The 144179-nt window shown below is 46.9% G+C and overlaps 1 protein-coding gene and 1 long non-coding RNA gene across 3 annotated transcripts; one reads left to right on the top strand and one right to left on the bottom strand.

Moving 5' to 3' along the window:
* The first annotated feature begins 35396 nt into the window (after window positions 1-35396).
* On the top strand, window positions 35397-89407 carry LOC144111941 (uncharacterized). Of its 2 annotated transcripts, XM_077645037.1 has the most exons (5): window positions 35397-35701; window positions 53569-53725; window positions 61150-61239; window positions 75801-75890; window positions 89317-89407. In XM_077645037.1, the coding sequence occupies exons 2-5, from the start codon at window positions 53638-53640 to the stop codon at window positions 89379-89381; spliced, it is 333 nt and encodes a 110-aa protein (XP_077501163.1). In that variant the 5' UTR covers window positions 35397-35701; window positions 53569-53637; the 3' UTR covers window positions 89382-89407. The 2 variants fall into 2 exon arrangements, with proteins under 2 accessions (XP_077501163.1, XP_077501164.1); XM_077645038.1 differs by lacking the exons at window positions 35397-35701; window positions 53569-53725 and adding an exon at window positions 58184-58236.
* A 44272-nt stretch (window positions 89408-133679) lies between these two features.
* LOC144111949 (uncharacterized) lies at window positions 133680-138034 on the bottom strand. The gene is made up of 3 exons (XR_013310162.1): window positions 135696-138034; window positions 135432-135611; window positions 133680-135300 (listed from the first exon to the last, which is right to left on the bottom strand). It is a non-coding gene; the product is annotated as an uncharacterized LOC144111949 (long non-coding RNA).
* Between the last annotated feature and the right edge of the window lie 6145 nt (window positions 138035-144179).

Below are 144179 nucleotides of genomic sequence, written 5' to 3'. Positions count from 1 at the left end.
ATTGTGCTGGCACCAGCGACACTTTTTCAGGACTGGTGCCGTGAACCAGCTCTGAATCGAATAAAGCTTTAGTGATCGTGCCGCAACCACTTCTTTTTTTCTTCAAGAACGTTGCAACTTCGCAACATCAAAAACAACAACTTCGAATGCATTAATCCATTCCCGCCAACTGCACTGTGGTGACTGCAAACTCCGCCAGCCCAGAAGAATGGAAAATAAGCTGGTTGCAGCTTGCAACTGATGGTCCCTAAGCTTAAAATAAGTATAGCATTGGCACATGGCGTGCTTACACTAAGTAAAATTTGAGGCTTACCTTTCTCAACGACAAACAAGTTGGTGACCTGGCCAACAAATCCGCCGCGAAAGACGTCGTCGGAGGCATGTCGATCGTGAGCAGTTGAAGTATTGCAATCGCACAGAACTGTCCCAAAACGTTGAAATTTGCAGATTATCGCAGGGACGAATTACCGAAGCTACTAAAGACTGTAGCACTGCAACTGCTGCAACATACCGAAGTGACAGAAGCAATACGTGCGGCGCACTGGGCGGATGGATACAAAATCATGCTGGCAACAAACTTTTTTTAGGCCAACTTTACATGCACAAATTACACTTATCCGTGGGAAATATGTGGATGTATTATTTACTCAATTTTCGCTCAGCTACAGGTGATTTCATGATAGGGCTGAATCTTTTTGGAGAACTATTTTTTTCATCGTTCTTCGCAGGCCTCGCGTAACGCGGCCGTCCTATCAACTCGAAGCAGGCACCGGAAGAATGTGCGCGAAAGGGGCGACGAAATAAAAAAAAGACGCAAGGCAGGCAATCCCTCACAGCATACATTTATATTTAGCGCGGGTATGTTACGTATTCAGGGAATGGAACGTGTGATCGTGCATGGTGGCCAAAGAGTTGTCAAGCCATCTGACCAATGATCGTCCTGTTAATTTGCATTCAGCATGGTATCCAAGCTAGTTCCTATCAAGGAAGCAGGGTGCTGGCCAAGTATGATGGCCATTGAGAGCATTCCAAGTCGTGTCCAATGATAGGCCATCGGCCACTGCTGCTTGGCTATTGTTTCGTCCTTTCTGGTGCGAACGCAGAGCTCACAGTGCTGCGGTGTCGTGTGTTCGCAGTTCCAGGCAGTGTTTGGTGCGCGGGACGACGGATCTGTGGTCGCACGGAGTGTCGCAGGCCGTTATTGTCTATTAGCTTCAAATTGCTCGAAAATGAACTTTAGTTTGCTCGAAGAAGCTCCAAAAGTGCAATTTTGGCAGCACCAAACTGCTCCAATGTGCAAATTTGCCCGAGCCATATTGCTCCAAAACACGGTTTTACTTGCTAAAAAAAATTGCTCCAAAACGACTTTGTGCAGTCTCACTCCTGTGATTTGATTTAGTTTTCTTCACAAGTAGCCCGTTTTATTCTTATTTTTTGCCATGATATGTTTTGCTCAAGTTTTCATGGTGTCCTTCACTATGGCGTCCCTCATTGCCATGTATTGCTTCTAGACATGACACCACACAATTTGCAATGTTTTGTGATTTTCTAGTCTACAAGGGTTTCATGTGCACTCCGTTGGAGCTGCAAGGGTTTCTTGCTACGTGGTAGCATCAGAGCTGTCGTTGCCTCCAAGCAAGGTAGACTGCATTTTAGTTGCTGCGCTAAAATTGTCACATGCGGCACTTTGAGCTGTTCCCAAAAGTCTGTATTTAACAATGCTTCACAACCTTAGCAAAGGTGTGCAGGCTGTTTTGCTGTCGATTAATGTTCTTGTCAGCTCAACTGCTTTTGTCGAATATTTGCTATGGCTTATGGAATAATTACTGCACAAGCTGGCAAGCATAACAATTTTCTCAAGCAACTGAATTTCAGTTCGTCTATAATGCAAAAATGCAACAGCATGACAGATGTGTTGCGTTTTCAGCCCTACTGTATTCTTTCTGCCAGTACGAATTGCACCGAGAATGCGCAGAGAGTTTTTGGCTGAAAACCTCTACTAATGCACCTCAAGGGCATGGATAGGCAAGTGACATAGCAGCTATTCCAGCACTGAGAAAGGTGCACCCATTTACTGAGGCTTTGGTACGTGCATAAGAACCTCAGTCACACACAAAATTAACCACGCATAGTTGTGCACTGCAATGCATTTCACAGCCTGCATGGTGGTGTGGGACATTACATGCCATTTACATATAACATATAACAACATATAACTATTGTTATCTCTTGTTTGAATTTAGTATGGCTGACAGGTTTCTTCATTGAGCTTACTTTGTCACAGGCCATGTAAATGTACATTCTTGGCACAGTCTTCAGCCCCCATGGTCTGTCCTGACTAGCATGGTGCATCACTTGTGGCGCCATTGAAGACTAAAATAGCCTTGAAAGACTAGGGCAATGGTTCTTCTCGCCTCACATGAATTTACGGCTTGACGGCTATTTTGAATGCTGTACTGCAGAGCTAAAAGCTAACCTTATGGTCTGCAGACTTTTGATGGGGTTGTACTTGTCACACACATGAGAAATGATGCTTGACGTGGAAGGCGGCGTATGAAAAACAAGGTGTGCTTGTGAAGAGGCCTCTAAACAGTATTGCAGGCATTTTTTTTTTTACCATATGATGGGCTAAGATGCATTATACTAGATTAAAGGAAACACTCATCCTAAGCATATCTTGGGTGCACAGGACAACAGAGGTCTCGAACAGCATCCAGCCTCTACCATCAAGGCTTTCAGTCGTGCTGTAATTCACGGGCAGTCTTTGCACCTTCAAAGCAGTAAAGCTGTGTTCCCATGGCTGTTACTATAGTCGAAATATGTTCATGTTGCATTTGTGTACACAAATTTCATCTGCTACTTCCTGTGCAAGCAGTTTTGTGGGCCGTTTTGTTGTGGGACAATTTGGAGTGCAGGACATTGTGGTCATCATTGAAAACGCTAAGTGGCTAGCACCAGTGTGATCCTTTCTTGCTTTGAGACCTGCTCATTTATAGCACGCTGCTCGATTGGTGTTTGTCTCCTACTTCCTGTGCAAGCAGTTTTGTGGGCCGTTTTGTTGTGGGACAATTTGGAGTGCAGGACATTGTGGTCATCGTTGAAAACGCTAAGTGGTTAGTACCAGTGTGATCCTTTCTTGCTTTGAGACCTGCTCATTTATAGCACGCTGCTCGATTGGTGTCTGTCTCATTGCAAATGTTTCTAGAAAGTTAGCCAGTGGCACTTGTGAAAGCACAACGGTGAGCCTTTGGATGCTGCAAAATCTTTGATGTCTAGTTACGTGCCGTTGCTTGACACTGATAACCAGGATGTTTCCAGATGAACAGGGATTTGATGTCCAAACATTTTTTCTTAAATTTTTTGTGTTCCCTTTTAATATATGCATCCAAAATGGCAATTTTTCATATGGGGTTTAACATAATTCTTTTCTTTTACTACATTTCTTCATTATTCACTATCTTGATGGGTGTTGTTCAAACTACAATGTGTTTAATTTCGGTTCGGAGTACCTTTTGAGCTTATTATTTATCCTCGCTCACCATTGTGCTGCTGAGGTTGAAGGGATCTCGAAGAAAACCTGTGATGTCATGCGTACCATATTGTAGCAAGACCTTATACCTTAACCACATGCTCCCCTTTGTTCCTCATGCTTTTAGTCTGGTTATTGACAGTGGATTTCATTGTTAAAGTGATTGAAGAGTTAACTTTTTAGGTTAAAGCTGCAGGCCGGCTGCTTGCATATTTGAGACCATCGGTGGCAATGGCAGCAGCACAAGAGTAAAGAATCTTTCAGTGGTGGTTGAGGTATGCAGCATCAATGCAGCAATCTCGAGTTCAGCTGTGATAAAGAATCTGTGTGCAGAGGCTATAGACTTAACTGCCAGTAGGCACTTCCCATGTGACACTTGCATAATATTCTTGTTGAATGTATGGTAAGCATGGGAGCTCTTATTAACCACATGCGGTGACCATGCCATTTAGCCTGAAAAGATTCTGTGTCTGGCTGTTGCTGTAACATTTTTTTTTCTTGCTTGTGTGTGCAGTAATGCAACTGTGCTTACCTGTTGTTTCTGTCTCACAATGTGTCGTGCCGTTGTGACAGAGCAGTGAGCTAATGTTGTGGCCTGTGTTTGTGTTGTGGTGCAGCACAGTGCGACCATGTGTTATTTTGATTGCAGACCATACAAAACTGCAACCTCTGGGGAATCGGCAGCGAGATATTCTCTGAATTGGCTCTCCTGGACGTGTCCCCACATGAAGGCTTAGAAGAGCAGAACGCCGACGGTGCACACGACTTTGTGGTGTCTGACGAAAACATGGGAGTTCCTGGAAGGGTATCTGCTGCAGGTGAGACAAATTTTGATGTTTCTTAGCCTCTTGCTGGCTTTTCTGGTTCATACAGAAAAAGGGGGGGGGGGGGGGGGTTAGTGCTACATCGTGATGCATGAGTCCTCTTCACTATGGCTGCACTCTCTGCACTAGTTTCGTGGAGTTCTTCGGCGGTGCTGTCAGCATGCAGTGTCAGTTCAAGTGCAGGCCTCCGCGGTCGTCTGCTAGCCTTGGCGTCGCTACCAAATTACAGCCAACTGCATGCCGCCAATATCAAAGGGTGCTAAATCCCGAACCACGTGAATTTTTAAAGCAGGCAATGCCAATGAAGTGCCGCCATGAACCAGCCCCAAGAAATAGTCGTTTCATAGAAAAAAAGTCGTTGCGTAGATGTGGGGTTGGCTTGGGGAGATAAATACGTTCTCTCCACTTAATCGCGGCTGACACGGTTCAAAGCCGCCCGGACCCACCCCGTGATCGCGTACGCTACCGAGCGCTCGCCGACCACAGCGGGCCTTGCTCTGAGGGAAGAAAAGAATGACACACTGGCTGACACAAACGGGCATTTATTGCTACGGCAACAATAACGCCAGTTAGCAACAAGGTACACTAATGAATCGAGGTCATCCGACTCACCAGCAAGGTTCCGAGCGAATGTTCGCCCGCGCTAGGGCAAGGGATATATACTCTGAAGGCCGGACGGGACGATATACGTGAGCGGGTCTCCCCGTTGCTTCCTCGCCCCGCTGGCGAAGAGCGGAGCTGCGAGTGACACGTCTGCTTGCGCCGACGATCCCAGCCGAAGAACCCCATGCCCCCTCTCCTGCGTGCGTGCTTCAGCAGTCTCCCGCGCAGCAACACTGGCACCCTCTCTTGCCAGTTAATGTAATTATCAAGGGAACGCGTTCATCCTCGAGGTGAGACTGCTGCTGCACGGTGCCTCGCGGGCAAGCAAACACGGGGCTGCAGGGCGGGTCCCCACAGTATATACAATTTTTTTTTATTGCGACAGTGTACCTGCTGGCATAAAGTATTTACAAATATAGGTACACGCTGGACTCTCAAAGAAAGTCCAGTAGCATCAGGTGGTGCAGCCCAAAAGTCCATTCTTCTACACCTGGTGGACGGCCTGGGGGCGGTCTGCAGCAGAGCAGGTGTGTGAGAAAAAATTGCGTGTGCGAAAAAATTGCGTGTGCGAAAAAATTGCATTCACAAACAAGTTCGCATTGAAAAATACTCTTGTATAGAGTTTCGGGATATGAAGGCATTATATTTAGGGGATTTTCTAGCATGTATTAAAATTGAAGTTGCGATTGAAGGAAGGGAAGGTCGAAACGTCACTCAATTATATTCAGCGAAAACGGATGCTGTGGTTTCTTTACTCTAGCACACACGCAAAAAAAAATTCATGCTTTGAGAAAGTGTGAAGAGTGCTTGTTTCAGCTGGACAAAAACAACGTTATGACCAACTGCATATATTCTTCAATATATATTTTCTGTAGGGAGGGCCGCTTGGTTGCAAAAAAAGTAAGCCAATGCTTAGATGTGTGCTTTTAGTGCGATGAATGGCGAAATATCAGTGTGCAGCTCCACGTAAAACTTTTGCTTTTCTCGTATGTGCACTGGCGCTCCAGCAGTCATTCTTTTTCGGAAAAAACTAATCAATTTCGGTATTGCATTTTCCAATGTAAAGCTCCTAGAAGAAAACCCCGCGGTTTTCCGCTCGTAGTGCATGCCTTTCGAGCGGTCAGTGCCCAGTTTTCGTGTGCCGAGCCGTGTTCACATGCTGCAGCGCAATTGACCCTGAATACGACTCTTGGAGCAGGATACCAACGAGCTGGAGGGAAGAACTCCAGCGTTCATGTGGAATACCTGTGTCAAGTCCGGGAGACTGGTCATCCAGGCTGCCCAGGTGAGGATAAATGGTTGTTCAAAAATGTCATCGGTGCCATTTACCCGCTGCATTGTTTTCGATGCCCGTGAGCTGGAAGCGCTGAGGTATCAGGGCTGTGCATTTCAGTTTGCGCAGCCTCAGCTTCAGTCGAGGAAGTGAAAGCGGCGCGATGTACAGCCATTGTCAAAAAGATTAGCGCCTATGGTGTTTGTTTCTGAGCTACGCTGTGAGGCTCGTAACGCATCCCCAGCGTTCCAAATCTCCTGAAGGTGGGAACATTTGCGGTCCTGCCTCTGTGACGGGTAGGACTTGTATGAATGCCACAGGAGCCCCACTACACTGCTCAAAATCGAACCCTCTGGGTTGCATACCTACATTGACGTGAAGTGTGAGTGATGCCCTCCTGGGGCCTTGTGTACTCTCCTTGTCTAGTGTCAACTCGCAGGCAAACTACAAAGCTGGCACTTCATTGGGGCGGCACCGTGGCTGATGCATTGTACAATATGTAAGGTCGTCTGTGTTCATGTAGACACCGGAACAGTGAGCGGAGGGGTTTAACTTAATCTGAACCCTTTTCGTTAACCTCCACGTTTCTGCCCCATAGGTGAGTACTAGTAAGATATAAGTGCTGTATACTTTTTTCTTGAGGGATATTGGTAAATTGCCATTCATGATCTGAGAGAACCTGCCATTTGTGCTCCACCCCATTCTTACTGTTCTAGTTATTTCTGTCTCATCATCCGCATCAGTGGTTACTACCTGCCCTAAGTAGGCCTTTACCACTTCCAGCACCTCGCTGCCAATTGTGAACTGATGTTCCCTTGCTAGACTGTTGAACATTACTTTAGTTTTCTGCATGTTAATTTCTAGACCCACTATTCTGCTCAACCTGTCTCTTACTGATCGTGCTTTGCAGTTCACCTCCTGAGTTACCCACCAAGACAATGTTATGAGCGAATTGCAGGTTATTTAAGTATTCTCCATTAACTCTTATGTGCAACTGTTCTCAATTCAGGCCTCATACTGCAGCGGTGGCCCAGTCGTTTGAGCATCCGCCTCACATGCTGGAGGTGTGGGGTTCGATCCCTAGTGCAGGCGGGGAGCCACCAGTGATACAATAGGTAGAAGCTTCCCCTGCCTGTTGCTCGGCTTCTTTAGAGTGAAATGCTTTGGAAATGGGTCTTTGACCCCACCTTGAGAAAAAGAAAAACCTCATGCCATGGCACACTTTGGCCACAGATGCCCTTGCGCCAAAAAAATTGATCATGAATCCAGGCCTCGGAATATCTCCTGCAAACGGGCAGTGAATAGAATTGGAGAGATTGTGTCTCCCTGCCCGACAACCTTCCTTATTTGAACTCTGTTGCTGGCTTTATGGAGGACTGTGGTATAGCTGTGCAGTTGCTAACTTCTTCCAGCTTTAAGAATTGGCACTAATTTAACTGAGCATCTGACTCTGACTAAATCTGAGCTTGTCCTTGCAGCTGATTAATGAAGAACTCATGGACCATCTAGCCAAGCAGTACTTGGACAACATCCAGCCTGACCTGAGCACGGTCGTCGAATTCAAAGAGAGATTCTTCCCTGCCCAGCCACAGCCGCCAGTTCAGCCGCTCCGACTCGGATACCAGGAAGAGACGCCATGGTGAGAGAGACTTGTACCACATTCCAATTCAACTTTCGTGCTGATCAGGGTTACTGTGTAAGTACACTGGAATTGAGCTTAGGCCTGTCAAGTTGGTGCAGAAAGCATCCAAGTTGTGCGGAAAAGCTGCACTTCATGTTTGCAGGAGACGCTTTCCGGCCCATCTCGGACGGGGAAATGTTCGAGCGCTTACTGTCGACAGTCTCATTCCCCCATATTTTGCCATGGACACTGGTCATTTATGCAGGGTGTTTCACTTGAGACTTCACACAATTTTTTTAAATAGGATTTTTGTGTTAAAAATCGCTTTTTTTTTTTTCGACATAGCATTGTCAGTGTTGTAGTACATCAAAAAACAGTTGAGACGTTTGAGGAATGCTGCTGTTCTTTCTCCATCAGTCCCCTGCATTTTTTTTCTTTGCAGTTGCCTCTTTTGCTCCATCATGAACTTATCATGCGCACAACCTGTGCACATTTCTTATTGTGTAAATAGTGTGTGTATATTACCCATCCCTCTATCCTCTCTTTCTGTCCCCTCACCTCTTTCATTTCATTTCTTCATGCTGCCTGCTATCGTTTATTTCCGCTGCCCCAGCTCAGGTGCTTCAGTATCGAGGGCAAATGATGAATGACGAAGCCTTACATTCAAAAACTTGTGAAACGCAGCCAGCAGTAGTCACATGCATCAGAGCCAAAGACGAACTACTTGTGAGCGACGTTGGCTCTTCCGTCAGCTAGCGACACTCCCTGGCGCTGCTGCGGTTCTGCGCGTTGACATAGCAGCTGCTCAATGTCAGCGGCAAGAGCGATGCGACGGAGCCGCGCAGCAAAAATGCGATCACGCTGTAGTATGCCTGATATCTTGCTTGTCTCGCCTTTATTTTTGGTGCGATGCTTTGGTTTCGATTTCAAGTTGAACCGTTTACTTCGGATTTTCAGATATTGGAAAATACGTCGAATTACAGTCGTGTAAATACGGTAGTTCAACCATAGTCTCTTACTGCGCGCCGCAGACCACACACCGCAGACCGCACACTGCACACCACACACCGCAGAGGTGTCTGTCATAAGTTGGCAGTGCTTGGGTCACAATGATTGGTGGTGTCTGATCAACAGGTAAAAGCAAGGAGTGCAGCTTCGATTATAGGGAGCACAAAAAAAAAATCTGGAAACTTTACTCATGACTGCAGATTAACCTTCAGTTAGGTACAGCTGAGGGCTATAGGCCAACGTTGCTAGGTGGCTGGTATAGTGTGCTTAGCGATTGATCCGAAGGCTAGTTGACTGCCGCAAGAAGTTTTTTGCAAATGGCAAGTTTTATTTCAGCTCCGGATGTTGGTTTCTTTCGCACTGGCTTCTGTTTCTTGGGGCCTGTTTCTCTGTTTGTTTTACTAACCTACATGCAGGTCAAAAGCCTAGAATCTGAGTGCCGCAAAGAACACGCCGTGCTTAATGAGCGGGTAGTGCTTTTTTGGGAGCGCCTTGACATTCAACAACAGGAGCAAGAGGATTTCGGGCGCTCCCACGATGCCATCACGCTCAGCACCTTATCAGCGGTATGCATTGCCATTCCACATCACGTGGCATTGGTACGTTTTTTTTAGGCTGAATTGGTTTACTTTCTATTGAGTGTTTTTTCTCGAAATTCTTTTTGCTGCTGGCTTACACCCAGACAGCTTCAAAAATCAGCAGCAGTACTGCTTTGGACAGTCAAGCCCTCTACTTGGAAATGGGATCTTTAACCCTTTGACCGTCGAATATTCTCCAAAAAAATTCACCCCCAGTGCCAAATTTTTTATTGGCGATTTCAAAGAAACAAAACTCTCAAAGTTCGAATGAATAGGCAAAAAATATGCAGAGAGATGATCACAGTCACAACATCAATGAAAACTAAAAGAATTTTCAATACTACATATTGGTACGAAAGCCCTTGAAAAACAAACAAAAATGCCGAAGTCCGGATAAATAAGAAAGTAGCCTGCACGGTCATAACGCAGTGCTACTAGGCACCCTAACCGCCACAAGCTTAAAAAACCAGAGAGCATTGACACTCCGTGAGGTTTGATGAACCGAGAGAGTGTCAGCAGAGATAAACATCAGTGTCAGCTGGCCTCCGGAAAGGTCCGGGCAAAAATGAAAAACAACTTTGGCGCTTCTGTTGAGATCACACGGAGGATCAGAAAGTATGCGGGCGAGCCGCCGGAAACCACTCGTGACACTGAAGGTCTCAATTGGAATTTTTTTTCTCCACAAAATTGTAGCATAAGCAATTTTGTAACATTTTTTATAAGTTGCTGAATGTGCAGTGCAAAGGCCTTTCCCATGGCTCTCCAATTAACCCTGTCCTTTGCCAGCTGCGCCCACCATATGCCCACAAACTTTTTAATCTCATCCGCCTAGGCTTGTGCGAATATTCGATTTTTTCGAGTAGTTGAACGTATAATGCGCCATTCGACATTCGCTTTGATTCGAATGTTGTTTTTCGGAAATTTCGAAGTATTCAGCTCAAATGAATAGCCACATGCGGCAGAGAGAAGGCGTTTTCGGAAGTTTCGGTTTTGGATTTAGTGATACTTTTCCCAATTCAATCCCATCCAAACAAAGTCAGGAAAGCTCAGAACGAAGGCGTACAAAAAGCACCCCGCCGGCATGGTGGTGTGGTCGATTGCATTTAGTGAATGACTCTGTCTCTGCCGTGACGGAATTAAATCAATCCCAGCCGCCTTGGACCACTCCAGAGAGCACCAGGCAGTAGGCAAATGCGTCAGAGCCAAAGATAAACTACGTCTGAATGGTGTCGGCTCTTTCGTCGGCTACCGACACTCCCTGGCACTGCAGCAGTTCCGATTGGGGGTGCTGCATCGATTGGAACAGCGGCCCTTCCATCAACTATCAACGCTCCCTTGAGCGCCGAGCGCACATTTGAAAGTAAAACAAAAACTCGTAGGACGCTTGAGCTTCCTATAGAACGCGATTGCGTTATCAGGCTGCCACCGCTTTTCAGCAACCGCAGTCAGTAGCCACGTGTGGGGTGCCAGTTTGCTGCTTATCGATAGCTGCCATCGGCCGCCGCTTGCACGTGCACGAGGAGGGGATCCCAGTTTTGCGCCTTGACATAACAGCTGCTCAAGGCCAGCACCAAGAGCGATACGCTGGAGCCACGAAGCAAAGCTTCAACACACTGTATCATGACTGATATCTCGTTTGTCTCGCCTTTACTTACAGTGCGATGTTTTCGTTTCGATTGTAAGTCGACCCGCCCCATTTGGGATTTTCAAATTTTTGAAAAATAGGTCGACTTACAATCATGTACATAATTACAATCGTGTATGTTCCCTGAAGATTGCATAACTGTGCCTTCATTAATACTTCTTTTTAAAGATCAGGGCCCCCCTTAAGGGGGGACACAGGTCTTTGGGACCAAAAAATCGCGAAAAAGTCGACTTTTCAGTTTGGTCATAGTTGGATATGTCTCATCATTTTATATCTTAATTTCAAGTTTCATGGCTGAATCCGCGTAGCTTACGAGAAATTGACACGCAGAGATGCAATTTTGGCGAGAGCTCGCGAAAATCTGTCAGAAAACGCCTGTTTTGCGTCGCGTGTCGCATCAAAAATAGCCGGCGCAGCTAGGCATCTTTGGTCTCGTTTGAAAGAGCAACGCCTCAGCTTTTTTTCCCGCCAGAACGAAAGGCCTTCTAGGATTGGTCGCCGAGAAAAGACAGAAAACAAAATATAAAATCCGGCAATGTGTTTGGCTGTTGGACAACATGTGGCGAAATTCAAGTGCCTCATTGGACGCCGCCATTTCTTTGAACGCTCCGCGCTCGTCCTGTGACACCATTTTGAAAAAGACCACTGTGGCGTGAAACCGTATCAGAAGTTCGCAGCACGCATAAGTTTGGGAAAAAAAATGTAAAAAAGGCCGCAGAAAGCAAGCGGAAGACACAAGTTCGTCGGCAGTGATGTCAACCAGCAGCAGCGGAGTGCCTGAGTGCCTGGGCATGGACCGGTGGATGATGAGACCTTGGCAGCCGTTCCAACGTCCGTTCCCCGAGCACGGTGCATATCGTGGCTGCAGCGGATGACGGAGAGGCGGAGGATGGTTTTACTTCACAAGCAGTGATCGCAAGAGGGAATAACGAGGCACAGGAGTGCAATTCAGCGGTCGTGATAAGCGCTTCTTTACCAGCTTCGGCGTCCGCCTTCGACATGGAGCAAATCGTGGGCTCGGGCGAGATCGGCAGCAGCGGGTGAGAGTAGACACATTTCTGGCCAGCGCTGATCACGAGGATTGCGAAGCACGCCGATGATAAAATCGCCAATTTGGCAGCAAATTCTGCAACCTAGCGCAAGATGTGGACGCTAGCGAACGAGCATGTAGATGCCAATCCGCCATTGCTTGCGGAGCTACCGATATGGTTGTAGATTTGGTGGCGATCGACAGTCTGCTTCACAATACAGTGTGCACCCTCGAAATCATTTTTGGAGTTTCCTAAGCTGCGGCAACGGCAAAAATGTGATTCAGACTGTTCACTATGCGCCTTCTAAGCTGTTTGTTTTGGAAAATTAAGCACTGTAATGTGCTCACACAGCTTCAAAATGTTTGATATTGTTTTTTGCGTTTTTCTCAGTTTCATTTTCTGCATCACCCTACACACTGCTGAGAAGCTTTTCCCGGTTTTGGTTCGCGCGATTTTCAGCATTCTTGTTTTATTTGAAAGCTGAATGATTGAAGCTTGCAATAAAACCATTAACAGCACTCTTAATAAAATGTAAAAATATTAAACAGCATAAAGAAAAATCACCTTTTTTCCTCGCCACTTTTATGTGAACTTCAAAACATTGTAACTTTGGTTGCAAAAGGGCTAAAACAATGAAAGTACCCTTATTGCAAGCATTAATAATAGTAGAGTCCACTGGGATAAAATTATTTCAATCTGAATAGCCAATTTTTTCAAGAAGTTGTCAGAGTAATTTTACCGAAATTCTTGAATTAATAACAAATGACATGATATACACAAAAATGGACAGCATATTTGAAATCAGCACACTAAAATACATAATAGCTGAAGTTTTCATTTTGCTGTCTAATATTAAAACATTTTTCTCTTAGGCCCTCTTGCCCCCTTAAATGCCTTGATAGCTAGGCATGGCACAAGCGCTGTCCTCTGGGCTGAAAAAAAGCTCCTAATTACATTTGCGTTTTAAGTAAAGGTCAAACTCGGACAGAAATCCGGGCACGAGGTTTCAAACAGAAAAGGTGAGTGTTCAGGTTTATAGATGCTGAGTTTTCTGCAGTCAACCCAGTGTTCTTGTGGCTTTAAAAATAGTGCAGGTGATTCCAAGCAACGCTCCTTGCTAGGCTTGCTGGGGCCTGTTCATACAAAAATGTTTAGCACAATAAAATTATGTGGCGAAACAACAGGACAAGTGCTCCATTTAGCAGTGGCATTGTATCAAGGGTCACAAGAGTCGAGATCTGCAAAAGATCTCTGCTGTATGGAGTTGTAAGAAAAATAAAAGCTAATAAATTAACCTAGTAAACACTACATGCAGGAACAAAAAAAAAAACTCCATTCGATGTCTATCGTCTATAGGTAGTGTTATAGAATACTTGCCAGAAGAAATTGGAATTTTGCAATAGGGAGGCAGTGCAGGTTGTAGAGTTGGTGCTTTTTTCGTCCTTTTGCTCTGCTGCAGATGCCCGGTACTAGGCTTCTGAGGTTTGCAGGTGGCCCTTGGAGTAGTTATGATATTACAGTGGAACCCACATATATTAAACTCTTGGATAAATAACGATGAGTTCGATACGTGTAATTTGATATAAACGTAGAAGTAAATTTAACTCTACAAATTCAGTTGAAGAGAAAACAGGGTACGATATTTACAGGATTGTAAGCTTACTCGAATTTGATTCAACCCCCCCACATCACATTTCTGAAAACAAAAATAAATCGAACTTGGAGGTCGTTTACGCTTCGCCTTGGATAATAGAATGCGATAACACTCTCCTGTGGCTTCCGCTTACCGCCAGCCGCAATCGGCTGCCGCGCGCAGGCGTGGCCGTGGGCGTATTCCAAAACGAAAATGTATTAATCACTAGACTACTCTCCCACACTTTTGCCATCGTCCTCACTAGCGCTGCCTTCGTGATCGCTGCTGCGGTCTCACAGCTTGTCATTCTAACATCGTCGTACAGTGAAATCCCGCACTTCGCAAACAGCCACATCACGGCATCGCGTGGAACAGCTTAAATTTTCACCTCACGGCAGCTACCCTACCTGTATCTCCTGTTGCGAACGTCGAACTCGAGGCACAGCGTGCAGTTGTTCATTTATTTGGTGTAAAGAATGACAGCTGTCTTGAATGTAGCCGTGAACGAGCGCCGGTCACTTACCAGACCCGGAGCGCAAATAACGAAATGCATCAGACCCAAAGGGAAACTACGCGTGAGCGTAGTTGATAATGCATGTAATAATGCACATACGTACCATATTTACTCGCGTAATAATCGCGCTTTTTTTCTAAAGATTGATGCAAATTTAGGGCTGTGATCATTACGCGGAGGAAATTTCCCACAAAAAAATTTTTTGCATCGAAAATGCAAACAAGTTCCAGTTCAGACTTCTTACAATAGCTATCACGATCATAACCAAAAATAGAAGTTGAGTAAGGCTTACCTTTGTAATAAATGCACACATTGCGCACTCATCACATGAACTGCGCATTGCCCTTTTATTTTTCTCATTCAAAAACTTATTCAGAGTCCGAATCCTCACTGTCGTTGCAGCACGATTCGTTGTCGGAAAAGGCACTGTCATTGCTGGGGGCATCTTTGTGGTCCCGAAAGGAAGTCGTCTTTCGTTCCATCCAGAGCGTTGGATATGCCAGTTTTGTTACAACTCTTGGCCACTACCTGGTCGGGGATACCGCTCCACGCTTCGACAATCCACGAGCAAAGCACCTCCATGGACGGCCTTCTGATTTTGCCGCTCGACATCAAATCATGTTCACCTGCCGCCATCCACTCTGTGTAAAGCCTTCGAACATTGTCTTTAAAAGGTTTGTTCAGTGACACGTCGAGGGGCTGCAGCAACGATGTTAGGCCTCCCGGGATCATGGCAATGTCCGTGCGCCGCTCCTTAAAGAGACTCCGAAACGCATTTTCAGTGCATTTTTTTGCCTGTTGCTTGCATAGAATGAGTTATAGTGATGCTATTAGCATCAGTCGTACCGCATATACTGCGGTTTTTTAATATTTTAATTAGCTCGCAAAAGCAAATTCGTGGCGCTGACGGTGCCGCCATACAGTGGTGGTTTTTTAGCAGCGGATATGACATTACTTAGTGGGAGCTTGTGATTGGACAAAGAGTAAATATACTGCAAATTGTGTTAATAACTAGAGATACGTTTTGTCAAGTTTTGGTGTTTTATGGTACATTAACAAAACCAGCTTGTTTGCCTTAGATAAAAGCGCTGTAAAGCAAGTAAAAAAAAAATACCCCACCTGAGGCTCTGGCTACTTTTTGCATCGAAGGACTTTGGGACTCTCTGTAAACATCCTACGACCTAGCACTCAACACTTATGGCTACTCTCTATGTATCTGAGTGTGGCTTTGCGGAATCGATCCGATCGAGCCATTGCACTCTATAAGTGTTCGTTTCTGTCACAAGGAAGGATGCGTTCGTTTCACATTTGCAGACAGTGCGCATCGTCAGCTTGTGGAGGATCACCGGGCGGCTTTGCCAGATGGCGCCACGTTCCCGTCAACAGCGCGCTTAGGTTTTCATATTAAAAATTTTTCTCTAAGACCCTCTTCCCCCCTTAACGTTGCCATGTTGAAAAAGTAGTACTTTTGACAAGGTTCAAGAAATGGTATCAATGCATGATTAGCAGGTTCATGCACCACATGTGTGGTACATGTGCCCAAGATTTTCTGTAAATGTAATGGCCCTCTATCTTGTGCACACTTGTAGAATGGGTGCCTTCACCAAGTGGTTCTCATACTCTTACCGCCTGAAGTGTCAAGCCCTAGCCTGTGTTTGTTTCAACTTTGCGGTTTGCCTTGACCTGTATATTGGACCTAATTTCCGCAGGAAACGATTGTCATTTCGTCATGGGGTGCACTTCTTTTTTTAATATAGCTCTGCATTGTACATAATAAAAATCGTTTTAGTAGCTTCTCCTAATAACTCGAAGAATGGAGAATTGAGCATCACTAATGGCTTCGTTCTCCGTGTGCCCTTGCATTGTTTATGCCATTGATATTGTTTGTAAATGCTAGACGGCGCCATGGTAATTATTTATTCCTTCAAGTTTTGCATTATGAATGTCTTGAACAGAGCTCCACAGAAACGCAAAGGCATGCCTCTAGTGCAAACAGGCATCCTTACTGATGCTGGAGAGGCCGGAATCTAATGCAAGGGACAGTCAAGGCCTATAGAGCAAAAAAAAAAAAAAAAAAACTTGCTAAGATTATGATGCTAGCCCATGCTGTTCAGGGAAACCATAGCTTGGGCATCAATGAAATGGTGACTGCATGCAAAAAATGCAAATGTAGTGGTTACCTGTGAGTCGCTCGTTCGATATGTAACCATTGTGAGAGCCCAGCCTCTTGTATCACCACGGGACTATGGACTGTGTATCCATTCTCCAGTCAGAAGCTTCATTACACGGTAGCAAGTTATGTGCACTGAATTTAAACTTGTACATCTTGCCAGTACATAACCTATTAGGTAACGAAGTTCATGGTTAATGGGTGACTTTTTTCCCTCATCATGGAGAGCTGTCTTAAAAATGGCAAATGAAGAGTCACAATTATTGCAGTGAATTCTCTTTACCCTATTTATTTGAATCTAGGCTGAGAATCTTTTTTAAACAACGCGAGATGTGAAACTCTTAGGTCGGCTTAGACTGTAGGATTTTTTGTCATCGTATTAATAAAATACAATGACAATGAAACAAAAAAGTTGCACGTTGGTGGCACCTCCATGAAACGCCAACAGGAGACTGCACTGTAGCCAACATTCTCCGTAGCTTACGCCAATAAAAGCACATGAGCGTTGACTGCCACATTGACATCGTTTCCTCTTCTTGTGGTGACTTGGGCACTTGATAAGAAGCTCTGTGAGGAGGAGTGAGCAGAAGCAGGTTCTGACAAATGAATGCAGTTTGTGTGCTGTTCCTGCTGTCGTTCGAAATTGTTTTTTGGCTTGCTTACATTTAACTTTTTTTTTCCCCAGTTTAGCCTTCAACGTTGGGATGTCAGCTTAGAATTGGGGCAGTCTAGATTTGAATAAATACGGTAGTTTTATGTGCTCAATTAGGGCTATTAGTTCATTAAAACTGAATAGTTTGTCCTGAAAATTAGTTTCAATTATCCAGAGTTACCTGTGCTATCATAAATATGGCAGTTAAGCCCATTCAGCTTGTGTGCTCTGATTACTCATTCCCTTGCACCAATTTCTTTTAGCAGCATCTTCGTTCACTCTATCAATGCAATGGCGTAAAGGTTCGAGCATCTGCCTCGTATGTGGTAGGTGTGGTCTCTAGCACCGCTGGGCCCGCACCAGTTTTGCGGTTAATTACAAGCTTGCAAGTAGGACCTCCAGCAGTTTCTTTGCAGATGGAGAGGTGAATCTTCTGCAGTTCGTGTGACAATGTTTCACTGATTGTGGTTAAGGAGAACAGAAAATTGGGAGAGTTGATTTGGATTGATATTTAAGCAGCGTGAAAAAAACAGGACAAAGTGGGAGACAAAAGCCATGTCGTGAAGAAATTACTCTTCAAATAAAAGGCACTGAGGGTATAACCACCACAAGTCCTTTTTAGTTTAGTGTATTGTGCGCACACACCAAATTAGCTGTGGTGGGTCGGAAAATACGATGTCAACATGCCTGAGAGCAACCTTGTCGAGGCACCACTGGGTTTGTGTCTCTTATGGCTACTGCACCATCTTCTCTTCCAGCAATACGTGAGCCAAACCGACAGGCAGCTAGCGAGCAGTGTTCTTGGTGAGCTTCCAGCTACGCCCCAACCAGAGCCTGGAGGTGCCGCTCTCGACACGGACATCACCTTGTGCGAAGAAAGAACGCCTGGAATGGTCGAGTGCAGCTTTGGCGCCAGTCCTGTCATGTGTGTGTCGTCTCCGTCTTTTAGCGCCAGTACGCTTTTTGCGTAAACCATCATGCTACAACCAACTAGCTCAAATCAAAGTCTTGGTGGCCGTCCGCTAGCATTGGCGTCGCACACCTAAACGGCCGCCATCATCCCGAAACATGCGAAAAATTGTCCAGCACATCGCAGCCAAGTGCTGCCGTGAACCGGACTCGATCGGTCGATGCATGTGCACTTTGCAGCAGCTGGTGCGATACGCTTTTACGCAACAGAGGTATGCGACAGTAAATACGCCGCGATTGTGACGGCCGGCGGGCGGCCACTTTCGCCACTTTCGCACTGCGTTCGCGCCTGTCCACGAGTAATAGTTTGCAGCACGCGGGCACGCCAGCAAAGAAGTGTTGACACACACTGCCACCGCGCGCGCTTCACTGCGCGCACACTGCACAGAAACCGCCGCAAGTAGTTGCAGACCTGATCGCCAGGTCCCCAGTGACGCTTTGTACGAGCCGGACCCTATTGGGGCACTGTTCTTGTCGACAAGCGGCTAAACTATAGTGAACTAGAACACTGGTCTAGTGGTGCGAGCGGGAGGGCGCGGGCGTACTCTTTGGCGTAGAAGCCACCAGATGGCGCCACTGCAACTTTTTCTAGCGGTGTCGTCGCTGCTGCTTCAGGAGATTGTGTATGTTTCTCCGGAGCGTTGTAATGATGGGGTGCATAATACGCTCCTAGTTAAGAAACCTGCATGCCATTGCTTTCAACTAACTTTAGTGTAACCTCCTAGGCACCTTTTTTTTCCTCACTGTGCCCCTTTGAGCATTTTGGCGATGATGAAAAATCGCGTCGCTCTGTCGTCTGCTACCGACAAAGGGCAATGCGAAATGCTCATAGTTTTGCTGGTGGATGTAATTTGTTTAGGTGCATCTCATACTGAGCTGATTTTGTTTACATGCGACTATTGAGCTAACCTAGTGATTCATCTATGAGGGCGCTGTACGAGTGATCTCCTAAATAACTTTTCCTGCTGTGGTTCAGCGGCCTCAGAAACACATTTTATTCACAAAAATTTACCCACGATTAAAAACATTTTCACCCTAATTTCAGGCAAGGCTTGCTTTGTAAGTGAAAACATTTGTAAAATAAAAATTATAGCAAATCTTGGCTTCCTGGCAGGCACATTCTTCGAGCAACCAGCCGAAATTATGTGGAATGGAATTTCACCCTAACAGGTCCTTTCCAGGTCTAAGCGCACCGACTAATTTTTTGGTACTCAGCATCTTTTAACTTCCGGTTGTTCAAAAATGGAAGGCGGTTTTGTTATGTAAAAAGTAGTGATAGATAGGCACTACAGCAGTGAGCTCGGCTGCCAAATTTTCACAGTGGGCAGAGAGCCAGATCTTTGTTTTCGCCTTAAGCACCTGTACAATATCAAGGGTACTTTCTGCATGTAGCTTTTACAGGAGGCTAAAGCATGTCGTAGGTATTTTCTAGGTCCGCTACAATTTGTAGAGGGGGCCCTGCAGAGGGACGAAAGTCACCCTTGTCGTTCATGGGAGTGAACTCGGCTGGCTTGAGTTCGCTGTGGCTTCTTTGGTCACTAGAAGCAAATTCAGGCAGCCTTCACAGCCTGCCTTCAAGACGCCATCTTTTTTATTTTTGCTACATAACCGTGCAGCTAACAATACGAAACAGCGCTAACAATACGAGCGCACATAGATCGACGAGACGCACACATGAGCGCTCGTGCACTATCGATCGCATTGGAAACAAACGCGAACAACCCGGTGCCTACGCACTCCGCTGTTGGAAATTCTTTTGATCGCGCTTTTTCCTGGGTGGTAAGAAAAAGACGTTAGTCATCCTAGAAAACATTACGGACGACTCTGGCATCCTTTAGCTACCACCGAAGTAAAAGCGCGATGAAAAGAAATGTGAGCAGCAGTGCGCCTATAGGCTCCGCTCTCTTCGTGTTTCTTTCGATCACCCTTTACCTATTGTCTCTGCGCCCTCGAATTGTTAGCGCTGTGTTTTAAGAATGACCCATCATTAGAATATTAACCGCCTGTCACTTCATGCTACAGTGCAAGTGGAATGGTATGGCGGTATTTTCAGAATTAAGTGCTGCGCCTGCTGCATCTGCATGTTGCCTTCATCTAGAATTTATCATCAAGCTCCTGTGTGCCACTGGGACAGCTTTGCTGGCCAGCATCTGCATACAAAATGGCAATGAGGATGTCAGGCTCGAGGTTTCCCGTAGAAACCGAGTGTGAAAGGTTGTTAAATGCAAGGCAGATTACAGTATAAATAGAAACGTCTGCTCAGACGCTGCGGGTATGGGTATTGCAGCCAGAACGAAGACTGGCGCACAATTCTGTTAAGATGCCCGGCTGGATTCTGGCTCACTCTATCTATCATCAGGTAACTGAAACATGCACGTTCTACTGGGTACTTCAACAGTGACAACATGCTAAACAGTGTCGCATGCAGTCCTGTAGCTGTCGGCTTGCTTATAAAAGCCTTGAATTCCATTAGTCTGGTTTCCCATGCACTCAGGTGCGACAGAAATAAATGAAGCTTGTCAACATATGCAGAATTGGGACCTAGAACACCAGCAGTGAGGCACGAAAAAGCAAGTGTTGAGCCGTTCCTACTGCCGGGTCAGCACGGCAGCAGAGGCGCGGAGCTAGTAAAAGCGCCCTAGGGTAGCGCCCTTTGCGGCGAGGAGAGGCGTTTTGCTTCATCCGCTCCGCTGCCGCGTGCCTCTGCTTGCACCTCTAGACCAGTATTCTAGTTCACCATAGGCTAAACCTAAGTCTCTTCGCCGCGTTTATCGCAACGCAAAAGCCATCGCCTGCTTTCATGGCGGCTGCAGCTGTACGATTTCGGCACCGTCAACTGAGGAGGTGCACAGTTTTCCTAAACTTTTCCTGAACTAGACCTGCACAATGTCTGCGCTTTTTCTTTAAACGAATGGCGTAGTGCAGACGGCGTCATCTTGAACCGCTGGAACGAATGGCAAAGTGCAGCACCGCGAGAACCAGTTCGCGCAGTGCAGGCGTATCAATTGGGCCTATGGTGTCTTCTGCGCTTCACCTCTCCAGTGCTCATGTGCCGTCTTGGCACTCTGCCAAGCCTCGCCGAGTGCACCACCTCCGCAGCAACACGCCGTGATGTTATCGGCGCGCAGCGTCTTGGCGCGCTACCTACGCCTTCGCTGCGGATGACGCAATATTGAGGACCACGCTGTAGAAATCTAACGCTGTAAAACGAGAAATATAGAAATGGACAAAACACCGACTTGGATCTTGTGGCAAACTTTCTTTCCCCATTTCTCGGCACAGTGGCCTTGTGCCTTCTCAAAATAAATGACTTTCAATCAGTCAATCAATTCTCAATGACAAAAGTGAGGGGTGAGCTCATTATGCGAATGGGTTCATTACGCGAATAAATACGCCATTCTTTCTCTCTGTGAAGGCCTTAGATATAGATATATATTTATTCAGACAAGGTCTCGGGTTCAGGGTCAAAAGGCAGATGTGATCTGCCTGACGGGGCCCAAGCAACCCTCGCACAGCTCAGAATAGGCAGCAAAAGGAACAAGAACTGCATGCACCTATTACATAGAGAATGCACTTTTAAACTATGTAACCAATGAGGAAAGTGCATACTCCTGCAGTGATAAAGCTATACACTGAATAGTTGCAAGGTATGAATAAAGTCAGAAATGCAAGAAATTTTACATAGTCTATGAAACATCAGAAACAATGAATGTTTCTATCAACAACCCATTAAAGGAACACTGAGGAGAACTCTATCAATTTTTTTTGTTAGCAAAATTTGATAGTTTGGCATTTCATGGCTTTGTTGCACTTGTCCGGGCGCGAAAGATGCATTTATTTCAAAGAAATTTGGATTCGAAGTTGAAAAAGTTATTCCCGCCGCTCTGATTTAAACTCAGGGAACTCTTATGACGTCACGGCAACTCTTGGGACGTCACAGAACGGAGTGATGTAAACGCAGACTCCGTGATTTCTGATGGCTAGTGGTGCGTTGCGCAACCTTCCTTTGCCAGCCTCAGAGATTCGTAGCACCCATGAAGTAAGGAAAATTCCTCCAAGGTGGCGCCTCTTGTTGTAGGAAGTCGTCACGCTTGTACTTGCGAGATTGGCCTGTGACGGCGATACCTGTATTTTGGTTCTTGCTATTTTCTACATTACAAGAGCTTTGTTTTCAGGAAGAGTGGTGTTTTTGTGATTAGGAGCTGCTATTCTATCAATACAAGCCAACTTCAATTTCTCCTCAGTGTCCCTTAAATCGCTAGAACAAGAGAGCAGGTAATATGAAGCATTCTTTTTAAAAGAGTTCTCGGACCCATATTTCTGAATAATTTTCATGGCCTGTGTATGTTTATTAAGAATACTGGAAATTAAACAGAACAGCATTTGGGTACCATAGTTCGTTCGCACAAGTGGCATTCGGTAGTTGTTGTGTCTTAACTTATAAGAAGCTTTACTACTTGAATGTAATTCAAGATATTTAGATGGATACAGCTTGTATTCTTTAAAGATATGACAAAGCAATTTCAATTCAAATAATTGATCCACCTTTAGGACGGGTTGCTCTAAAAAGTGCAAACCTGTGTGATCATTATAGGCAAGATTTTCGACATATCGTATGGTTTTTTTTCTGCAATGTTATCAATCTCATGAGGTTAGCTTTTGTTGTACACCCCCAAATCAGTAAACAATAGTGAAGATGTGAATGAATTAGGGTGTAATATAATTGCCACTTCAGCCATTTGGGAACAAGGTTTCTAATTTTATATACAGTTAAAACTCGATTTAACGAAGTTGAGGGAAGCCGTGAATTATTTCGTTAAATCGAGAACTTCGTTAAATTGAATGAGGCATTTCTTGGGCACATAATTCAGTACATTCGATTACAGTAAAACCTCGTTAAAACGTACCCGCTTAAACAGTTCTTTCGTTTTAAAAGTAGTAAAGTCAAGTCCCCGACTGAGCACCCATTGAACATAATGCATTTTGCATCCGCATAAACCGTACCAGCTTATCGCGATCGTATCGGTTAGCACGTACCATTTTCACTTTTCGTCGCACTCGCGCGTGACGAATTCACGCCGGTAGCACCGACCCAAAGGACGGTTCGGCTAGCGGCGCAGCAATCTTCCCTAAATACCGCCGACGGGACGGCAAGCCACACAGCTAATGACAAATTGGCGCCAAAGTTGGTAATCATACAACTAGCGCAATCTTTGGGGCTCCGTATGGTCATCGTCATGACCCTCCGCGCTACTTTCGAGTGGGTAGCGCCAACACCACGACCGGCGCTGCTAGCGCGTATGAAAAGAAACAACAAAAATTCTTACTCGACAAGAAAGGCCCGAGGGGACTACAAATTTATTTTCCGCCAAAGAAGTCGGTGATCTTTGCCTGCGTGCGCTTTGTGAGCAACGGCCGCACCGATTTCTCGTAGGTCTGAAGTGCGTCCAGCGCGTCTTCCGTCCCCTCGTGTGCGCCGGCAAAATGTCGCAGCAGATCGAGAGCATCCATCACCTGACCTGGTGTCGGCACGGGAGCTTCGGCACCTGCAGGGTCGTCGGCAGCGTCTTCAGCCGTCACTCCCTCCACGCTTCCTACAAGCCGCAACATATTGGCATCAGTCAAAACTTCCGTTGTGACTGCGTTTGCGTCGGCGTTCACGTAGTCTGAGAAACTTATGCCTGTGGGCACTTCATCCACTGAGCGAAGGTGTTCCCAGGCATCTTCATCCTCGTGCACGGCGCTCGCGCAGTCCGGACCAGCTTCGGCAGTTTCAGGGCCTAGTGTACCGAAACCCTTTCCCTTTCAATATCTTTCCCTTTCAATATTGTGGAGAGAGTACTCGCTGGAATGCCATGTGATGCAGCCACGTCACATTTCTTCTGTCCACTTGTCACAGCACGAATTATGTCCGCTTTCTCGTCCAGGGTAAGCCTTTTTCGTTTCTTGCAGGGCTCCATCTGCTAGTCAGGAGGGTTAGCGGCGCGCTTGCTCGCACACACCAAGTCCGCGTTCACGATAGCAAGGCTAGACTGATGGAGGCCTAACAAGCTGAGCTTGACAAAGATGTGCGTTCAAAGGCACGGGGAAATCCGCACAAGAGCGAACACAGAGCACAACACACAAACACACACACAAAAAAACACTCGAACTGCAACAGCGCCATCTATGAAATGTGGCACGAAACTTTTTTACTGATGGCGCCATCTCGTGAGCTCGACTCAAAATTAAAACTCGTTTTGCGCCGCGCAGTTTGAAAAAAGCGACGGGATGAAGATGCTCCGCGCTGTTACCGCTGACTCGCAATCAATAAATTTTGGGGTGCTGTCTACAAAATAGACCAAAAATTAACACTTTTTCACCTTTATTTCTCGAAAAAAGGTTCGTTAAATCGGGACAGATCACGGAATCGGTTTCGCTATTTCGGGTTAGTCAAAGCATTGAACCCTATGGGCGTCTGAGGGGGAATTAGGATACCTTCGTTAAATCGAGATTTTCGTTAAATCGGGTTTCGTTAAATCGAGTTTTGACTGTAGCACACACAGTGACATGGATACGTTGGCATGAGTCTTATTAATATGCAGTTCAAGTGTTCTTCAAAAATGATGCCTGAAAATTTCTAGAAAGAAACGTGTTCGATTGCACTGTTTTTGAAAGTAGGCTGAATTCCAAAATCATCAGTCTTGTTGCGAGCTTTAAATACAGTAACCTTTGTTTTACTAACATTTAATTCTAGTTTATTTATATTCAACCATAAGGATAATTCATGTAACCATGCATTAGAAGAACGGCAGATTGGGCGAGTTGGAAATGCTCCATAATATTAAAACAGCGCGAAGCAACAGGGACGAAGAACGAAGGGAACACACAGTGCCTTTGTGTGTGTTCCCTTCATTCTTCGTCCTTGTTGCTTAGCGCTGTTTTAATATTATGGACCATGCATTAGCCTCAGCCTGAATATTATTAAGATGCATGCCGGAAAAAAACACACTGGCAAAGCATGCTGGGCTGTGGGCAACAGTGAAGTGGCATCACGGGCTTTTCAGAGAAATTTCCCAGAGGCTACTGTTGTCACCCAGGACTTCAGTGCCTTTCTGAGTGACGTCATGAAGGTTTGGGAAAAAAAAAAGTTAAAATTGGCTGTTGTCATCACAACCTGTGCAATTGCTGCTGAGAACCCATAGTAGTATTGTGGCACAATCAGTGCCTTGAAAGTTAATGTCTCCATGCATGGAGATTGTTACTGTCTCCATGCATGGAGTATGATTGCAGCCTGTCCTGCCCTTTTCTAGCAATGCATACGAGACTCAAAAATTTTTAAATTAAATTTGACATGTAGAGGATTTGTCACCTTCTTGTTTTGCTGGCTTACATTCTTTAGTTCAGTACTTCCTGTGTCTTTCTCTGTATCTGTCGTGTTCCTCAGCATGACATCATTCAGTGGTGTCTGATAAGCATTTCCCATCTCTTGATAGTGTGATGTTCTTGTCTTGATGTTCTTGTCTTGAAAGTGATGAAGGTCCAAAGATTTTTTTTCCCTGTACGCAGAAGCCAGCTGGTGGAGCAGCGTTGTTCATTTTTCTGACGAGGGATGATCCACTGGGTGGTCTGAACTAATTGTCTAGCCAGTGCTAGGTTTGATTTGGGCTGGAAGGCATAGCTTCCTTGCAATTCATTTGTTTATTTGTTGCAGTAGCTTGAAGGTGACAAGGTCATTATATGGAGAATGATTGCTGCAGTTTTTATGCATGTATGTCAGCAGTCAAGAAGTGTAAATGAGCATATTTACAGGCAGTAAGGGAATCTTCATTGTTCATGGCACTTGCGGTAGGGCTTTTGCTGTAACATGAGGCACATTGCTTGCTCCTGTGGATGAACACAGAGATGCAGAATGGTGTGTGTTGCGGTTCAAACAGATTGTGCATGTTTCAGTGGATGTTGACGCTATGCACTTCCAGGAGCTTAAGTGGCATTTTTTTCTGGTGTGATTCATGTACAGAGAAAGACAACAAATGCCAAGGGGCAGTGCCTGCCACAGAAGGGGGACATGTAGCTTCTTTGTGGAGGTCCCCCTTGTCAGGGCTTCAGCTCGCTGAACCGTTTTCAGCATACAGACAAGGCCATGCTTAAGGTGTGTTGCCAGGGGTTGACAATATTTTTTAACAATGTTGACATAAAGGCAAATTAATATTCATGTTATGCTATAGTTACGCAGTGATAGCGGCAACAGGTATCGTTATGGCAGATTACAATAGCGCCTGTATGATTCTAAGGTCTGTAGAATGCCTGCCGCTCACTCCAAAAGAAAAAAAAAAACTCTTAGGCAATCCTTGGTGAAATGTTTCAGTGCATTTGCAGCCACATGTTCATTAATGCGAGGTGGTATACTATATACAAGGTCAGCACACTACGTTTGTTTCAACCAGGGTTCAGACAAGAGAGTTCGTTATAGCCAAGGTTGACACACGAAAGCTCATCATATCCGAGGTAGTATACGAAGTTCGTTGATAGTCCAATGGGCAGGTTGCCGCCTGCCCACCATGGCCAGTGGGCCACTTACCACTGGCTATTGACAGACGTCATTTGCCAATTTTGCTTGCACAGGCCCTTCTAATACTAACGCAGTAATAAGATTTGTTTCCAGTTTCTGGCTTGAATATGTTTCGCGTAGCATGAAAAATTTTTTTGTTTGCTTATGCTTCTCTGTGCCTGCTGTAGAATCTCAATGATGTGAATCTCATAGGGTCACAAAAAATATTCGTATTGCCATAGCTTTGTAGCTTCTCTCGGCTTGTGTGTTGAATTTACTAGCATGCCCTTATGTAGATCATTTGCACTCACTGCTGCTTCTGAGTTGAGATCTGCATGATGTTTTCCATGTTGCAGAACTCACTGGTGTGCACGTACCTGAGTTGCTGTGACTACTACCGGCCACAGCACTTCCTACTGGAGAATGTGCAAGGCTTCCTCTACCGCCTGGAAGGGAAGATACTGCCGCTTACTATGAAATGCTTGCTGCGGATGGGCTACCAATGCACCTTTGCCAGACTCCAGGCTGGCAACTATGGTGTGCCCCAAAGCCGCCTCAGGTGTGTTGTCATAGCCTCTCAGTTATATTCACGATCCCAAGTGACATGGTTAGCTCTTAACACCCCTCTTCCTTCGTTTACTTTTATTGAGGCTTTGTGCCCTCCCTTTCACCTTTTTTTTCCGCTCTTTCAATTTGCTAAAACGTTCTCAATTTCAACAACAAGGGACCAAAATTTAGTTTGAATAATATGTTGTGTAAACTAGTGGGAGCATCTCAGAACTTCGGGGTTGTTGGTCCGCATGTAAAAACACACAATCCTTGCAAGTTCTCTTCCTGCAGTCTTGAACTGTAATTAAGATGTGCGAAGCACTTCAAATGTGAGTTATTTTGCCTGAAAAATATGCAGAGAGAGTAACATATGCTGACAGTCGGATCATGGGTGCAGGAATGCAGCAGTGCTATTCAAAGTGCACACTGCACACCCTTAGTGAAATGCTCATTATTTCCAACTTATCCATGGCACCGTCAATGATGACTGGCATTTGGTTAATTGGTTTGCGAGGTGTAATATCCTGGAAAAAATGCATGTGGCCTTTTAGGTGTGAGGAAGGCTCCAGAATAATTTCAATCACTTAGTTTTCTGGTGTGCATTGAAATCTCTGTACAAGGACATATTTGTATCGTGCTTCCTTTCATATGCAGTGGGTGCAGCTGAGCCATAGCTGCTGAGCCACTATGGCAAACTAACTGGAATTTTAGTTCTTTTTATGTCATATGAGTTAAGCTCAACATCAACATGTTGCTCTTTTTAGCATTAGACCTTAGCTTAGCTTAGCGGTGCGGAAAAAGTTGGCGCACATATGCGTGCTTCTGCGCTGCTTTTGCTGTGGCTGCATTAATCCTGTATCGTCGTCTGTTGGAACCTAGAAATTGCTTTGTTAAGCTTCTGGTAACGATTGGAGAGCTTGGATGACAGGAACATGCCTCATAGCAACCAACGCAACCATAGCTTGTTAAGTAATGGGCGATCGCCATCTGCCTCAGCATAATTTTGTGTTTTCGTGCCTCTTTTCGCTTCATATTTGTAGTCTCATTGCATTCGTGTAATATGGTATGTAGCATAGGGCTCAAAGGGACCGTTGTTAGTTGTGGATCCCCGATTGGACTGCAATGCCGCAGCTTGCTCAGATATATGCCATAGTGCGCCAAAAGGCGGGGTGGCTCAAAACGAATCACGTCTGCGCTCCACAACCCCGCACAGACCTCGTAACCTCGTGTGTTGTGTGGTACCCTCTACACTCCGACTGCTCACGGCGGTGCCGGGTCGGAGAGAAGAAACTTGAAACCTCTGGAAATCACTCTCCTTGCCTGACCAATGGCGACGCGAGCCTTGGTGGGCGGATGAGAGAGCATTTGTATTGTGGACGCTATGTGTGTGCGCACGCCTGCTTTGGCGCAAAGTGACGAACAGACGCGGTGCACCCTATATGTGAAGAACGTATAGCGCCGTCGGTCAGCACGTGCCGTAATTCTAGCTTCGAAGAAACACTTACAGAATCAAACATCTAAAGCGCTGCGTTCAAAGTTCGCAGTAGGAAGTATCGTGATTGCCTGTGAATCTTTTTTTTTTCAACATTGGGTCAGTGGAAGACCAGCCAAATGTTCTCATGTTGTTCCTTTTATCCTAGAATTCATCTTATAAAGGGGCCATGACAGGGTCGCTCTTCATATTGTCACCGAGAAACGGTTGACGTAAGCAGGACTGGTTTACTTGATTTACTTATACGCGCAAGACATTGGGACGCGCAAGGTAGCAGGCAGCACGAGAGATGAAGACAAAGCATCTAGCCCCTAGATGGCTCAAGGCTTGCCAACTGCCAAGAAATGCAGTTTAGGTGAGGAGTTACCGTATTTATTCGAATCTAGGCCGATAGTTTTTTCAAAAAAACGAGATGTAGAACTCTTATGTCGGCTTAGATTCGAGGATTTCGTTTCGAGGTTTCGTATTCGTAAAATACGAATAAATGTAGCACGCAGGTGGCGCCCCCACAAAACGCCAACGAAAGACAGCACTGTAGCCGTTGCTATCCGTAGCCGTTGCTATCCGTAGCCGATACTGATCAAAGCACACATGAGCACTGGCTGCCATTTTGGCCTTGTTCTGTTCTCGTGCGGTGGCGTGAGCACATTCGCAGCAGTGAAGTTTTCGTGCGTAGTTTTTATCACCAACACCATGGCACCAAACAGGCGGTGCCATTATAGTGCCGCCTTCAAGCGGAAAGTTATAGTCGCTGCAGAGCAGTCGTCAAATCTTCAAGCCGGGCGGGACTTCGGCGTGGATGAGAAGAATGTTCGCCGTTGGAGGGGGCAGCGGAACGAAATTTTTGCTTGCGCGGCAACGAGAACGGCTTTCACGGGCCCCAAGAAAGGCCGCCATCCAGAAGTGGAGGTAGCTCTGGCCGAGTTTGTGGAGACGCAGAGGTCAGCGGCACTTCCAGTGACCACGGAAGTGCTGCAAGCCAAAGCAAGAGAGCTGGCGAGAGAGCGAGGCGTCCCCCGGGAACTGTTCAAAGCCAGCCGGGGCTGGTTGCAGAAGTTCATGAAGCGCTTTGGCTTCAGCCTCCGACGTCGCACGTCCATTTGTCAAAAGCTGCCGGGCGACTTCGAAGAGAAGCTGATCTCATTTCAGCGATTCGTAATAAGGAAGAGGATGGAGCACGGCTACGCCGTAGGACAAATGGGAAACGCTGACCAGACGCCGGTATGGTTTGACATGCCAGTGTCGTGCACCGTGAACGAAAAAGGTGCCAAGGAAGTGAAAGTGCGCTCGGCCGGATACGAAAAGCAGCGCATGACTGTAATGCTGGCCTGCACGGCGGATGGCCACAAGCTGCCGGCGTATATAATTTTTAAGAGGAAGACTCTACCAGCTCGGGAAGTGTTTCCAAGAAATGTGATCGTCCGCGCCAACGAAAATGGATGGATGGCGAGCGATATGGTTGAGCAGTGGATCAGAATGGTTTGGCAGCGGCGTCCAGGAGCCCTCTTGGCCAAGCGTTCCCTCCTCGTCCTGGACTCTTACCGTGGACACCTCACTGACGGCGTAAAAGCTGCGCTTTCCGAAGCCGGTACTGACGTCGCCATCATACCCGGCGGCATGACAGGCCAGCTGCAGCCTCTTGATGTGTGCCTCAATAAGCCTTTCAAGGATCGGCTGCGCAAGTACTACGTGGACTGGCTTAGTGAAGAGCGGCGCGAGCTTACACCAACAGGCCGAATAAAGCGCGCCTCACTGGGAGTTGTAGCCACTTGGATAGCTGCAGCCTGGGATGACATCCTAGAAAGCTTGGTTGCACGCTCATTCCGCAAGTGCTGCATCTCTAATGCACTTGATGGCAGTGAAGATAGTGCACTGTTCGAGGAGGCCAGCGATAAAGAAGTCAGCGATGATGATGACGAATGAGCGGGGGCTGATCCCGGGCTGGCGTTGCATATGTCTCCTCGCCCAACGCCTCCTCTCCTCCTCCTCTTCTCTCAAAGCTCCTTTGGCAGCTTTTTTTTTTCAACGGTCCCTCTCGGGGCCATCAATCACGCTTCGGCAGAGCATGCAGGCACGATGCTTCCCGCTGTGTCTCACTCGAGTTCCTCTCTCTACACCAAGTCGCCTATGCGCAGACACATGGTGCAGTCGTTTCGCGCCACGCACTTTCACGTGCGCGGCGACGTAAGAACAGTCGTGTCGCGTCATAAAAATAATTGTGATAATGAGGTATAAACAGTGTTGTTTTTTCGGCCGGCCTACAATCGAGGTAAGTTTTTTTTTTTTCTGTGGCCTTCAACTTTCGGGTCTCGGCTTAGAATCGTGGCCGGCCTAGATTCGAGTAAATACGGTAGTAGTGTGGCATTGCTCCCCCTCTCTTAAAGACACTGACTCGGTGTGGTAGCAATTGGAGGCAGGACCACAAGGGTAGTCGCATGTGTCTGCCATGTGGTGTAGACACGCACGAGGGGATAGCGGGCGTGGTACGGCTTCATCTGAGCGACGTGGACAACTTCGGAGGTCGGCCGTCTAAAGAGCGAACTGTTCCTTGGGGGAGAACTTCGTAGGTAACTTGACTGAGCTGGCGGAGCACCTCGTAGGGGCCAAAGTATCTGTGTAGAAGTTTCTCAGAGTGTCCCCGCATGCTGATTGGGCTCCACACCCAGACTTGTTCGCCGGGCAGGTGACCCACACTTCGGTGGCGGAGGTTGTAGCGCCGAGCGTCATGAACTTGCTGGTGCCGGATGCGCTGTCGAGCGAGTTGGCAGGAGGCCTCAGCGTAACGAACAAATTGGGCAGCACCCATAACAGAGGGGGTAGCGCTAGCTGGAAGCAGCACTGCATCCAGCATGGTTGTGGCTTCGCGACCATGTACTAAACGAAATGGAGTGAAGTGTGTCGTTTCCTGGACCGCAGTTTCTGGACCACAGAATTATAGGCAAAGGTGACTTAAGGGAGTATGGCATCCCAGTTCCAATGGTCCGCGTCGACATACATAGAAATCATGTCGGCGATCGTCTTGTGGAGCTGTTCGGTGAGGCCGTCCGTTTGATGGTGGTAAGCGGTTGTTTTGCGGTGACTGGTGCAGCTCAGGCGCATAACCTCCTGCGTTAAGGCCGAAGTGAACGCTGTTCCCTTGTCAGTTAAAACGATGGTGGGTGCACCGTGATGAAGGACAATGTTTTGAATGAAAAAGTTCGCAATTTCGTCAGCAGTACCACGGGGAAGAGGTTTAGTCTCACAGTATAGGCTGAGGTAGTGGGTGGCGACCACGTAGTCGGTGGCGACCCAGCGAGGACTCCGGAAATGGGCCGAGTATGTCCATGTCGACTTGGTGGAAGGGGACCTGAGGCGGATCAATAGGCTGCAGTAGGCCGGCTGGCTTAGTCGGCGGCGTCTTGCTACGCTGACACTCGCGGCAAGTTCTTACGTAACGCTTCACAACTGCAGCAACCCTGGGCCAGTAGTATTTTTGCCGTATTCGTGCCAAAATTTGACAAAAACCCAGGTGACCAGAAGATGGGTCATCATGGCTCGCCTGCAGGACTTCGTCGCGAAGGGCCGTAGGCACGACGAGTAGGTAGACAGCTTCTGTTGGACTGTAGTTTTTCTTATAGAGGACGCCGTCACATAAACAGAACAACGACAGCCCGCGCGAAAACATTTGCGGGGGAGACTGAGCGCTTCCTTCCAGATACTCAATGAGGGGCCATAGTTCGCTGTCGTCTCTTTGGTGTTGAATGAGAATGGACGTGGTGATGGCGCCAAGAAAAACAGAATTGTCGTCGGGGTCAGCTTGGTTGTCCTTGATAGGAGCACGAGACAATCGGCATCACTGTGCTTCCTACCAGACTTGGTGGTGACATCGAATTCCTGAAGTCGAAGGCTCCAGCGTGCAAGCCATCCTGAGCGATCTTTGAGGCTTGCCAGCCAACACAGCGAGTGGCGGTCACTGACGACCCTGAAAGGGCGGCCATATAGGTACGGGCGAAATTTGGTTACTGCCCACACAATGGGCAGGCATTCTTTTTCGGTGGTGGAATAGTTCGCCTCAGGTCGTGACAAGGTGCGGCTCGTGTATGTGATTACGCGTTCGAGACCATCCTGCCTCTGCACAAGGACCACACCGAGGCCGATGTTGCTGGCGTCTGTGTGTAGTTCAGTGTCGGCTGACTCGTCGAAGTGTCCAAGGATGGGCGTACTTTGGAGACGAGTTCGGAGGTCTTCAAAGGCCTTCTGTTGCTGCAGGCCCCAGAAGAATGGTTCGGAATCTTTTGTGAGTTGGGTGAGGGGCTCAGCGATCTGGGAGAAGTTCTGCACAAAACGCCGATAATAGGCGCAGAGACCCAGAAAGCGGCGCACACTGTGCTTATCGGCGGGCACAAGAAAAGCAGCCACGGCAGCAGTCTTATTGGGGTCTGGGCTAACCCCTTTAGTGCTCACGATGTGGCCCAGAAACTTCAACTCTTCGAAAGTGAAGTGACACTTTTCGGGCTTCAGGGGAAGACCGGCCGACCGAATTGCTTCGAACACAGCGCGCAGGCATCTCAATTGCTCTTCGAACGTGTCAGAGAAGATGACAACGTCATCCAAGTACACGAGACAGGACTGCCATTTGAGATCGGCAAGAACGGTGCCCATCATCCTCTGGAAGGTTGCAGGAGCAGAGCACAGGCCGAAAGGGAGCACCCGGAATTCGTACAGACCGTCAGGTGTAATAAAGGCGGTCTTTTCCCGGTGCCGGTCCAGGGCGTCATCAATACGCAGGAGAAAATAAACATCCTTTTTTGTGACTTTGTTTAAATGTCTGTAATCAACGCAGAACCGTAGGGTTCCATCTTTCTTTGCCACCAGAACAACAGGCGACGCCCACGGGCTCGTCGACGGCTGTATCACGTCGTCCTGGAACATTTCTTGAACTTGGTGGCGAATGGCATCACGCTCCTTCGAAGAGATCCGGTAAGGCGGCTGACATAACGGTCGTTGGTTGGCGTCAACTATAATTCAGTGCTTTGTGAGTGGTGTCTGCCTAACCTTAGAGGCCGAGGTAAAGCAGTCGCAGAAAGACTGGATAACGCTTTCCAAGCAGCGTTTCTGATTAGATGGGAGGTTTGGGTTCACGTCAGTTTTTACAGTCAAAACTCGATTTAACGAAACCCGATTTAACGAAAATCTCGATTTAACGAAGGTATCCTAATTCCCCCTCAGACGCCCATAGGGTTCAATGCTTTGACTAACCCGAAATAACGAAACTGATTCCGTGATCTGTCCCGATTTAACGAACCTTTTTTCGAGAAATAAAGGTGAAAATTGTTAATTTTTGGTCTATTTTGTAGACAGCACCCCAAAATTTATTGATTGCGAGTCAGCGGTAACAGCGCGGAGCATCTTCATCCTGTCGCTTTTTTCAAACTGCGCGGCGCAAAACGAGTTTTAATTTTGAGTCGAGCTCACGAGATGGCCCCAGCAGTAAAAAAGTTTTGTGCCACATTTCATAGATGGCGCTGTTGCAGTTCGCGTGTTTTTTTTTGTGTGTGTTTGTGTGTTGTGCGCTGTGTTCGCTCTTGTGCGGATTTCCCCGTGCCTTTGAACACACGTCTTTGTCAAGCTCAGCTTGTTAGGCCTCCATCAGTCTAGCCTTGCTATCGTGAACGCGGACGTGGTGTGTGCGAGCAAGCGCGCCGCTAACCCTCCTGACTAGCAGATGGAGCCCTGCAAGAAACGAAAAAGGCTTACCCTGGACGAGAAAGCGGACATAATTCGTGCTGTGACAAGTGGACAGAAGAAATGTGACGTGGCTGCATCACATGGCATTCCAGTGAGTACTCTCTCCACAATATTGAAAGGGAAAGATGACATCCTCTGCGCCACTTCGTCGGGGAATCTCTCGCGCAAAAAAACGCTGAAGACCACTCCTCAAAGCAAAATGGAAGAGGCCCTCTTCGTTTATGGATTTGCGGGCGAAGAATAGTATTCTCGTGAGTGGAGACCTGCTCCAACAAAAAGCTCGCTCTTTCGCGTGCTTGCTGGGCGACAACGAGTTCAAGGCAAGTCCCGGCTGGCTGTCGTGCTTCAAAGAACGACACGGCATCGTCGGGAAAGTGCTTAGCGGTGAAGCGAGCAGCGTAAGCATGGCTGTAGTCGGCGACTGGCAGTCTGAAAACGTGCCCGACATGCTGGGAAAATATGCCCCCAGCGACGTCTACAACGCCGACGAGAGCGGTCTATTCTACCAAATGCTGCCTAAAAAAACACTCGCCCTGAAGGGGCAGGCGTGCCACGGCGGCAAACACAGCAAACAAAGGCTGACTCTTTTGCTGTGCGTCAACATGGACGGCACCGACAAACGAGACCCGCTTGTCATCGGAAAGAGTGCGAGGCCGCGCTGTTTTAAAGGCACCAAAAAGCTTCCTGTGAAGTACGTTGCCAATTCACAGGCGTGGATGTCGCGTGCCATTTTCGCTACATGGCTGAAGGAATTTGACAGCGACATGTGTCGCCAGAAAAGGAAAGTGTGCCTGTTGCTGGATAACTGCACGGCCCACTATGTTGCAGAGGTCGAGCTGACCAGCGTGGAGCTCCGCTACTTCCCCCCAAACGCAACGTCCGTGGTTCAGCCCTCGCATCAAGGGATAATTAATAGCGTGAAGTGCGCATACAAGCGTCGAGTCGTCGACAGAGTTCTCCTCAACCTGGAGCTGAAGCGCGAGACGAAAATAGATACTTTTATGGCGGTTGAGATGGTGGCGGCGGCTTGGAGAGCATTAAGGCCGTCGATAATTGTCAACTGCTTCAGGACTGCCGGTTTCGGTACACTAGGCCCTGAAACTGCCGAAGCTGGTCCGGACTGCGCGAGCGCCGTGCACGAGGATGAAGATGCCTGGGAACACCTTCGCTCAGTGGATGAAGTGCCCACAGGCATAAGTTTCTCAGACTACGTGAACGCCGACGCAAACGCAGTCACAACGGAAGTTTTGACTGATGCCGATATGTTGCGGCTTGTAGGAAGCGTGGAGGGAGTGACGGCTGAAGACGCTGCCGACGACCCTGCAGGTGCCGAAGCTCCCGTGCCGACACCAGGTCAGGTGATGGATGCTCTCGATCTGCTGCGACATTTTGCCAGCGCACACGAGGGGACGGAAGACGCGCTGGACGCACTTCAGACCTACGAGAAATCGGTGTGGCCGTTGCTCACAAAGCGCACGCAGGCAAAGATCACCGACTTCTTTGGCGGAAAATAAATTTGTAGTCCCCTCGGGCCTTTCTTGTCGAGTAAGAATTTTTGTTGTTTCTTTTCATACGCGCTAGCAGCGCCGGTCGTGGTGTTGGCGCTACCCACTCGAAAGTAGCGCGGAGGGTCATGACGATGACCATACGGAGCCCCAAAGATTGCGCTAGTTGTATGATTACCAACTTTGGCGCCAATTTGTCATTAGCTGTGTGGCTTGCCGTCCCGTCGGCGGTATTTAGGGAAGATTGCTGCGCCGCTAGCCGAACCGTCCTTTGGGTCGGTGCTACCGGCGTGAATTCGTCACGCGCGAGTGCGACGAAAAGTGAAAATGGTACGTGCTAACCGATACGATCGCGATAAGCTGGTACGGTTTATGCGGATGCAAAATGCATTATGTTCAATGGGTGCTCAGTCGGGGACTTGACTTTACTACTTTTAAAACGAAAGAACTGTTTAAGCGGGTACGTTTTAACGAGGTTTTACTGTAATCGAATGTACTGAATTATGTGCCCAAGAAATGCCTCATTCAATTTAACGAAGTTCTCGATTTAACGAAATAATTCACGGCTCCCCTCAACTTCGTTAAATCGAGTTTTAACTGTATTTGGGTGGTCGGTTCCTCCTCTGATGCCGGGGCTCCAGACAAAGCGTGCTGTCCCGCGAGTTCGCAGAGTTCCTCGAAATACGCAATAGCTATTCTGCCAGGCAAACACAGAGGTTCACAGCCAAAATTGGTCACCAAGAGTTCGGTTCGTCCATTGTTCAGTTCAACAACTCCTCGAGCAACACAGACTGAGATGGCTCAAGGCTTGCCAACTGTCAGGAAATGCAGTTTAGCCATGGTATGGCGCCACTAGAGGAGTTAGTGGTGTGGGAATATTGCAGTTTTCTGCTTCAGTAACTAATGCAACAGCTTATGATTCAATTTCCGAAATTTGGCAGCCCTGGACGCGGTGTATTTTCCAAAAGATGAGATCGAAATTGAGACCGGGAGACTCCCCCCACCGGCAGCGACTGCCATGACGTCACAAGCACATGCACGGAGCAACGTCGCCTGCTCTCATTGCTGCAATATGGGAAGCGAGATCTCATTCCCTCCTGTACTTTCGCTGGTGATCGAAGTAGCAGTCGTCCCCCATATATGAATGACTGGTACCGCAAAAGCGATAATAACAGTAACGCAGTTTTTCTTCGGTATAGGTAGGGTCCGGTCACGCTATAGGCCGATGCGACGGCGATCGACGGTCGGTGGGCTGATCGGTACACAAATGCCATCGCTGACGCACCGGTCTGTCACGCTAGACGGGCGGTGACGCGAGCACGATCAATGATAGTGTTTCGTAGTAATGTTAAAAAGAATCAGCTTAGTGGGAACCAGAAGAGAATGATAGGGTACTAGTTGGTATGACATTCTACAAACTTGAGAATTTTAAAACTTAATGGACCTCATGCTAGCCATGGTGACATAAGCGATGTGCATGCACCAGCGAAGATGTATTTTCATTCAGTGCCTGCGCATAGAACCGATCGGCGAGGCAAGCGACACAGGCAGAAAACGCCGCACGACGGTGCTGCTCACCGCCCTCGCCTGGGCTTGTGCAGCCGAGCGAAAGCTTCGCGCCCGGTGAGGCGTCAGCCGGAAAAACTGCTCTTGTGTACCTTATCCGTATTGAAAAAAGCGAAACAAGCGGCTACATATCATATCGTCACACTTTTGTTACTAATCAGTGAGGCACTTTTGCCATATTCTTGAATTTCGGTTGACGGTGGACTGCCGGCCTTTTTCGTGACGAGGCCTAGCGAGTACGCAGGATTCGTATGTGCGATTTCGACGATTGCGGAGAGCAAATTCGCAACTTTTAGCGCTTGCAAATAGCTATCGAGCGTAGTTTTGCCTACAGTGCCCTCAAAGCGATGACTGCCTAGATTGCAGGACGCGAGTACAATAAGGGGGAAGTGCCGATATATGTGACCCGGTCTGCATAGCATGTGCAGAAGGCAGCCGGCAGCTGCCGTCGGCGCCGACTATGGACAACAAATCTGGTTGTTTTCATTAATTCAAGTAATGTCTGAACGTATCTTTAGCTAAACTAATCTAAAATTAAATTTTGGTGACATAAGAGAAAGTAGATACAATTAGCGGAAAGCGCTGGTATCCTACGTGAAGTGTTTCCCAAGCAGGCTATATATAGCATCTTCGGTGCTTATTGCAGTGTTATCATGGTGTGTAAATAAGTGAAAGTGCAGTTTGTGAGCAAGAGTACGTAATATTTAAGATAAGGATAACCCACCAGGCGTTTTATGCCACGCAAACGAGCAGTGCTGTTTGCGCAAAGCCATGTAAACAACCTCTGCGCGGGGCTGCAGTTGTCGTAATCGTCGCACTCCTTGGGCACAATCCGCACGCACAGGAAAACGCTGTACTATTATTTTGAAGAACTCATTTAGACAGCGGCTACTATTCATCGGTGCGGACAGTGAAAGCATTCGAGTCACGTAGGGTTTTGCAAGCGGCTTGGTTCCTGCAAAAAGGTTCTATGAGTTGAAGGAAATGTATGTTCAACCTACAAACGCATACATGCAGCGGGGAAGTCGTCGCACTCGGCACTTTTCTCTACTCCTTTCATGCCTCAGGGTTTCTGTAGTGCACCTTTTGATAATTTGAGTTGAATCATCGAGTGATGAATAGCGGACAAGATCTTGGTAGCTAGCTACAAAATGCTGTGGCTTTCATGGCGCACATCGGCCAAGGCATGCACGGCACGTGCCGCTTTTCACATACGGCAGCACTTGACTGCTCAAAAGAGACCACACTCATAACATGCTAACAGTATGCTTCTAAGCGTAAATAATAAAGGAGGGGTCCATCGATTTCTGTTTCCTCAACAATCTGAAAGTGGGCGCCACGAGCAAGCCTGCTTTCCCAAGGATCACTCAGCTCGCGTACTGAGTTGAAGGCTTCCCAAAAGAGAACACGGAAAATGCATTTTATTTCGCTAGGCTAAAAGAAAAACTTTTCGAGCGACCACTGCCTACAGTGTGCATGCAAGCACATAAACAGCTCGCAGCAGACGACGCGTGGCGTGTATACACTCGTGACGTCAGCGATCAGAGGTTGCCAGACCAGCAAGCAGTTTGCATAAGAAACGAAAAAAATTCGTTTTAAAGATATTTACCGCACAGAATCAACTGAAAATTGAGGGAATTGTAATTTAGCCTGTTGGGAATTAAAGGCGATAAGCAGGGTATGCGTGAAAATAGGCTGTCATGACCCCTTTAACCAAGTTCGTCTTAACGACAGTGGACTGTATGCCTGTAAACATTATGTTGTGTTGTATTTTACAGTGCATAAGTTGCTAAAGCTCTCATGTGCCAAACACGGTTAAAAATGCCTCTTGTTAAATTTCTGTAAGCATTTAATACTTGTAACTAGCAAAGGCTAAATGAGGCAGCGTATCAATTTTATAATTACACATTTTTTTGTTGAAATTAAATTTAATCTACTACCTATATAAGCACTGTACGAATGCACATTGAAACAAAAAGGTAGGATGGTATGTAGTTCATATGCACAAGGTATGAAAGGGCATACGACACATGTTCGACCTGAAAATTGGTAAGTGTTGTCTAGTTGTACGCTCACTTCATTTCCAAGCTAGGAACTGCAGCAGAGCTTTCTCAGTAAAAGGAAATTGCAGGTACTTGTGTGTATATTTGAGCTGAAGCCCCCAAACTTTTTGTTTCACTCTGAGAGCTCTTGGGAACTTTCGTCCTGTTTTGTCACTTTTCAGGGTCTTTGTTTTGGCAGCTGCACCAGGCCAGGTCTTGCCTACATTTCCCGATCCAAAGACCTCATTCACATACAGGAAGCAGCTATATGCTACTATAAGCATTAGTTTTCGTTGCTGTATATGAGCACAGTGAGGGGACACTTGGGACAAATCGAACTTGGTCTGTATCACTAGATTACCATGTTTTAATGACAATGACAGTACATTCACTGAAAACAGAGTTTTAATACGCTAGAAAAGGTAAAAAAATTTTGCACGGGTGTTGCCAACATGGCCTATTTTTGCCACTCACTCGGAAACATTGACCACAGAGTCCTTTACGGCCTTGACACCCAAGTTTGAAATTGTGGCAGGAAAGTTTTTAAGTGCAATTTTCTCAGCTATAGATACATCTTTTGCTGCCGGACAAAGATGGGCATAGCTAGAAAGAGCCACTGAGTCAGTTTTAGTGTGGTAGCACTGCTAGGTGTATTTTTCGATTTCGGGCACACGTACATCCCTGAAGCTCCCACCGCGTTGTGGACAACGTGCCAGGTGTGAACACCTGGCAGGCCTTCACCTGGGAGGTAAAGGCCTTTAGGGTGAAGGTCGTCATGGTAAATGCCTTCCGGGTAAAGGTTTTTATCGTAAAGGCCTTTTGGTGCTTAGCCATGCTAAACCATTCACCATGCTTTTTTTTTGCTGAGAATGCAAGTAGGATGAAGTTGTCCTCTGTGTCCTGTGAAGGTATTGAATTTTGGAGATGCTGAGGAAGTTCGAGAAGGAGTAATGGACTCTGCGTGGTTCACGTGACACAAAATGCCTGTAACTTGCCGTGTCTCATCTCAGCTGAAATGTATGTTTACATTGTTTAGCATGCCTTGCAAGGTATGCCTTGTGAAACTAATGGTGTGAAGAATGCTTGTCATATGGCATTATAAATGGCAAACAAGAGAGCGCTTCCTTTAGATACTTTAACAGTTAAAGATAGAGTTAGCAAGTTTATTGGCTAGGCAGGCTTGTCATTATTGCTAGATACAAAGTCCCCACATGTTGACGACGCAAGTTTCAAAACTGTCGTGCACCTGTGTACTCTCAAGAGAGCTGTTTGGTATGCTGTGGATAGAGATCCAAGAATGCATATATTTCTAGCAACATCGATCTACGACAGCAGCAACAATGGGGCTAGTTGCTGCGATCATGTCTCTGGGCATGCGGAGCATGAAAGACAAATATACTTAGGCAAGAAACGGAAGGCTGAGAGAGTGTGCGGATGTCCTGTTATTTCCTGCCTTTATTTACTTTTGTATTTCGTGCGGTGTGTTCCCTAAGGGCCTTGTCACACTAGCCCGACACGACGCCGACCCGACAGAGACACCAAAGATCGGCCAACCTGGTCGGCAGACATTGTCTGTGGCAGACCAAGCTGTCACACTAGGCTGACGACACCAACGCGTCCGACGACCAGATGTCTTTGTAGTGTGACATGCTTTGACGCCCGCGACGGCGACAAAACCAGTCTGCCGACCGTGTCGTCGAGCAAAAACATTCACCAGACACGATTCCGCTACAGTACTGTTTGTTTACGTTCATAACAAGCTGTGGTATAGATGAATGTCCAAAAAGGTATCTTTACTGAGGATCGTTTCCAATGCCAAGGTGCTGGTTGAAGTAATAACTACAATACAAGCAAATTTCATCCTATAGCCGCCTGCTGCTGCTGCTGCTGCTGCTTCGTGCGGCTCGCCTGACGTCTGCTAGATCCGCTGCTGAAGGTGTCGCGGAAATCGAGCATAACATTATTTTATTATGGGACGGGTTGGCAGTAAAGGGGTGACTAGAGAAGTTTCTTTATTACGGCGCTGGCCAGTTCCAAAGCGCCCTGAGCTGCAGCATCGAGGCGGAACCAGCTAGGCTTAGCGACGAGCACGGCAGCCGGGAAGCAGCGCAGTTCGTTGCCCTGGCGCTCCCGCAGGCGGCTTTCGTTGCCGAAAGCGTGGCTCTTGCGCAGGCATGCTGTTGTTGCTCGAATATAGCAGGCAGCCTTTCTGATAGCATAGTTTTTTTTTCTTTTTTGGTGCGAACGTGAAGTAAACCGAGCCTGCTCGCCGGCAGGCCAGCCTGGATCCTGTCCACCGCCGTAATAAAAATCAGCTTAAGATTGTTTTTGACGTAAGCAATAAATGCTGAGACCGAAAAATGTGACAAATGTATCCTTTCTGAGGATCGTTGATCAACACTGAGTTGCTGCTAAAAGCAACAACTTTGATACGAGCAAAATTTCTCGCCAGAATCGTGGCCGCCGTTGCGGTCCGGCTCGCCTGTCGTCCACAGCCGAAGGTGTCGCGGAAATCGACCATAATTTTAGTTTATGGTGCGATTATACTGTTAACAGCAAAGCGATATTAAGAGATATTATAGCGCAGGCTACATGCGAAGCAGCGTCCGCAGCGTCAGGCAGCAGTGCAGTTCGTCGCCTGGCGGGACCGCGGGCGGTGCCGTTGCTGAAAGCTCGCTACTAGTGCAAGCATGCTTTGTCGCTGCTAGTGTATAGCAGGCGGTGTTTCTGGTAATATGGCTCTTTTGTCTTTTCTGGCGCGAACTTGAACACCAAGCCAAGCAGTAATCAGATCGCTGTGGGTGGCACAGCGTACGCTTTGAGCTCGAGTGCTTGAGTTGAGTGGCGCAGCGATGCTTGCTGCTCTGTGTGTCCCTGCTTGCAGTGGAGCTGCAATTCGCAAGCAGCGACCGGTGCAGCGCGCCGGCCGAATTTTCGCACATGGGTCGCCTGCTTTACTTCTGTCGCGAGTGCCACACTGCAGAATGCTTATCAGCACCTCTGAAGGCAGCGAATTGCTCTGTTCTCCACAGCGTCGTGGGTATAGCAGTAGCTTCGCATTCCAGAGGTTCCTAGTTTGAATCCGCGTGGTCGAGATTTTTTTTTTTATTATTTTAGCCTTAAATAATCTCTCCCGTCCTGTTTACCCGCGAGCGACTGGATTTATTTTTCGAGCCATGCCTTTCTGACCCAGCAATAAGTGCCGCTCAGTACTGGGCTCCACTCAACCTAGTTTCATAATCACGATTGTTAATGAGTTTGTTTTACTATGGTGAGATTTATTTAAAAGAGTTAAAAGTGAAGCGTCCCGGCCCATGAATTTCGCTAGCAGGAAATGACAAAAGAAGAGTGCGAACGTGAAAGGGCCAAGTCGTCAGGAGGTCTCGCACGCTGTCTCGCTAGTGTGACATGGGAGTTGGCGGACCATCGGCCAACTGCCGTCTTGTGGGAGACCTGATGCCGACAGTCGGCCGACTGTTTTAGTCGGCGCAGTGTGACATAGAGCCAGACATCACGACATGGTTTTGGCAGACCAAAATCGGCCGACTGTTGGCCTAGTGTGACAGGCTCATAAGAAATACAGTGGAACCCTGATTATACGACTTTCTAGGGACCGTGAAAAAGCGTCGTAAAATGCGGGCGTCGTAAAATCCGAACATAAGTTATGCCTATAAAAATGCTACTTTTTTCGCACGACGAATTTACGAGAAACTTCAGTGTAAACTACTAACATACTCTGCAGGGCTTGGAAACCGAAATTACCAAAAAAAGTAAATGCAATAATAATTAATGCTGCAGTGCAGGTACCAGTCATGCTTTATTCAAACGGACCTTTCCGGCACTCCACTGCCCACTGCCGCGATTCCAGCCAGCTGGCGCGAACTTTAAAAAAAGTCGGTCGGTTTCTTTTGGACCTTATTTGATCCGTGAACTTGCAAAAGCTTCCGCTCGAGTTGGGCAACGTCCAAAAGGAGGACCTCTGCGGCGTCGCATGAGCAAATGAAGTTCCGGATGCTGTCTATGTGCCGTAGCACCTCAGAGAACATGGTAGGCGCAGGCACGGCATCTGTGGCGTCGACGTTGTCCTCGTCTGATGTTGCAGTGGTGTCGGTACTAGGCAAAGCCTCCGCGATTGTATCATCCAGCGACGCCTCGCCGCAGATCGCAACGTTGTAGTCGGCCTCCACGTGCTCGGCAAAGGTCGTGGCGAGGTTTAAACCCTCGAAATCGTCGTCGGCGAAGCCTGCATCGGCTTCAAGCGGCATCGAGGTCGTTGCATCCCCAGCAGAGGAGGCAGTCTCTCGCTTAAAGCCACAGTGCTTGAATGAGTTGGCGATTGTGCTTTGCGACGCTGCATTCCACGAACTGGCAATAAAATGCATGGCGTCGAGCACAGTGATCTTTCTTTCCGACTCGCTGCGCTCCATAGCCGCCAGCCGACGCTGCACTAACCGCTTCCGGTACCCTTGCTTCACGCACTTAAGGATGCCGGCATCCAGCGGCTGCAGCCGGCTTGTGCAGTTAGGTGGAAAAAAAACAACCTTTATGTTCCTCAGTCTGGACGTATCGGGAGGGTGGCACGGTGCGTTGTGCACGGAAAGCAATATTTTCCTTGCCTTGGAACCCATTTTGTAATCCCACTTCTGCGAAAAATTGCTGAAGAGCGAAGACGTCATCCACGCCTTTTTGTTAAAGTTGTAGCTGCACGGCAGCGTCTTCAAGTTCTTAAAGCACCGTGGCTTTGCAAATTTTCCGACGAGCACGGGCAGCCTCTCGGAACCGTCCTCATTAGCACAGAATAGTGCTGTCACCCGCTCTTTACTGCGCTTGCCACCATGACAGCTGTCACCTTTAAACGCAAGGGTTTGCTCGGTCTGCATATGGTAAAAAATACCGCTCTCATCGACGTTGAAAACGTCACAGGGTTTGTATGCAGCAATCATCTCCGGCAATCATCTCCATCCACTCATTCACCGTCGAAACATTCACGGAAGTGCTTTCTCCGCAGGGGCGGCTGTACACAATCCTGTTTCGTTTTTTAAAGCGATGCAGCCACCCGTGCGATGCCTGAAAGTCGTCAATGCCCAGATGCAATGCCACAAGGTCCACCTTTTCTTTTAGAATGGCGCCGTCCACGTTGATCGCAGAGCTCCGTGCCTGATGCAGCCACCTGACGAGAACTTTTTTTAGCTTCTCATGCTGCCCTTCTTTTGCCGCTTGCTTGAGCCTGAACTTGTTGGCATTTTGCAATATCGCCGCTTTGTTTGCCAGGATCGTCTTAAGCGAAGATTCGGGTATCTTAAGGTCCCAGGCAATGCTGGCTTTCGTTGCTCCATGCCGCTTTTCCGCTTCCTCAATAATATGGAGCTTATCACCGAGCAACAGAAGTGTCCGCTTTCGGGGCATCGCGCGTCGCGTTGCTCCACACAACTCAAAACCTTGCTGAATGCTGGTCGCTAGGATTACGGCCAAAAATGGTTACCAAGAGCTTGGTTCGGCCATTGTTCAGCTCAACAATTTCGCGAGCAACACAGACTTGCCGACCAGGGAGCAGCGACATGTTGGTTTCAGCGATGCCACGAGTTCTAGTGATGTTGTTGCAATCTACGGTAACAAGCATGCTAGCTCTTGACGGAATTAATACTTAGTCGTCAAAGACGCGTAACTTAGTCCCGTGTGGCTCAGGATCGCCGTCAACAGAGGGTTGAGTGGAAAATGACACGGCGAGCTCCTGAAGGTTGATGACAGCACCGTACTCCCGAAGGAAATCCAAACCAAGTATCAGGTCTTTGGAGCACTCGGGCAGCACAGCAAAGCAACCAGGGAAAGTAGCACCGCAGATCTGGATTCGTGTTGTGCAGACGCCAATCCGCCTTTTTCATTTTCCTGTGCTGCCACCTCGCGTACAACGCTGGAAGCTCACTGGTAGGGTACTGCGCGCCCAACCCGGCCGGACTGAGTGCCGCTGCGGAGCACGTTTTGTTGGAATCTGTCAACGATGGCGTGTCCTGGGCAGCACCTGGTACCTGGAGGATTTGTAGGGTTGACTGATGGCTGGGTGCGAAGTCCGAGGCAGGCTGCAGTGCCCACCGAAGAGCAAATTCTTCAGTATCTCCGATCATCCGACATGCGATGCGAACACCAGCTGAGCAAGGGCCACCGCTTCAGAGATGAAGGCTACATTCGGAACATAATGTTCAATGAAATATCCCCGATCAGTGAGCTTGGCGTTTTCCGCTGTATATGGCTGCCATTCATTAAAGGTGGATACTACATCGTGCATTCCGTAGTACAGAAAACGACTGGGGACAACAGTTTTCACAAGCAATCGTTGTGCTCAAGCGCTGCCGAATAGCTACACGAGCTATAAAAGCACAAGCTTTCTCGCAACAAAGCAGCTCTGCTAGCATTTCACTGTATTTTCCCACAACACACCGCTGCATAGGTTAAACAAGCATGCGCGTCCATAAAGACGAGCATGAGAGGCGCACATTGATCCATTCTGGAGATACCACGCAGAGCTCTTCATCATGGATATGATTCGAACACACGCATAACGCACCTTCTTCTTCTGCCTCTTAATACATGGCACATACCCACACCGGTGGATTGGTCAGGGTGTAGTGGCATAAACAAGAAAATATCCATAGGAGATTATGACAAAATTTTAGCACCATGCGTGAATGCTCTCGTAGCTTCTTTTTCGTTGCCCGCTCCATCGCGCGTTGAAAGCGACTCACAGCACTTGCCCATTTGGCCTTCTTGCTTGAGAAAGCAAAAAGCGTCGGAACGAAGTCTAAGTGCCGCGGTGACATTCGAGGCCTTCTTGTCCATGAATAAAACACTTCGTGATAGACTGCACACGCATTTAAACCCAGTACCTCGTCCGTACCTGTCACAAAGTGATTCCCGCACAGTCTTGACGTGCTTGACGGTGCCCAAGGGCGGCCACGATCGTCGAGCCGGCGAACTGCTTTTATCCACGCTTCGCGTCGAAGGCTGTCCCGGGAAGCGCTCGGAAAGCGAAAAAATCCGAGTTTGCTTCCCTTTACATATTGGGCATTGCAGCCGTATGCAACACATTTCGTAGGTATCGCCAAATGCGTCGCGCCGAACGCCCGACGGCTGCAGCAACGCACCCCGCGTAGGAAGCCGGTTTGTTTACACCCCCACGGCCGGTCTCGAGTGGAGCGCGCGACCCTTCCAATATGTTTCGCGACACCGCCGCCAGGGGATGGGCGCATGCGCAGTCGCGTCGTGAAAAAGGCGGATTGGCGTAACCACATGGCCGCTGGCGGTGCGGATCTGTGGCCCAGACCAAGGGGTCAGAACCTTTCTGAGGGCCGTGGCTAACCGACTGCTCATTACAGAAAAATCAGTGCTGGTTTCCACAAGTGCGGTCACATCGCGATTATCAGCGATTACTGGGATTTCGGCAGACACCAGTCGGTCACAGCACGTCGTCGCTGAGGTCGTCGGGCGAGGTCGTCGTCGGTCGGATCGTAGCCGCGAATCGTCGGGTGGAGGCTCTTGACTTGATCCAATAGCGGCGGCCCTACCCCGGGGGACGCCGTCTTCAGTTTTCCCGATGTGGGGACGCGTCTCTGAACTGCCTAGAAAAAGACGGGCGGCTTGGCGAAGAAAATCGCCTTCGGGATGGCAACCGGGACTGGCGTTGCCGCGAGTTCGTTGCCTGCATGTTATCGGACAGATACTGCTCGATGTCCCACGGCCGTTCTCCGTAGCGTGGTCGAGGTGCGTCAGGTGAAAACCCCCTAAGCCCATTCTGCGGTAGCGGCAGTGGCGTAGGATGTGGCCGGGCTCCCCGCAGTGGTAGCAGAGCGACCTATTGTTTGGCATACGCCAAACGCGCGCCTTGCTCATGGTGGACAGGAGCTCCTGCGGTACGACGGGTACAGCTGCAGTTGGGTACCGCAGTGAAGGCACAGGAGTGATGGGGGAAAAGGCTTGTCTCACTGGCCCAGGACGACTTATTAGTGCTTGACTGTATGTCATCACTTAGGGTGCTGGCTGCGGAGCTAGTGGCGACTGAACAGCTCGCCGGACTTCATCTCGGACCACATCCGGTATGGCAGCGACACTGTCCTGTGGAGCTTCGAAGCGAAGTTTCTCGAGTTCTTCGCGCACCAAGCTCCTCACAAGCTCTCAAAGCGCTTCAGTGGGTAGCAACGTGGGCGTACAGTGGTGAGCGGCTGCTACACTAGCCTGACGGCCGTAGTGCGTCCCCCGTTCTTGCAGAGAACGCTCTATGCTGGTTGCCTCCTTGGCAAAGTCGGCCACCGTTCTTGGCGGGTCACGTACCAGTCCGGCAAACAATTGCTCTTTGACGCCTCGCATTAAGTGGCATACCTTCTTGTCCTCGGGCATAGCAGGGTCAGCGCGATTGAAGAGTCGTGTCATGTCCTCGATGAACATGGCGACGCTCTTGTTTGACTGCTGCTACCTCGATTGCAAAGCGATTTCAGCCCCCTCCTTTCGTTCGCTGGTGTTAAACATGGCTAAGAGCTCTTGGCGAAAGATCTCCCAGTTTGTGAAGGAAGCTTCGTGGTTCTCATACCATGTCTTGGTTGAGTCCTGTAGTGCGAAGTACACGTTCCGCAATTTGCGCTCGCCGTCCCACTCGTTGAAGCCCGCCACACGGTCAAAGCTGGCCAACCAGTCTTTGTTGTCCTCGAACCTCTCACCGTGGAATGATGGGGGGGGACTGAGGTGTGTGAAGGACGAACAGCGGTGCATTCCCGGAAAGCTGACTTGTCTGGCTAGCTGTAGCGGACGTCATGGCCCTTGCTGATCTTGCGAGTTGGCCGAACTCTGGTTGTTAGCCTCGCAGGCGGCGACTCGTCTTGTGGACTGGTGTTGTAGCCACGCATTGAGAACTGACGTCAAGAGTGTCCTCGAGGTCAGCGTACATGAACCTTTACCCAGCGGCTAGTCAAATTTCAAAGGTCCTTCGTTTCTTCGAGGAAGGTTTATGAACCCTCCCTCTAGTGTTGTTCGGCTTGGAAGATGGACAGGAGGCAAGCTTGTAGATGATGACAGCAGAGCATATATTTACAGCATACATATACAGAGAGTTAAACTAAAAAAAGCAGAACTGAATTTACAAAAGAACAAACTTTGCGGTACTTTACTCATTGACCCGGCAGGTTAGAGCCTAAGTAGCATCACGTTACATGCTAAGCATGGAGCCCCTGCTCAGACTGGACTGGACTCCATCCGTTCACATGCACTTTTAAGCACTTAATTAACAAAGGACTAAGGGCGGTCATTTTCAGTGGCCCGCCCTAAGCATCAATTCTCCAATCAACAATAACATGCGAGATAGGGACTACCCCGTGGGTTGGGCTTAGCCTCGAACCCAGGGTCTAGTTAACAACACAAACCAAATCAAAAACAAATACGCCACCACTCTCTCAGGTAAGAGTATTCACACGCTCTTCCTTCGGAGCTATTTCGACTGTCCTCAGGTGCACAGCCACCCATCATCGGTCCGCGTCGCCCGTCATCAACAGAAGAGCTAGCGAAAGGGCCACGAAGCCGCCGCACTACCGACGGCGGGACACAGCTAATAAGCATGAAGGGGTTTGTCTGCCGCTCCGGGAAACAAGATAAGGATCATCCCTGTTTTCCCACGGTTTGGTTGAGTACGGCGCGTCCGCCATGACAGGTGTCTGTCACTGCCCTCCTGGAAATAGGCTTTTGTTCACGAGGCACGGCGGGACGCTGCGGGTGCCTGGGACGCTGCGGGTGCCTGGGACGCTGCGGGTGCCTGGAGTTGGGAATTTCTAAACATGTCATTATCAGTTGTCGATAATGAAAAACAGGTTGTTACAAAAAGTGATGCAAAAAAAAATTCATTGCTGAAACAAAACCCCCAACTCAATTGGTGCTCATTTTGAGGCCTACTTTTATAACTAAACATTTAGTACAGATCTTCGGGCCTCAGTATGACAAACATAATGCAGGTACACTCATTTACATAAGCTAGTCAGAAAGGCCTAATGCAGAAGCAAGTATGAATGCTTTTACAATCGGTGATAATTGAAAAAAAAAAAACCTAGGCCGTTACGTAGCGTTAGCATTCAAGCTAGTTAGCTGCAGCTATGATCCACTAAAAGGCATTGATAACGGTGGCATTAGAAAGCGTAGAGGGCTAGTTTGTTTGACATCTGGTACCAAGAGCACCCATACAGATGTAGGCAAGTGCAGGCTGAAAGATTTCTGGCTTTAATACATCTTCCATTTCGTGTACATTAGAAAGGCCTGTACAGTCACCTATGCCAGTCCAGACTATATTAAAGCATAATAGCCATCTGTGTGGCTCGTAACCCTATAATTTTTTTTAAGGATGTAAATGTTTATTGACCTTCTTCTAACAATAGCTGGCATCAGAATTATTTTAATGCTCGGAGCATGGGCCACAGTGTAATCGGTAGCAGTTACCTGCTGCTCCTAATCCTCACCACTTCTTACAGTGCTGCCGCGATGGCTCGGTGGTTATGGCACTCGGCTGCTGATCTGAAAGGCGCGGGTCCGATCCCGGCCGCGGCGCTCGAATTTCGATGGAGGTGAAATTCTAGAGGCCTGTGTACTGTGTGGTGTCGGTGCGCATTAAAGAACCCCAGGTGATCGAACTTTCCAGAGCCTTTCACTACGCTGTTCCCCATAGCCGGAGTTGCTTTGGGGCGTTCAACCCTCACAAACCAAACCAAACTTCTTACAGTGCATTAGAAACTATGAGCGAAAAGCAACGGCTTCCACAAGTGTGCACATGCTCACGATGCAGTCACAGTTGTGGAAGCTGTCGCCTGACTTGCTTGGGTTCGGCTCCACTGCACGAAACTGTGGGATGGGGCACACCAGTAGCGTAGCTAAAGTGCCAGACTGGGTGTTTGAAGTAAGTGTCTTCGCTCAGGTGTAAGCACGCATTTAGGTAGCTGCCTATCTGACCAATGTAACGGTGGCCACTGGTCTGAAATTGGTTTTGTTTTTTTCAGTGAATACTGTTATTTGTGGCTTTTGTTTCTTGTGTCTGTATTATACAGAGCTGGCATTATGGTAATGAATATAGCACTTGTGTGCTTAATACATTTTGATTACACTTATTGGCAGTAAAGTATGTGGAGCACATGTGATCATTCCCTGATCACTTCTGGGGAGCTCGCTTGTTAATGTTTGCGTCTTTAAGGTTTCTTTAGTGCCTTTAGCGTGTAATGAATATTCATACTGCAATATGTTACCTGCAGAACAGCAATAATTCACATTCTGGTATACTGTTATCTATGATTCCTTAACGAATATTGATGTTAGCTTTAAGTGAAGTAGTAACGAAAATGTTCCATTACATTGTGAATCCATCAGATAAAGGCACAGTGTGACTGGATCAGGATCAAAGAAGTACAGAGACACATCACTGACTCGTGACTGATGATCTTTATTGCTGCCGCGCAGTAAATAAGTGAAAAACGAGCACAACCAACAGTTGGCACTGCATCAAAGTTCGACTGTTTAGGGAAAAACATTGATGAATAAAAACAAAGAAAAAATATGTTCAAAAATGTAGAAAAAAAAAAATGCTTTGTCGTCTAAGCTGCTGAGGTACAATTATTTTTGTGTGAGCGCAACAGTAGGTTTGCTAATGCACTTATCTTGCTTCCGATGAATCATAAACACTTCAGTGAAATCCTGCAATCGCTAGTCCTTATGCTTGTACAGTGTGGTTGTTCCATCGGATAAAGGCACAGTGTGACTGGATCAGGATCAAAGAAGTACAGAGACACATCACTGACTCGTGACTGATGATCTTTATTGCTGCCGCGCAGTAAATAAGTGAAAAACGAGCACAACCAACAGTTGGCACTGCATCAAAGATCGACTGCTTAGGGAAAAACAATAATGAATAAAAACAAAGGAAAAATATGTTAAAAAATGTAGTAAAAAAACCACTGCTTTGTCGTCTAAGCCGCTGAGGTACAATTATTTTTGTGTGAGCGCAACAGTAGGTTTGCTGATGCACTTATCTTGCTTCCGATGAATCATAAACACTTCAGTGAAATCCTGCAATCGCTAGTCCTTATGCTTGTACAGTGTGGTTGTTCGGCTGAAAGCAGGGCAGCAGTTTTCGCACGGCGGCCAATATATGACCAGATTGCTTTCGGGCGGTGTTTTCAAGGAGCTCTCTTTTCCGTGAGATAGTCATTTAGGTATCTTCCTGTTTGGCTGATATAGCACAGTCCACAGGGTAGCTCGATTCTCTACACAACATTTTTGTGGCACTTGTACATAAGAGAATTCATGTTTTTTTTTTCGCTTTCTATAGGTGGCAACATTTCATGATTGACGCTCTTGCAGAGACGTTGCAGTTGGTTTGGAGCAGAGAATACTACTCAAACACCAGCTCTAGCTCCTATTCTTTTCAAGTTGTGAGACACAACTTGCCTCACACGCATCTCACAACTTGAAAAGAATAGCAGCTAGAGCCGGTTTTCAATTAGTATTCTCTGCTCCAAACAAATTGCAACAACTCCGCAAGAGCGTCAACCGTGAATGGCCGCCACCTGCAGACTGCAAAAAGAACCATGAATTCTGTTATTTACAGTGCTGCAAACATATGCTGTACAGAATCGAGCTATCCTGTGGGCTATGCTATATAGGCGAAGTATGGAAATGCCCCATTGACTGCCTGGGGAACACGAGCTCTTCTTAAAACCACCTCCCAAAAGCATTCTGGTCATGCATTGACTGCCATTCAAAAACTGCACCCCTGCTTTCAGCCAGGCAACTTTACTGTACATGGATAAGGAACATCTGGAGCACGCGGGAGATACGTAGTTGTTGAAGCATTTGATTCATCATGAGCAAGACAAGTATGTCAGCAAACCTTCTGTTATGCTCGCTCTAAGAGAACTGGACTATCTCAGCAGCTTAAATGACAGAGTGGTGATTTTTTCTACATTTTGAACATTTTTTGTTCGTTTTTATTCACTGTTGTTTTTGCCCTATGCAGTCATTGTCCGATGCAGTGCGACATGTTGGTTGTGCTTTTCACCTATTTATTGCATGACGGCAATAACGATAATCAATCGTGAGTCAGCACTGTGTGTGTCTACTTCTTTCATCCTGTCACACTCGTGCTGTACACTTACCTGATGAACATATACCGACTAGCTCAAAAAAAGTAACCTTTTACATTGTGAAGCCATTTTGCAGACTACATGCTAGAGCTGGAGTGTGGTCAGCGGTATGAAGCCTAGAACAAATTTTGACAGCGAACTCACATTCATGTATCTATTATTCTCAAAAGAAAGTGTAGTTTCTTGGCTTCCATTTTTCTCCAAAACAATTGTAGTGTTCTGAAGATGCTTCATGAAACGAGAAGCCTCATGGTTTCTACATTGGGCGCTTCAAGTTCACCGAGAACACTATTTCCAAACATAGTTTGGAGCTTTTGCTTTAAAAATGCAAGCATGAAATTACTAGCGCAGTGAAAGCTTTTGCCATCTTGCATGTAAGCTGAAAATTGTTGGCTTTCTAGGTTCAACTGCATCAACAGCGTATGAACACACTTCAGCAGTGCCAGACTATATTAGAATTGTGACCACGTTTATGGAAAGGGGTTGTACTGCCACTGTTTTTTTTCTTTTCTCCTGGCTCAATTAGCCTATACATTGTGAAATGCAGGTTGTTTTTGCATTAAAGTTGTTGCGACTCGGGTAAAATGATCATGCCGGAGAGGGGATGAGGATTGGAGACTGGGTTAGGAGGAAGGCGAGGAAAACTTTATGCAAGTATTTACTTTATGAGCATGTACAACAACAGAGTGTGGTTCTCGGTAAAAGAGTCTCTGTGTGAGAGAGCTACTCGGCCATGCTCGGTGCTTGGTTTTATAGGGTTTTTCTTCCCTGAAATCCCCAGATGGAGGCCGGGCCTGCCGAGGAAGGCGTGTTCTGAGACGTTCACTGTGGCACTCATTACGCACTCTCTCCTTAGGGAACACACCCCCGTCACGTGTTGAGCTTAAGAGGAGGATGCCATCTACGTCATGCAGGAACCGGAATGTGATGGGTGGCGCTCTCATGGTTCGCAGGTGGTCGCATGAGTTCCTCATCACTGCGCAGCCTGGGTTACGCACAAGGCTAAGTGGGGTAGGGAAATCATGCGCCGACAGCTTCCCCCTTTGAAGAGGAATACCGATGTCAAACTTGATGACTGGACCCTGCTGACCCCTGCATCATCTCGGAATGGTAAATTACGGCTGCCCTTGGCAGCTCTATGCTGACACCTTTCAGGAGAGACTTACTGTCACCGTTGCTGTGGATAAGCCAGGGCGGGGAACCCCGTCACCTCCGCTAACTCAACGCCAGCCCGTGGGAAAGTCCGCTGCATCCTCGCCAGTTTTCCCGCAAGATGAAGGCGATGCGTAACACAATATACGAGCAATATTTGCTCACTTGCAACTGAAAAAAAAAACAAAAAACGTAGTAGTACGAATATAGTAATACATGTTAAAATGCTTGTTCTTGCATCTAAAGGGTTGTTTTTAGCTATAAATTGCTTTCACAAAAGTCATCAGTAGCCACATTGGCTCTACTGGCATGAGCGCCTGTGGGACCACTGCTGTTCTTTGAGGATCCTCACTTGTGAGTCATGACTAGATGCTAGATTGGAAAAAGTGGATGCATTAGTAGCATCTCTGTTTTCCAATAATTGTTATACTAGTTGAAGCCTTGTTTATTCACTTCGGAGCCCTGGTTTTTATTTCTGGCTGTTATTTCTCATCTTGACTCACAAGTTAGTGTTGGATACCACTCAAGAATGAAGCGCATAGGCCTCCAAATGATGCCCTCTAGCCAACAGTGTCAACATATTGCAATGACATCAGTCAGCAGCTTTGTACTTATTAGTATAGTGGCTAGCGTGTACTATGTCAGTGTGTAAAGTGCACTATCATGAGAGAAGGTTATGCTTGACCCCCTGCCTTCTGGGCATGCAACTGAAGGCTCTGGGTGCATATTCATGCGCAAGCATGGTTTCTTCATTCTATTGATGGGGGGTTTTTCTCTTGTCAGCTTCTTGTGATGCCACAGGTGTTTGTGCTGATTTGATTAGTCATGTGTTCAAAGTGGTGGAAGTCATATCACTTTCTTTAATGATGGCCTTTTTTTCTCTTTGTTTCTATATAGTAATATAGTGAAGTGACTGTTGATGGTTTCTAACTGTGTATAATGTTTTTTGCTCATCAAGTGAGCATGCTTGTAGTGATTTTGTTCTGCAAGAGAGGTACTTAGCTTGGGAATCAGTTTAAGTTCATTTTAGTTGTGAACAACAAGAGCCAACCAGAGAAGCAAAAGCAAGTAAAATATTTTTTGCTTAGGTAGCAGCTTGCATGGTGAATAGGGACCAGATTGCAGTAGACATCTTTTTGGAATCGAACGAGCTTAAATTTTGCAGGCCTACTAAACTGTTTGAAAGGTGCTTATGAGGCCTGTACAATAGTAGCAGCAAGCCTCTTTTCCTGCTCGCATCTACAGAGAACTCAGTGTCAGGCTGTACTTCAGCACAATGTAAAGGTTCAGGTTGATGTGCTCTTTGTAACTTACTGTGCAATTAGCACTTAACCAGCTTTGACCAATTGTTCAGTGAACTTGCATAAAGATAACCTCTTTGCTCGTGGTAATGCAGTAGAGTGAAGCATTTAAAAACTGCTCTGGAATGTATTTAGCAAAGCAGAATTGTGGGCAAGTTGATGAAACATGGAAGAAACAATTGCACCAAGCAAGGGCTGAAAACAGAATGTTTATTGCAAGCGTCGTTCTCAGAAAATGACTGCACATGCTTACAAGCTGCAATAGCAGTAGGAATGTGATAGAACTGGTACTTGCTAATTGCACAGCACATTTCTTAGTAAAAAACAGAACCTACCGAAGGGTAAAAATAGTCAAGGAAGGCTTGGAAGTAATAGTGTACCCAGCTTGCAAACAAGCAGCATGAAGCAATATACGTTACCAGCTAGAAACATTCTTTTAACATGAGAGCGTTAAATAAATGACATGAGAAACAATTTATCTTAGAGGACAGCTCAGGTGATTTTTTGAGCATTTTGAGGTGGTAGTCGCATCACATTTTATAGTCCCCTCGCTTTGGTACAAAAAGCCACTTTTCAAAATACCAAATAGAAATGTTTGAAAAGAACAAAACCTAGGAAACCTAAATTGTGTTTCAACCACATGACTACCTGACAGACTGTCCTATGACATCATGGATATTGTCACAAAGCCTATTGTGTGCACATTGGTTGTCTAAGCTGGTGGCCGTAAGCGAGAGCTTGGGTTATTGTTTGTCTGATATGACCAGAAACCAGCTAAACTTTATTCGTTCAGCAGAGCGAATATCGACAGCCGTGCATCCATTGGCATCACACACGCATTATTGCCGTCTGCCTGATATTGCCACGAAGTGGGAAATTTTAAACTTCTTTGCACTGCAACAAAACACTAGCGTGCTGCGAAACTTGGCACAAAGAACCATCTAACTGTGGAGAATGTTTGTGAAAGTTTCAGTATAATCAGACCAGGTAGAAAAGAGCGCCAGCACTGCCCTTAAAAAGTGGATTTTTAACATTGAATTTCCTGGGAAACCAGCCAAATGGTCTTGCTTTCTTCGTCTTATCCGAGAATTCGTCAACTGAATTTGTATTAGTGGGAGTCTACTGTAGTTACTGTAATGCTGTGCGAAGGGAGCACACTGTATTGCCCAGTTCGAGCCATGGTGCACATGCGCCAACATACTGCAAAGCATACTGTTGCTGTCTGCAGGTCTGAAAAGCTAGAGTCCTTGAGATTAACTCTGGGAGCTGTAATTTCGAGAGTCGTGTATTGTGGTGAAGCATTTGCTCTAAGTTTTCCTCCCAATCCTGATTATTTCTTCCGAGTTTGGTAGCCTGTGCGAAAATGCATTCCTTTGCTTGTCTGTTTTGATTTTGCCGTTTCCATGGCCTCAGTTCCAGTGATTTCTGTGAGCACAATACATTTGCAACATCACAAGCATTAACCGCGCGTTACTACCCACTCGCTACATCAAGAACCAATTTTCAGACTTCTATAAGGTTGTCGAAGGCATTTTATGAATGGGGTCATTGACAGTGGTAATTTCAGCCATTCAGTGCACATACGAGCATTTTGTGAATACAGTCGCCGACCGATTTTTCGGACATGAAGGGACCCGAAAAATGGTCAGAATAATCGAACAGTCCGAAAAATCCGTGAAGTACAAAAGATCACTTTATTGAGATGAAATCGGCTTAAAAATGTAACTGATTTTACCTCGCGGAAAAATTTCTCTTGCTGGCGACAATTTGCACCTGTATTTGCGCCAAAGTTGTGATTTCACTGTACACGCTAGACAGCAAGGTCACCGCATTTAGTTGGAATACTTCCCACGCTTCTTTGAGGGACCCGGCGGGGCCATGTTGTCCACAACCCAAGTGTACACCACACCGCTCGTCAAACACATGCAGAGATAAGGCACTTTTCGGTCAAAGCGGTGGAACTGTCGGACGCAATCACAAAACGGCGAACGGATGTAAATTCGTGAAGACTGAGCGCCACTCGGTCGATGTGGTCAGAGAAACCCAAGTGACGAAACGGCGAATGGCGAGACTGTATGAGACCCGCCGCGGTGGCTCAGTGGTTAGGGCGCTCGGATACTGATCCGGAGTAGCCAGGTTGGAATCCGACCGCGGCGGCCGTGTTTCGGTGGAGACGAAACGCAAAGGCGCCCGTGTTCTGTGAGATGTCAGTGCACGTTGAAGATGCCCAGGTGGTCGAAATTATTCCGGAGCCCTCCATTACGGCACCTCTTTCTTCCCTTCTTCTCTCAGTCCCTCCTTTATCCTTTCCCGCTGAGATGTGAGATAGCTCGTGCGCAATTTCCTTCCCCTACCAACCAATTTTCAACGTATAGGACAAACGATAACTGCCCGCAACAACGTCGGCGACAAAAGCAAGCTGACGGCGGTGACAATCCGGCTGCCACCTCGAAGTGTCAGAGATCGCAGGGACCTCTACTGGCAGCAATAAGGTACCGAATGTATGTCAAGCCAATCCAACTGCAGCGTAAATCCACCTCAATCCAAGATGGCGCCTTTTGCACCGGCAAAAAGCCGATAAGATGGCCGATTTTGGCCCGCAGGAGACTGAAATCAGTCCGAAAAATCGAACTTTCGGGCTTTTGAAGTTTGAAATATCCGTCGCGAATATGTATGTGCTTCTTTCTATGGGGTGACTGACGGTGCCTCATCGGGGTCTGAAATATCCTACAAGTCGGAGTTATTGGAGTCTGAATTACCCGTTGGCTACTGTAATCGACCAAATAATCGGCTGCATCGACCAGAGCATTGTCTTTGCCCGAGAACTGACGTTCGGTTTGCTGCTTTAAAATAGTTGCACTTGAAATTTTGAGAAATAGCTTCTTGTGTCGGAGACAGAGGAGTCCAAGGAATGAGATACGCTCATTGAATCAAAATATTCGAAAACTTCCTGAAGTTACCCTTTGAGAAAGTGGAGATCCCAAATTTTTGTGGGTTTTCTCTCTTTAGAATGACGTGCAGCGCATTACAAAACGTACACCGTTACTGGATTGCTGCAACATGTGGCAAATAATTTATAGTCGAATTTATTTCGGTCTTGGTTCCAGCAGCCAAACAATGGTGTGACTTACAAGGCTGGTTCAGGCCACATGATTCATACAAAAACTGGTATGGTCACTGCTTTCGTGATTTTAATTCACCTCTACTCTTTTGCAAGCCTGTTCAAATGTTAGAGTGACAAAAAATGAACAAGCAGTGATTACATCGCTGTTTTTGCACACCTCACTTGACCTGATTGCGTCTTGTACGTCAAAGCTACATTGCGACCTAAACCGAAAAACAAAAAAAAAATTCATTCTAAATCATTCTGCTGCCATAGGAGAATTCCACTTTGTGACTCTCATCGCAACAAAGAAGACAGTGCATTACGCCGAAGAAAAAATGCATCCAAAATTTTGTCTCTACTCTTAAAGATTTATGGAAAAGTATCCAGTGAAATTTTTGAGCGGGCACTACTGCAGAAGTTGGGAAGTGTTGCACGTGTGTGCTTTGTATCTGCCGCCATTCAGAGAGCTTGTACTGCTTAAATCGTGGCTATTTTTATTGGTTTGGACTGTTCTGCGTTTTAATTTGGGTCTTCTTGGCAATATTTCGAATGTCCCTCAGATGAAATGTTTTTTTTTTTTTGCCTCTCTCACGTTGTTCTTCTAATTATATGTGCCACTTAGTCTCTAGAATTTGTTCATGTCACTTTTTTGCCGTTACAAGAGCTTCTTACAGTCTAGCCAATATTTCGACCCATGTAAATGCTGCACTATACCTGGTGATAAGTTGGTCATGTATTTTATTGCTGTGCTACACCGAATGAGGCCATTCTGCGCCAACTGATTCATCAGACTGCGCTCGACCGCGTTTGATTTCTTACAGAAAAAAAATCATGTCTTACTGTGTACAATCACAAAGATTTTCTAGCTTGTTTTTGGCAGAACAAAAATGTTTCGTGTCATGGCCGTCATTTTAAGTTTACAATCGGTAGCAAAGCCTACTCTTACAAAAAAACTTGTAAAAAATAAACGTTTGATGCATGAGTGAAACTTTTTCATATGAATAAAAGACATTGTGCTTCATATCCAATAAATTTAACTCCTGTTTTGTATTTTGGTTGTAATATAAAACATGAAAGAAGGTAGAAAATTATGGAAATTTGGAACTTCTTATCTAATTTATGTTCTCATAGTAGTCATCTCAGCTATTTGTCTGGATTTTTCAAAAAGCAAAGAAGCCGATATGAAAAACATAATGCGTGTGAGCAAAAACAAATTTGTTAAAATTCTCTTCTTGAGACATATTCATCCGTCAATTGCTCAGTGAGGTGGTTCTCGTTTATCTTCTAAGTGCAGTGGCATTTGTTTCTAAAAGTTTATGCGAACAATTTTTGTTTTAGGCGAGAACATAATTTTTCTAGTTGAGTCCCTGCGTTCAACCCCAGCATCGCTCGCTGCTTGCTCGTCACTGCAGTGCATGCTACAGCCGGCATCAAGGAGGCACTTAAGTTTTGTTGTATGGTGCTCCAAGTGGATGCTCCTGATATTTTGGTTCTGCAAGGTCCGCTGGCATGTTCATTCACATTCTGTCACTTTAAACTCTTTGGTTGCTGAGCATGATGCAAGTCCAGCATGCGCCAGTGAGAGAGAGATAAAAGCTTAATGTGGTGAAACTTGCGTATTCCATTTAATGGTAACACTCTTGTAAACAGACTAGTGAGTTCACCTTTGTTTTCTTGAATGATTTGTCGGGGCACCCTGACAGTATGCTCGATAGTTTTCTACACCTCACTCATGTAAACAAAGGGTCAGTATTTGACCTTTGTACGGCCTCTGAATACTTCCCATCACTGCCAAGGGCCTCACAGTTCCACCAATGCCGTCGCAAGCACCCTTACCATGTGACGGGGCGAAAAGCCCATTGCACTGAAAAATTGGAATCGTTTTCCTGGTTGCAGAGATCTTAACTTTGATTGGTCAGACTGCAAAGTGCGTTTCCCGGCTCAGTACCATTTGTGCGGAGGTACAATAGCCGTTGTGCCATGCGGCCACTTCATTGTCACCTTTTTAAATGTGCCCTTCTGCAGGTTTCTGCATTGCCAAAGCTGGCAGCATCGGAAGCCCAGCACAGCATTGTATTCGAGCAATGGAGTGTTGGTTTTGTGTGTATTTGCAGCCGGCGGCAAAATGTGCTGTCGATATAGAACACAGGGGCTCAACTTGCAAATTGTTTCTCTCTTAAAACAAAAAGTGCTGTGATTAAACTTATAGAAATAAATGCCATTAAATGGTGCCGTGCAACTTCCCATCTTTCGTAATTTTACTAAGATCACCTGATTATGCAATTGACCGCTGAATATGTCTGAAAAAGCAAATTTTCTCAACTTAAGAATTCTTTTGCTCGCATATCTTGCATGTTTTGCACTCTGAAACATTTTTATTGCTTTCTTTGCCTTCTTTACAGCTTAGAAATAAAGTTCGAATGATGGCTGCAAGAACATAGAATTTAAGATTAGACTTTCAAATTTTTATATAATGTACCTTGCATGTTTTAGTTGAAACAAAATAAGCTCAATTCACTGCATATGAAAGTGTAATGCCTTTTATATATATAATGAAAGTTTCACAGTCATGTGTTAGAATGTTTATTTTACAATTCTTTTTTGTAAGACTAGGTTTTGCTACCACTTGCAAACGTGAGATGGCACCACAGCAAGTAAAAATTTAATCTGCCAAAATCAAGGTGGGTAATGTTTGCCATAGTAATGCAATAAACCATCATTTTTTAAAGAGAAATCCAAGATGGTCGAGTACCAAGTCTGTATCAGTTGGCTTGGAATGATCCAATGACATTTAAATGCCAATTGTGTGCTGTTTTCAAGCAGCCTTTATAATATTTTTGTAGCTCGAGCAATATTGCAGTGTAGGTACAATGATATTTGTTTTGCTTGCATGATTGTAATGGTTCCATATCATGCCATTTACTTTGCATCTTGCGTGCAATCTTACATTGCTTTGTAACAAATTTTTGCTGCAGGCATTCATCCCATGTGGAGACTGCTGCTCCTAAGTGGAGCATCATACTCAACTGGAGCAGTGTGGAGTGGTATCACTGTTTGCACCTTTGGTAAGTTTCTGGGAAAAATTTATGCATTCATCTGGCTGCTTGGTATTTTCATGTTACATGTGTAAGGGCAGATGAAATGCCGATCTGTCCGAAGGGTGAATGTGGCCATTCGGTAACGTCATTTTACAGTAGCGATATTTGCAAAATGATTCATTCTATGTATCTAGTATGTACTTCAGTTTACTACGTGGTGCATGTATGCCTCAAAGAAAGGAACCAGAACCCCTTGCAGAGTAACAAATTCACCTGACTTGTTTGATATGGACTCTGCCGCAGTGGCTCAGTGGTTATGGCGCTCGGCTGCTGACCCGAAAGATGCGAGTTCGATCGTGGCCGTGGCGGTTGAATTTCAATGGAGGGGAAATTCTGTAGGCCTGTGTACTGTGCGTTGTCAGTACACGTTAAAGAACCCCAGGTGGTCGAAATTTCTGGAGCCCTTCTCTATGGCGTCTCTCATAGCCTGAGCTGCTTTGGGACATTATGACATTATGGGACATTATGATGTCCCAGCTAGCATTTGTGATCTCCAAGTGACGCTTTTGTGTGCATGTATTTCTTCAAGGGTGGGTGCAGAAGGGAAACATCAGCTTGGAACCCCTTGTGGTCATTTTCCAGATCTAGACTCTCTTGAGAATGTGTGACAGTATTTTAGTCTTGTCAAAATAGCGTGCGTGGGCCGCCGCGGTGGCTGAGTGGTTATGGCGCTCGGCTGCCGGCGCGAAAGACGCCGGTTCGATCCCGGCCGCGGCGGTCGAATTTCGTTGGAGGCGAAATTCTGTAGGCCTGTGTACTGAGCGTTGTCAGTACACGTTAAAGAACCCCAGGTGGTCGAAATTTCTGGAGCCCTTCACTATGGCGTCTCTCATAGCCTGAGCTGCTTTGGGACATTATGACATTATGGGACATTATAATGTCCCAGCTAGCATTTGTGATCTCCAAGTGACGCTTTTGTGTACAGTTTTTCTAGGGTGGGTGCAGAAAGGAAACATCAGCTTGGAACCCCTTGTGGTCATTTTCCAGATCTAGACTCTCTTGAGAATGTGTGACAGTATTTTAGTCTTGTCAAAATAGCGTGCAGGCTAACGGGACACAGACAAGAACTGCAATGACTAACGGCTGAGGAATTTATTGCTTTGCTTGCAATAAATACAGGCAACATCATCCAAAATACATATAAGGAAAGTCCTGGAATCATCATTTTGTCACATCTGTCGTGATTATTTATCCAGATGGTAAATTTCTATTCAAACATGAGTGATGATGTCTTTACACTGGTTGAACACTTCTTATGTATGATGTACGCCTCGTATATCTCCCGCATAAGCTGTCAGTTATATTTGCTCAGACTTTTACATCGTCGAACGTGTGGAATGCACTCATAGTCCGACACTTGCAGGGATGCCGGAAGTATGTTTTCAGTAGGAGGCCTTGAACGTGTTCCTTTTTATTTTGTTTTGTTTATGTACATAGGTTTCTCAGATATTACAGTCCAAGTTTGGCTCGGGAGAGAACAATTAACTGCGTGAAAAAAATTATTTTCTTTTATCGTTAGATGGTGCATATTATACAAGCATTAAGAAGAAAAAAATTACAAAATGAATTTTCAGTGCGTTCATATTGACGTTTGACAAATTTACAGGCATTCGCACATGAACAAAACTATAACATAAAACAACAGTTTAAATACAACAATACAAGCAAACACGCTAGAGTACATGTATACAGTTACCAATATTGCACTCAAGCAGCAAACATTTCGGACAGTGCTGCTCTATTTAGGTGCTTAGGCGGGACCAAAGGTTTCTGCTCGCTTCGCTGTTCAGCTCACAAACTCCCTGATGACGTCCTCTAATCTTAGGAGCGCCATTCTTTCTTTGTGTATAGGCAAAATCTAAAGATACGATAACCTCTTTTGAGTCGTTCAGTTGCGCAAATACGTTTTGATTCTGCGCAGAGCACTAAAAGAGCGTTTCCAGAAGCGACAGACGCTGGTTTGGGAAACAGAAGCTGAACATACCTCACGACCTCAACCATCAACTCGCGAATATTGTGCAATTCCTTTGTAGGATCTCCAAAATGCCCAGAATTGTGGCAGAATCAGCACCGCTTAGAACAGTTGATAATGGCATAACTGCGCCAACAGTCTGCCCAAGTCAATATCAACTGCATGCACTCCCAAAGCCCCTCTAGTTCTTTTGCTGTGTACCGACTACCTCCAGCGGCTCTGGTTAAGATGTCTTGTAGTTTTACGAGCTGTTTCATGCCTGGCTGCTCAAAACTCTGTTTTGTTTCACTTACGATTCAGTCGGCAGTAGCGAAATACTCCTTGCACAGCACGGCCTTAACGTCAAGGGCAGCTGGCTGGACAGGTCTCTCAGTCATCGCATACCTCGCAGGAGGTTTTGTCGGCCTTGATGTACCAGGTTCCTTCAGGCCTAGATGCGCTGCTGTTGTGCTCGTGTGCTGCCACAGGTTTTCAAACGCAGTTTCAGAGCACGACTGGGAGGTCGCCTTGCAGAGAGCCTCTGGTGCCTTTCTTCCACCTGCTGCGCGATATGTTGAGCTCTGGAGAGCCCTTGCTAATTCTTCATAAGGCCCAAAGAAGGCTATGGAAATGTGGATACCTAACAAGGTTTAAAATTTCTGCAAAAGCCGATCGTAACCTCTAAAAATAGCCTTGCTGCCTTCGGTCAATTAACCTGGTGTCTGCAAGAGCTCTTTGAGTGTCTCTTGGACTCTGGCGTAATTCTCAACGATTCTTTGCATTGGCTCTTTGCACCGAATGTTTGCACGAGTCTTTGCACCGATGCGATGGACTCTAACGCTTTATCGCATCGGGCAAAGCGGCAGTAAGATATTTGGCCCTGATCCACTCTCCACAGCTGACTCGCGTCCTGTGCAGGGAGGAAGCGGTGCCGGCCCACTCTGTCTCCTGCTTTGCAGCGGACGGTGCGGTTTTCGGCGAGCTGTCTTTGTGAACCATCGCTTGGTCAACAGCGTCTTAGCTGCTGATTGTAGTTGTTTAATTTGATACGCAGATGAGTCCTTCACTATGGCGTCTCTTATAGCCCATGCGCCGCTTTAAGTCACAATACCTGCCTTCCAGATTTAAATGAACTATATACATGGATGTGTGAGAAAGTTCCCAACTGGTAATGGAACAATTCCTTGTTGATTCCAGCTGTAACCAAATGGAAACCAGTCTGAGCAGTTAGGATTTTTTCCCTGGAATTCGACTAATCACATTCTAAATGCGAACAGCGCTTTTGTTTCATTCTGGAAATTTATTGTATCGCAAATTAGGTTTCATATACATACGTCAAATTAGGGCCTGTGTATAGCTGTGGTCCAAGGAGAAGGCTGAGTCGGGCTGGTTTGTTCATGTTGAACGGTAGGGCGAAGCAGCGCTGACGGACGGGACGGAAGAGGAGACAGACACATGCGCTGGTGCCTGGTGTCTGTCTCCTCTTCCGTCTCGTCCGTCAGCGAAGGTTTACTTGGGTTTAACGACCCAAAGTGACTCAGGCTATGATGGATGCCGTAGTGAATGGCTCCGAAAATTTCGACCACCTGGGGTTCTTAAACGTGCAGGTGATATCGCACAGTACATGGCGGAGCCTCTAGAATTTCGCCCCCACCGGAATTCGACCGCCACGGCTGGGATCGAACCCGCCTCTTTCGGGCCAGCAGCCGAGCGCCGTAAGCACTAAACCACCGCGGCGGCTAAGGAAGAGAACCAGCACTCAACAGAGCAAGCCGAGGATCATTCAACTCACAGCTAGCTGTAATTGTTTTGACGAAACGAATGGTGCAGAGTACTGGTGCATGCTGCTTAGGAGCTGAAGTATATGTGTTCTGTCAAGATTAAAGTTGTTTAATAATAACGCTATTTCGTCAAATTGCTTGTCGTACGGTTTGTTCGCACGTGGTAATTTTTGTGGCCGTGCGCAGGGACTGCTGTTGCGACTTTGAGGTGGTGCTGTAACGCTTGCCCCCCCCCCCCTTTTGTGACAGAGCGTCGCCAGCTCTCTAGTCGGTAGCGAAGACTCCAAGTCAGGCGTCAGTGAGAACAACGATAGGGATTTAATAAATTATGTACAGAGGATTATACAGCACGAGGTCGGCACGGGGACCGAGAGATAACGGCAAATGCGACTGTTCTCGCACGGTGACATCCGGCGAGGCTCCAACGCGTCACACATCACACTCCACTTGTGAGCGGCACACGGCTCACGGTTGGTCTCTCTAGATCGAGCTCGGTAGAACGGAGTCTTCTCCAGGCGTCAGTGTTGGGGCTTATATAGCCCCCAGAAACGGTCGTCACTCAAACGGACCAATAAAAAGCCAGCACTTGACAGCCGTCCGTGAGGTCCAACCAGGAACCACGCTGGCCACCCGCTTCAAGTCTGCCGCGCGCGCTGACTCCCAGGGGGAAATGGGAACCGGCGCCTGGCTGTCTAGCAATTCGCTGCACGTTTGAACATGTCACTCACCGATGCTTCTTCATAGTGCGCCGCTGCCAGGCGGCGCAGCATCTGAGCTTGTCAAGGGAGCGTTAGGGCGCGGTTACCTCGCGGCGCAGCACCGGGCTTGTCCAAGGGCGTTCACAGGAGAAATTTTGCATCCTGTAGATTTGGAATCCGGACTGGTTGTCCGAGCACAACAGCATCCCCACCATCAGATAAGGCGCTGGGAAGACCAGCTGCTTCCACGTGGCTCGGTTGCCAGGCGCGCACGTTCGTCAGTCTCCTCCAAGTTCACGTCCAGTGTCCGAACGCCAGGTAGCTTCACGTGCCCAGGTCCCACTCGCCAGGCCAGGATCGCTGCTCACCGCGTTGTCGCCAAGGCACCCCGACCAGCTTCGCTCAGGTCGTTCCGATGCCCTTGCTTCTCGCCACTGGTCATGGTTGGTCGTTCTGCAACTTGCAAAAACCGACTGGCAGAAGGCAACACCCAACATGAGCAAGTGCCTTCTGTCTCCCGTCAAACACCAGAAAAGGCCATAATCCAAATCAACCTAACTAAATTGCTATCCCCGTTTTTGCTCCCGCTGCAACAAGAGGCAGGTTGGCGATCTGGTACACAAGGTTCAAACAACCATTTTTCAAATTAACAATGCGCCAAAATATCAGGAACCATTGCAAGCAGCAATAATAACGAAAATAGAATTGTCCCCTTGAGATTACTTGGACCGAAAACACACTACTGAGGAAGCAAATGAGGTCATTCATATTTGCCCCAAGGTACTTCCTTTTCGCAACTAGCACAGCTGACCATGTGTTCTTCTTTTTTGTTCTGCGTGGCAGCAGATACTACTACAGCGGTTGTAATGAGCCAATCTTGCACCACAAAACAGTGCCGAGGCAGGAGCATACTCCAAAACTTAATACAGGTAAAAAGGTAGCATCTCTAGGAGCTTACGCCAGCTACCTAAGCTACAATGCCCAACAGAGGTTTCGCCCATGTTTCAATGTCTGCGGATAGTAGCACCTAACAAATACGGCAAGTAAGTTCACTTGCAGAAACACACGTAACAAAGCTCACATAAATAACCCAAAGTATACACGAGGCTTCCATGCAAGTGACTACGCCACAATTGCCCATGAGTTCCTTAGCTATACTTCCGCGCGTCAGCGCATGCCCTCAAAATGAGCAGCTCAGCTAAACGTATCCACAAGTGCATGCTGGAATACAACTTGCATTGAACCTCAAGATAAGCGATGCGATGAACAGAACAAAACATCAGAAGATAATCGCGTGGGTGAGATAACCGCTCTGAACGAACTGATTTCAGCTACAGTGCTCGTTTGCACTCTGAACTGTGCAGCACTTTAGGTTACATGAGCAGACGTTTTTAGGCTATATCATTAGGGCAAGGAAACACGAAAAGTACAGAACGCGCTCAGGCAAAAGGCTCAAAACCTGGTTAACTTTCGCCTTTCTGCCACTGGGAAAAAAAACGAAAATCAAATGAATACAGGGAGCATTTATTCCTGGAATCCTCCATTCTTTATTCGCGCCCTGCACGGTTGCAATATGAAGGCCACGCTACCAGCCTACCCTTCGCAAAAGTTGAGAGGCTGATTAGTTCTGCCTCTCCAGGACATGTTCCCGAAGCCAGGGAAGCGCTTCTTAAGCTTAGGCCAAAAGGGGCGCTTCCTCCTCTCATGGTTCTCTGCAGGTGTCCCAAAGGGGTGGTTGCGTGTCCCCCTCCTACACGTGCGCGTTCTGTGGCGCCCTTTTTGTCTGGTGGCCGCGCGCCCTTCTCTGCAGCCCACTCTGCTCGTCACCTTTCCCAGAACTACTGCTATGGTGCTGCAACAGTGATGGTAGTGGCTTCCGCACTGCAAAGGGATGCCTTGTCAAATTGGCCTTCATGCGACGCCTCCAAATTCTTGAGAGCCGCGGTAACAGTTTCGGGCAGTTACGTGGTTGGCTGGCCCGTAAACGTACAAGCGTCTTGATCCGCACCCTTTTCTTCTTAGCGCGACTGCCCAAATTAGTTTTCTTTGAGCGCCGTCGCCTTTTCGAAGCAGCCCTAGCGGATTTCTTCCGCGCGCCCGCACCTCCAGTAATCGCGGTGCCGTCAAGTTCGAAGCTGTCGGCGCTAGCCGCAACCTCAAAACTTAACCCATTAGTTCTGAAAGGCTTGTTGCGTTCGCGATTTTCCTTGTGTTGCAAATCACCTTGAGCCCTGCTGTTAGTGCCAGGTAGCAGCTGTTCGGAAATTTCGGACACCTCTGCGATATTGTCTGGGCTCGGTTCCTTACTGTTTGGCGGTCTGTCGCGGGCCGCTGCGAATCTGCCGTCATCTATCCTCAACTAACCGTTCTCGGTTGTCTCACCAGCTTCGTTGTGATGAGATTTTTCCGCAGCCTGCCTGAAGCACGACATTCCGTTTCAAAGTGGCATGGATCTGGGGGCTTGAAATTGCCCGCTGCATGCACCTTGCTGCATGCGCAGCAAGGTGCATACGTGCGATAGCCGTGCACAGCGCAGGCAGAAGGTAGCTGTGATACCTTACATACACTCACTTTCGCACAATCTGAAAAAGGTAGCCCAGCGTTACGACGTGAAAGTGGTCTTCTCTGCCCCTCACAAGCTGTCCAAGCTTTGCAGGATCACTAATCCGGAGGCGACCCAGCAGTGTGGCTGTGGCAAAAAACATAGGCGGCCTTATGTTGATTACACAGAAGGTGTAGTTTACAAAATTCCGTTAAGTTGTGGAAAGACGTATGTTGGCCAAACTGGGAGATGCGTGAACGGGAGGTTAAGAGAGCATGCCTTGAACGTGAAAAATGCACGCGAGGGAAAAGATTTTGAAGGCTTCCTCGCAAGTCACTGTATCACTTGCCTAGATTGTACTCCTGCACTCGATGACACCTCCATAATCAGAAAGAGCAGTGTACGTATGACTAGAGAAATAGCAGAATCAAATCAGATATATAGCCTGGGAGAGGGCTGCGTCAGCACAGCCTCTATCGCCCTTTCACCAAAAGAGCTGACTTTTCTGAGCATGCGCGAACGGTAGCTACACTACGTTTATAAGTGTGAATCCCTTCAATAAAATTTGTTGTCAGTTCAGCGCCCGTCCTTGTCGCCTCGTCTCTGTCCTCGTCTGTTCAGCGCTGCTTTTCCAGAAAACCATGTACCAACACGCCCAACTCGCCGGATTAACCCGCTGAAACATTTCATTATTGCCAGCATGCCCAACAAAAACATCGCTGATCCCTTTGTTACAATTGCCGGGGCCGCAACCTTTTTCCTCTGCTTTTGTATCGCTTTGGGTCGAGTTTCCTTTAACTCCTCTCCAGTCTTAACTCCTCTCCAGTCTCAGTGAGCGGGACAGCTGTAACTGCAGCGTCGTCCGATGCCGTGGCTACCTTATCCGAAGGTAGAGAGGTTTCCTCCGTTTGCGAATGCGGCCTCTTCATTATATTGCGGGGGGTTTTTTCTCTTGTCAGCTTCTTGTGATGCCACAGGTGTTTGTGGTGATTTGATTAGTCATGTGTTCAAAGTGGTGGAAGTCATATCACTTTATTTAATGACGGCCTTTTTTTCTCTTTGTTTCTATATAGTAATTTAGTGAAGTGACTGTTGATGGTTTCTGTGTATAATGTTTTTTGCTCATCAAGTGAGCATGCTTGTAGTGATTTTGTTCTGCAAGAGAGGTACTTAGCTTGGGAATCAGTTTAAGTTCATTTTAGTTGTGAACAACAAGAGCCAACCAGAGAAGCAAAAGCAAGTAAAATATTTTTTGCTTAGACAGCATCTTGCATGGTGAAGAGGGACCAGATTGCAGTAGACATCTTTTTGGAATCGAACGAGCTTAAATTTTGCAGGCCTACTAAACTGTTTGAAAGGTGCTTATGAGGCCTGTACAATAGAAGCAGCAAGCCTCTTTTCCTGCTCGCATCTACAGAAAACTCAGTGTCAGGCTGTACTTCAGCACAATGTAAAGGTTCAGGTTGATGTGCTCTTTGTAACTTACTCTGCAATTAGCACTTAACCAGCTTTGACCAATTGTTCAGTGAACTTGCATAAAGATAACCTCTTTGCTCGTGGTAATGCAGTAGAGTGAAGCATATAAAAACTGCTCTGGAATGTATTTAGCAAAGCAGAATTGTGGGCAAGTTGATGAAACATGGAAGAAACAATTGCACCAAGCAAGGGCTGAAAACAGAATGTTTATTGCAAGCGTCGTTCTCAGAAAATGACTGCACATGCTTACAAGCTGCAATAGCAGTAGGAATGTGATAGAACTGGTACTTGCTAATTGCACAGCACATTTCTTAGTAAAAAACAGAACCTACCGAAGGGTAAAAATAGTCAAGGAAGGCTTGGAAGTAATAGTGTACCCAGCTTGCAAACAAGCAGCATGAAGGAATATACGTTACCAGCTAGAAACATTCTTTTAACATGAGAGCGTTAAATAAATGACATGAGAAACAATTTATCTTAGAGGACAGCTCAGGTGATTTTTTGAGCATTTTGAGGTGGTAGTCGCATCACATTTTATAGTCCCCTCGCTTTGGTACAAAAAGCCACTTTTCAAAATACCAAATAGAAATATTTCAAAAGAACAAAACCTAGGAAACCTAAGTTGCGTTTCAACCACATGACTACCTGACAGACTGTCCTATGACATCATGGATATTGTCACAAAGCCTATTGTGTGCACATTGGTTGTCTAAGCTGGTGGCCGTAAGCGAGAGCTTGGGTTATTGTTTGTCTGATATGACCAGAAACCAGCTAAACTTTATTCGTTCAGCAGAGCGAATATCGACAGCCGTGCATCCATTGGCATCACACACGCATTATTGCCGTCTGCCTGATATTGCCACGAAGTGGGAAATTTTAAACTTCTTTGCACTGCAACAAAACACCAGCGTGCTGCGAAACTTGGCACAAAGAACCATCTAACTGTGGAGAATGTTTGTGAAAGTTTCAGTATAGTCAGACCAGGTAGAAAAGAGCGCCAGCACTGCCCTTAAAAAGTGGATTTTTAATATTGAATTTCCTGGGAAACCAGCCAAATGGTCTTGCTTTCTTCGTCTTATCCGAGAATTCGTCATAACTGAATTTGTATTAGTGGGAGTCTACTGTAGTTACTGCAATGCTGTGCGAAGGGAGCACACTGTATTGCCCAGTTCGAGCCATGGTGCACATGCGCCAACATACTGCAAAGCATACTGTTGCTGTCTGCAGGTCTGAAAAGCTAGAGTCCTTGAGATTAACTCTGGGAGCTGTAATTTCGAGAGTCGTGTATTGTGGTGAAGCATTTGCTCTAAGTTTTCCTCCCAATCCTGATCATTTCTTCCAAGTTTGGTAGCCTGTGCGAAAATGCATTCCTTTGCATATCTGTTTTGATTTTGCCGTTTCCATGGCCTCAGTTCCAGTGACTTCTGTGAGCACAATACATTTGCAACATCACAAGCATTAACCGCGCGTTACTACCCACTCGCTACATCAAGAACCAATTTTCAGACTTCTATAAGGTTGTCTAAGGCATTTTATGAATGGGGTCATTGACAGTGGTAATTTCAGCCATTCAGTGCACATACGAGCGTTTTGTGAATACATTCGCCGACCGATTTTTCGGACACGAAGGGACCCGAAAAATGGTCAGAATAATCGAACAGTCCGAAAAATCCGTGAAGTACAAAAGATCACTTTATTGAGATGAAATCGGCTTAAAAATGTCACTGATTTTACCTTGGGGGAAATTTTTTCTTGCTGGCGACAATTTGCACCTGTATTTGCGCCAAAGTTGTGATTTCACTGTACACGCTAGACAGCAAGGTCATTGCATTTAGTTGGAATACTTCCTACGCTTCTTTGAGGGACCCGGCGGGGCCATGTTGTCCACAACCCAAGTGTACACCACACCGCTCGTCAAACACATGCAGAGATAAGGCACTTTTCGGTCAAAGCGGTGGAACTGTCGGACGCAATCGCAAAACGGCGAACGGATGTAAACTCGTGAAGACTGAGCGCCACTCTGTCGATGTGGTCAGAGAAACCCAAGTGACGAAACGGCGAATGGCGAGACTGTATGAGACCCGCCGCGGTGGCTCAGTGGTTAGGGCGCTCGGATACTGATCCGGAGTAGCCAGGTTGGAATCCGACCGCGGCGGCCGTGTTTCGGTGGAGACGAAACGCAAAGGCGCCCATGTTCTGTGAGATGTCAGTGCACGTTGAAGATGCCCAGGTGGTCGAAATTATTCCGGAGCCCTCCATTACGGCACCTCTTTCTTCCCTTCTTCTCTCAGTCCCTCCTTTATCCTTTCCCGCTGAGATGTGAGATAGCTCGTGCGCAATTTCCTTCCCCCACCAACCAATTTTCAACGTATAGGACAAACGATAACTGCCCGCAACAACGTCGGCGACAAAAGCAAGCTGACGGCGGGGACAATCCGGCTGCCACCTCGAAGTGTCAGAGATCGCAGGGACCTCTACTGGCAGCAATGAGGTACCGAATGTATGTCAAGCCAATCCAACTGCAGCGTAAATCCACCTCAATCCAAGATGGCGCCTTTTGCACCGGCAAAAAGCCGATAAGATGGCCGATTTTGGCCCGCAGGAGACTGAAATCAGTCCGAAAAATCAAACTTTCGGGCTTTTGAAGTCCGAAATATCCGTCGCGAATATGTATGTGCTTCTTTCTATGGGGTGACTGACGGTGCCTCATCGGGGTCTGAAATATCCTACAAGTCGGTGTTATTAGAGTCTGAATTACCCGTCGGCTACTGTAATCGACCAAATAATCGGCTGCATCGACCAGAGCATTGTCCTTGCCCGAGAACTGACGTTCGGTTTGCTGCTTTAAAATAGTTGCGCTTGAAATTTTGAGAAATAGCTTCTTGTGTCGGAGACAGAGGAGTCCAAGGAATGAGATACGCTCATTGAATCAAAATATTCGAAAACTTCCTGAAGTTACCCTTTGAGAAAGTAAAGATCCCAAATTTTTTTGGGTTTTCTCTCTTTAGAATTACGTGCAGTGCATTAAAAAAAGTACACCGTTACTGGATTGCTGCAACATGTGGTAAATAATTTATAGTCGAATTTATTTCGGTTTTGGTTCCAGCAGCCAAACAATGGTGTGACTTACAAGGCTGGTTCAGGCCACATGATTCATACAAAAACTGGTATGGTCACTGCTTTCGTCGTTTTAATTCACCTCTACTCTTTTGCAAGCCTGTTCAAATGTTAGAGTGACAAAAAATGAACAAGCAGTGATTACATCACTGTTTTTGCACGCCTCACTTGACCTGATTGCGTCTTGTACGTCAAAGCTACTTTGCGACCTAAACCGAAAAACACAAAAAAAATTCATTCTAAATCATTCTGCTGCCGTAGGAGAATTCCACTTTGTGACTCTCATCGCAACAAAGAAAACAGTGCATTACGCCGAAGAAAAAATGCATCCAAAATTTTGTCTCTACTCTTAAAGATTTATGGAAAAGTATCCAGTGAAATTTTTGAGCGGGCACTACTGCAGAAGTTGGGAAGTGTTGCACGTGTGTGCTTTGTATCTGCCGCCATTCAGAGAGCTTGTACTGCTTAAATCGTGGCTATTTTTATTGGTTTGGACTGTTCTGCGTTTTAATTTGGGTCTTCTTGGCAATATTTCGAATGTCCCTCAGATGAAATGTTTTTTTTTTTTTGCCTCTCTCACGTTGTTCTTCTAATTATATGTGCCACTTAGTCTCTAGAATTTGTTCATGTCACTTTTTTGCCGTTACAAGAGCTTCTTACAGTCTAGCCAATATTTCGACCCATGTAAATGCTGCACTATACCTGGTGATAAGTTGGTCATGTATTTTATTGCTGTGCTACACCGAATGAGGCCATTCTGCGCCAACTGATTCATCAGACTGCGCTCGACCGCGTTTGATTTCTTACAGAAAAAAAATCATGTCTTACTGTGTACAATCACAAAGATTTTCTAGCTTGTTTTTGGCAGAACAAAAATGTTTCGTGTCATGGCCGTCATTTTAAGTTTACAATCGGTAGCAAAGCCTACTCTTACAAAAAAACTTGTAAAAAATAAACGTTTGATGCATGAGTGAAACTTTTTCATATGAATAAAAGACATTGTGCTTCATATCCAATAAATTTAACTCATGTTTTGTATTTTGGTTGTAATATAAAACATGAAAGAAGGTAGAAAATTATGGAAATTTGGAACTTCTTATCTAATTTATGTTCTCATAGTAGTCATCTCAGCTATTTGTCTGGATTTTTCAAAAAGCAAAGAAGCCGATATGAAAAACATAATGCTTGTGAGCAAAAACAAATTTGTTAAAATTCTCTTCTTGAGGCATATTCATCCGTCAATTGCTCAGTGAGGTGGTTCTCGTTTATCTTCTAAGTGCAGTGGCATTTCTTTCTAAAAGTTTATGCGAACAATTTTTGTTTTAGGCGAGAACATAATTTTTCTAGTTGAGTCCCTGCGTTCAACCCCAGCATCGCTCGCTGCTTGCTCGTCACTGCAGTGCATGCTACAGCCGGCATCAAGGAGGCACTTAAGTTTTGTTGTATGGTGCTCCAAGTGGATGCTCCTGATATTTTGGTTCTGCAAGGTCCGCTGGCATGTTCATTGACATTCTGTCACTTTAAACTCTTTGGTTGCTGAGCATGATGCAAGTCCAGCATGCGCCAGTGAGAGAGAGATAAAAGCTTAATGTGGTGAAACTTGCGTATTCCATTTAATGGTAACACTCTTGTAAACAGACTAGTGAGTTCACCTTTGTTTTCTTGAATGATTTGTCGGGGCACCCTGACAGTATGCTCGATAGTTTTCTACACCTCACTCATGTACACAAAGGGTCAGTATTTGACCTTTGTACGGCCTCTGAATACTTCCCATCACTGCCAAGGGCCTCACAGTTCCACCAATGCCGTCGCAAGCACCCTTACCATGTGACGGGGCGAAAAGCCCATTGCACTGAAAGATTGGAATCGTTTTCCTGGTTGCAGAGATCTTAACTTTGATTGGTCAGACTGCAAAGTGTGTTTCCCGGCTCAGTACCATTTGTGCGGAGGTACAATAGCCGTTGTGCCATGCGGCCACTTCATTGTCACCTTTTTAAATGTGCCCTTCATCAGGTTTCTGCATTGCCAAAGCTGGCAGCATCGGAAGCCCAGCACAGCATTGTATTCGAGCAATGGAGTGTTGGTTTTGTGTGTATTTGCAGCCGGCGGCAAAATGTGCTGTCGATATAGAACACAGGGGCTCAACTTGCAAATTGTTTCTCTCTTAAAACAAAAAGTGCTGTGATTAAACTTATAGAAATAAATGCCATTAAATGGTGCCGTGCAACTTCCCATCTTTCGTAATTTTACTAAGATCACCTGATTATGCAATTGACCGCTGAATATGTCTGAGAAAGCAAATTTTCTCAACTTAAGAATTCTTTTGCTCGCATATCTTGCATGTTTTGCACTCTGAAACATTTTTATTGCTTTCTTTGCCTTCTTTACAGCTTAGAAATAAAGTTCGAATGATGGCTGCAAGAACGTTGAATTTAAGATTAGACTTTAAAATTTTTATATAATGTACTTTGCATGTTTTAGTTGAAACAAAATAAGCTCAATTCACTGCATATGAAAGTGTAATGCTTTTATATATATAATGAAAGTTTCACAGTCATGTGTTAGAATGTTTATTTTACAAATCTTTTTTGTAAGACTAGGTTTTTGCTACCACTTGCAAACGTGAGATGGCACCACAGCAAGTCAAAATTTAATCTGCCAAAATCAAGGTGGGTAATGTTTGCCATAGTAATGCAATAAACCATTATTTTTTAAAGAGAAATCCAAGATGGTCGAGTACCAAGTCTGGATCAGTTGGCTTGGAATGATCCAATGACATTTAAATGCCAATTGTGTGCTGTTTTGAAGCAGCCTTTATAATATTTTTGTAGCTCGAGCAATATTGCAGTGTAGGTACAATGATATTTGTTTTGCTTGCATGATTGTAATGGTTCCATATCATGCCATTTACTTTGAATCTTGTGTGCAATCTTACATTGCTTTGTAACAAATTTTTGCTGCAGGCATTCATCCCATGTGGAGACTGCTGCTCCTAAGTGGCGCACCATACTCAACTGGAGCAGTGTGGAGTGGTATCACTGTTTGCACCTTTGGTAAGTTTCTGGGAAAAATTTATGCATTCATTCATCTGGCTGCTTGTATTTTCATGTTTCATGTGTAAGGGCAGATGAAATGCCGATCTGTCCGAAGGGTGAATGTGGCCATTCGTTAACGTCATTTTACAATAGCGATATTTGCAAAATGATTCATTCTATGTATCTAGTATGTACTTCAGTTTACTACGTGGTGCATGTATGCCTCAAAGAAAGGAACCAGAACCCCTTGCAGAGTAACAAATTCACCTGACTTGTTTGATATGGACTCTGCCACAGTGGCTCAGTGGTTATGGCGCTCGGCTGCTGACCCGAAAGATGTGAGTTCGATCGTGGCCGTGGCGGTTGAATTTCAATGGAGGGGAAATTCTGTAGGCCTGTGTACTCTGCGTTGTCAGTACACGTTAAAGAACCCCAGGTGGTCGAAATTTCTGGAGCCCTTCACTATGGCGTCTCTCATAGCCTGAGCTGCTTTGGGACATTATGACATTATGGGACATTATGATGTCCCAGCTAGCATTTGTGCTCTCCAAGTGACGATTTTGTGTGCATATATTTCTTCAAGGGTGTGTGCAGAAAGGAAACATCAGCTTGGAACCCCTTGTGGTCATTTTCCAGATCTAGACTCTCTTGAGAATGTGTGACAGTATTTTAGTCTTGTCAAAATAGCGTGCAGGCTAACGGGACACAGACAAGAACTGCAATGACTAACGGCTGAGGAATTCTTGCTTTGCTCGCAATAAATACAGGCAACATCATCCAAAATACATATAAGGAAAGTCCTGGAATCATCATTTTGTCACATCTGTCGTGATTATTTATCCAGATAGTGAATTTCTATTCAAACATGAGTGATGATGTGTTTACACTGGTTGAACACTTCTTATGTATGATGTACGCCTCGTATATCTCCCGCATAAGCTGTCAGTTATATTTGCTCAGACGTTTACATCGTCGAACGTGTGGAATGCACTCATAGTCCGACACTTGCAGGGATGCCGGAAGTATATTTTCAGTAGGAGGGCTTGAACGTGTTCCTTTTTACTTTTTTTGTTTATGTACATAGGTTTCTCAGATATTACAGTCCAAGTTTGGCTCGGGAGAGAACAATTAACTGCGTGAAAAAAAATTTTTTTCTTTGATCGTTAGATGGTGCATATTATACAAGCATTAACAAGAAAAAAATTACAAAATGAATTTTCAGTGCGTTCATATTGACGTTTGACAAATTTACAGGCATTCGCACATGAACAAAACTATAACATAAAACAACAGTTTAAATACAACAATACAAGCAAACACGCTAGAGTACATGTATACAGTTACCAATATTGCACTCAAGCAGCAAACATTTCGGACAGTGCTGCTCTATTTAGGTGCTTAGGCGGGACCAAAGGTTGCTGCTCGCTTCGCTGTTCAGCTCACAAACTCCCTGATGACGTCCTCTAATCATAGGAGCGCCATTCTTTCTTTGTGTATAGGCAAAATCTAAAGATACGATAACCTCTTTTGAGTCGTTCAGTTGCGCAAATACGTTTTGATTCTGCGCAGAGCACTAGAAGAGCGTTCCCCAGAAGCGGCAGACGCTGGTTTGGGAAAGAGAAGCTGAACATACCTCATGACCTCAACCATCAGCTCGCGAATATTTTGCAATTCCTTTGTAGGATCTCCAAAATGCCCAGAATTGTGGCAGAATCAGCACTGCTTAGAACAGTTGATAATAGCATAACTGCGCCAACAGTCTGCCCAAGTCATTATCAACTGCATGCACTCCCAAAGCCACCTCTAGTTCATTTGCTGTGTACCGACTACCTCCAGCGGCTCTGGTTAAGATGTCTTGTAGTTTTACGAGCTGTTTCATGCCTGGCTGCTCAAAACTCTGTTTTATTTCACTTACGATTCAGTCGGCAGTAGCGAAATACTCCTTGCACAGCACGGCCTTAACGTCAAGTTCAGCTGGCTGGACAGGTCTCTAAGTCATCACATACCTCGCAGGAGGTTTTGTCGGCCTTGATGTACCAGGTTCCTTCAGGCCTAGATGCGCTGCTGTTGTGCTCGTGTGCTGCCACAGGTTTTCAAACGCAGTTTCAGAGCACGACTGGGAGTTCGCCTTGCAGAGAGCCTCTGGTGCCTTTCTTCCACCTGCTGCGCGATATGTTGAGCTCTGGAGAGCCCTTGCTAATTCTTCATAACGCCCAAAGAAGGCTACGGAAATGTGGATACCCAACAAGGTTTAAAATTTCTGCAAAAGCCGATCGTAACCTCTAAAAATAGCCTTGCTGCCTTCGGTCAATTAACCTGGTGTCTGCAAGAGCTCTTTGAGTGTCTCTTGGACTCTGGCGTAATTCTCAACGATTCTTTGCATTGGCTCTTTGCACCGAATCTTTGCACGAGTCTTTGCACCGATGCGATGGACTCTAACGCTTTATCGCATCGGGCAAAGCGGCAGTAAGATATTTGGCCCTGATCCACTCTCCACAGCTGACTCGCGTCCTGTGCAGGGAGGAAGCGGTACCGGCCCACTCTGTCTCCTGCTTTGCAGCGGACGGTGCGGTTTTCGGCGAGCTGTCTTTGTGAACCATCGCTTGGTCAACAGCGTCTTAGCTGCTGATTGTAGTTGTTTAATTTGATACGCAGATGAGTCCTTCACTATGGCGTCTCTTATAGCCCATGCGCCGCTTTAAGTCACAATACCTGCCTTCCAGATTTAAATGAACTATATACATGGATGTGTGCGAAAGTTCCCAACTGGTAATGGAACAATTCCTTGTTGATTCCAGCTGTAACCAAATGGAAACCAGTCTGAGCAGTTAGGATTTTTTCCCTGGAATTCGAATAATCACATTCTAAATGCGAACAGCGCTTTTGTTTCATTCTGGAAATTTATTGTATCGCAAATTAGGTTTCATATACGTACGTCAAATTAGGGCCTGTGTATAGCTGTGGTCCAAGGAGAAGGCTGAGTCGGGCTGGTTTGTTCATGTTGAACGGTAGGGCGAAGCAGCGCTGACGGACGGGACGGAAGAGGAGACAGACACATGCTCTGGTGCCTGGTGTCTGTCTCCTCTTCCGTCTCGTCCGTCAGCGAAGGTTTATTTGGGTTTAACGACCCAAAGTGACTCAGGCTATGATGGATGCCGTAGTGAATGGCTCCGAAAATTTCGACCACCTGGGGTTCTTAAACGTGCAGCTGATATCGCACAGTACATGGCGGAGCCTCTAGAATTTCGCCCCCACCGGAATTCGACCGCCGCGGCTGGGATCGAACCCGCCTCTTTCGGGCCAGCAGCCGAGCGCCGTAAGCACTAAACCACCGCGGCGGCTAAGGAAGAGAACCAGCACTCAACAGAGCAAGCCGAGGATCATTCAACTCACAGCTAGCTGTAATTGTTTTGACGAAACGAATGGTGCAGAGTACTGGTGCATGCTGCTTAGGAGCTGAAGTATATGTGTTCTGTCAAGATTAAAGTTGTTTAATAATAACGCTATTTCGTCAAATTGCTTGTCGTACGGTTTGTTCGCACGTGGTAATTTTTGTGGCCGTGCGCAGAGACTGCTGTTGCGACTTTGAGGTGGTGCTGTAACGCTTGCCCCCCCCCCCCCCCCCCCCCCTTTTGTGACAGAGCGTTGCCAGCTCTCTAGTCGGTAGCGAAGACTCCGAGTCAGGCGTCGGTGAGAACAACGATAGGGATTTAATAAATTATGTACAGAGGATTATACAGCACGAGGTCGGCACGGGGACCGAGAGATAACGGCAAATGCGACTGTTCTCGCACGGTGACATCCGGCGAGGCTCCAACGCGTCACACATCACACTCCACTTGTGAGCGGCACACGGCTCACGGTTCGTCTCTCTAGATCGAGCTCGGTAGAACGGAGTCTTCTCCAGGCGTCAGTGTTGGGGCTTATATAGCCCCCAGAAACGGTCGTCACTCAAACGGACCAATAAAAAGCCAGCACTTGACAGCCGTCCGTGAGGTCCAACCAGCAACCACGCTGGCCACCCGCTTCAAGTCTGCCGCGCGCGGTGACTTCCAGGGGGAAAGGGGAACCGGCGCCTGGCTGTCTAGCAATTCGCTGCACGTTTGAACATGTCACTCACCGATGCTTCTTCATAGTGTGCCGCTGCCAGGCGGCGCAGCATCTGAGCTTGTCAAGGGAGCGTTAGGGCGCGGTTACCTCGCGGCGCAGCACCAGGCTTGTCCAAGGGCGTTCACAGGAGAAATTTTGCATCCTGTAGATTTGGAATCCGGACTGGTTGTCCGAGCACAGCAGCATCCCCACCATCAGATAAGGCGCTGGGAAGACCAGCTGCTTCCACGTGGCTCGGATGCCAGGCGCGCACGTTCGTCAGTCTCCTCCAAGTTCACATCCAGTGTCCGAACGCCAGGTAGCTTCACGTGCCCAGGTCCCACTCGCCAGGCCAGGATCGCTGCTCACCGCGTTGTCGCCAAGGCACCCCGACCAGCTTCGCTCAGGTCGTTCCGATGCGCTTGCTTCTCGCCACTGGTCATGGTTGGTCGTTCTGCAACTTGCAAAAACCGACTAGCAGAAGGCAACACCCAACACGAGCAAGTGCCTTCTGTCTCCCGTCAAACACCAGACAAGGCCATAATCCAAATCAACCTAACTAAATTGCTATCCCCGTTTTTGCTCCCGCTGCAACAAGAGGCAGGTTGGCGATCTGGTACACAAGGTTCAAACAACCATTTTTCAAATTAACAATGCGCCAAAATATCAGGAACCATTGCAAGCAGCAATAATAACGAAAATAGAATTGTCCCCTTGAGATTACTTGGACCGAAAACACACTACTGAGGAAGCAAATGAGGTCATTCATATTTGCCCCAAGGTACTTCCTTTTCGCAACTAGCACAGCTGACCATGTGTTCTTCTTTTTTGTTCTGCGTGGCAGCAGATACTACTACAGCGGTTGTAATGAGCCAATCGTGCACCACAAAAGAGTGCCGGGGCAGGAGCATACTCCAAAACTTAATGCAGGTAAAAAGGTAGCATCTCTAGGAGCTTACGCCAGCTACCTAAGCTACAATGCCCAACAGAGGTTTCGCCCACGTTTCAATGTCTGCGGATAGTAGCACCTAACAAATACGGCAAGTAAGTTCACTTGCAGAAACACACGTAACAAAGCTCACATAAATAACCCAAAGTATACACGAGGCTTCCATGCAAGTGACTACGCCACAATTGCCCATGAGTTCCTTAGCTATACTTCCGCGCGTCAGCGCATGCCCTCAAAATGAGCAGCTCAGCTAAACGTATGCACAAGTGCATGCTGGAATACAACTTGCATTGAACCTCAAGATAAGCGATGCGATGAACAGAACAAAACATCAGAAGATAATCGCGTGGGTGAGATAACCGCTCTGAACGAACTGATTTCAGCTACAGTGCTCGTTTGCACTCTGAACTGTGCAGCACTTTAGGTTACATGAGCAGACGTTTTTAGGCTATATCTTTAGGGCAAGAAAACACGAAAAGTACAGAACGCGCTCAGGCAAAAGTCTCAAAACCTGGTTAACTTTCGCCTTTCTGCCACTGGGAAAAAAAACGAAAATCAAATGAATACAGGGAGCATTTATTCCTGGAATCCTCCATTCTTTATTTGCGCCCTGCGCGGTTGCAATATGAAGGCCACGCTACCAGCCTACCCTTCGCAAAAGTTGAGAGTTTGATTAGTTCTGCCTCTCCAGGACATGTTCCCGAAGCCAGGGAAGCGCTTCTTAAGCTTAAGCCAAAAGGGGCGCTTCCTCCTCTCATGGTTCTCTGCAGGTGTCCCAAAGGGGTGGTTGCGTGTCCCCCTCCTACACGTGCGCGTTCTGTGGCGCCCTTTTTGTCTGGTGGCCGCGCGCCCTTCTCTGCAGCCCACTCTGCTCGTCACCTTTCCCAGAACTACTCCTACGGTGCTGCAACAGTGATGGAAGTGGCTTCCGCACTGCAAAGGGATGCCTTGTCAAATTGGCCTTCATGCGACGCCTCCAAATTCTTGAGAGCCGCGGTAACAGTTTCGGGCAGTTACGTGGTTGGCTGGCCCGTAAACGTACAAGCGTCTTGATCCGCACCCTTTTCTTCTTAGCGCGACTGCCCAAATTAGTTTTCTTTGAGCGCCGTCGCCTTTTCGAAGCAGCCCTAGCGGATTTCTTCCGCGCGCCCGCACCTCCAGTAATCGCGGTGCCGTCAAGTGCGAAGCTGTCGGCGCTAGCCGCAACCTCAAAACTTAACCCATTAGTTCCGAAAGGCTTGTTGCATTCGCGATTTTCCTTGTGTTGCAAATCACCTTGAGCCCTGCTGTTAGTGCCAGGTAGCAGCTCTTTGGAAATTTCGGACACCTCTGCGATATTGTCTGGGCTCGGTTCCTTACTGTTTGGCGGTCTGTCGCGGGCCGCTGCGAATCTGCCGTCATCTATCCTCAACTAACCGTTCTCGGGTGTCTCACCAGCTTCGTTCTGATGAGATTTTTCCGCAGCCTGCCTGAAGCACGACATTCCGTTTCAAAGTGGCATGGATCTGGGGGCTTGAAATTGCCCGCTGAAACATTTCTTTATTGCCAGCATGCCCAACCAAACCATCGCTGATCCCTTTGTTACGATTGCCGGGGCCGCAACCTTTTTCCTCTGCTTTTGTATCGCTTTGAGGTCGAGGTTCCTTTAACTCCTCTCCAGTCTTAACTCCTCTCCAGTCTCAGTGAGCGGGACAGCTGTAACTGCAGCGTCGTCCGATGCCGTGGCTACCTTATCCGAAGGTAGAGAGGTTTCCTCCATTTGCGAATGCGGCCTCTTCATTATATTGCGGGGGGTTTTTTCTCTTGTCAGCTTCTTGTGATGCCACAGGTGTTTTTGGTGATTTGATTAATCATGTGTTCAAAGTGGTGGAAGTCATATCACTTTATTTAATGACGGCCTTTTTTTCTCTTTGTTTCTATATAGTAATTTAGTGAAGTGACTGTTGATGGTTTCTGTGTATAATGTTTTTTGCTCATCAAGTGAGCATGCTTGTAGTGATTTTGTTCTGCAAGAGAGGTACTTAGCTTGGGAATCAGTTTAAGTTCATTTTAGTTGTGAACAACAAGAGCCAACCAGAGAAGCAAAAGCAAGTAAAATATTTTTTGCTTAGACAGCATCTTGCACGGTGAAGAGGGACCAGATTGCAGTAGACATCTTTTTGGAATCGAACGAGCTTAAATTTTGCAGGCCTACTAAACTGTTTGAAAGGTGCTTATGAGGCCTGTACAATAGTAGCAGCAAGCCTCTTTTCCTGCTCGCATCTACAGAGAACTCAGTGTCAGGCTGTACTTCAGCACAATGTAAATGTTCAGGTTGATGTGCTCTTTGTAACTTACTGTGCAATTAGCACTTAACCAGCTTTGACCAATTGTTCAGTGAACTTGCATAAAGATAACCTCTTTGCTCGTGGTAATGCAGTAGAGTGAAGCATTTAAAAACTGCTCTGGAATGTATTTAGCAAAGCAGAATTGTGGGCAAGTTGATGAAACATGGAAGAAACAATTGCACCAAGCAAGGGCTGAAAACAGAATGTTTATTGGAAGCGTCGTTCTCAGAAAATGACTGCACATGCTTACAAGCTGCAATAGCAGTAGGAATGTGATAGAACTGGTACTTGCTAATTGCACAGCACATTTCTCAGTAAAAAACAGAACCTACCGAAGGGTAAAAATAGTCAAGGAAGGCTTGGAAGTAATAGTGTACCCAGCTTGCAAACAAGCAGCATGAAGCAATATACGTTACCAGCTAGAAAGAAACATTCTTTTAACATGAGAGCGTTAAATAAATGACATGAGAAACAATTTATCTTAGAGGACAGCTCAGGTGATTTTTTGAGCATTTTGAGGTGGTAGTCGCATCACATTTTATAGTCCCCTCGCTTTGGTACAAAAAGCCACTTTTCAAAATACCAAATAGAAATATTTCAAAAGAACAAAACCTAGGAAACCTAAATTGTTTCAACCACACGACTACCTGACAGACTGTCCTATGACATCATGGATATTGTCACAAAGTCTGTTGTGTGCACATTGGTTGTCTAAGCTGGTGGCCGTAAGCGAGAGCTTGGGTTATTGTTTGTCTGATATGACCAGAAACCAGCTAAACTTCCTTCGTTCAGCAGAGCGAATATCGGCAGCCGTGCATGCATTGGCATCACACACGCATTATTGCCGTCTGCCTGATATTGCCACGAAGTGGGAAATTTTAAACTTCTTTGCACTGCAACAAAACACTAGCGTGCTGCGAAACTTGGCACAAAGAACCATCTAACTGTGGAGAATGTTTGTGAAAGTTTCAGTATAATCAGACCAGGTAGAAAAGAGCGCCAGCACTGCCCTTAAAAAGTGGATTTTTAACATTGAATTTCCTGGGAAACCAGCCAAATGGTCTTGCTTTCTTCGTCTTATCCGAGAATTCGTCATAACTCAATTTGTATTAGTGGGAGTCTACTGTAGTTACTGCAATGCTGTGCGAAGGGAGCACACTGTATTGCCCAGTTCGAGCCATGGTGCACATGCGCCAACATACTGCAAAGCATACTGTTGCTGTCTGCAGGTCTGAAAAGCTAGAGTCCTTGAGATTAACTCTGGGAGCTGTTATTTCGAGAGTCGTGTATTGTGGTGAAGCATTTGCTCTAAGTTTTCCTCCCAATCCTGATTATTTCTTCCAAGTTTGGTAGCCTGTGCGAAAATACATTCCTTTGCATATCTGTTTTGATTTTGCCGTTTCCATGGCCTCAGTTCCAGTGACTTCTGTGAGCACAGTACATTTGCAACATCACAAGCATTAACCGCGCGTTACTACCCACTCGCTACATCAAGAACCAATTTTCAGACTTCTATAAGGTTGTCTAAGGCGTTTTATGAATGGGGTCATTGACAGTCGTAATTTCAGCCATTCAGTGCACATACGAGCGTTTTGTGAATACATTCGCCGACCGATTTTTCGGACACGAAGGGACCCGAAAAATGGTCAGAATAATCGAACAGTCCGAAAAATCCGTGAAGTACAAAAGATCACTTTATTGAGATGAAATCGGCTTAAAAATGTCACTGATTTTACCTTGGGGGAAATTTTCTCTTGCTGGCGACAATTTGCACCTGTATTTGCGCCAAAGTTGTGATTTCACTGTACACGCTAGCCAGCAAGGTCATCGCATTTAGTTGGAATACTTCCCATGCTTCTTTGAGGGACCCGGCGGGGCCATGTTGTCCACAACCCAAGTGTACACCACACCGCTCGTCAAACACACGCAGAGATAAGGCACTTTTCGGTCAAAGCGGTGGAACTGTCGGACGCAATCGCAAAACGGCGAACGGATGTAAACTCGTGAAGACTGAGCGCCACTCGGTCGATGTGGTCAGAGAAACCCAAGTGACGAAACGGCGAATGGCGAGACTGTATGAGACCCGCCGCGGTGGCTCAGTGGTTAGGGCGCTCGGATACTGATCCGGAGTAGGCAGGTTGGAATCCGACCGCGGCGGCCGTGTTTCAGTGGAGACGAAACGCAAAGGCGCCCGTGTGCTTTGAGATGTCAGTGCACGTTGAAGATGCCCAGGTGGTCGAAATTATTCCGGAGCCCTCCATTACGGCACCTCTTTCTACCCTTCTTCTCTCAGTCCCTCCTTTATCCTTTCTCGCTGAGATGTGAGATAGCTCGTGCACAATTTCCTTCCCCCACCAACCAATTTTCAACGTATAGGACAAGCGATAAATGCCCGCAACAACGTCGGCGACAAAAGCAAATTTGACGGCGGTGACAATCCGGCTGCCACCTCGAAGTGTCAGAGATCGCAGGGACCTCTACTGGCAGCAATGAGGTACCGAATGTATGTCAAGCCAATCCAACTGCAGCGTAAATCCACCTCAATCCAAGATGGCGCCTTTTGCACCGGCAAAAAGCCGATAAGATGGCCGATTTTGGCCCGCAGGAGACTGAAATCAGTCCGAAAAATCTAACTTTCGGGCTTTTGAAGTTCGAAATATCCGTCGCGAATATGTATGTGCTTCTTTCCATGGGGTGACTGACGGTGCCTCATCGGGGTCTGAAATATCCTACAAGTCGGTGTTATTAGAGTCTGAATTACCCGTCGGCTACTGTAATCGACCAAATAATCGGCTGCATCGACCAGAGCATTGTCCTTGCCCGAGAACTGACGTTCGGTTTGCTGCTTTAAAATAGTTGCACTTCAAATTTTGAGAAACAGCTTCTTGTGTCGGAGACAGAGGAGTCCAAGGAATGAGATACGCTCATTGAATCAAAATATTCGAAAACTTCCTGAAGTTACCCTTTGAGAAAGAGGAGATCCCAAATTTTTTTTGGGTTTTCTCTCTTTAAAATGACGTGCAGCGCATTACAAAACGTACACCGTTACTGGATTGCTGCAACATGTGGTAAATAATTTATAGTCGAATTTATTTCGGTTTTGGTTCGAGCAGCCAAACAATGGTGTGACTTACAAGGCTGGTTCAGGCTACGTGATTCATACAAAAACCGGTATGGTCACTGCTTTCGTCGTTTTAATTCACCTCTACTCTTTTGCAAGCCTGTTCAAATGTTAGAGTGACAAAAAATGAACAAGCAGTGATTACATCGCTGTTTTTGCACGCCTCACTTGACCTGATTGCGTCTTGTACGTCAAAGCTACTTTGCGACCTAAACCGAAAAACACAAAAAAAATTCATTCTAAATCATTCTGCTGCCGTAGGAGAATTCCACTTTGCGACTCTCATCGCAACAAAGAAAACAGTGCATTACGCCGAAGAAAAAATGCATCCAAAATTTTGTCTCTACTCTTAAAGATTTATGGAAAAGTATCCAGGGAAATTTTTGAGCGGGCACTACTGCAGAAGTTGGGAAGTGTTGCATGTGTGTGCTTTGTATCTGCTGCCATTCAGGGAGCTTGTACTGCTTAACTCGTGGCTTTTCTTATTGGTTTGGACTGTTCTGCGTTTTAAGTTGGGTCTTCTTGGCATTATTTCGAATGTCCCTCAGATGAAATGTTTTTTTTTGCCTCTCTCACATTGTTCTTCTAATTATATGTGCCACATAGTCTCTAGAATTTGTTCATGTCACTTTTTTGCCGTTACAAAAGCTTCTTACAGTCTAGCCAATATTTCGACCCATGTAAATGCTGCACTATACCTGGTGATAAGTTGGTCATGTATTTTATTGCTGTGCTACACCGAATGAGGCCATTCTGCGCCAACTGATTCATCAGACTGCGCTCGACCGCGTTTGATTTCTTACAGAAAAAAAATCATGTCTTACTGTGTACAATCACAAAGATTTTCTAGCTTGTTTTTGGCAGAACAAAAATGTTTGTGTCATGGCCGTCATTTTAAGTTTACATTCGGTAGCAAAGCCTTCTCTTACAAAAAAACTTGTAAAAAATAAACGTTTGATGCATGAGTCAAACTTTTTCATATGAATAAAAGACATTGTGCTTCATATACAATAAATTTAACTCATGTTTTGTATTTTGGTTGTAATATAAAACATGAAAGAAGGTAGAAAAATATGGAAATTTGGAACTTCTTATCTAATTTATGTTCTCATAGTAGTCATCTCAGCTATTTGTCTGGATTTTTCAAAAAGCAATGAAGCCGATATGAAAAACATAATGCGTGTGAGCAAAAACAAATTTGTTAAAATTCTCTTCTTGAGGCATATTCATCCGTCAATTGCTCAGTGAGGTGGTTCTCGTTTATCTTCTAAGTGCAGTGGCATTTCTTTCTAAAAGTTTATGCGAACAATTTTTGTTTTAGGCGAGAACATAATTTTTCTAGTTGAGTCCCTGCGTTCAACCCCAGCATCGCTCGCTGCTTGCTCGTCACTGCAGTGCATGCTACAGCCGGCATCAAGGAGGCACTTAAGTTTTGTTGTATGGTGCTCCAAGTGGATGCTCCTGATATTTTGGTTCTGCAAGGTCCGCTGGCATGTTCATTCACATTCTGTCACTTTAAACTCTTTGGTTGCTGGGCATGATGCAAGTCCAGCATGCGCCAGTGAGAGAGAGATAAAAGCTTAATGTGGTGAAACTTGCGTATTCCATTTAATGGTAACACTCTTGTAAACAGACTAGTGAGTTCACCTTTGTTTTCTTGAATGATTTGTCGGGGCACCCTGACAGTATGCTCGATAGTTTTCTACACCTCACTCATGTAAACAAAGGGTCAGTATTTGACCTTTGTACGGCCTCTGAATACTTCCCATCACTGCCAAGGGCCTCACAGTTCCACCAATGCCGTCGCAAGCACCCTTACCATGTGACGGGGCGAAAAGCCCATTGCGCTGAAAAATTGGAATCGTTTTCCTGGTTGCAGAGATCTTAACTTTGATTGGTCAGACTGCAAAGTGTGTTTCCCGGCTCAGTACCATTTGTGTGGAGGTACAATAGCCGTTGTGCCATGCGGCCACTTCATTGTCACCTTTTTAAATGTGCCCTTCATCAGGTTTCTGCATTGCCAAAGCTGGCAGCATCGGAAGCCCAGCACAGCATTGTATTCGAGCAATGGAGTGTTGGTTTTGTGTGTATTTGCAGTCGGCGGCAAAATGTGCTGTCGATATAGAACACAGGGGCTCAACTTGCAAATTGTTTCTCTCTTAAAACAAAAAGTGCTGTGATTAAACTTATAGAAATAAATGCCATTAAATGGTGCCGTGCAACTTCCCATCTTTCGTAATTTTACTAAGATCACCTGATTATGCAATTGACCGCTGAATATGTCTGAGAAAGCAAATTTTCTCAACTTAAGAATTCTTTTGCTCGCATATCTTGCATGTTTTGCACTCTGAAACATTTTTATTGCTTTCTTTGCCTTCTTTACAGCTTAGAAATAAAGTTCGAATGATGGCTGCAAGAACATAGAATTTAAGATTAGACTTTCAAATTTTTATATAATGTACCTTGCATGTTTTAGTTGAAACAAAATAAGCTCAATTCACTGCATATGAAAGTGTAATGCCTTTTATATATATAATGAAAGTTTCACAGTCATGTGTTAGAATGTTTATTTTACAATTCTTTTTTGTAAGACTAGGTTTTGCTACCACTTGCAAACGTGAGATGGCACCACAGCAAGTAAAAATTTAATCTGCCAAAATCAAGGTGGGTAATGTTTGCCATAGTAATGCAATAAACCATCATTTTTTAAAGAGAAATCCAAGATGGTCGAGTACCAAGTCTGTATCAGTTGGCTTGGAATGATCCAATGACATTTAAATGCCTATTGTGTGCTGTTTTGAAGCAGCCTTTATAATATTTTTGTAGCTCGAGCAATATTGCAGTGTAGGTACAATGATATTTGTTCTGCTTGCATGATTGTAATGGTTCCATATCATGCCATTTACTTTGCATCTTGCGTGCAATCTTACATTGCTTTGTAACAAATTTTTGCTGCAGGCATTCATCCCATGTGGAGACTGCTGCTCCTAAGTGGAGCACCATACTCAACTGGAGCAGTGTAGAGTGGTATCACTGTTTGCACCTTTGGTAAGTTTGTTTTGAAAAATTTATGCATTCATTCATCTGGCTGCTTGGTATTTTCATGTTTCATGTGTAAGGGCAGATGAAAGGCCGATCTGTCCGAAGGGTGAATGTGGCCATTCGTTAACGTCATTTTACAATAGCGATATTTGCAAAATGATTCATTCTATGTATCTAGTATGTACTTTAGTTTCCTACGTGGTGCATGTATGCCTCAAAGAAAGGAACCAGAACCCCTTGCAGAGTAACAAATTCATCTGACTTGTTTGATATGGACTCTGCCGCAGTGGCTCAGTGGTTATGGCGCTAGGCTGCTGACCCGAAAGATGTGAGTTCGATCGTGGCCGGGGCTGTTGAATTTCAATGGAGGGGAAATTCTCTAGGCCTGTGTACTGTGCGTTGTCAGTACACGTTAAAGAACCCCAGGTGGTCGAAATTTCTGGAGCCCTTCACTATGGCGTCTCTCATAGCCTGAGCTGCTTTGGGACATTATGACATTACGGGACATTATGATGTCCCAGCTAGCGTTTATGATCTCCAAGTGACGCTTTTGTTTGCATGTGCCGCCAATATTTGCAGTGTTTGTTCGTTTTTCAAATCTGCCGCGACACCACCTTATCGCTTTGTTTGCGACGCAAGACGCGACTAGATTTATCTCGATTGATCGCAGCCAGGCAAAGCTGATTCTACGTTGTTCCGGAATGTTCTAGTAACTTTGCGCCCTTTATCTCGAATGTTCGCTATCGGCTTTAAATTGAGCCCGGCCGACAGCGGCGGGCATTCTGTTCGACGACCGCCGAGCGCGCTTGTCGCTTCGCCGCCGCCGAGTGATTCAGTCCATTTTGGGTGCAAGTCAGCCCAATAAACAGTTCTTTTAGAAGGCCCTTTCGTCCGTCTTCATCGCTGCTTCGACTGCCGTCACCACTACGTGACATCTGGTGGAGGTGCGGGGTAGCCTTCCATGTTCCGGACGCCCCCTTCAAGTCGTGAAGCCAGCCCTGAGCGCTTCGCACCCGAGGACGAGCCAGCAGCTCAGCGAGCCAGCCGACGTCTCCAGGGAGAGGAGCCTGAGTTCGGGAAACTGCCGGACCGCACCAGACAGCGAAAAGACGCTGCTACCAGCACTGCAACCTCGCCAAAGATGTCGACACCGATCTTACTGCAGCAGCCGCGGGTGCCGCCAACTTTCAATGGATCCCTAGGCGAAGACCCTGAAGAATGGTTGGACCAATTTGAGCGCGTGGCGTCATTCAACAAGTGGGATGATGCGGCAAAGATGGGACACGTTTTTTTCTCATTGGATGGCTGCGCACGCACGTGGTACGAAAACTACGAGTCGTCCCTTACGACATGGGAGCTATTCAAGAGAGAACTATTGAAGGTATTCACCAGTGTCGTGAGGAAAGAAAGAGCCGAACGACTCCTCGAGTCCAGGATCCAGCTTCCGAATGAGCCCGTCCGCAGTTACGTCGAGGAGATGAAGCGCCTATTTCGCCGCGCCGATCCCGGGATGACCGAGGAAAAGAAAGTTCAGTTTTTAATGCGCGGCGTAAAAGAACAACTCTTTGCAAGCCTCGTCCGCCAGCCGCCAAAAACAGTCGAGGAGTTTATGCAAGAAGCCTGCACGATTGAGAATACCCTCGACGTTCGAGCTCGGCAGTACAATCGCCCTTCCTCTGCCTGTGCAATCCGTTCGGACACGCCGGCCACCACCAGCGACAGCTTGCGGGAAGTTATCCGCGAAATCGTCCGAGAGGAGCTACGCCGATTACTGCCATCTTCCCCACAGCCACAAGCAGCGACTCTGATGGATGTGGTACGGGAAGAAGTGCAACAGGCACTTGGCACCCCGACGGCCACAGAACCCCAGGCCATGACCTACGCCGCTGCAGTAAGTACTGCTCAGCCCCAGCGACAACCCCCACGTCCTCCCCGAGATGAGCCAATCGTTCCACAACGCCGCCTCCCAGCGCCCGCCCAGCCTATGACCGACGCTCAAGCCCCAGGAAATGCGACGCCTGGAGGACTTCCGACAACCGGCCGTTGTGCTTCCATTGCGGTGAGGCCGGCCATATTCTTCGTCACTGCCCGTACCGACGTATCGGTCTTCGAGGATTTGCCGTTAACGCCCCACGACCACGCTTCGGACAACGTCCGCATGAAATCGACGAGTACCTGCGTCGAGAAGAGTACACGCCGAACCGCCTTTCGCGCTCACCATCACCGTCAACCTCGCGCTTTGCGTCGCCACGCCGCAGCTATGCAGCCGCGGTACGAGGAAGGTCTCCCAGCCCCCGTAGGGGAAACTAAAGGCAGCAACCTCTGGAGGTGAGGTTGCTCACGAGCTAAACGCCGAAGATCCTCCACCGACCACGCCCCATGAGGACGCTGCACCCGCGACGCCGCATGAAGAACCGACACTCGCTGCACCGACGCCGCACACAATGAGAACCTCGACCACGACGCAAGCTACCTTGAAATCGACGCCGCCACCCAGAGGAGCTTCGACCACACGCCCAACCCGTGACTCACATACGCGACGAAGCCGTGACCCGACGCCGAGAGCGACATGCAATGCAAGAGCCAGGACCTCCTACCTAGAAGTGACTATCGACGGCCGGAAAGTTACCGCTCTAGTCGACACAGGAGCCGATTACTCGGTGATGAATGGAACATTCGCTGCGCAGCTCAGAAAAGTCACAACGGCTTGGGACGGCCCACAAATTCGCACCGCTGGGGGCCACCTCATTACGCCATCAGGACGATGCACAGCGCGAGTGACTGTGAAAGGACATACCTATCCTGCGACCTTTGTTGTGCTACCGCAATGCTCCCGCGAAGTGATCTTGGGTATGGATTTCCTTAATGAGCATCAGGCGATCATCGACCTGCGATCCAAGCTGATCACGCTTTCGACGGACGAAGCCATCGCTTCGATGGAAACTCGGGAAAATCACGTTGCCCTAAGTGTCCTGGAGGAAGAAGTGAGCGTCCCACCCCGTTCAAGCGTTATCGTGACCGTAGGCGCCACGAAAGCCATAAACACTGAAGCCATCATCGAGGGGAACATGCAGTTGCTACTAGACCGAGGAAACAGCATCGCAAGAGGCATCGCACATTTCCGCAATGGCCAGGCCGAAGTACTGCTGACTAACTTCAGTGAAGAATACCGGCATATTAACAGAGGAACGACGATTGCTTTCTACGACGAAATATCTGACGTACGAGATTCCTTCGCCCTCTCCGACCCCTCCGCAGAAGAACCGCCTGACCAAGAGAACTCGCCCACTTTCGACATCAACCCAGCCCTGCACCGGAACAGACAAGACCAGATCCGCAATCTGCTTCAAAACTACAGTGAGTGCTTTTCGACATCGCCGAAGGTGCGACAGACGCCAATTGCCAAGCATCGCATTATAACGGATCAACACGTCCGACCTCTCCGTCAAAGCCCCTACCGTGTGTCTCCGCGAGAACGACAAGCCATCCGGGACCAAGTCGAAGAAATGCTTCGCGACGACGTCATCCAGCCTTCAAACAGCCCATGGGCGGCACCGGTTGTTCTAGTGAGAAAGAAAGACGGCGCACTTCGATTCTGCGTGGATTACCGCCGCTTGAACAACATAACAAAGAAGGACGTCTACCCCCTCCCCCGCATCGACGACACACTGGACCGCCTCTGCAACGCCAAATATTTCTCATCGATGGACCTCAAGAGCGGCTACTGGCAAATTGAGGTCGACGAAAGAGATCGCGAGAAGACAGCATTCATAACTCCGGATGGGCTGTTTGAGTTCAAGGTGATGCCATTTGGTCTCTGTTCCGCACCAGCGACGTTTCAGCGAGTAATGGATACAGTGCTGGCAGGCCTGAAGTGGCGGATTTGTCTGGTATATTTAGATGACGTCGTTGTCTTCGCCTCGAACTTTGAAGAGCACCTCAAAAGACTTCGAACAGTACTAGACGCAATCAAGTCGTCTGGCCTAACCTTGAAAGCAGAGAAATGCCACTTTGCCTACGAAGAGCTGCTGTTTCTAGGCCACATCGTTAGCAAGGAAGGAGTACGCCCAGACCCGCAGAAAACAGCCGCTATTGAACAGTTTCAACCGCCGGCCGATAAGAAAGCAGTGCGCAGATTTCTCGGACTATGCGCATATTACCGACGAATTGTGAAAAACTTTTCGCGCATCGCCGAGCCCCTGACCCAACTGTCGAAGGCAGACGTGCCGTTTAAATGGGAAGCGCCGCAAGCAGAAGCCTTCAAGGAACTTCAGCGTCGTTTACAGTCCCCACCGATCCTTGCGCATTTTGATGAAAACGCCGATACTGAAGTTCATACCGACGCAAGCAGCGTGGGACTAGGCGCCGTTCTCGTTCAAAAAAGTGACGGGCTGGAGAAGGTCATCGCATACGCTAGCCGTTCCCTTTCTAAGGCCGAGGCTAACTATTCGACCACTGAGAAGGAGTGCCTTGCCATCATCTGGGCTACGTCGAAATTCCGCCCCTACCTCTACGGACGGCCGTTCAAGGTGGTCAGCGACCACCACGCGCTCTGCTGGCTTGCCAATTTGAAGGATCCCTCTGGCCGACTCGCTCGATGGAGTCTGCGTCTCCAGGAGTTTGACGTCACCGTCGTTTACAAGTCCGGACGCAAGCACACTGACGCCGATTGCCTCTCACGAGCCCCTGTAGATGCACCGCCGCTGGACGACGATGAGGACGCCTTCCTGGGACCCATCAGCGCAAGCTCTTTTGCTCAGCAGCAACGCTCGGACCCCAACCTAAAAGGCCTCATCGAGTACCTGGAAGGCAAGGTTTCTTCACCCCCCGCTTCATTCAAGCGAGGACTGTCTTCTTTCTGTGTGCAGAATGAGGTCCTTGTGAAGAAGAACTTTACAGCGAACAAAACAGCCTACCTCCTTGTTGTACCTACTTGTCTCCGCGAAGAAGTTCTACAGGCTTCACACGACGAGCCGACAGCTGGACATCTCGGGTTTACTCGCACCCTCCGCCGCATTCAAGACAAGTATTACTGGCCCCGACTGTCTTCCGATGTCGCACACTATGTGAAAACATGCCGAGATTGTCAGAGACGAAAGACTCCTCCCACACGACCAGCAGGATTTCTGAACCCCATTGAACCTCCCTCAAGACCCTTTCAGCAGATTGGCATGGACTTGCTTGGCCCTTTTCCAACGTCAACATCTGGAAATAAGTGGATCATCATAGCGACCGACTACCTGACCCGCTACGCCGAGGCGAAAGCCCGACCGAACGGAACAGCAGCAGAAGTGGCCAAATTTTTCGTGGAGTGCATTCTTCTTCGACACGGCGCCCCCGATGTGCTCATCACGGACAGAGGAACATCATTTACGGCGGAACTCACGCAAGCCATCCTGCGCTACAGCCAAACCAGCCACCGGAGGACAACTGCATACCATCCGCAGACCAACGGACTGACCGAGCGCCTGAACAAAACCATCGCCGATATGCTCGCTATGTATGTCGATGCCGAACATAAAACCTGGGATGTCATCCTGCCTTACATCGTCTTCGCCTACAACACCGCAGTGCAGGAGACCACCCAGATGACGCCTTTTAGGCTCGTCCATGGCAGGGATGCCACGACCACGCTAGACGCCATGCTGCCCAACGTTACAGAAGAAGAGAACATCGACGTTGCCGCCTACCTTCAACGCGCAGAAGAAGCTCGAAGGCTTGCCCGATTACGGATCAAAGATCAGCAGCGGTCCGACGCCAGACGCTACAACCTACGAAGACGCAACGCGGAATACAAGCCAGGAGACCAAGTCTGGGTGTGGACGCCCATTCGCCGCCGTGGATTGAGTGAAAAGCTCTTGCGCCGCTATTTCGGCCCGTACAAGGTTCTTCGTCGGCTGGGTGACATGGATTATGAAGTCATCCCTGACGCAATGACTGCATCCCAGCGACGCCGCGTACGACCAGAAGTTGTCCATGTAGTCCGTCTGAAGCCGTATTATGCGCGCTAAAGGCCGCTGCATTTCCATGCTCTATTTTCGCAAGATCCGTTTTTTCCCTTACTAGTCGCATTATTTGTTTTAATGCATCGGGTCGATGCTTCTTTGAGAGGGGAGTAATGCCGCCAATATTTGCAGTGTTTGTTCGTTTTTCAAATCTGCCGCGACACCACCTTATCGCTTTGTTTGCGACGCAAGACGCGACTAGATTTATCTCGATTGATCGCAGCCAGGCAAAGCTGATTCTACGTTGTTCCGGAATGTTCTAGTAACTTCGCGCCCTTTATCTCGAATGTTCGCTATCAGCTTTAAATTGAGCCCGGCCGACAGCGGCGGGCACTCTGTTCGACGACCGCCGAGCGCGCTTGTCGCTTCGCCGCCGCCGAGTGATTCAGTCCATTTTGGGTGCAAGTCAGCCCAATAAACAGTTCTTTTAGAAGACCCTTTCGTCCGTCTTCATCGCTGCTTCGACTGCCGTCACCACTACGTGACACATGTATTTCTTCAAGGGTGGGTGCAGAAAGGAAACATCAGCTTGGAACCCCTTGTGGTCATTTTCCAGATCTAGACTCTCTTGAAAATGTGTGACAGTATTTTAGTCTTGTCAAAATAGCGTGCAGGCTAACAGGACACAGACAAGAACTGCAATGTCTAACGGCTGAGGGAATTTATTGCTTTGCTCGCAATAAATACAGGCAACATCATCCAAAATACATATAAGGAAAGTCCTGGAATCATCATTTTGTCACATCTGTCGTGATTATTTATCCAGATAGTGAATTTCTATTCAAACATGAGTGATGATGTCTGTACACTGGTTGAACACTTCTTACGTATGATGTATGCCTCGTATATCTCGAGCATGAGCTGTCAATTATATTTGCTCAGACTTTTACATCGTCGAACGTGTGGAATGCACTCATAGTCCGACACTTGCAGGGATGCCGGAAGTATATTTTCAGTAGGAGGGCTTGAACGTGTTCTTTTTTATTTTTTTTGTTTATGTACATAGGTTTCTCAGATATTACAGTCCAAGTTTGGCTCGGGAAAGAACAATTAGCTGCGTGAAAAAAATTATTTTCTTTGATCGTTAGATGGTGCATATTATACAAGCATTAACAAGGAAAAAATTACAAAATGAATTTTCAGTGCGTTCATATTGACGTTTGACAAATTTATAGGCATTCGCACATGGACAAAACTATAACATAAAACAACAGTTTAAATACAACAATACAAGCAAACACGCTAGAGTACATGTATACAGTTACCAATAATGCACGCAAGCAGCAAACATTTCGGACAGTGCTGCTCTATTTAGGTGCTTAGGCGGGACCAAAGGTTGCTGCTCGCTTCGCTGTTCAGCTCACAAACTCCCTGATGACGTCCTCTAATCATAGGAGCGCCATTCTTTCTTTGTGTATAGGCAAAATCTAAAGATACGATAACCTCTTTTGAGTCGTTCAGTTGCGCAAATACGTTTTGATTCTGCGCAGAGCACTAAAAGAGCGTTCCCCAGAAGCGACAGACGCTGGTTTGGGAAACACAAGCTGAACATACCTCACGACCTTAACCATCAACTCGCGAATATTTTGCAATTCCTTTGTAGGATCTCCAAAATGCCCAGAATTGTGGCAGAATCAGCACCGCTTAGAACAGTTGATAATAGCATAACTGCGCCAACAGTCTGCCCAAGTCATTATCAACTGCATGCACTCCCAAAGCCACCTCTAGTTCATTTGCTGTGTACCGACTACCTCCAGCGGCTCTGGTTAAGATGTCTTGTAGTTTTACGAGCTGTTTCATGCCTGGCTGCTCAAAACTCTGTTTTGTTTCACTTACGATTCAGTCGGCAGTAGCGAAATACTTCTTGCACAGCACGGCCTTAACGTCAAGGGCAGCTGGCTGGACAGGTCTCTAACTCATCGCATACCTCGCAGGAGGTTTTGTCGGCCTTGATGTACCAGGTTCCTTCAGGCCTAGATGCGCTGCTGTTGTGCTCGTGTGCTGCCACAGGTTTTCAAACGCAGTTTCAGAGCACGACTGGGAGGTCGCCTTGCAGAGAGCCTCTGGTGCCTTTTTTCCACCTGCTGCGCGATATGTTGAGCTCTGGAGAGCCCTTGCTAATTCTTCATAAGGCCCAAAGAAGGCTACGGAAATGTGGATACCTAACAAGGTTTAAAATTTCTGCAAAAGCCGATCGTAACCTCTAAAAATAGCCTTGCTGCCTTCGGTCAATTAACCTGGTGTCTGCAAGAGCTCTTTGAGTGTCTCTTGGACTCTGGCGTAATTCTCAACGATTCTTTGCATTGGCTCTTTGCACCGAATCTTTGCACGAGTCTTTGCATCGATGCGATGGACTCTAACGCTTTATCGCATCGGGGAAAGCGGCAGTAAGATATTTGGCCCTGATCCACTCTCCACAGCTGACTCGCGTCCTGTGCAGGGAGGAAGCGGTACCGGCCCACTCTGTCTCCTGCTTTGCAGCGGACGGTGCGGTTTTTGGCGAGCTGTCTTTGTGAACCATCGCTTGGTCAACAGCGTCTTAGCTGCTGATTGTAGTTGTTTAATTTGATACGCAGATGAGTCCTTCACTATGACGTCTCTTATAGCCCATGCGCCGCTTTAAGTCACAATACCTGCCTTCCAGATTTAAATCAACTATATACATGGATGTGTGCGAAAGTTCCCAACTGGTAATGGAACAATTCCTTGTTGATTCCAGCTGTAACCAAATGGAAACCAGTCTGAGCAGTTAGGATTTTTTCCCTGGAATTCGACTAATCACATTCTAAATGTGAACAGCGCTTTTGTTTCATTCTGGAAATTTATTGTATCGCAAATTAGGTTTCATATACATACGTCAAATTAGGGCCTGTGTATAGCTGTGGTCCAAGGAGAAGGCTGAGTCGGGCTGGTTTGTTCATGTTGAACGGTAGGGCGAATCAGCGCTGACGGACGGGACGGAAAAGGAGACAGACACATGCGCTGGTGCCTGGTGTCTGTCTCCTGTTCCGTCTCGTCCGTCAGCGAAGGTTTATTTGGGTTTAACGACCCAAAGTGACTCAGGCTATGATGGATGCCGTAGTGAATGGCTCCGAAAATTTCGACCACCTGGGGTTCTTAAACATGCAGCTGATATCGCACAGTACATGGCGGAGCCTCTAGAATTTCGCCCCCACCGGAATTCGACCGCCGCCGCTGGGATCGAACCCGCCTCTTTCGGGCCAGCAGCCGAGCGCCGTAAGCACTAAACCACCGCGGCGGCTAAGGAAGAGAACCAGCACTCAACAGAGCAAGCCGAGGATCATTCAACTCACAGCTAGCTGTAATTGTTTTGACGAAACGAATGGTGCAGAGTACTGGTGCATGCTGCTTAGGAGCTGAAGTATATGTGTTCTGTCAAGATTAAAGTTGTTTAATAACGCTATTTCGTCAAATTGCTTGTCGTACGGTTTGTTTGCACGTGGTAATTTTTGTGGCCGTGCGCAGGGACTGCTGTTGCGACTTTGAGGTGGTGCTGTAACGCTTGCTCCCCCCCCCCTTTTGTGACAGAGCGTCGCCAGCTCTCTAGTCGGTAGCGAAGACTCCGAGTCAGGCGTTAATGAGAACAACGATAGGGATTTAATAAATTATGTACAGAGGATTATACAGCACGAGATCGGCACGGGGACCGAGAGATAACGGCAAATGCGACTGTTCTCGCACGGTGACATCCGGCGAGGCTCCAACGCGTCACACATCACACTCCACTTGTGAGCGGCACACGGCTCACGATTCGTCTCTCTAGATCGAGCTCGGTAGAACGGAGTCTTCTCCAGGCGTCAGTGTTGGGGCTTATATAGCCCCCAGACACGGTCGTCACTCATACAGACCAATAAAAAGCCAGCACTTGACAGCCGTCCGTGAGGTCCAAGCAGCAACCACGCTGGCCACCCGCTTCAAGTCTGCCGCGCGCGGTGACTCCCAGGGGGAAAGGGGAACCGGCGCCTGGCTGTCTAGCAATTCGCTGCATGTTTGAACATGTCACTCAACGATGCTTCTTCATAGTGCGCCGCTGCCAGGCGGCGCAGCATCTGAGCTTGTCAAGGGAGCGTTAGGGCGCGGTTACCTCGCGGCGCAGCACCGGGCTTGTCCAAGGGCGTTCACCGGAGAAATTTTGCATCCTGTAGATTTGGAATCCGGACTGGTTGTCCGAGCACAACAGCATCCCCACCATCAGATAAGGCGCTGGGAAGACCAGCTGCTTCCACGTGGCTCGGACGCCAGGCGCGCACGTTCGTCAGTCTCCTCCAAGTTCACGTCCAGTGTCCGAACGCCAGGTAGCTTCACGTGCCCAGGTCCCACTCGCCAGGCCAGGATCGCTGCTCACCGCGTTGTCGCCAAGGCACCCCGACCAGCTTCGCTCAGGTCGTTCCGATGCCCTTGCTTCTCGCCACTCGTCATGGTTGGTCGTTGTGCAACTTGCAAAAACCGACTGGCAGAAGGCATCACCCAACACGAGCAAGTGCCTTCTGTCTCCCGTCAAACACCAGACAAGGCCATAATCCAAATCAACCTAACTAAATTGCTATCCCCGTTTTTGCTCCCGCTGCAACAAGAGGCAGGTTGGCGATCTGGTACACAAGGTTCAAACAACCATTTTTCAAATTAACAACGCGCCAAAATATCAGGAACCATTGCAAGCAGCAATAATAACGAAAATAGAATTGTCCCCTTGAGATTACTTGGACCGAAAACACACTACTGAGGAAGCAAATGAGGTCATTCATATTTGCCCCAAGGTACTTCCTTTTCGCAACTAGCACAGCTGACCATGTGGTCTTCTTTTTTGTTCTGCGTGGCAGCAGATACTACTACAGCGGTTGTAATGAGCCAATCTTGCACCACAAAACAGTGCCGAGGCAGGAGCATACTCCAAAACTTAATGCAGGTAAAAAGGTAGCATCTCTAGGAGCTTACGCCAGCTACCTAAGCTACAATGCCCAACAGAGGTTTCGCCCATGTTTCAATGTCTGCGGATAGTAGCACCTAACAAATACGGCAAGTAAGTTCACTTGCAGAAACACACGTAACAAAGCTCACATAAATAACCCAAAGTATACACGAGGCTTCCATGCAAGTGACTACGCCACAATTGCCCATGAGTTCCTTAGCTATACTTCCGCGCGTCAGCGCATGCCCTCAAAATGAGCAGCTCAGCTAAACGTATCCACAAGTGCATGCTGGAATACAACTTGCATTGAACCTCAAGATAAGCGATGCGATAAACAGAACAAAACATCAGAAGATAATCGCGTGGGTGAGATAACCGCTCTGAACGAACTGATTTCAGCTACAGTGCTCGTTTGCACTCTGAACTGTGCAGCACTTTAGGTTACATGAGCAGACGTTTTTAGGCTATATCATTAGGGCAAGAAAACACGAAAAGTACAGAATGCGCTCAGGCAAAAGGCTCAAAACCTGGTTAACTTTCGCCTCTCTGCCACTGGGAAAAAAAACGAAAATCAAATGAATACAGGGAGCATTTATTCCTGGAATCCTCCATTCTTTATTCGCGCCCTGCGCGGTTGCAATATGAAGGCCACGCTACCAGCCTACCCTTCGCAAAAGTTGAGAGGCTGACTAGTTCTGCCTCTCCCTGACATGTTCCCGAAGCCAGGGAGCGCTTCTTAAGCTTAAGCCAAAAGGGGCGCTTCCTCCTCTCATGGTTCTCTGCAGGTGTCCCAAAGGGGTGGTTGCGTGTCCCCCTCCTACACGTACGCGTTCTGTGGCGCCCTTTTTGTCTGGTGGCCGCGCGCCCTTCTCTGCAGCCCACTCTGCTCGTCACCTTTCCCAGAACTAGTCCTACGGTGCTGCAACAGTGATGGAAGTGGCTTCCGCACTGCAAAGGGATGCCTTGTCAAATTGGCCTTCATGCGACGCCTCCAAATTCTTGAGTGCCGCGGTAACAGTTTCGGGCAGTTACGTGGTTGGCTGGCCCGTAAACGTACAAGCGTCTTGATCCGCACCCTTTTCTTCTTAGCGCGACTGCCCAAATTAGTTTTCTTTGAGCGCCGTCGCCTTTTCGAAGCAGCCCTAGCGGATTTCTTCCGCGCGCCCGCACCTCCAGTAATCGCGGTGCCGTCAAGTGCGAAGCTGTCGGCGCTAGCCGCAACATCAAAACTTAACCCATTAGTTCGGAAAGGCTTGTTGCGTTCGCGATTTTCCTTGTGTTGCAAATCACCTTGAGCCCTGCTGTTAGTGCCAGGTAGCAGCTCTTCGGAAATTTCGGACACCTCTGCGATATTGTCTGGGCTCGGTTCCTTACTGTTTGGCGGTCTGTCGCGGGCCGCTGCGAATCTGCCGTCATCTATCCTCAACTAACCGTTCTCGGGTGTCTCACCAGCTTCGTTCTGATGAGATTTTTCCGCAGCCTGCCTGAAGCACGACATTCCGTTTCAAAGTGGCATGGATCTGGGGGCTTGAAATTGCCCGCTGAAACATTTCTTTATTGCCAGCATGCCCAACCAAACCATCGCTGATCCCTTTGTTACGATTGCCGGGGCCGCAACCTTTTTCCTCTGCTTTTGTATCGCTTTGAGGTCGAGTTTCCTTTAACTCCTCTCCAGTCTTAACTCCTCTCCAGTCTCAGTGAGCGGGACAGCTGTAACTGCAGCGTCGTCCGATGCCGTGGCTACCTTATCCGAAGGTAGAGAGGTTTCCTCCGTTTGCGAATGCGGCCTCTTCATTATATTGCGGGGGGTTTTTTCTCTTGTCAGCTTCTTGTGATGCCACAGGTGTTTGTGGTGATTTGATTAGTCATGTGTTCAAAGTGGTGGAAGTCATATCACTTTATTTATTGACGGTCTCTTTTTCTCTTTGTTTCTATATAGTAATTTAGTGAAGTGACTGTTGATGGTTTCTGTGTATAATGTTTTTTGCTCATCAAGTGAGCATGCTTGTAGTGATTTTGTTCTGCAAGAGAGGTACTTAGCTTGGGAATCAGTTTAAGTTCATTTTAGTTGTGAACAACAAGAGCCAACCAGAGAAGCAAAAGCAAGTAAAATATTTTTTGCTTAGACAGCATCTTGCATGGTGAAGAGGGACCAGATTGCAGTAGACATCTTTTTGGAATCGAACTACCTTAAATTTTGCAGGCCTACTAAACTGTTTGAAAGGTGCTTATGAGGCCTGTACAATAGTAGCAGCAAGCCTCTTTTCCTGCTCGCATCTACAGAGAACTCAGTGTCAGGCTGTACTTCAGCACAATGTAAAGGTTCAGGTTGATGTGCTCTTTGTAACTTACTGTGCAATTAGCACTTAACCAGTTTTGACCAGTTGTTCAGTGAACTTGCATAAAGATAACCTCTTTGCTCGTGGTAATGCAGTAGAGTGAAGCATTTAAAAACTGCTCTGGAATGTATTTAGCAAAGCAGAATTGTGGGCAAGTTGATGAAACATGGAAGAAACAGTTGCACCAAGCAAGGGCTGAAAACAGAATGTTTATTGCAAGTGTCGTTCTCAGAAAATGACTGCACATGCTTACAAGCTGCAATAGCAGTAGGAATGTGATAGAACTGGTACTTGCTAATTGCACAGCACATTTCTTAGTAAAAAACAGAACCTACCGAAGGGTAAAAATAGTCAAGGAAGGCTTGGAAGTAATAGTGTACCCAGCTTGCAAACAAGCAGCATGAAGCAATATACGTTACCAGCTAGAAACATTCTTTTAACATGGGAGCGTTAAATAAATGACATGAGAAACAATTTATCTTAGAGGACAGCTCAGGTGATTTTTTTAGCATTTTGAGGTGGTAGTCGCATCAAATTTTATAGTCCCCTCGCTTTGGTACAAAAAGCCACTTTTCAAAATACCAAATAGAAATATTTCAAAAGAACAAAACCTAGGAAACCTAAATTGTGTTTCAACCACACGACTACCTGACAGACTGTCCTATGACAACATGGATATTGTCACAAAGTCTATTGTGTGCACATTGGTTGTCTAAGCTGGTGGCCGTAAGCGAGAGCTTGGGTCATTGTTTGTCTGATATGACCAGAAACCAGCTCTAAACTTCCTTCGTTCAGCAGAGCGAATATCGACAGCCGTGCATCCATTGGCATCACACACGCATTATTGCCGTCTGCCTGATATTGCCACGAAGTGGGAAATTTTAAACTTCTTTGCACTGCAACAAAACACTAGCGTGCTGCGAAACTTGGCACAAAGAACCATCTAACTGTGGAGAATGTTTGTGAAAGTTTCAGTATAATCAGACCAGGTAGAAAAGAGCGCCAGCACTGCCCTTAAAAAGTGGATTTTTAACATTGAATTTCCTGGGAAACCAGCCAAATGGTCTTGCTTTCTTCGTCTTATCCGAGAATTCGTCATAACTGAATTTGTATTAGTGGGAGTCTACTGTAGTTACTGCAATGCTGTGCGAAGGGAGCACACTGTATTGCCCAGTTCGAGCCATGGTACACATGCGCCAACATACTGCAAAGCATACTGTTGCTGTCTGCAGGTCTGAAAAGCTAGAGTCCTTGAGATTAACTCTGGGAGCTGTAATTTCGAGAGTCGTGTATTGTGGTGAAGCATTTGCTCCAAGTTTTCCTCCCAATCCTGATTATTTCTTCCAAGTTTGGTAGCCTGTGCGAAAATGCATTCCTTTGCATATCTGTTTTGATTTTGCCGTTTTCATGGCCTCAGTTCTAGTGACTTCTGTGAGCACAATACATTTGCAACATCACAAGCATTAACCGCGCGTTACTACCCACTCGCTACATCAAGAACCAATTTTCAGACTTCTATAAGGTTGTCTTAACGCCGTTTCACATGATGCGATTGTTGCCACAGCGCAGTGCGATTTCTGCCGCTGTGCGACAGAAATGCGCGTCGTTCTCGCCGCAGGGCCACTGCGACAGACTTTCAACAAGTTGGTCGCACTGTCGCAGCGTCGGTGCGGTCGCAGCGATGGCCACAGTAGTCAGCCAATAGGAGTTCAGCGACATGACAGGAAAATCTCGAAAACGTCTTATTGAACTTAATAATACATCACGGCTCAATATTATTACTCATGATTACGAAATCAACGCCTGCCACGATGTTTGACATTTATTGCAGCCGAAGAATTTTCAAAGTCCACTGAAAGGCCGCACCGACGCTAGGGTGCCGACGGCACCGGCAGAAATCGTTGGCATGTGAAACGGCGGCTGCGATTACCGTTGCAACGGCAGTGTGACCGGGCCATAATTTTTCGTTCCCGTCGCACCATGTGAAACAGGCTTAAGGCATTTTATGAATGGGGTCATTGACAGTCGTAATTTCAGCCATTCAGTGCACATACGAGCGTTTTGTGAATACAGTCGCCGACCGATTTTTCGGACATGAAGGGACCCGAAAAATGGTCAGAATAATCGAACAGTCCGGAAAATTTGTGAACTACAAACGATCACTTTATTGAGATGAAATCGGCTTAAAAATGTAACTGATTTTACCTCGCGGAAAAGTTTCTCTTGCTGGCGACAATTTGCACCTGTATTTGCGCCAAAGTTGTGATTTCACTGTACACGCTTGACAGCAAGGTCACCGCATTTAGTTGGAATACTTCCCACGCTTCTTTGAGGGACCCGGTGGGGCCATGTTGTCCACAACCCAAGTGTACACCACACCGCTCGTCAAACACACGAAGAGATAAGGCACTTTTCGGTCAAAGCGGTGGAACTGTCGGACGCAATCACAAAACGGCGAACGGACGTAAATTCGTGAAGACTGAGCGCCACTCGGTCGATGTGGTCAGAGAAACCCAAGTGACGAAATGGCGAATGGCGAGACTGTATGAGACCCGCCGCGGTGGCTCAGTGGTTAGGGCGCTCGGATACTTATCCGGAGTAGCCAGGTTGGAATCCGACCGCGGCGGCCGTGTTTCGGTGGAGACGAAACGCAAAGGCGCCCGTGTGCTGTGAGATGTCAGTGCACGTTGAAGATGCCCAGGTGGTCGAAATTATTCCGGAGCCCTCCATTACGGCACCTCTTTCTTCCCTTCTTCTCTCAGTCCCTCCTTTATCCTTTCCCGCTGAGATGTGAGATAGCTCGTGCACAATTTCCTTCCCCCACCAACCAATTTTCAACGTATAGGACAAGCGACAACTGCCCGCAACAACGTCGGCGACAAAAGCAAGTTGACGGCGGTGACAATCCGGCTGCCACCTCGAAGTGTCAGAGATCGCAGGGATCTCTACTGGCAGCAATGAGGTACCGAATTTATGTCAAGCCAATCCAACTGCAGCGTAAATCCACCTCAATCCAAGATGGCGCCTTTTGCACCGGCAAAACAAGCGATTGCGGGTCGGTAGGCTGGAAACGCTGATTGGCCCAAAAAAAGTGATGTCACGCCTGTAACGTCATGATCACGTGATTTTTAATGACGTCATGTCCGGATGGGGACAGACACATTTTCCCTAGAGTTTTCTCAGAATTCCCCACGTTTGTGACAGCGTGCGCGTGATAAAGAAGCGCATCTTTACCTCCACCCCACCCAGTTCGACCACTTTGCCGAGTGGGGTGCAGTTGAAGAACCCTTGCCTAAATGCTCCCGCCATTCACGTGTTTATCCCCCCCCCCCCCACTACTCTTTCCCGAACTCGGATGTTTTGTCGCCTTTTTTATTTTTATTTTGTGTGTTTGTGTTTGCATGCACAGTGCACGTGTCTCTACTTAAGCTAACTGCGCCTCTGATTCTGCATTGACTATTCCTGCCGAAGAGGCTCCAGGGAAGTGTCCTGCCATGTCTGCGCTTTATTCTGTTTTTTTTTACTCGTTTTGGCCAGGGCCACGCGAGTACACGCATCTCCGCGAATCCGCCACCGTCTGTTTCTGTACTCGCCGCCGCTCTGCCTTGAGGGGCGACCATTCTCCCCTCCCGCTCCTCGTTTTCCTTTTTTTCTTTCTCTTTTTTTTTTGCACGCTCCCAGCGGCTTTTCGGTGGACAGGGTGTGACAGCGCGTTTTCTTTTTCTATTTATTACTCTTTCTCCCTTTTCTAATATTTTTCTTTTCTGTCCATCTTCTTTCCAGCACCCGATTGCTTGTTGCTTTTTTCATGTGGCGGACATGAGTGCCAATTACAACTCCTCAAGAACGGGAGGAAGATCGCTGTAAGTTCAGTCTTGAGAAAGGACAGGCTCTGTCCGAAACGTCGACTCAAAATAAATCTGTCTAAATGAAGTGTCTCTCAACTTTGCATATATATATTTAGTTACACTTGATGTAGTGTCTCTGTACACAAACATACTGCATGATGATGCCATCCGAGCTCTGGTCGCATCCTATGGAAAACACAAAAACGCTGATGCTCCTAGCCAAAGTATCATCGCTGCACTTACTGATCTGGTCCTCAAGCTCCACTTTTTTTAATTCAACAACTCCTTTTACCTACAAATGAGTGGTACCGCTATGGGAACGAAAATGGCGCCATACTATGCCAACATATATATGCATAGCATTGAATCGGAGTTTATCCGCTCATACCCAACAAAAACGGCTTTTTACAAACGCTTCCTAGACAACATATTCATGGTATGGACGAAAACAAAGGACCAATTCATCCAGTTTATTTCAGCATTTAACAACGTACATCCAAACATCTGTTTCACACACCCTTACTCCACCAGTGAAATTAATTTCTTGGACCTCTCAATTCGAATGGAGAAGGGTACCTTAATCACCAGTGTCTATAGAAAGCCCACGGATAGGCAACAGTACCCTCATTAGAAGAGCTGCCACCCACGCCACTGCAAAACTTCAATTCCATATTCCCAAGCCATCAGATTCAAACGGATCTGCTCACGACCAGAAGACTTCGAAGAAAATTCTAGCCGTATGCGGGAGGTTCTGAGGGACCAATGCTATCCGGCCTCCATTATTGATGATGCCGTTACGAAAACGGAAGCAACAGATCGTAATGAAATGTTTGGGGATCCCCCATCAGCAACCGCAAATGAACACCGCTCTAATCTCGTCTTAACCTTCGCAAACAACCTTCCTAATGTTAACAAAACTCTAAAAAAAAACATTTCAACATAATCGAACAAAACGATCGACTGTCAAAAATTTTTCCAAGAGTTCTACAGGTTACCTACAGACTACCAAAAAAACATGCAGAATTATGTAGTCCACTCTACTGTCAATAAGTAAAAGCCTGTGGTTTGCCTACCTTGCAGGAAGAATCGCTGTCAAGTTTGCCAGCACATTTGGACAACAACACTAGCTCAAAGCACACACTCTTTAACTTTAAACACTCCATCCGTGAAAACTTGAACTTTGACAGTAGTAACGTAGTATGCATGCTCGAGTGTGGCGATTGTCAGATGCAATACATTGGCCAAACAGAGAATTCCTTCCGAATTAGATTCAACAACCACCGCGCGCACCATATCTCTTTCTCTCCTCCCCCTGTCGAAACATCTTTCCCAGGAAGGTCACGAGTTTCACAAACTAAATGTTACGCTGCTACAGAGCGGTATCCGAAATACCCGTGAGCGTGAACAACGAGAGTCATACTTTTATATCAGTTTAATACTGTGCAGGCTGGTATAAATGAAAACCCTGGTACTCTCTCCACACTTCAGAGATCATAGTCCTAGCCCTACTGAAATTCACAGCACCCCGACTGCATCGCATGAGGTCATGCCAATTTGCGTGCTTGCTTCCACATGCCGCCCTTCTCCCCCTGCCATTCTTTCTTGCTCATGACCAGAGAAAACAGTTCTGAGAGCAAAGCATATTGCCTATTCCCCCCATCAACTTTTTGTATTTTTTATACATTTTATTTATTTCCTTTTTCCTGCTTTGCAGATAATAGAGCGTGATGCTCCATATAGGGCAGTAACCCATTGCAATAACGCACACTTGGTCGATTTCGCGCCTTCGTTCCCCATTTTCTTTCTGTTACTCCCCCCTCTCTCAGTTTTTAGGAAGGAGCCCTCTTTTTGTCTCCGCGACGGAAGGCGGGCGGAGGCACCTTCGACGCATCTTCGCGTTTTGTAACTTCACTTAATTGAGGTCTCCTTCGTTTTAAAATTGCACTCGTGGCGGGAGGCGTTCCGGAACGACGCTGACCTCCGACACCGCGCGAATGCAGAAGCATCTATAGCTTTGTGCCGGGATGCAGGAAACTCAGGCGCCAGACACCTCTAAGTGGTATTGGTTCCATGGTATTGGTGGCTGATCCGGGGTTTTCAGGAATGTACGAGGGGGCGTAAGATCCCGTGAAACTCATAGTAAAGGTTTACCTCGTCGGCATGTTGTTGTATTGTAGATGCAAGATCGAACGACACACCGGAGCGAGCGATGTCATGCTGACACCAAGTTTCCTCCGACCCCCCCCCCCCCTACTTTTCCTGCGTCACGTATACGCGGTGTCAAGCAACATGCATGTGACTGAAACTGAATCTCTGAAGAAGAGAAACTGAATGTAAGAGAATTGAATTTGAAAATAAGAGAAGAGAAACTGAAACTGCCGCACAGTTCATTACCTGATGGACACAACAGTATCACGTATTACTTAACGTCTTCATAAAACCACTGTTTGTTCGTCTATAACATTAGCAGCATTAGCATATGTTTGCTATTAATGACACCCAGGTAATGAACATGATTTACCAACTTAAATAGTGTTGGTTCTGGTGTAACGCACGAATAATTTATAGACATGCCTTTGTGTATACGCCAGAAATTAAATTGTGAAGCAAGCCTCTAAACTGCCTACCTGATGGACACAACAGTATCACGTATTACTTAACGTCTTCATAAAACCGCTGTTTTTCTATAACATTAGTAGCATTAGCATATGTTTGCTATTAATGACACCCAGGTAATGAACATGATTTACCAACTTAAGTAGTGTTGGTTCTGGTGTAACGCACGAATAATTTATAGACATGCCTTTGCGTATACGCCAGAAATTAAATTGTGAAGCATGCCTTGAAACTGCCTGTGCATTTCTCATAAAAAAAGGAAAAAAATTATCTTGCTTTCATAGCATGCGTGTCATCTATATCAGATGTGATTGTAATCTTGAGCTATAACATGAAATGACCCATGCTGGCTGCCATGAAAAATCACTTTTTTAATTGTTCAACAAACCTCATAACTCATTTATGTCACGAAAGGAATGAAATGCTTCACTTATGTCTCATTGCTTTGGTACAGTCATGGTTCATTATGCAATGTAAAATCTGATTTAGGAATATTTTGTTACTTGTTGCATGGTTTGTTCCTGAAATTCAGCACATCCGCCAGTGTTGCGTTCCCGCGTGGTTTTCTTTTTTGTTAATTGAGTACAGATGAATAGCCACCGGATTCTTCGCCGATCGCCCAGTGTGGGTATGTGCGATCTTTTGATAGGCTAACAACAACAGCAACATTGGCCAGGCTATCAGCTTCCGCAAGTTAGGTACACGCAAGATCCGCTTCAGGTTGATCTGATCTCCTTGCAACGAGTTGCTGATACGCAGGCTGACCCCGTCTTCTATTACGACCATATTTACCCGTTCCATGCGAAAAATATGCCCGCAAATATCCTAAATGGTCTTATTTCTGAACACCTACACAATTTTCTTCATCTTACTGTTCTCTCCACTGATGCCTCCGGCAGCTGTGAGAAGGTGACGATTGGGATATATTCGCAGGATCTGGCTTGGAGCTATTCCGTTCGTATCCCTGATTATACTTCTAAATTCTTCGTAGAGTTTTTGGCTATTGGTTTGGTTCTTCTCAAAATTCCCAGACATGTAGCACGGGTTCTTGCAGACTGCCTTTCAGTTTTAGGCTCTCTCCAAAACTCCGGAAAATCTTTATTGAATCGGCCGCTTAGGTTTTTTTGTTCCGTGCACAGTGCGTGAGATCCGCTTTGTCCGGGTACCTGCAGGCATTCGGGTGTCTATTTTAACGAGGTGGCTCATTTATTGGCAAGGTCAGCTCTAAGCGCTCCTGTAATCTTAATCTATCCCGTCCCTCACCTCATTCTGTTGGAAACTTCACGTTTCCAGTGGTTCCAACATATTTAGGCCAGCTTGAGTGATCCGTTGCTCAATACCGTGGATTTTCACCACTTAAAGTACCCATGGGATGTCCGGTGGTGTAAATCAAGGCGTTTTGAGGTGTCAATGACGCTTCTGCGATGCAGAATCCCTCACTTAAATTTGTACTTACGCAGATACGGGTTCCCTGCGACAAACCTTTGTGTCTCATGTGGGCAAGTTGAAACATTAGACCATTTTCTCCTCTCTTGCCGGCGGTTGTTCAAGGAAATCAGTATTTGGAGGTCCCTCTTCCAGTCTCTTCCAGTTCTTCTTTCGTTCGGTGCGAGCGCCAAGGAATTCCCGTTAAGCAGTGTTTGTGGCTACCTTCATGATTACATAAGTGCAACTGATTGGTTACCTTGTTAGCTGTATACAAAATTCTGTCTCATGTCCGAAATGCTTGGTTCTATTCCTGGTAATTCATATTTCTTAAATTTAATTGAATTTTTCTATCTTTATCTTGATTCAGTCTTCTACGCCGCCGCCTCACGTCTTTTTTCCCGTGCAAATACTTCATTGGCAAATCTCCACTGTACCTTGCCCAATCCCCCCGCGTGGGTATGTGCCATATTTACTGAGGTGAGGAAGAAGAGTGTGGACTACAAACACTATCTGTACTTGTGCTTTATGTGTTTTTTTTGTCTGTTTGCAATGTAAGCCATTACTAGGTGGAAAGGCATGCACGTAATGGACATACCCTGTGCACATGAATGCAGAAAGCTGGCCATGGTTGTCCAAGCATTGCCAACAAAGCAACGGGACCTTCAAGAAACAGGATAGAGTTGTGACCACTCACATGCAATGATTTTCATACAATTTGAAAATGTGGCAATTTACAGCAGTCCCGTGGTTATATTGCTGCAAAACAAGCCAGCTCATTTAGGCGGAAACATTTTTAGAGGCTGCCAAAAAGGAACATGTCAAAAAGTTACACATAGCATCCTGTTTCATTGATGATGTTTATATGTGTGGTAAACGATATGAACAAGCATCTCTTTGCTGGCTAACTGCTCTGCAATCCACGCACTGTCATGCAGTAAATACACAATCACAGTCCAGTGACTGCAGAGCGGTCTGCAACCAGTAACTTGCAACTATACTATGCAGCAAGCTTCTTTGCACGGTATTTGTTATATTTATCGAACGAGGAGATGGAATTGGTATGGCTATTTCTACACAGTGCATTTCCTAAAGACTCCCTTCTGCCATACTGTACTTTTTACCCAAAAAGCTTCCTACAGAGTCATTTAAATTGCTACGTATAAAGATGTTTGTAGCAGGTGTGTGAGCCCGAACAAAAAAAAATTTTTAATTTTCCTTAATTCTTCAGTATTCCTGATTATCACGACATGGGCATCTATATGTTGGTACAACTTTTTTCAGGCATCACAACTGATGCACCGATGTGTTTGGTACTAATCCATCTTCAGACCTTTCATGTCTGTTGGGTAAAAAATAATACGAAATAATAGTTGGCTGCATTAGTTTTCACTGAGATAACTACCATCACACAGCATGCTCTTGAAATTCCTCTAGCTGTCTGTAATTGGCTTCATTGTATAGCTTCATACTTGTTTAATTTAAACTCTGCACACTGCTCTTTTCACCGCACATGGCGACATGGCACGCGGAGCCCCGTGGGATTTTGCGAGGAGGATTCAGAGGTCGGCTGCTACTTCCCTGGAATCCAAACACAGCTATAGGCACCGTGCAGGAGTAATTCCGGCGCGATGCGCGCGCCCCTCGCGGCGGAAAGGGCAAACCGGGTGGGAGAAGCGCGCCGCTCAGATGCAGGAAATCTGCCCGGGAGCGCGTCGTATTCTTCCTTCGCTCGTTGCTTTGGGGATATTCTGTGGTCACAGATCAATTACTGAGCAGCAGTTTACAATAGCACATACTTGAACTCCCCAGGGGCAATGTTTTTCACGCCCCCAAACAAGTTCTACGATCCGAAGCGACGGGAACAGTGAATGGCTCTCGTCCCGACGGGCAGTGAGGCGGCAATCATGTCAGGATTCGCTGCATGACGTCGTTCCCAAAGGGGAAAAAGAATGCACTCACAAACTCCTGCATTTTTCTCACCATCTGAAAAAAAATCGAGGTATTCGGCAATGTGGCCCTTGTATTTTGTGTTCCCATTTAGCCTACCCGACAGAACGAAAGGGCGTGCCCTAGGAACCACAAAACGTGTGTGGTGGCGCGCGCCGACGCAGGTAGTTTTTACATAACGCTCAATTAACGTGTGGTTTGATCACGATGTCAGCAAGTGTTTGTCAGTGCTTTTGTTCCCTTTTGTTGATTATAACTATTTTTTCCGGGAAGGGCCCCACAAACACTCGGCTCCGACACAGTCTAAAGAAAATGTGTCCATTTTGTAATAATAATACAGTCTTTAAATAAAACGATACGAAATTTTATAGTTGCAATGACTTCCTCAACCATCATACAGATGCGAAAACAGAACTTTTAAAGAAAGGCATATCTTGAAGGCAAATAAAAAATTTAAATTCGTATATTCCAATCAGAAAATTTGTAACTAAAGGGTCAACCTAGTATACTGGATCAGCCACTTCCTGTGCGCATACAAGTGCAGTGTGGCGAGAATGATCAAAGGGCGTCATATTGAGATTCGCTGCGGAGACCACCGCTACATGCTGTATGTCCTTTAAAAACTATTCTGTCATCAGGAGTGGAATCCGACCCACCGGAGAGATAATTGAAGCCTTCGAAAAAAATTCTGCCAATCTACTACGTCAGTTATCTCAATTATTCTCACAGGCAGGGAGATGTCGCTTTCTATGAGCCCAGCTGGCCGACGTACGCGAATTTACAGGCCTTTCGTCAGCTTCTGGTATTTTTTCTCCGTTTCAGCTCCCCTCCGTTCATTCCTCTTTTCCTTCCGTACCCTTTCCTTCCTTCTCCACCGCCACTTCCTTCGCAGTGTTGTCTTTCTTTTCATTCTCGCAGCTTTTTCCAAAGTGCGTCCTCACCTCTCAACAATCCAACCGTCCCGCTTGATCGACTTGCTCGTGGCTGGCTTTGTGTCGCGTTGTACCACATGTGGGGGGTGCCACAAATCTTATTATGTATTTTTCTACTTCTTTCTTCACCGTATTTTTTATCCCCTCCCTTCAATCCGTTGCTGTGTGTTGCTTCTTGCCCTTGGGCACCCTTCTCCTTGTGTCGTCTGCTCTGTTTCTCGTGCTTTGCTACTTGGAAACACACGCCCAGCATAAAGCCAGGGCTCATCCATGTCTCTCTGTGTGGTGTCTTCATGTCCCCGCACTGTTTATTTATCGCTGTGTCACTCCAACTAGGCCAAATCGCCACCACTTCGCTGCAACAATCTCGAAAACCTGCCGACGGCCGCCACAAACTGGGCGCGCGCCCGACCCAGGCGGCCGCGACTCTCCGAACGCATCTGCTCCGGCGGCCACCGGTGGCGCTGCCTGTTCGCCGAGAGTGCTGCCCCCTGGTTTCCTGCACGGTGCAAGTGACGGTTAATTTCGGAAAGGCAGCTTTCCCCGCTTCCTTTCGTCGTCTTGTCCGTCGTGCGTCGCGTGTCGCGGCGAAACCGACAAAGGGGAGGCCATCAATCCCCCTCCCCCTCCCCTCCTGAAGCAGAGGAAAGATCCCCCAAACAGTTTCCTAGAGAGGTCCTTTTTTTTTCGTGCGGTCAACGAGGGGTCAAACGACAGGCCCAAGCAGTGTGAGGCAACGTTCTCTGTTCATTCTAGAGACACAAGCTTACACTGCAAAATAAAACCTTGTCTTTCTCTTCCAAATGCAATTTCATTTCATTTTTACAAAATGCAAGTTACATACTACAGAGATGCAAGGGCTAAAAGCTGCTAAAAAGCAGCTTGACTGGGCCCAAGCGCCTCTGAAATGGCAGTACACGACAAACGCACTTCAAGCAAAAAAAAAAATGTTTACATATACGTATAAAAAAGCATTAAAAAATGTTTACATGCTTTTAACGCAGCGCTGTCCACGTTCTTTTATTGATGATGCCATAAGTAGAGCTTCAAATCTGAACTGTAGTCAAATACTCCAGGGGCACCGAAGAGATAACCGAAATGATTACACTACAAACCTTATTCTCACATTTAACAGTAACGCACCGAACATAAACAGAATTCTTAATAAGCACTTTAATATTCTCCAGCAAAGTCAACGACTATCGAAAATATTTACATGCGCACCCCGCGTGATTTACAGGCGTGCCAAAAACATTCAGAACCATCTAGTCCACTCCAAGGAACACAAAACCCCAAAATATGGATGCCAGCCCTGTGGTAAAGGTCGCTGCAAAGTTTGCAAGCACATGAAGACTACGTGTTCCGCAACTAGTACGAGGTCAGTTTTCCAGCATTCAATCAACGGCAAGTTTGACTGCGACTCATCAAACATTATTTACCTTCTTGAATGCACTGTGTGTAACCAGCAATACATAGGAGAGACAAACACTGCATTCCGCATTCGATTTAACAACCACCGAGCACACACCAAGTCTCTCCCCAATCTTCCCCTATCCAAGCATGTAAACTCAGAAGGACACACATTTGACCAACTAAAAGTAACAATTATTCAAGGGGGCTTCAAAAACAGGCGAAAACGTGAACAACGTGAATTCTATTTTATCTACAAGTTTAATACTATTCACGAATGTCTTAACGGAAAGCCTGGTATCCTTTCTTTTATTCACGACCTCCAAACAAAATAATACTGCACCTCTCGTTAATTGGCTAACTCAGATATACCCTTTATAACTCCTAGTGTATATCCCAGGCAATCATACCCCTCCTTACACTATCCTGCCTCGTGCAGTATTGATAAGCTTTGACGTTCTTTCCTTACTTTTTTCCGACAATTTGAAATCTTTGTACACAGCTAGCCCAGCCCTCCTCCACTACAACCAAGTATTCCCGACGAAGTCGGTTCAACGACCCGCCCAGGGAGAGGGGTGCACCGTTCAGTGAAACCCAGACCCCCTGAGTAAGTTCTTACACATGTGCTCGTTAACGTCGCCCACTCCTTCCTTAACGTTCTAGCCCTCGGCTCACCGGGAATTAGTGAGACCCCCCAAAAGGCGCCTGGTTTGGCCTGTTCGTCGCTGCCAGTGTCATTTGCGCAGCGGCGCCTCTTTGGCCACGCATCTGCAGCGGCGCCCATCTTTGTGTTTGTGCATTTTGTTTGTGTCTTGTTTGCACGTTTTGCTTTCGTACGCCTGTGGTTGCCGCGCTGCCCATGTCCCCCGCACAGTCTTCCTCTCCCTTTCTCTCGTTTCGCCATCTCCTTTTTTTACCCCCTCCTTCCTTACTATAATAGTCCCCCCTTTTTTCTTTTCTTTCTTTTTTGCTTCCTCCCCCAATCTTGTCCCTGTCTGCTCCCCGCACCCCTCTTTATTTTTTTACTTTTTGTTCAATTTTTTGAACTGTTGTTGCTATTTGCTTGTTACACTCCTTTTGCCCTCCTCTGCAGCTCACAAACTTAAAACGTCCATTTGACGCGAGACCACTACAGTCCTGAAGAAGACCGCACCGCGGTCGAAACGTTGATAAATAAATGTGTCGCTGTAGAAGTGCCCACTTCTCTTAAATCTCTCTCTCTCTCTCTCTCTCTCTCTCTCTATATATATATATATATATATATATATATATATATATATATATATATATATATATATATATATATATATATATATATATATATATATATATATATGAAGGGAGCCAACAGTCACCGAAACCAAGGTGCATAGGGGAACGTTAATTTTTTTTTTTAATGCGTTATGCTTATGAGTAGGGTAATAATTCTTAGACTAATAAATCGCTTAAAGAAAATTACTTATAAAGCAGCAGAAAAAACAACCATGCCGCCGGTGGGATCCGAACCCACGACCTCCGAATATCGCGTCCGGTGCTCTTACCAACTGAGCTACGGCGACGGCTGTCCAATCTGCTGCTTGCTGCTCTCGTGGGTATTTATGTTTACTGGGTGTAAGCGAGCCTTGAGAGTGTTCACCAGCGCCACCCTCGACCATAGCGGCGGACGTAGGACGTCCTGTAATACCGCGAGCGTGACGTAGAACGTCATCTAACGGCGAGGGCGGAAACTGTGCGAGAGCCCTCTTATACTACCTTTGGCATTAAGACTGCCAGAACCGAGACCATCGTTAAGCTATCAGCAGACAAGTTAAAGGAAATGAGGGGCCCGTTTGACAAATTTATGAAGGGAGCCAACAGTCACCGAAACCAAGGTGCATAGGGGAACGTTAATTTTTTTTTTAATGCGTTATGCTTATGAGTAGGGTAATAATTCTTAGACTAATAAATCGCTTAAAGAAAATTACTTATAAAGCAGCAGAAAAAACAACCATGCCGCCGGTGGGATCCGAACCCACGACCTCCGAATATCGCGTCCGGTGCTCTTACCAACTGAGCTACGGCGACGGCTGTCCAATCTGCTGCTCTCGTGGGTATTTATGTTTACTGGGTGTAAGCGAGCCTTGAGAGTGTTCACCAGCGCCACCCTCGACCATAGCGGCGGACGTAGGACGTCCTGTAATACCGCGAGCGTGACGTAGAACGTCATCTAACGGCGAGGGCGGAAACTGTGCGAGAGCCCTCTTATACTACCTTTGGCATTAAGACTGCCAGAACCGAGACCATCGTTAAGCTATCAGCAGACAAGTTAAAGGAAATGAGGGGCCCGTTTGACAAATTTATGAAGGGAGCCAACAGTCACCGAAACCAAGGTTCTGGCAGTCTTAATGCCAAAGGTAGTATAAGAGGGCTCTCGCACAGTTTCCGCCCTCGCCGTTAGATGACGTTCTACGTCATGCTCGCGGTATTACAGGACGTCCTACGTCCGCCGCTATGGTCGAGGGTGGCGCTGGTGAACACTCTCAAGGCTCGCTTACACCCAGTAAGCATAAATACCCACGAGAGCAGCAGATTGGACAGCCGTCGCCGTAGCTCAGTTGGTAAGAGCACCGGACGCGATATTCGGAGGTCGTGGGCTCGGATCCCACCGGCGGCATGGTTGTTTTTTCTGCTGCTTTATAAGTAATTTTCTTTAAGCGATTTATTAGTCTAAGAATTATTACCCTACTCATAAGCATAACGCATTAAAAAAAAAAATTAACGTTCCCCTATGCACCTTGGTTTCGGTGACTGTTGGCTCCCTTCATAAATTTGTCAAACGGGCCCCTCATTTCCTTTAACTTGTCTGCTGATAGCTTAACGATGGTCTCGGTTCTGGCAGTCTTAATGCCAAAGGTAGTATAAGAGGGCTCTCGCACAGTTTCCGCCCTCGCCGTTAGATGACGTTCTACGTCACGCTCGCGGTATTACAGGACGTCCTACGTCCGCCGCTATGGTCGAGGGTGGCGCTGGTGAACACTCTCAAGGCTCGCTTACACCCAGTAAACATAAATACCCACGAGAGCAGCAGATTGGACAGCCGTCGCCGTAGCTCAGTTGGTAAGAGCACCGGACGCGATATTCGGAGGTCGTGGGTTCGGATCCCACCGGCGGCATGGTTGTTTTTTCTGCTGCTTTATAAGTAATTTTCTTTAAGCGATTTATTAGTCTAAGAATTATTACCCTACTCATAAGCATAACGCATTAAAAAAATTAACGTTCCCCTATGCACCTTGGTTTCGGTGACTGTTGGCTCCCTTCATAAATTTGTCAAACGGGCCCCTCATTTCCTTTAACTTGTCTGCTGATATATATATATATATATATATATATATATATATATATATATATATATATATATATATATATATATATATATATATATATATATATATATATTAGAACAAACACAAAAACAACGAAGCAAGTGACATATAGATTAAATGCAATGAAAACAATGAGCATGTATGTTCACTAACAATAGTTTACAGACGCATGAAAACAAATAGAATACCCGAGAAAAATAAAGAGAAAAGAAACACTCAACAGGCATACATGGCACCGGCAGACAACAAAGGAACATTAAATGCAACCTGGCTATATATTAACAAAATAAATTTTTAACTCGCTTGGTTTAACACTAGCCAAAACTTTGTACTTATTAAGAGTGGTCGGTAAATTGTGTTCAAGGGTTTGTAGTTTATAATTCTAAAATATGAAATATACCAGAGATCGGTGTTTCAGGTGTAGAGTCGATTCGAAGCGGTCCTTAAATGTGTAGTACGTATTAAGAAATCTCTATAAGCAGGAGAAGAATGGTAAAAGAACCTCAAAATGCGAAAAACATATGTTCAAAACGAATTGTTATAATTTCTGAAAGCAGTTTGCGTTGGAGAGACAGATAAGGAAGGTTTGCAGTGTATAGCGGATCATTTTCTTCTGCAGAACCTGTATTTTTATCACATTTGTTTTTGTGGTGGTTGCCCAAACAGAGTTACGGAACCGAAAAGAGCATGATAAATTTGAATTTTCACGTGAGTTGGAAGGAGCCATCGACATCGTGTTAGAACAGCTGCTACTCAAGAGAGCTTTTTGCATATATTTTCCACATTTCGATCCCACCTGAGATGTGACGAGAAAGTAACTTCAAGGATTTTGTGGCTGTCAACAATTTGAATTTCTTGACCTGCCTATTTAGGAGCGCGTTGTAGTTCGACTGGATTGTTCCTTGCACGGAAAATTATTACCTTAGTCTTTGTAGGATTTATTTGGAGACAACTGAGAAGAGGACCAGTTCTCTGGTTTCGTAAGGATTACGTTGCATTCTTCAATTAACTTGTTTATGTCGTGACCAGATATTAGTATACTGCTATCATCGGCGTATATAATAAATTTCGCTTTGTCATTAATATGCACAATGTCATTTATATAGATGTTAAAAAGCATCGGGCCCAGAATGCTGCCTTGAGGCACACCATTTCTTACCGCCAGAAAAGAAGACTGATGGTTGTGGATATAGACAGATTGTTTTCGATTTTGCAGGTATGATTTCGTTCGGTCTAAAGGTGTTCCACAAACTCCGTTTTGAGAAAGTTTTTGAGTTGAAATTTGATGGTTTAGGGAATCGAAAGCCTTACTAAAATGAATGAAGAGTCCGATAGTGAGAATACCTGCTTCAATGTTTTGCAGGATACATTCCTTAAGTGATAACAAAGCTGTTTCCGTCGACTTGCCCCTTCGGAAGCCAAATTGAGCCTCAGACAGGATTTGTTTTGCTTTAAAAAAGTTCACTGCACGGGAAAAGATTACTTTTTCCAAGCCCTTTGAAAACATTGGAATCACAGATATTGGTCTATAATTGGACACTACATCTTTATCTCCCCCTTTGAACACAACTGTCACTCTTGCTTTCTTCATTTCTTCCGGGTAAACTCCCGTTTCAATTAACAAATTGAAGATGTATGCAAGCACAGGTGCAATATATGATAGTACATATTTGACTGGTTTTATCTGAATATTGTCAACGTCTAAGGCTTTGCTATTATTTAAATTCATAAAGGTTGTACATACTTCTGTCTCACTTGTGGGCTCAAGGAAAAGGCTTTCGAAAGGGCTACAAGATGAAGGAACTTCAGGTCGATGCATCATAGATAAATGGGTAGTTAAAAATTGCTGTTGAAAGGGTCAGCAAGAGCCTGACCGGATAATTGAGAGCCATTATAGATTATTCGTTGAGTTGGCGCATTTTTCGTATTGCGACGTAACAAGTTATTTACAACTTTCCAGACAGTCTGAATATTTCATTCTAACATCAGATAACAGTTTTTGGTGATACACACCCTTAGCACGCCTAAGCTCAGCATTTAGAATATTTCTTGTTTTTTAAAAAAAATAAGATTAGAGATTCTAGAGAGCGATTATTTAAAAAGGCATGGTACAACTTGTTTTTGCGCTTTATCATTCTTTTGAACTCTGGCGTGATCCATGGTTTTCTTATTCGTTTAGACTGCTTAATGTTCTTGAAGGGAAAGGGCTTAGAGTATATTTCTACAAAAGCCTTGATAAACTCTGAATATGCATTATTTGAGTCTTTTATATCGAATAACTAGGAGTCCTGTCCAAAACCATTTCAGCTTGTTATCTGGGTACCGCCAACATTTTTTTGTTTGCGTGTAACTCCAGCCCTGCTTCACCTTTGCCATTGTGGCCGCTATTGTTTCTCAAGTACCATGCACCATCTTGATACTAGCAGTTCCTAATTTGACCCTTCTGCAGGGTTTGAAGGACCTATTTAATTGGAAATTTGGAGAACACGTGCACAGGGTGCAAAGCGCGTGATCTGCCAGGAAACACTCAGGCGGCCCCGAGAAGGGCCTTTATTAAGGTTGACAGCCGTTTTGTGCCTCTTTACTTGGCAGCGGCGACACAGCGTGTGCGGTCCTTATGGTTTTGCCCTAGCTGTCCAAGCAATCCTCGGACACGACCATGACCTTCGACATCTGATGTTTTTATTTAAAAAACACGGGGACCAAAGTCATGCTGTATGCAGTGCAATCGCCATGTGGTTCCATTGACGGCGAATAATCATACACCTAGCCCGGCTCTTTGGACAGATTCAGGAAACGACTGAAAAGATCAAAAGTAACGAGCAAACAAAGGTGTGCTGCAAACAAGTTTGAACGCAAAGAAACGAAGGCGCGCTGCGCTGGGCTAATGCTGTAGCGAGGTCTAATATGTAAACTTTCACGGCTGGCGTCGATTTCTACAAAGCGCGAGTAGTCGCTACGGAAATAAACAAAGGCGCACTGGAGCTGGGTAAGTCTGTAGCTACAAGCACGAGTTTTTTGTCTCTACCGCCGATTTCCACACCGCGCGATCGTCACAACGTTTCTTGGACTTGCTGTTGACGCTGACAGCGATCATAAAAATTAAGGCCGCCGAATGTAGTGGCAGAGGCTTGCCATTGAAAGGAACAAAGCCATGCACTTTGTCAACCCAGCAACGAGGCCTAGCGCGAGTTTTAGAGCCGACTTGGACAAAGCGCGAGACGGCGCGCGCTTCTAACGCTTGCCAACGCAAAGAAACAAAGGCGCGCTGCGCTGGGATAATGCTGTAGCGAGGTCTAATATGTAAATTTTCATGGCTGCCGTCGATTTCGACAAAGCGCGAGAAGTCTCTAGGCACTCTAGGGACAGGCCGAGAGAGGCGCGGCGACCCCACATCCGGTTGAGAACGAGGGCGAAGCGAAAAAAACGTCACGCAGACACGCATCCCACCGACCAATCGGCGTTTCCAGCCTACCGACCCGCAAACGCTTCTGGAAGAACAAGCCCAAAAACAAGTCATCGGTCAAGCCCAGGCCGCCGCCGGAAGTCAACTGATTCCGGCCGACGTCTAGGGGGGGGGGGGGGGGGGGGGTAGACGGTGAAACGGGGAGGCTGCGTCTCACCCGATGTGTAAACCTCTGACGGGTGCAAATGAAGTGCTCTCTCTCTCTCTCTCTCTAGCCAGATCACGTCGACGGCGTCACGAAACGCCGGAGGCTTAAATCAGGCTATCCGAGAGTGCCTTTCGGCAGCACAGACCCTCAGTCCATCGGCTGTCACCTCCATGCTTGCGAGGAACGCAGTTGGCTTGCGTCGGGGATCCATGGGAGGTCCACGGCAGCGCGGACCCAACGTCCGACGGCTGCCACCTCCTCGCTTGAAAGACCCGATCTCCGCTGCGCTGTCTTCCTTTACGCCTTTACACACCATTCGCACGCGCACACGCGCAACGCTGGGCTGGCACGCGCAGCTCCCCGCTGTCCGACGCACGACTGTCGACGCACCGCGTTCAAAAATCCCCTGAGGATTAGTTGTGCACCTCGCGATAATACATTTGAAAAGGAAAGCGAAGTGTGCAATGAAAAAACGTACAGCGTCATTTGATTTTACCAATATTCGCCTTGCCCTTTTAGACGCCAGTAAGTCAGCCAAACATTTTTATATTAACACTGGCCTACGTAATTTTATTAAATCAGGTCCTCAAAAATTCAGGAAGTTTCTATCTTAGCCAAAATAAGAAACCTATTCATCGAATTAGGTTATCTTCATGCTAAACAACAGATCCTGAGACTACTGCATTGCATTTAAATCGCATTTCAGCAGTGCCATTTCTACTTCTAAACCAGTCTTAAATGCACCTTGAGATATTTCTGACGCTAACATTATTTCCTATGAGGGCATTGTTATAACGTGCTGTTGAGGTTGGAAGTTAAATCGTCCTGAGGATCGGATAATATTTCGAATGCATTTCTTCGACGCTACGCAGATCAATCAGCAACGTGCATCTTATGGATCTTTCAATTTTCAATCACATCTTCCTCCTTACCCGGTGACTGGAGATTAGCGAGAGCAGTGCCTGCGTTTAAAAAAGGGAACCCCTGTATTTATTAAGTTACCGTTCGTTTATTTGATGTCATCGACCTGTAAAATCCTCTCGTGAACACTCACATCACCGACTTCTTAAATCAGCGCAACATCTTATCTCCGTACCAGCATGGCTTCAGGAAGGGGCTGTCGACCACTGCACAATTAACAAGAGTTGTTCACGTTTTCGCATCTTTACAGGATAGAGCTGGACAAATTGGTGCTATATTTTTATTCTACAGCAAACATATATCGATCGTATTCCACATGACAAATTGATCTTGAAATTAAAGCAGCTCGAACTTCCCAGTTTCCTGAGCAGTCACCTTTCCCAATTACGGTCGCACCGATTCGGTATCCGAACTAATGGCAGCTAATGGTATTCACACTCTCCAGAGAAGACGAAAATTCCTGCAACTAAAATTATTATCCCACTTGACCCCTGCCCTTACATGCGCCCTCTTAGTACCAGACAGACTTGCCACTCCCATGCACTCTCCTTGGCTCCTTACTTTGCAAAAAGTAAATTCACAAATTCTTTCTTCCCAACACAATTAAAGGGACACTGAGGAGAACCCTATCAAAATTTTTTTGTTAGCAAAATCTGATAGTTCGGCATTTCATGGCTTTGTTGCCGCCTGTCCGGGAGCGAAAGATGCATTTATTTCAAAGAAATTTGGATTCGAAGTTGAAAAAGTTTTTCCCGCCGCTCCGATTCAAACTCGAGAACTCTTATGTCGACACGGAGAACTCTTATGACGCCACAGAACGGAGTGACGTGAAACGTGACGTAAACGGAGACTCCGTGATTTCTGGCGGCTAGCGATGCGGTCTAGCAGCTGCCGAAATGAAAGGTACCGCCGCCGCACGTTGAAGGCATCTATCGGGGGTCGCTACCGTCGCTTCGTTTACGTTTGCACCGGCGTCTTGCCAGCGTTACGATGGATCCCGTTCCCGAACCCGACGACGTAGTTTCGCAAAGACTACTGCCTGCATTTCAGCGACCTCCGCCCCACAGAGCGTGCGATGGTTTTGAGGGAGCACGGTTAGGTTAGGCGCCGGCGGGTCGTTTCCCCCTTCCTCAGTGAGCAGCCGTTGCAGACTAAATGTCATAACCCCAGTGCGGGGAGTCGCGAGGGGCCAGGACAAGGTTGGCGCCTTGCGCCCATCGGAGGCTGGCCGGGGCTTTGGGGCCAACGGATTGTGATTCCTTGAACGGTGCGGTTGCACGGCGCAGCAGGTGGCGTCGAGGTCTCCCACGGTTGCAAGGGCCAAGTTATTTATTTTTTTTCCACAAAAAACGGATGGGTGCTCAAGGGCGGTCGGGTTTAAAGTTGGCGGCTTGAAACTTAAGCCGGCGCACGACGCTTCAACGGCTTCCGCTAGATCCAACGGGTCCACTGGATCGGGCTCTCTCGCCCACTTGCATGTACCTTCAGATATGTACTGTGAATGGATTAAAATAGCCGAGCTCGAAAAGAACAGCTCCGCCCAACTGCCGCAGCTATTGAATATAACGCGCACCTCGCCGCGGAGCCAAATCAGTCTGGCCGGGCCGGCGGCGGCTGGCGCACTCGGCGCGAAATAGATACATGCTCCAATCTCCCCGCCAGTGCGGTCAGAGTGCGCCGAAGCCGCCGAACGCGTCGGCAGTCAAGCGCAATTGGAGTATAGAGGGTCTCGCTTTAACCGACGTGACTTCGCCGTGCAGCGCGCGCCAGCATAAACGCGCCTTAACATTGCCTGCGCTTAAACGCTGACCAACGTATTCGGCGGCGGCATCTATGGGAGCCACTGAAACCCCCCGCCCACTCACTGAATGAAAAGAACTCCTGTACCGAGGTTCGGAATCGAACCAGGGCCTTCGGCGTTTGAGGCGGAAGCGCTACCGCTTCGCCACGACGGCTCAAGTTACAGTCGTCAATGAAGGCGCATCTAGTGAATGCACTCTTCTGATGCAGAAATCTCCGCGCTTTCGCTAGGTATATTCTGGCCTAACAGAGCTAGGCCATCACCAATTTTTCGGAACTGCCTTGTACCTTGTCTCCCGTCCCTAATAAACGATTTCCGTTAGGTAGTTTGAAGTTGACTGGCACAGCCGGGAATGTTTCGCCGGGCAAGCGTGCGAATACACAAGTGCTGCCTTGTACGATCACCGACCATCGTGCCATCATAGCTTTTCATCGACCGTGGCGATCATCTGACAAGCCTTAACAGGCTCCTTCAAAGGTTAACTAGCACTTGAAGCGGCACTTGGAGTTCCTCTGCTGTTCGGCGCTTGTAAATCGAAGCGCGTCAAAAACAAAACCACGGGGCACGCAAAGCTCAGACGCGAAGCGCCATAAAAAATCGAAACTCTCCTGGCCGCCTGTGGCGCCGCCAAGCATCTGTTTTCTTTGCTTCCAACATTCAGGTTGTCTTTTGCCTACCTTCCTTGTGTGATAAATGTGCACTTTTGGTTTTAAAACAAAACTTACTTCATTATTGATCTGCGCAACCTACCTTTGTCAGCCTCAGAGATTCGCGCAACATGTAGGAAGGAAATTTCCTCCAAGGTGGCGTCTCTTGTCCTATGGCGTCACCACGCTTGTACTTGCGAGATTGGCCTGTGGCGGCGATACCTGTATTTTGGTTCTTGCTATTTTCTACCTTACAAGAGCTTTGTTTTCAGTAAGAGCGGCGTTTTTGTGATCAGGAGCTGGTATTCTAACGATACAAGCCAATTTCAATTTCTCCTCAGTGTCCCTTTAAAGATTGCCTGCTTGTTCTCTCCTTTCATTTAGAGTTGCTGGAATGGAGCATATAGAAAATAGAACATTAGTATCTCATGTGTGCGCGTGTCTGTTTGGTTTTTGTTTCTTTTTTGTGAGTGCGTTTATTTTTTTTTTATTCGAGAAGTGTGCCATGAGGCATAAGTTGAAAAAGGAAGGTGGGGGAAGGAATGCACGGGATTGAAAGTTAAGATTGAGTGAAGATCCGTTGCGCTGAGGTAGTCGCACAGGTTGCTAATGAAACGGTTGTCCATAGTCCACTTCACGTAGTCACTTTCGCGGTTCCACCGCAGGCCCACCTCCCTGAGGAGCCGTTTTCTGATAGCAGCCGTCGCTGGGCACGTCCATAACAAGTGCAGCGCATCACAAATGTCCGGTGCAGCGCTACAGTGAGGGCACCTGTCAGGTGCTGGCAGATCTTTGGCACGCCACCGATGACGGACAGATGGTGTCAGAGCCGCCCCTGCCCGAATCCGGCGCACGGATGCCTCCTCCTGCGGCGGAGAGGGTGCGAACACGGAGGAATTAGAGCGCGTGTTCGCTGGCGCAGAACTTCGGAATCGGAAACATGGGACAGGAACGGATCTAGGGGAAGAGGGGAAGGTGGCGGATCGTCTAATGTATGAAGATGAGTCATAGCATCCGCTTGAATGTTATGTAGATCCTGGGCATGGCCGCGAATCCAGTGTATGCGTACAGGACATGGATACTTTGCGCAGAGCATGATGAATTGATTGTGAAATCTGGAACGTTCGTCGAACAGCCTTAAGCTGTTTAAGGGCGGCGCGGGAGTCGGTGTAGATATGAACTGTATTGAATGTTGGAACGAGAGGAAGGGAAGCAATGGCATTATAAATGGCTTGAAGTTCCAATGCCAGGGGAGTGCACGTATCCGCAGTATACGTCGCGCGAGAGTTGAGATGCGGATGAGATGGACTATACACAGCAGTAACTCCCCTCTCTGCAGAATGTGATGCATCCGTGTATAATATGCACCCTTCAGGCAGATACGCTGCTGATACCGACGGGGAAACAGCGGGGCGATTGTCAGTGAGCTGGCAATAGGACCACGGTGGAAGTGTCTTTAAACGATGAAGTTTGAGCGACTGTTTTCGAGCTCTATTTTCCACCCGTTGGTCGATGATTTCACTGAGTGTATTAAGTTGTGCGAACTCCTGTAGCACAGGTATGGGTGCTAAACGAGGCAGATATGTTATGACGCGCATAGCCTCACGATTGATAGCTTCAAGGGAGTCCCACTGTCTGCGGGTGAGACGTTGAAATTGTGCCTGATATACTATCCGTGGCTGAAGGATAGAGCGCACAAGCTGGCGGGCCGTATGAGCACGTGCGCCACCAGAGCGCATAGCTATGCGACGAATCAGACCTAGAGTAGCGTGAGCCGATTTACAGGTGGCTGTCAGCCACGGGGTGCCAGTCCCAGATGTATGGAGGAGAAGACCAAGAATACGAACAGTTTCTACCTGAGGAATCAGAGAATTATATACCGTAAAATTTAAAGGGGGAGCTTTCCGTAAGCCGGCTTTATTTCCAATTCGAATGAACATGATTTAGTAGGAGAGAGTGTTAGACCCAGAGGTGGGAGGCGAGATGTCAATACATCCAGCGCGTGTTGAAGGACCGACTGATGAATAGACGCATCTGGATGACAGCACCACAAGGTTATATCATCGGCATACGCAAGCACGCGGATAGAAGGAATGGACTCTAGGGCTCGAACAAGAGGAATTAAAGCCACATTAAATAATGTGGGGGCGAGAACGGAGCCCTGCGGCACTCCTCTGTTGGAAGTGAAGTTACCAAAGGGCTTTCCGTGGGCACGCACGCTGAAGGTTCGATTTGCTAAAAAGGCGTGAATAGAGAGGAGGAACCGGTGAGGGAGATCAAGAGTTTGAAGGGAGGCAAGAATGGCAGAGTGAAGGATGTTATCATATGCCTTTGTTATGTCTGTAGCGATTACGGTTCGTACATGGTGACTCTGCGGAGAGTGGTCAAGCACGTCAGCAGCCAAAGTAGCAAGGCCGTCCTCCGTTCCAATTTGTGGGCGGAAACAAATTTGGGAATCTGGGTAACAATCATGGGATTCCAGCCACCACGACAAGCTTGCGGCTAGAATGTTTTCATAAACCTTGCAGATGGTAGGCGTAAGGGAAATTGGACGAAGGGCCGAGAGAGATACTGGAGGCTGACCTGACTTGGGTATTGTAACCACAATAGAATGCTTCCAGTCTCCCGGCATGACGCCAGAAAGCCACACTTCGTTAAAAAGTATCAAGTAGGGTTTGCAAAGCCCTCCCTTCCATGTTACGGAATAAGGAGTTAGGTATGCCGTCGTGCCCGGGAGTAGTAGTAGTTTTTAAACGTTCAATGGAGGCCAGCAGCTCTGCCATGGTGAGGTCAGAAATAATCCCATCGGAGGGCTCTGTAACCGATAAGTCAGGTGGAGACGTAGCGGTGCAGTCATAGTTTGGAAAAAATTGACGGGCCGCTTGTTGTGCAAATGTGTCCTCATCCACATTTAGCGCGAGGCGAATGCTCTCTGTGTAATCTGCAACCTGAGAAGGGCGCTCCATGGCGTGAAACACTCTCCAAAGATGTCGATTGCCCTGCGTAGAGGACAGGCGGGCACACCATGTAGCCCAGCGTTGCCTGCCTAGCCGTTTTGCATAGCGCCTCGCCCGTGCGGTAGCGCGGTGAAGAGTAGGAAGAGCCGATGGGTCATCGGGGGGACGAGTAGCGTAAAGATCCGCCTGGCGACGAAGAGCCCACAGATTCAAGAGATGTATGTCCGGGTTTGGGTCGTCCTCATTTACAGTAGTGGTAATAGTGTGAGTAGCGAGAACAGCAGAGAGAGTAGGCAGTGCTGAAGAGGGCTTGAATGTAGATAAATGATTGTCTGCGCGTACAGAGTCCCATGACGTTATTCGTACAGTGCGGCGTATTTTCCGTAGACGCGTGGGCGTGAGGGAGATAAAAATAGGGCTGTGATCGCTACCCCAAGTATCAGAATCAACAGCCCAACGAGGGTTACCGGGGCCTAACCACCAAGTCAAATCAGGTGAATACGGGCCACCTCGTGGGCGGGTAGAAGTATTCGGGTGGTTTAAAAGTTGAAAGGAATGATCCGAAAAGCTCCCTTGGATGTGTGCACCCCTTGAGGAATCCGATGGGTAACCCCACGCAGTGTGTGCGCCGTTGAAGTCACCACCAACTAGAATAGGGATACCCGAGTTGGTAGAACGTATAAAACGAACCCATCCCAGATTGGGAGATGCGGAGCCAGGACGACTATAAAAAGAAACTAGGGCAAGGGGTGTGCGTGCAGGTTTTACGAGAAGGGCGACAACCTCTTGACGTGTGTTGCACCACCGTGAAAGGTCGAGTGGTGTGTGCGGAACTGAACTGTGAATATAAATTGCAGATTTACCTGGGCTGAGGGAGGAGGCGGTGCAACGGTGATCAGGGATAGAGGGTGAATGGTAGGCGCAGAAACCTGAAAGGCGTGGGAGTGCATTATGCTCTTGCAGTAGGAACGCCCATGCCCTCAGCTTTCCGTCGCGAAGGCGGATGTTCACTTCAGAGGCCTTATTAGCGAATCCTCGACAGTTCCACTGCACCACCACCGATGATGATGCGCTATCCATGACGAGGTCGAAGAGCTTCCACGATGAGGGATGTCACCTGCTTCATCAGCGCTAATATCTTATCCACTGTCGGGGTAGTCACAGCTAACTTGTGGTCGGCACCTGATTGTGGGCCAGTGCTTACCCTAGGTGATTCCTCTGATGATTGCTCCCGAGTTATTAGAATTCTTCGAGAGGATTGAGAACGACGTTGTTCCCGGCGCTGGGTGAGTTCGTCTAGTCGGCGGCGAGCCTCCGCGATTGCATTGTCTAAAGCTGTGTCTTCATCTGTGGTATCCACATGTAATGGATGCACTGGACGTTTTGGCGTACCATTTGATCCGGGAAGGTGAGCCGCTTGTCCATATGTACGCTGCTGAGGAGACGTATGGTGAGCAGGGGGCTCAGATAAAGGAAGTTCAGGGAAGTCGTTGTCACATGCGAGAGCTGCAAAGCGATTACTTGTAGGAACATCCATTTTTGGAGGCGACTTGTGAAACTTCTTCGCTTGCTTCTTATTTGGACAAGCGGGAGAGCGAATGTCATGGTCCGGCGATTTGCACAGGGCACAAAGAACTGTTGGTTCATTCATGTCGGCCACAGCTGCTGGATTAGGGCAGGTATTTTGCATATGTCCTTCTTTGTGGCAGTGATAAAAAATACGACGAGGTCGGAAGGGCTGTGGTTTGACGATCGCACCGTAGTAGGTAAGGTACTTCGGGAGAGTCAACGGGCCTTGCAGGATGAGCAGGTATGAGCCCCGGCGACCCATAGGCCGTGTTTGCAGTACAACGTGAGTTGAGCAGCGAATATTTGCGCGCACCTCCTCGGGAGGGCTCGTGCTGTCGACATGATAAACCATGCAGCGGAGTGTGTCAGGACCAGATGCAAAATATATTTGCACCGGGACATGCTTGCTGTCATCCAGGGGGATCCGTTTAACTGCGCAATGTTTCTGGGCGTCCATCTAGGATGACAAGTTTACCGTGATGGTGTTCGATGGGCGATGGACGACAAACCCGCAGTAGTTCGAAGAGCCAAGAGCGTGGTCAATTGTGGCTTGAACATTCCGGGCAGGGATGGCAGTCATATCAAGGCGCAATGCAGGCTTGATGGTAACGCGGAACGAGTTCGCAGCAGGCGGAAGAGAGCCTTGACTCACGGAAGGCATCTGTGGAGGAGGCTCAGACGCTGGTGACGGCCCTTGGTGGGAATACTGAACTGGCACGACGGGCACAGTTTCTTGAGGGAGTGCCACGGGCACGGAGGCGGTGGAGCAGTCCATGTCACAGGCCAAAGTCGTAGCATCGGAAGACGGTGCAGGCTGGAGGCCCAGAGGCGCTGACGATTGCGTGGACGTGGAGGCTGCGTCAGGTGGCAACACAGCGGGCATCCGCGTAGCTGTCGTCGACAACGCGGAATCCATGCAGACGCGTAGCGCGGCCTCGCTCGGCAGCGCCGAGCTAAGCCTAGCTTGCCCCTGAGGGTTCCGGTTGGGTTTTCTCACTTGAGAATGCGCCCACCTTGCCGGTAATTTCTCCGCAGGGGCGTCGTTAGCATTCGGTCTCACGGAGGGCACTGTCCGACCCACGCCACACGCGAGAAGACAGCGAAAAGCGAAAACACAGACCTAGAAGCAGACACGTAGCCACCCACTAGGCCTTCGTCTGCTTCCGAGTGCGTTTATTGAGTGATGGTTTCATTCATTCGCGTGTCACTGAGATGTGACAAGTTTACTTCTGCTGTTGCATATGGGTAGGCGTGTTTTGTACCCTTGTATTTTTCATGCTTAGTGTACCACACGCACACGCGCGCACGCACGCACGCGCACGCGCACCCGCGCGCACACGCACCCGCGCACGCACGCGCGCGCACACGCGCACACGCAGGTTGAGGCGGGGTTGAGGTTGAGGCGGGGAAATTTTTGAGTCTTCACGATAAAAACGCGCAATACTGTATAGTCTTCCTCCGTGGGCCGCAGTTAGGCCTCGAATAAAATATATTAGCAGTTTCCTTCTATATTAGAGCACTTATAATTGTCTCCTAGCTATTAATTCCCAACGTTTGCCTTGAAAATCGAGATCTGCAGTGTTGAAAAACAAGTTTGCTGTTTTGTTGAAGCAATGCCTCCTGAAGAACATGCCTGAAGCAATGGGCCCCGAGATTGCCTCGGTGTTGCGCAGACTGGCCGCGAGGAACCGCTAAAAGATGACCCTCAATTTTGGTTTCAATGGCTGGGAGACTGTGACGTACGGCTGCCGATCATGCTGTTTCATCCTTTTTTCGGGCTTTGAGCAACAACTTTTAGTTTTTAATGACAAAAAACATGTTCTTGGATGTCTGAGTGCAGCAAATGCTTAAAAAATCTAAGCTGACTTCAACATTATATAGAAAGCGGATCATCAGTTTCGATTTCGAAATCCAAAAGCGTGCTGTGCACGCCATTCTACAATGCTGTTAAGACCTTTTGTCTGCTGCATAACCAGTAACTGTTGGACGGTTTACAACAAAATGAACATGTTCGAAACATCCATATTGCAACGAGGGCTTGAAGTGGCTAGAAATGCCGCAAAATAAGTATTTACACTGCATGATGCATGGTTGTATATTGTACTGCGGCCGACGGCAAGAAATCAACTACTTCGATCGGACACGCAAAAAGAGAAAATAATCCATGAGATGGAATAAGGACAGGAGGAAGTCCGGAATTACCCGAGCGCTCAACTGTAGCCAGGTGACCCGTGGCAAAGGAGGACTGCACGGCGCTCAATGGATGGAAGCCGGAGACGTCGCGGTAACCTTCATGGGGAGTCGTTCGCCCGCAGGGAACACATCCCTCATATCTAATGTTCTTAGAACTTTGCGAAGCGCGCCTGTTACAATCTTGCTGCGGAGCATTACGAGTGATGTTTCGATCAGGTGAAGCAGATCTTGCAAGGTCCAGCCTGCGCTGTTTCTGGTCATCTTTCCGACGAGCTTTCGCCGAACGGTACCTCCCTGAATAACGTTGACAAATTTCAAATAAACCCATGCCCCTCTTCTCTATTCTTTTCGCAAGAAGCACAGCTCACTATACGTTCCCTGTGTGATGCACACGTAAACAGTGACTTTGGGAGTAACACAGCAGGCCTGACTGACCGGATTTCTCCAAATGACCAGCAAGTGCGTTGATGAAATGACAACTAGAACAAGGGGATCGAGCATCAGACATGGCGAGCGACGTGTGAATGTTTAAAAAAACTGTGCTGGAAGGCATAGGCACGTGCGCACTTACAAGAAAAAATGGCATGCGTCGGTGTGATGTAGGCGGCGGAAGTCGTTTCTTACTGCAGTTTCAAGAATTTTCTGGAAAGAGGTTTCTTGTTGTACATCTTCGCAACTGCGTTAATTCTTAATTGAATGTCTGTTATGTCAAGTGCATGGTTTCCTAGCAGCGGTTTGATGAACTTCTTGCATATAATATGCAGTAGTGCTTCCCTGTGGCCGCTATCCTTGTGCTCACAGGTCAGGGCAGGCAAACCCGCGATTTTATTCATACAAGGTGTTGAGCAAGCATGCATGTCCAGTGGCCTTTGAAGTTGCGTTCGGTCTTTGAGCATGATATCGACGAACTGCTTGAGGCCCTGTAACACTCTTAGGAGTGCTGACGTCGGGTAAGAGAGTTTACCCCAGTCTTGATGGGCAGTCCAACTGTCGACAGTAGCATATCCTTGGCTGGAAATGCAAGCTACAAAGTGCAGAATAAATTGATGTTGTGTTTGGCTGCCAGTTTTTTTTTTTTTTCAAATTACCTTGAGCCGTCTTTCCCGGAGTTGTAAGTCGGCAGGAATTTCATGGAACGAAACGCTGGGTTTCTTGTTTCGCTGACTGAACATGCAAAACGGAACGCAACAACAATGCATTTTCGCTCGCTACTCCCTCCAGCAACTGCAGTCATCGATGCGTCACGTGTCAAACGGTAACACTAAATAGACCACACAAATAATATACGATGCAGCGCACCAGAAGGCATACTTTTTGCTGCAACGGCAGTCACAAGAAAATTCTGTGCTGCCTGCGTGTCGTCTGCTAGAGGGTCATCTGACAGCCTAGAATATACTGGCTAGTGTGCCGACCGTGGCCTTCCTGGTGGCACCGCGAGCGATGAATGCCGACGGCCGCCGCATGGAGCGCTGCAAGTCGGGAGGGTGCCGCCGAGCCGCAACGCTCTCGCAACATCGGCAAGAGGACTAGTGCATTTTTGCTTTCGTTCAGCTGTAATCGAGCAAAGCTGTCATTGAGGCAGCTGACTATAGGTTTCAGGGTTTGTTTTGAGTCTCTGTCGAGGAGCTGCACATTTAGCACTTGTCGCTTGCGCGAAAGCTGCTGTGAAATTCAGCACAACTTCGTGTTTCGAAACACGAAACTTGTGCTGTACATAGATATCTTTTATATATATATATATATATATATAGGAAGTACTTTTTCGGTAACATTTTCTCTAATAAAGTAGGCGAAACGCTTCGGTTAATTTTATTGGATTATATTTAGGTGTTCTCGCTGTGTACGTACTACATTTGCGAACGAGTAAACACATGCAATGTGAATAACGCAGGAAACACAGTCGTGCAACACTCGTTTTTATTCGCGTGCAATATCAATCGCGGACATGTTACAGAAGTACAGCAAGCAGGGCCCATATGTGCACATGAGAAGCATTTATTGGCAGCGACGCAGTTTTAGAAACTTATGCCGCTGCCTTTGCGCTTCCCTCTCTTTGTTGAGGCCCTTGACAAAAAAACGAAACCTTAAGAGAACATAAAACTTTACAACGGTAGATAAAACTGCGCAGCCAAGTTGAGGAAAAGACAGTGTCTGTAGCTGACTCGAAAATTCAACTAAACTCATTTCATGGAGCTTGTTTTTACTAAAAACACAGTAAAGGCATCTTCCATGGCCTTTACAGCAGTTGACAAGCTCTGGCTGGGGTACACTAGGCCCCCATTGTCAAAATGGCTAGTAAAGTACGAAGCGGCGTCGGCACTTGCTTCAGCTTTGCTTACACATGGGCAGCCAGCACACTGTGAACAACAGTTCTTAGCAATGATCTTTCTTGCCACGTAGCCTGTAGTGTAGTAAATCAAAGCACTGTGGCTCTTCTTCTCTATGCACGATGCATGGTCACTGCTAGACACGACAGCTTGAACTACATCTTCAGCTTCACTGACGTTTCCGTGGTCAAGAAGGTCATCTATTTTGTCTGAAAGGAACTTACTCGTAGTTTCACACACCTCCTTTGGGCTCAGCAGTGCTTTGATTTCGTCTGGGGTGCAGTTCACTCCTCTAGGTGGCTTTGCCAGGTTGTAGAATGCGAGTAAATTCAGTCATCAGAAACTGTGACACTGTCGTATGGTCGTTACAGCCAGACGACTGTCTAATTGTACCAAAAAAGGTTTTCAAGCTTATCCTGGTTTAATCTGGATGTTAAAATATACTTGAAACCCAGAGTCGACGTCAGGTAGGACAACAAGCCAAGTGTACTCTTGATGGTAACCCTTAGCCCAGCAGACGTGCTTTCTGTAAGAAAACCACCACCAGCTGGTTTTGCAGTTTGCTCCCATTCCTGCAGATACTCTAGGAAGCCTTTCAGAAATTGCACATTTGGACTGTCAGGCTTGAGTGCCTTCTCGCTTGTTCGCGATGTCATAACACGAATCAGGCGATTCATTTCTTTTACGAAATCTACTGTCGGCTGCACGGTCCTATGTGAGGCTTCAATGTGTTCTCTATAAATGAAAAGTCCTTTGATGACCAGGTCGCTGAAGAGCTGAAATGCGATGTCCACTTTCATTTTTTCAAAGCAGTTTGGCTTAAGGTGTGCATTTGTCAGGCTTGGCATAACTTTCAGTGTAACATTTTCTCGATCCGTTTCGAAGGCTGCTAGTACAATACGAATGTGAACATGCCCATCTGGTGTCAGGTATCCTTTTCCAACAAATCCATTTCTCACATTCTTCAAAAGGTGTGGAAAATCTGACAAAAAATATAGCTGCCTTTTAGGATCCACTGAGTGTTTGGTGCTGCTCCGAACGTGGCTTGGAGAACCTTTGAAAAAAACAAAACAACTTGCGATCAGTTTCTTCATCACAATATTTAAACATTAGAAACATGAAATCTGCACTAGCACCCTGCACACTCTAAGCAATCTTGCATTTTGCGTGAAATTACAGCCTTACCCTGTATTAGAAACAGCCGCCACATGCTCCTATTCCAGCTGGCGCCGTCGCATGTTATGCAATCCACGAACAGACCAGCCTTTTCCGCAAGGACTGTGGTTTCCAAAATGATTTTCGCCACTGTTGGGGCCTTCACATTGCCCTTTGAGGCAAAAACACCGAGGATTTGCGTCCATTTTCCTGCGGAAAGGTAATCTCTCACAAATGTACGTGCGTTTTACGTATAAAGTTGCGAACTGTAACCAAGAGAAAAAAAAAGTTTACCAGTAAATGGCTGAAACAGCACAATCATCCCATGGTCTGCCAGCACATTCTTCTGGTCAGCAGGTGTACGACCTCCAAGGTCAACAAAGTCTTCAATATCACCTGAATTGTAAAAAAAAAAGCACAGGGAAAACACCTTGTTTTATGCGCAGACATCTCTCAACACAGATCAGAATATGGCAAAGGTGCTAAACCAGCATAAAAAGAAACACGCGCTAAAATACTTGACGATCGAATATTACCAGAGCACTGCACGGCTCGAGCAATATTGTAGTGCTTAGCAGAACATCGTATTTTTCTCATACTGTAAAAGCTCGCTGATTCGTGCTTCAATGGACCGGGAAAAATGTTCGCATAGTCTGAAATTAAGTTCGAACTATCGAATGACCGCGAAAAAAAAAAAACTGACAAGAACCGCTTGCATCGCGGTAAATTTATTTGGTGAAAGACTTGGCAGTAGTTGCTTGTTATTTTAGATGAGAACGGCGCAACAATCACTATTTTTAGCGGTGGAGATCTGCCGCTAGTGCATTGCATGCCGCAAGCGCGGAAGATTCACGGGCGATGAATACGGCATTACTCAGCAGCTCCGAAGCGGCAAGAAAAAAATGTGGATAGGGAAGATTAGCGAAACAGCCAACCAACGCTATAAACGGCGCGTAGCTGGGTTTGGCTGGCTGGCTAGTGCGGTTGGGCGTACGTTTCAGAAAAGCAAAATCGAAACTATCAGTGTGCCCGCTCTTGTAGATGAGGCCGTCCGTCCGCCATCACGACTGCCGTTCAGCGCAAGTCAGAGGTGCGCGAGTTATTCTGCAGCACAGAATTCAGCTTTGAGGGGGGCTATTTGGACGACCGCTTGCCGAACCGATACCTGTATGTACACAATCTCCTTTGGGAGCCCGTTCGAATTAACCGGTGCGAGACCCGTAGCTTCCGAAACAGCGAGCGTGCAACGCCATAGACTTGCATAGCGTTGGCCGGGACCGCGCCGGCAGTTCGAATTATGCGGATTTTCGCATTGCGGGGTTTGAATCAGAGCTTTTACCGTATACACAGAACGGTCCAAGAATTCATTGCAGCTATACTCACCAGCTGATTTAACATTTAGGTGCTCCGAAAGCTCTATTTCGTCAATGACGAGGCCACCGTGACGACTCTAAGCATCCATGGTCTTTGTTTTTTCATTTAGGGCATCGAAGACCTTTGTACTGAGGCCAAAGCCACCCTTGAAGCGCTGTAGGTACTTTTTCAGGCAAGTTCGCCCTGGCAGAACCATAATAGACTGTCTGCGGAGATATTCATACAACTTCGGGCTTCGCATCCTCATCAGCATACATTCTAAAATCCACTCATCATCGTATCGCATTCCCTTGTGTGATTTTCGCCTTGCAGCAAGGAAACAACCCTTTACAACCAGCTGCTGCTTTGAGGGAAGAGATTTAATTTTGCTGTTAAATGTCTCTTCACTAAGAGCCTCATTTCGCTCTTTCATGTGAGCCACCTGTATCCTTGCATTTGCCAATAGTTTCTTGGTTCTTGACAGGCTTCGAGAAATGTTCCTGCACTGTTTCTTTTCATCAGATTTTCTGGCAATTTCACTTGTGCTTTGCTTTTTTCTGCACGCTTGGTTTTGAGCCAGAATCCTTTGGTACTTGCAGAAAGCGCAGGATTCACCTTCAGACCTCACAGATAATGAACACTTCTCAGAAAAAATCATGCCTTTGTAGGAGGTGTGCTTTCCTGAGGCCGGCTTTATGCTGCATCCATCACAAAGATTTGTCAAGGCAACTTCCTTGATCAAAGTTTCGGCCTCTTCGCAAGTTGTGACGATGTGTTTTGACTTTTCCCTTCCCCTGAGGTAAACCGTGGCTACCACTGATTGTCCATCAAGTAATGGCTTTGCAAATGCTACCATCTTTTCAATGAAGAGGTTAGTGAAGTTATTTTTTTTTCAGCCTCACAATAGGCGTACGCTAATGAATCGACTGTCACGAATGGCACTTTCATCCATGTCACTGGAATAGCGACGTTGGAGAATGGATGGAGACGATCGTTGGTTGTTCGTGGTCGTTCGTCACCAGCATTTTGCGCTTCGCCAGCGCTTCCTTCTGCAGAAACACAGCGTAGGGTGGAGCACTTTTCAGTTACTGCAGCTCCGCTGTTGGTGTCAGATGCTTCCATGCTCACCGATTCAGCATTATCAATGCCTGAGCACAACTCGGAGGCTTCCGACGCAGCACGCCTGTGACGCTTTGCTGGAGGCTCTTGCTGGCACAGATTTCTAGTTTTTCTTTTAGCTGACACTTTAGGCAGAATGTGTTCTGGGTAATGCGTGAATATCGAAGGCACGACGTCGGGTTTCAGGCGCGGTTTATCGCAGGGAAGCTCGCTGGTAACACCATTTACGCTGACACTGAATGTGCGCTCGATACAACTGCTCTCAAAATGTTTCTCGCAAACCACAGCAGCTGGCGTCAGCCTTCTGTCCTCTCTTTTGATGTTTCTTCCCCATTCTGCACGCCGCATAGCATCAGATGGTGCAGTAAACATGGAAACACGTTCCTTGTTCGAGCGGTAACCGGTTTTACACATTGGCACAAAGCAAGTCTTCTCTTTGCACTGTCGCTTTGGCTTTGACATCTTTTTTGTGCAGTCACATGTAGCTCGTTTAGTGGTGGACACGGGAAAAAAAACAATCGAGAGCTCAGTGCATGATTTGACTACACGGTGAAAGCACGCAGAACGGATACACGCACGCACAGAACGCGCGCACAAAACCGACGAAATCACCACAGAACTGCTCGGAGGAGCGGATGCGTCGACTTTCATGTGCAAGGAGCCACAAAGGACAACATACACTGCACCTCAGTCAACAAAATTTTGTGCACAAGCAGGTTAATCGCGCGCGCACAAGGCCAGGTCGCTGCCTTCCGAAGCGAGAAAACCGCGTCGTCTGCTGCGGCAGCACCCTCCCGACAAGCAGCGCCCTCTGCCGCCATCGGTGGGCTTTCATTGCAAACGGTGCCACCTGCTCCCATTGCGCAACGCTGGCGCTCGGCACACTAGCCAGTATATTCTAGGCACTATAGCCTTGGCAACCGAAACGGCGCTAGTTTCTTTCCAGGCCGCCAGGCGCCGCCAGCATGATAGTGGCGCCGCGGGCTTGTGACCTATTCTGGTCGCCGCAGACAGCGGAGTTTATACTCCTAGTATTGTGCGTTTTTATCGTGAAGACTTTCAAAAGCTTCCCCGCCTGAACCGCTGGCACATTTGCGATTAAACTGCACACAGAGCTTGCGTATTATGATAACTTTTGTATTGTAGCAAGTTTGACAACAGTACTTACTGAGTTGAGCCGTGCATGATGCGAAAACGTAATCGTCTACGTAGAGATCGGCGAACCAAAACCCAAAGACGGCTTTTTTTTTGCTGAATACTGGCAGTAGCGCCATCTGTTTTCGGCAGTGGAAAGCGTCCCGACAAGGCCGCCGAGGCGAGCGTTGCAAGAAGCGCGGGCCCTTTGAATATGCTGTTCCGGCCGTTTCGTCTGCTTCAACTGAAGCGCTTTCAACATTTTCGGCTAATTGAGCGGGAAAAATATCAGAACAACTTATTTAACGAGGCTTTACCTTTCAAAGAATATTGTTTGCAACGCTCGTATCGGCTGTTGTGACGCTTTCCACTGCCAAAAACAGATGGCGTCACTGCCGCCCTTCAGCGAAAAAAAACGTCGTCTGCGGGTTTTGGTTCGCCGATCTCTACGCAGACTATTACGTTTTCGCATCATGCACGGCTCAACTCAGTAAATACTGTTGTCAAACTTGTTACAATACAAAAGTTACCATAATACGCAAGCTCTGTGTGCAGTTTCATAGCAAATGAGCCCGCGGTTGAGGCAGGGAAATTTTTGAGTCCAAGATAAAAACGCACAATACTGTATAGTCTTCCTCCGTGGACTGCAGTTAGGCCTCGAATAAAATACATTAGCAGTATCCTTCTATATTAGAGCGCTTATAATTGTCTGCTACCTATTAATTCCCAACGTTCACCTTGAAAATCGTGATCTGCAGTATTGAAAAACAAGTTTGCTGTTTTGTTGAAGCAATGCCTCCTGAAGAACATGCCTGAAGCGTCTCCTCGATTTCAATGGGCCCCCAGATTGCCACTGTGTTGCGCAGACTGGTCGCGAGGAGCCGCTGAAAGATGACGCTCAATTTTGATTTCAATGGCTGGGAGACTGAGATGCGCGGCTTCCGATAATGCTGTTTCCATGACCTACGGAACTAGAGACCTGCACACTTCGCACTGCTCCAGCGCGCACCTTCTAGTTCATGCCTTTTGCCGCTAGGGGAGGGCAACTACGGGTGGCGTGGCGCTACAATTAACCTATTGAGGAAGGTGGCGCCGATTATATTACTTCAAGGACGTAATAGTTTTGTCATTTGTCTACATTTTGAGTATGCATCATTAATCCATTGTCTTAGCAAAGATGTGAGAAAGTATCACGCATGCATGCGCGCAAACAGAATATTCACCGCTAGGATTTAAAGAAATATCATATTTGCATCGTTCATTACTACGTTTCAAAATTATAAGACAGGACAAAGTCACAGGGAGACAGTGAGAGGAGAGAAATCATTTGTAAAAAAGCAGACGATGATGATGACAAACAAAGAGTTAACTGAGCGTCCTCAACGGCCAAAAAGTTAACGAAAGTTGGCGCACGCAGTCCCATAGGACCCCGCCAAATGTGCAGGTCTCTAGTTCAGTAGGTCACGGCTGCTTCATCCTTTGTTCGGGTTTCGGGCTTTGAGCAACAACTTTTATTTTGTTAATGACAAAAAACATGTTCTTGGATGTCTGAGAGTGCAGCAAATGCTTAAAAAATCTAAGCTGACTGCCACATAATATTGAAAGCGGATCATCAGTTTCGATTTCAAAATCTAAAAGCGTGCTGTGCACACCTTTCTATCATGCTGTTAAGACCTTTTGTCTGCTGCATAAGCAGTAACTTTTGGACGGTTTACAACAAAATGAACATGCTCGAAACATACATATTGCAACAAGTGCTTGAAGTGGCTAGAAATGCCGCAAAATTAGTATTTACACTGCATGATGCATGGTTGTATATTGTACTGCTGCCAATGGCAAGAAATCAACTACTTCGATCGGACACGCAAAAAGAGAAAATAATCCATGAGATAGAATAAGGACAGGAGGAAGTCCGGAATTACCCGAGTTCTCAACTGTAGCCAGGTGACCCGTGGCAAAGGAGGACTGCACGGCGCTCAATGGATGGAAGCCGGAGACGTCGCGGTAACCTTCATGGGGAGTCGTTGGCCCGCAGGGGGCACATCCCTCATATCTAATGTTCTTAGAACTTTGCGAAGCGCGCCTGTTACAATCTTGCTGCGGAGCATTGCGAGAAATGTTTCAATCAGGTGAAGCAGATCTTGCAACGCCCAGCCTGCGCTGTTTCTGGTCATCTTTCCGACGAGCTTTCGCCGAACGGTACCTCCCTGAATAACGTTGACAAATTTCAAATAAACCCATGCCCCTCTTCTCTATTCTTTTCGCAAGAAGCACAGCTCACTATAGGTTCCCTGTGTGATGCACACGTAAACAGTGACTTTGGGAGTAACACAGCAGGCCTGACTGACCGGATTTCTCCAAATGACCAGCAAGTGCGTTGATGAAATCACAACTGGAACAAGGGTATCGAGCATCAGACATGGCGAGCGACGTGTGAATATTTAGAAAAACTGTGCTGGAAGGCACAGACACGTGCGCACTTACAAGGAAAAATGGCATGCGTCGGTGCGATGTAGGCGGCGGAAATCGTTTCTTACTGCAGTTTCAAGAATTTTCGGGAAAGAGGTTTCTTGTTGTACATCTTCGCAACTGCGTTAATTCTTAATTGCGTGTCTGTTATGTAGAGTGCATGGTTTGTTAGCAGCGTTTTGATGAACTACTTGCATATAATATGCAGTAGTGCTTCCCTGTGGCCGCTATCCTTGTTCTCACAGGTCGGGACAGGCAAACCCGCGATTTTATTCACACTAGGTGTTGAGCAAGCATGCGTCCAGTGGCCTTTGAAGATGCGTGTGGTCTTTGAGCATGATATCGACGAACTTCTTGAGGTCCTGTAACACTCTTAGGAGCGTTGACTTCGGGTAAAAGAGGCCACCCCAGTCTTGATGGGCAGTCAAACTGTCGACAGTAGCATTTCCTTGGCTGGAAATGCAAGCTAGAAACTGCACAATAAATTGATGTTGTGTTTGGCTGCCCGTTTTTTTTTTCAAATTACCTTGAGCCGTTTTTCCCGGAGTTGTAAGTCGGCAGAAATTTCATGGAACGAAACGCTGGGTTTCTTGTTTCGCTGGCTGAACATGCAAAACGGAACGCAACAGCAATGCATTTTCGCGCGCTACTCCCTCCAGCAACTGCAGTCATCGATGCGTCACCTGTCAAACGGTAACACTAAACAGACCCCACAAATAACATAAGAAACAGCACACCAGAAGGCATACTTTTTGCTGCAACGGCAGTCACAAGAAATTTCTGTGCTGCCTGCGTGTCGTCTGCTAGATGGACAACTGACAGCACCGCCATACGGCGGACGCGCGCTCTACGGCGGGCAGAAAAACCCCTGACGCTTCAGGCATGTTCTTCAGGGGGCATTGGTTGAAGCCGATGCTACGACCCTCCATGGCTACGACCCTCCATGGCTACGACGCTCCGACTTTCAGCCAATCAGGCCTGGCTTCTATCTTTTATTTGTTGTGGATGGTTGTCGACTTTTGCGGCGGGTATTTGCCGTTGCATGTTCAGCTCTCCAGCTGTTGTGGCGTTTGGCGTGTTCGAAGGAGACATTCACGTTGTAAAGTTGACTAACGTTTTTGCAAGCTGACTCCATGGAGCGAAAGAGGCACTTGGGCACACGAACGCAGCCGCAGCGTGCAGCGCCGATGCAAGCTATCGCTGCTACCGCCTCGTCTGCGCGCAGTGACCCGGAAGCTGGTTCGCCTGAAGGAACCTTGGGCGCCTTGGGCCAACCCTGCAATTGCTCGGTGAGAGTCTTCTGTCGCTGAGGGACACGCCGAAGGAGTCGTGCTTCGGAGATCGTTCGGGACTCGCAAAATCGAGCATCAACCGCATACGGAGGGATGGTTTCGTTTTCCCGTGTCCCAGTGCGTATTCCCAAAAAGGAAATGGCACCGCAAAGCCTTGTTTGCTTTAGGCGCGCGCAAAAGTTCGCGTGGAGAACGCGTGTGATGTATTCGGCGATCACTTCGACATGGGCCTGTTTCGCTGGCGTTGGCTGGTTTTCTTGACTGCGCGCGCAGCATATTTGCGAGCTGATTCCTCCAGGGTGTCACTGGGAGACTTTGGCGTCATTGCTCTGGACCACTTGATTTGCAGAGCTAAGCAGTGTGTTCGTCACTGGTTTATTATTTGACAGCGAATTAAGCAAGTTTATTTAGAGCGGCCCTGTAACAAAATAATCCAGCTGGAAAGCTATAGTATAGTTGACCTGCGAGTTTGCTGACTGGACGAGCGTTCAGTTTGCCCTAGCTCTTGGGTTCGATCCCTGCCGCGGCTGTTGCTTTTCTTCACATTGCAGTGCAGAAACGCCGCGGATTGAGATTTCGGGGAAAGAACACCGGGTGTAAGGGATCAGTCACCCTGCAGTTGAGCTAGAGTAGGATACACTGACCAAAAGAAAACGACAGCTGGTAACAGCGGGCGTCCTCTATTTCTCCACTGGCCAATCACAGCAGTGAGCAATATCAGCTTTTCAATGGTTAACTATCAAATAAGTCAGAGGCAACCATTATTGAGCTTTTAATTTTGTCTAGTGATTAATTTCCTGTTTAGGTCCCAAGAATCATGGAGGACTTTTGTTCAGCGGTCCCGAATGTGGGCGGAGCATCACGCAGAGCTGTATCCGACCATAGTAGATTTTCACTAAAAGTCGTGTTGTTTAGCGCATGCTGACGCTTGCCAAGAGGATGATTAATTAAATCTGTAAGCGATATAGTTGAGATCCGGAATTAATTTAGGGATCAACAGCTTATCTCTTAGCCGCAATTGTTCGAGCACGTTAAAGTTTAATTCCATCAACTGGTCTCCATCTGGCCCTGTGGGAAGTTTGAGTACATCTTATTTCCCTTCCTTTTTTTGAAAATGTGAAGGGCACCCAGAGTGCAGATTGCCCTTCTGGAGTGTGCAAGGCTAGGAATCTTAAATTAGGCGCCGGCCAGTAAACCTCAGTGCGTGCTGCATTTATGATTTAAATGGTGTATCAAAGCAAAAATGCATACACTTGCAGTCTTGTTAAGTGTGATTATAAATATTGATAGTTTTCTTTTTCTTTTTTTTTTGCTTTAGTGTAGCAGTGGGAGCTGAAGCAGTGATTGGCTACTGAGCAACCTGGGAGACCTTTCGCGACCATGTAAAACACTCAGAAAATCAGCATCTGAC

Source organism: Amblyomma americanum, unplaced genomic scaffold, assembly GCF_052857255.1.
Source record: "Amblyomma americanum isolate KBUSLIRL-KWMA unplaced genomic scaffold, ASM5285725v1 scaffold_19, whole genome shotgun sequence".
NCBI lineage: Eukaryota > Metazoa > Arthropoda > Arachnida > Ixodida > Ixodidae > Amblyomma > Amblyomma americanum.
The sequence above is the reverse complement of the archived record's forward strand: the minus strand, read 5'-3'. Positions and strand labels throughout refer to the sequence as shown.

Excerpts from the sequence above, each read along its gene's own strand:
- LOC144111941 (XM_077645037.1), top strand. The coding sequence starts at position 53,638 with ATGCGCCGACAGCTTCCCCCTTTGAAGAGGAATACCGATGTCAAACTT. Across the intron at positions 53,726-61,149 it reads CCCTGCATCATCTCGGAATG|GCATTCATCCCATGTGGAGA; the intron begins GTAAATTACGGC and ends TTTTTGCTGCAG. Across the intron at positions 75,891-89,316 it reads TATCACTGTTTGCACCTTTG|GCATTCATCCCATGTGGAGA; the intron begins GTAAGTTTCTGG and ends TTTTTGCTGCAG.